Raw genomic sequence first — 144,179 nt, forward strand, 5'->3', positions numbered from 1 at the left:
CTTATGTTTTCACATCAGTCTAGTTTTGTCAAATGTAGTTCTTACTAATTCGTTGTCCTTTCTGTTTAATAAAGCAGTGGTCTAATGCTCATGCCACTGAACTCTATATTTTCCTTTCCCAAGGAAGCCATTAATTTATAAGCCACAATTTGGATCCTTAGCTGCTTGGAAGATTAACAATTATACACCCTTGTATGTTATTCATAACTATGTTAAAATAATTGCCATATTAGAAGATTTGAATTAATCTGGAAGTTTATATAGTAAATTTTACATTAGGCTGTTAAAAGATACCTTCAAAGACCTTTTAGAACAAAAGGTGCTAAAATGATATTTGAGATAATTTTCTAACATAAAATGGTAGAGACATTTAGTCTATCAATTATAACTTTGATATTATTAAGACTCCCTCTGAGTTAGATGAAATTAGTAGAGATGTAGAATCAGATTTTAGACTTGGAGCCAGGAGTTGTAGCATACTAAGGTTTACGTTCATGGCACAGGAGAAAAAAAAAAAAGCCATTTCTGCAGTGATGGACTGCTCCATCTCTCCAGCTAAAATATTTGAAAGACTATTTAGCAAAGAACCTCTTGATTAAGGCGGAATGTAATTTAATATATTTTGCATCCCATTACCACACTTCACAGATTTTCTCAATTCAGTAAAACATTCTACTGAGGGATTTAAGACAATATATCCAGGGATTATATTTCTGTGTGGGTATGTATTTTTAGCTACTTATTACAAGGTAACTTTTTCTTTTGTGTTTAAAACTGAAACCCTGTGACAAATGGCCTTTCAAAAGATTATCTGGTTGAGAGACACTGAACACCCCCATGTGCTGATGTTTCACTGAGCAGGCTTTCAAAACAGGTTTTAAATTACATATTTTTCAACAAGCTGATTTTTATGAAGGAGCAGCTGTTGAGTAAAGAGAAGAATTAGTAACAAGAACAATGTGAAAATGTGGGATAACTGGCAGCATACAAAACTAAATACACTTTGGTGAATGCCACCACACCTCAAGGGACCCATTTGTTTGTAAACAAATGGGTACAACCTCTCTTTGTTATTTATGCATCAAATTATAGTTTCTCTAAGTCCTGATCAAGTCATTTCAGGTCAAAGTTCCAGCAGAAAAAGAATCAGACAAATGCAGCACAGTTTTCTACTGGATTTGTTACCTGGTGCAACTAGTCCAAGCAGCTTTAGGGAAAGCTCAGGTCCACAGAAAAGCACGTGGATTGTGCATAGGGAGAAGTGTTCTGAGTTTGTGAAATCTCAGTCCAATTCAAAAGATGCTGAAGTCCACAGACAACTTCATCATAGTTTTCTATATAAAGACTAGAGCATCATATTCACAGAGCAACAACAACTTGCAAAGCAGTCACTTTACATTTCTCCAGGTGTACACAAACAAAATTCTCTCTGCAGTTACAGAAAGGTTATATGATTAATAGTTTGAATGGTTTTCAGCTCCCCTGTATTAGTATTTTTAAATTCTAGCACCACTAGTCCAAAAGGTTGGGAGGTTTTGTGACTGTTTTGGTGGGGGAGGGGGGTGTGATTATTGGGGGTTTAGGGAGGGGGGAGGTGTTTGATTATTGTTTGTGGCAGTTTTGGTTGGGGTTTTTTATGATTCCAACTTGGCTTGAAGATTTTTATCACTAAATGAAATTAAATGACAGGATGGTGAAACCCATTGGGGAAGAGCAGCTGGTCAACCAGTTTGCCTCACCATTTCTGTTACCACGTGAGCAACATGTTTCCCACCATGGGTAACTGAGCAAGGGCAAACTGATTTAAGGAACAGCAGCCATTTCTATAAACAGTCCAAAACACACCTCAGACATCTTTCCCCCAAAGCCACTTTGGGTCTCAGGTTGTGCAAGATCTTTTGAGTGCCAGAAGCCCCTCTGGGCAGGGGAAAAGAGGGCAGGGCACATGTTTGCTACACCAGAGCAACAGAGGGAAAAGTTCCATCTCCTCCCTCACCTTGCCCTGACACAGCCACCATGCCAGGCAAGGGGCAGGTCACCATTTGGGGAGGGAGATTTAAAGATAATCAGCGTTCCTGGCTCATTACTAATTTCATGGCAAGGGAAGAGGGAAGGTGAATTTTATCAACCTTAATTAATGCCTGTTTTAAAAGCACTTCACATTCCTTGCCTGATGTGTGCTTCACAAAAGCCAAGAGCTTTTATTGTTATCAACAACTTGCAATATAAACACACTTGGCCTGATTTTCCTCTCCCAGACAAAAGTCTTCACTCTTGTTTAGGTCCTGACTGGGATGGAACAAGGAGGCTGTCTGTGGTCAGTGCAAGGGGAGGGCCCGAGAGGTGTCATACAAGAACCCCCAGAAGAAAAGCCAGCAGGAATATAAAAAAATATTATGGCTAAGTGCTCCATTTCTTGAAGGCTGAGCATAGAATCAAAACATTAGTTGTATAAACCTTTGCTTCTGTTAGCTTCTTATTTGGTTGAGAGAAAAACTGTCTTGTTTGGAAAATTATTTTTTTCACAAAGGTTTTTTTCCTTTCTACTGTGTCAAACTGCTTATGATACAGCTAGAGCTAGGGAGACATCAAAGAAATTCTGCTGAGATGCTTTGATCAGGAAAAAAAAATGAACGACACAAAAAAAAAAAAAAAAAAAAAAAAGGAAAGAAAGGAGACAGGGCTCATCAGCCTGGATCCTGAAACACTTTTCTGTAAAGCATTACGATATTTGGAGAGAAAAAAAAGATCCCCACCAAACTCTATCCTGTTCTCAGATCAGTCCCAGAGGTTATAAGCTTTAATGTTCTGCAGGTCACAGGAGGCTCTTTAGTTTGTCCTTGATCCTTTCAAGTAGCTGGAAATGAAAACACGCTGCAGAAGCCGTGGCTTCAATTAGAAATAATATCAAAAAAGGTTAATAGCTCTTCCTTGCTAATGAGGAAAAAAAAAAAGTGCTCTGGAAGAACACTACCCCACCCTGCCAGCTGACGTCAATAGAGCAATCACACACATCTAAATATCATAAGCCAGGGTAGCTCACAAACACATTTTACAACTTTTTCCTTTACTGCCTAGCTCCTTCAGAGATGAAGCTAAATCTGTCCCTTTTCTAAGTTTTTTATGTTTTCCTCTCATCTTTTTAGCACTTCAGAAAAGAAAAGAAAAATCAGTTAAGAAAGAAAGTACTGGTTTCTTCATTTTTTCCCCTTCTCCTCTAATTTGCAAATTACAGCAAGGAACCAAAGCAGCTACCTCTGAAATCACTGTTATTCTGACCAGTATGTCCTAATAGCAGAGAAGAGGTGTCTAAGCGTTCCCTGGAGAGACAATATTAATTTTGGAGAGGAGATGGTCAAGTGAGTTTAAACATCAGTTTTAGTCCTCATTCTGTTTAATATGGTTTGTTGTGTGTGCAGGTGTTTAGGACTATGGAAAGCATCTCTGCCTTTATTTTGGTGCTTTTTCACATAATTCAGTTTATTGTTTGAAGAGCAGGAGGAGATCAGCATTAAAACCAAAATCAAACCAAACAAACAAGCCATGAGAAAAGTTATAGAATTGGGAAGAAAATTAAATGATCCTTATACCTTTAGACCAGATTTTAGTACCACAACAGCTTTAACTCCTGAGTTAATACAATGAACAAGGATCATGCTAGCTTGGATCTAGGGATGGTCAGCACCCATATCCACAGGATAAGAGTAGCTAAAAGCAAGGCTGATGCAATGAATGATTACTGAAGCTGCTTATGAAACATCTAAATATTCTGGTCTGCAGCAAATACCTTGAAAATATCCCTCCACTATACAACGGAACTCAGAAAAGGACCAAGAATGTGAGCATTTGTGGAGAGTTTTAATGATCATTACTGTAGCCCCAAGTAATCAAATCTCTTTCAGTAAAAAGATATTACTTGTCCTGCATTTAACAAGAGAGTGTTAGATTCAGTTCTATTGCCCTTCTACATGTGCAAGAAGTAGTCTTTGCATCAACACCTAGGAAGAAATAGTGTATTTGCTTGGAAACAATTTTGCTTTAAGTTACTTGTAATTTAAACAATGTATCAGTTACTTTTACACACTATTATTACTTGAAATATAATGTAAAATGTACAGAATACAGTGATACCGTCAAACAGTAGCTCACAGCCAGGATTTCACACAACAGTGTAGGGGGAACTGCGATTTGATACAAGGTGGGAAACTGAGCTTGGCCTTCAATCCCCACCTTGAGTGTTTCTCAAAGATATGTCTTGAATGAGTCAGGTCTGGTTTTTGAAAGGCAATCGCTTCAAGCCCAGCCCCACAGCAAGGCCTTGCTCCCCTCCAGCACCACCACTGCTGCTTTCTCTGCTGAAGGGAGATAGATGTGAGGGATCACAAAATTATTTACTCATGAGGCAAAATAATGAAAATTTCCTCAACTGAGACTTAACTAAAATAAAACAAACAATTTTACAGATCACTATATATTTTAACTTCTTCAAACAATTTTTTCCAGAGTCTTTAGCGCTGTAGATTTTTTTTACAAGCCTCCTAACCCAAATTGCCCAAATAGCTCTAGCTGTTATAATGGAAAGTGTAAGAAAACTTTCCTGAGACCCTTGTTTTGGTTAGTTATGACTTTGCAAGACCCCAGTCATTCTATGGACTTTGTGTCAAGGAGGCAGGCTCCCTAGATCCTATTAATAGTACTTTTGATAATCATTTGTTTGCAGGTAATTGGTAGAGACTTGCTGGCCCTTGACAGCTGTGATGCTTATAAACCTTGCTGAGTGTAGAGTGACCATGCAGAGTCCTTCCTGTTGAAGAGCTCACACATTCATTAGAATAAAACCAAAGCTGAGCATGCCCTAACCCTTTACAACCTCTTCATATGCTCTTCCCAGGGCAGTGAAATGTTTGTGCAGTTTCCAGGCTTCTTAAATTAACTTTCACCATACCTTGTCATGTAGATGTGCAATGAAAAAACAAAAGTAGGGAAACTGGTTCAGTGGAAAGCTCCAAGCTCAGAGCTTTCCAAGCTCATTTATTCATCTTCATCCCCTCCCCTGTGCCATCCAGAAGGGAGCACAAACATAGCAGTTCAGGCTCCCAAATGGCACCATTTACAGCACTTTTAATTGCTAAGGCTTCAAGGAAAAAGCCTTTTGCCCACAAAACTCAGACCCTCATTTTGTACCACTTGCACCAAAAACCAGTTCTTATGATTGGCACTGTCACAAATGACCATGAAATTCTAGCATTACAGCCACTCATTTCAGGAATCATTACTTCAGAAATGTTAGTACACCACTATTAGTAATAATAAACTCCTTCAATACATATCCCTTGCTTTTTATTCTTTTGCATAAAAAGGTGGAGTGTTTCCAATCAGACATTTCAAAGTTTATAGTCACCACTGCTCTGATGGTTTTTTTTGGGGTGGCCAATAACTACACAGGCATAGTGACTACTGACAATGCTTTTTAGCTTATTAAAAAATAGGAACTGAATGGTAAGAAACCTGCTCCTAAGGGTAGCTGTTCTTCAAGGAGGGAACATTTAATTTCCAATTTAATCTCAGATAGAATAACTGGAGCACTTCTATTGCTCCCTTTTCACCACTGCATGTGGCAGAAAAAGAAGACAATTATTAGGCATTCTATTCCAGGAAAAATCCTGAAGTGAGTTGCTTGAAATTACACCTTAGCTTTTTTAACCCTAAGGATGAGATCACCACCATCTGTAAAATATCTACATATATGTGGGTGTAAAATTCTGTAAATGAGTTTTAAAAATAAACCTGCTTTCAGAAATAATTAACCCTCCTTCATCATTCTTTCTTTTCTGGGTTAGAAGAGGAAAAAATAAGAAAATGTTTTAGCTACCCTCAAGCAAAGGTGTGGGGTTATGCTGGTGGTATTCTTATGTTTTGATCTCGACTGAATATCAGCAAACATCAAAAAGGTTAAAATTACAAGGACTGAAAATTATAGAAGACAGTAGGTTCATGAAGCCCTAGAGAGCTGCACATTCTCTGTTCATATGCTAAAAAAGGCAAGTAGAGAATGCCTTTTAGTAAGTCCTTAATTGTTGAAGAACAAAGTAATATAAATAAAACATATAAATACAAATCTGCAGCTTTATTTATATCTTTCCTATCTAAACATTGTGTGTTTAGTTCCTCAGATGACAATTAGCAGAAGTTATGGTTGACTGCAAAAGACTTAATAGCAAAAGAGCTAGGCTTACTAGTTTGCAATGAGTAGTCAGCAACTAAGTCAGTAAATTGTCTGGAGGGTTTTTGGCAATTCAACAAGGAAAATAACCAGCTTGATTAAGTGGTCAGCCCTGAAGCACCTCAAGAAATAATACTTTAGCAAAAAAGCAGCCTGAAACAACCCAGGCCCCATCATTAGAAATGCTTTAATTAGAAGCAGTTATGCAGCCTTTAAAAAATGCTTTGTATTTCAAGAAAAGCTCTAGAACTAGATCTGAAACATATTTTCCTATTAGTATGATTTCAAAATTCAGCAGAATTCAAATTTAAATCCAGACACATCCAGGTAACTTATCTATTGAAACAAAGCACAACCTTTTCTCTTCCCACAGAGCAACTGTAAAGGATAGGAATTTTAACTGGGTGAAGAGGAGAGACTTCTCTTCCTGAGTAAAGCAGAATGTATTATGTTTTATTTTTATGTACATTACGTTAGTATTCCATGCTTTATTATAACTATATAATGTATTGCATGTTGTGCATGTATTGTACTATTAAAAAAAAAACCTAAATCACTGTTATAAGATATAGGTAAAAATTGCACCCGAGTCAATTTGATGGGTAATTCAAAATAAGCCTCTCCAGTCCAGCAGATAAAAAACACCACATATCTTTAGATTAGTACAGTTAAGAGGTAAACTCTGCCTGATATAATAAATACAGGCCAAATAAATGGCATTGTCTTCCTGAGAAGAGTTTTGCCCTGCTTTCTTTCAGACTCTTTTCCCTCTGTGAAGAAGAGCACAAGGCTTTTTTAAGTCCTTGCTTCAAAATACACAATAAATATTCAAAAAAACTCATTTTTTAATAGTACTTCCATTTAAGATTAATTTGTAGCCTCATTTACTGTTGATAGACCTCGATCTAATTTTAGAGAATTGCTGGAAAACTTCTATCTTCATATGCACACCTGAAAGTGAAGCTCTTTGTATGTTACAGATCCTTCAATGAGGTTCACAGCACACAAATGGCCTCAGCCAGCTCAGATACCAAAATCCTCCGATTCCTAACAGAGTGGGACACTTGCCTCTTCCTCTTGCCATCTTCATCTCAAATCTCACATGGGCAGACTACTTGACATTATGTATCTGTTCTCTAAATTTGTACCAGAAACAGTGATCGAAAATACAATTTCCAAAGAACGAAACCCTCGCTAACTAAACTTCAATTGTCAGAAATAAACAGCTAAAAGTACACTTGCTTAAAATTATTTCTAGAAAGAAATAAAGCATGTATCTAGGATCCATAGAACTAATTTAGAAAGTTTAGATCATCTACTACTCAAAAAAAATGGCTGGAATAATTTGACTTCTATGAAAGGCAAATTGAATATTTCCTTACCTGAAGAAAAAGGAGAAGATGTCCAGTTTACTTGAAATTTATCTTCAGGGCATAGACTTCTAGAACTCAAACTAATTTTTAAATTTTAACATAAATTATTCTACTGGCTACTTACGAAAACCAACAGAAAAAATAAGTCACATATAACATTGTCAATACCCACTTTAATTTAGACTTCAAATGATGAAGAAAAGGCCTGCATATCCTTGGAGAATACAGCTCTTAACATTACCAACTATAAACATAAAAATAAAACTCCAGATTTAAATTGTACCGCTTTTCCCTACAATTAAATTAAAAGCAGAATTAGGCACTGAATTGGTAAATCCAATGACATAAACATAAAGCCCCTAAGTTTAGTCAGAGATGATCATTAGGAGGCAGCAAATTATTTCCTATCTCAATTGAAACACAAATGATCTCCAAACTTATTTTTTAATTGTCAGGGAAAATACCCCAAGCAAAAAGAAAAATAAAATATAGGCATCAAAACTCTCTTAACCTTTCTAAAAGACCACATATATTCTGAGCTTTATCCTTGATTAAAACAGACATGCCACCCATGCTCCAGAGACTCTCAGCTGAACTTCTACCTCTTTGGTTCAAAGGATAATATCTTGACATTAATCAGGGAAATACAAAAGCATAACCAGTCAACAACAGCAAAAATCCATTGTCACTTCGGCATGATTTTCAAATAAGACGAGTTTGGCTTGCTTAGACCAAACTGTAGAAAGACACCTCTATCTGCAGCACAAGGTGAACATTGAATTTCTTTGCTACTACAACAGCAAACCAAACCCAGCTATGAAGGGCTGGGGTGCTGGCACTTTGAAGATAGAACTATGAAAATATATTAAAGAGTATTGGTCATTAGAAAGGAAACAAAAAAATCCTAATTCTTTGTTGCTTGACAATGGAATTTTTTTTTCTATTGCAAGATCTTTTGTGTTGTTTCACACAAACTCAGGTTTTGCAAGGAAAGAGTATATTTTTAGGCTAGCCATGTCCAGAAGCATAGGAACATGATTCAACTCTCACTAGCTACCCAGGCTACCTTCCAGATCAAACAGGTGCCTACACATTTACATTACCATCCCCTCCTGGAAGGAGTTGAAGATTCAAAAAATAAAAAGCAAGTTTGAAGAATACGTTTAGTTTCTACCCTGACAGAATACTGATATTCAGAGAGATGAAAAGCCTCATTTTATCCAAAGAGCAAGAAAAGCACAGACAGGCGCTGGAAGCTTCCTTTGTTGTCACACCCCTCAGAAAATACTGAAACAGCAAACAACTTTGGAAAAAATCCACATTGTTTATTAATCCAAATGGATTTCAACTTCATCTTTTCCCCACTCAAATGAATCTTGAGCACCCAGTATAACATTCCTAATAATGATAATAATAATAATGCATCCTCCATTTCCAAAGCATTATAGAAAGTAGTAGATCATAGAACAGTATTCCTATTGCCAAAACCAATGTCTTTGTCTTTCCTGTCTCAATGATCTCTTCTTAGTAAGAGACTAAGAAGGGAAGACACAGGGTTTATGGTTAATCACATCATTAAGAGAAATTTTGGTGGTGATTTCAGAGGTATGAAACTTTTGCTTGAAATGTTTGACATCCTCAGATCAGCTGTACTAAACCTAAAGAACTTCCTGCATAGTCCTTAATTTTTAAGTCTTCTCTTCAGATAAGGAAGACTGAGAAAAATAATATAACAGTTAAATGTCTGTAATCAGCGTTGTGTATTTCAGTACTTCTGTATTTAGAAATGTTTCATTGTTTCTAGAAAATAGCTCTAAGAGCACTAAGGCACATGATAAAGTTTGACTGTCTCTCTAGTCATTTTATTCAGCTGTAGATGTCCCATGAATAGATTTGTTCTCTCATCTAGCTGCAAAAGTTCCTTTGACAGCTGTGAGATCCAGAGGCCAAGCAGATTTAGCAGAGCCAAGAGTTTTCACTACAAAAAAAATGACCAGTGTATCCAGATTTTTTTCACATCATTCAGAAACAACAAAATTAAGACCAGGTAAAGAAAGAAGTTTATAACCTTAGTTTGGATTTCACTTCATCTAATCTATAATGGTAGGATGAAATGATCAGATGTCTCTCTAGTTAGTGCTCCATCCAAGCATTTGTCATTTCAGACTGAAGAAAGTTGGTGAATGAAGGTATGACCTGCAAGCAAATGGACTGCTGCTTTCCGAGAGTCCTCTTCTGGTACTGGTTAACCTAAAAGTAGCTCCAAATGAAGGTGCAGATTTCTCAAAGGCATTGCCAAAAGCCCAATGTAAAGCTCACAGAGTGAAATATGTCTGGCACCAATTGACATTTTATCCACATAATCCATAATAGATTTTATCAGCACTTCTGAATACCCAGAAATGCATTATGTAACTGATCTCACGTTTAATTCCTACCAACTTGTCTGCCTAAGCTAATAAAGACAAAAATTGGAAAACCAGACTCAGCATGCTGGGACAGCAGCATGGTGAATAGGTTTGCAGTTTTCATCATTACTTGTAGTGAGTTCAAGAGGATAATTATTCCAGAGCTTTAGAGTGTCACTGAGATTTGGATGAAACTCTGCCAAGCTTCAGGTTATACAAATAAAGAATTAGCTGGATATAATTTAGGAAATGAAGAGACCATAGAGGATGTTGTTTACTAAAAGCTTCAGTATTTCAATCCTTAATACCCCCCTTGCTATTGGCAGAAATAAAACTATATAAAGCTACATTTAGGGAGACTGCCTGTTTGCTGAAAATTCAATGGTTGCTTCAAACCCCAGCCAGTTATTACACTGTTATATTTTTCATATTAAAGTACATTTACCCTCTTCAGTAGTTCAGTTACACTGAATTCTAGTTACTGTTAGAGTCTGTGCAAAGCAGATACACTTAAGACAGCTGCAGCTCCTTTTGGAGCTGTACTGTTATTGAGACCATATGGCCATTTTGCTGGTGGTGTTTCCTCTTTTATTCTCTTCTCTTGACAAATATTATATCTTTAAATGTGATAACATCCTTCAGAGCTGGCCTGAACACTGCTGTATTTTTATCCTGAGATGCTAACACCCTTACACATAATCAAAAACCAAGGGAAGTGTGCAGGTGTTCAAAATCCACCCCTCTTTTTCTTCATTAATATCAAGATTACAGCAGAATTTGAAAATAAACTACAATCTTTTATACAATACACCTTTTAGTGCTAGAGCCTGTTGCTTGGAATCCTAAAATCATTAACTGCCAGAGTCACCAAATTCAAAAATTCAGGTTTTATTGTTTAACCTGTTGAAGTATATGCCAATAAGGTTGTGCAAATAATATGCAGAAATTAAATTAACTTAATTCCAAAACTAAGCTCTATATGACCACACAGTCTAAAAATATTTAACTACCTGATACAGGGGTGGGGGGAAAGCAGCCCTATGGATATCAGAAAGCTGAAGGTGGGGGTTTCCTCAGGTCATTGCTACAGAAGGACAGAGTCAATCAACATAGTTTAATTTCTTTACAGAATGCAGCTCTGCATAGCCTATTCTAAACAATCTTGATTTAATTTTGAAGTCCTGTTTGCCAGTAGTTTGGCTACATATTAAACCTAATATATGTGTCCTGCTTTCTGGTGGGATAGTTAATTTTCTTCTTAGTAGCTGGTGAAATGCTGTGTTTTGGATTTAGGATGAGAATAATGCTGCTAACACCCTGATGGTTTAGTTGTAGCTGAGTAATGCTAAAAAAGAGTTCCTAAAATACTTGTAGAAATAGTCTAAATCAAGGAGTTATTTTCAGTTCCTCATGCTCTGCCAGCAACCCAAACTCACCAATGGGATATTCCATTCCATAGAATGTCACACTGTGGAGGTGCATCCTTCTCCCCATGCCAGCACTACAGGAGCCCTGGCAGGCCTTGACTGAACCATTTGAGCTCTGAAGTGCCCCTTTACCAGACCAGCTGGGCATCAAGGCATCCCTGCCCATTACAAGGAGCTCCTGCAGGACACAGATAGTGCAGGAAACAACCCTGACCATAACAGGAACATCAGCTGCCTGACCAAGGTGGGGAACAAAGGATAATCTGTCATCCCCTGACAGCCTTGGGACATCCCCCACCCAGATCATAGCCCAAGTGAAACAGGGCCATTGCTTCCAGTAGTTCCCAACTTGGGATATGGTCAGCATGGAAACTTACTGATGACTGAAGCTAATCATCTTGCAATCTTATTAACAGCAGTCCCAAATGAGGCCCGTGGAGTTCTCCTGGATTGCAGCTGGCTGTGCCAACACCTCCCCTTGACTGGAACACCTCACAGAGCCTGGGAGCCCTCAAGTCTGCCACACTCAAAGGACCATCACTGACAACGAGGCATAGGCTGATACCCCTACCACACAGAGACTGCTCCAAGTGCAGCTCATGCCTGGTGAGAAGATTGGATGTGAGTATTCCCTGAGCCCTAGGGGAGTTTTGGAGAGGAGCCTTTATCTTTATATGGATGTATACACACTTCTCTGCCTAGGATTTGATTATGGTATGAGTGCTGTTATTGTGAATCTGTAATGAAGTCATGGTTACAACTGTAGCAAGTCCTATAGAATTGCTTTTTTAAATGTTAAATTTGCTGAGATTAAGTGCTGATAAACCCTTTTGCACCCTTATCTTTTTGTACCCATATTCTTTGCACCCTTTCCCTCTTGCATCCCTGGTCCTCATGTAAATCATTCCAAATCGATTCTAATTCAATTTTCTTATGTGTCCTTCCTCTGTGTAATAAGTAATAGAGTGAGCCTTGCCATGGATTCATAAATTCATATTAGAACCTGCTTTTTGCCAATACTTTTGATGTTGATTCTTTAAACAGTCTAACTACTCATCTGTGAGACAGTCCCAGTATATAAACTGGAGGGAGCAGGCCAGGAGCCATTGATTACTGTTTGGGGACAGGCAGGGTATCAGTCAGGGGGTGGTGAACAACTGGGTTGTACCCCACTTTTTTCTCTTGAGTTTTATTACTCTCTTTATCTCCTTTTCATTATTATTACTATACTTTACTTTTTTTCAATCATTAAGCTTTTCTAACCTCAACCCATTAGTTTTACCTTTATTCCCTGATTCTCCTCTCCATCCCACTGGGGGCACAGGAGTGAGCATGGTACTTAGTTGCTGGCTGGGAGTAGACCACAGGAGTAAGAAATATAAATACATATATTATATAAGATCAAGAGAAGTGACTGAAGCAATATTGATGACTAAGACCAACTATCCAAAATCAACAATAACAAAAACTCTCAGATCTTCTAAAATTGATCAGAGAAACATATACACAACTGCTAAGTTTCTAAATATTTTTAAAATATTTGCATATTTCTGATAAGAAGTCTAGTTTAAGATGCTTTTGATGAAATACAGAAGAGATTTTGGCATGTGACAGTGGCTCAGTGGTGCAGTCAGGCATCTTACATCTGCCCTGGAATGAGAGGAAAGGACCATGCCACACAAACCAGCAAAATTTACTGTTCAAGGGTTTTCCTAGTAAGGGGAGAGAGGGATATAGAAATTAATAAAAATTAAAATAAAGGGAAAAAAAAAGAAAAAAAGAGGTGGAGAAAAAAGAAAAAGTTAGCAAGGGTGGGGAACTGCTTGTTTTATTGTTTAGCTGTCATGGAAAAGAATGCCACATGCTTCCTGTTCGAATCTTTCACCAAGGAGTCATCTGTGCTGTCATCTTGCCAGCACAGGCACAACATAAAAACCTCATTTCTCAATTTTACTTTTGGGAACTGCAACCTGGCAGTAGCATGCTTCTTTTTGGGCACAGGCCATTATTTTAGTCCTTGGTCTGATGCCTCTTCCAGCACTTTCAGAGACATGCTCCAATTCTTATTTCATTCATGCAAAAATGCAAAATTTCTTACAAACCTCTACAGGCAGAGATAAGAACATGGTCAGACCATCAGTGAGGAGTGGCCCCAAAAGTGTTTTGCAGGTTGACATAAATGTGAAGTTGCCAGTGGGTGACACACGGGGGGGGGGGGGGGGGGGGGAAATCACAGACTCTCCAAGGGCATTCCCACAACTCCTGGCTCCCTCTGCTCGTGCCAGGGATGAATGTGGAGATGTGGATAAGCTCGGTCATAAACGTGCCCATGCAGATGGATTTGCACAGAGAGAGGCTCTCAGGGAGAGATCTGCCTGGGGCTAGAGGAGAGCATTTGCAGCTCCCAAAGAAACCACAAACTACATTGTAGTCAGTACAAAGAGAGAACCAGAGTGGAAGCAGGCTGAGGCAGGATAGAATAAAGGGAGGAGGAAGTGTCCATTCCTCACGAATGCAAAAAGGAAGATATTATAATCAAGGACATGCGTCTGGCAGATGCAAACCAGAACCTAGCAATGTTTGCTTTTTAATCCATTTCTCTGCAGGAAAAGTAAACAAAACATTCCTAACTCTATTTGCCCACAGTATCTCAGCTGACATTCCTGTGTGGCCATCCAAAAGCCCTTGATGCCAGACACTGTGGTCTCCTGCACGTGGCTTTCTGTGTCCTATTGCGATTCAAAGCCAGGACTGGAACCTTCATGCAAACATGAAAATGAGAGCTGAAGTGCTCTAAGTGAGGAGGGAACACAGCCTTCCCCAGAGGGATGTGGAACAGAACCAGCGGACTAAACCAACATAGAAGTTCAAAGTGATAAACAACAATTGTTTGTGGGGAAGTTTCAAACACTAAATCTATATATTTGTTTATTACAGCCATGTACTGGGTTTTCAAGGCTAGGTTTTGGTAGCAGGGAGGCTACAAGGGGTGGCTTCTGTGAGAAGTTTCTAAGAGCTTGCCCCGTGTCCCACACAGACAGCCAGCTCCAAGAGGACACACCACTGGCCAAGGCTGAGCCCATCAACAATGGCAGTGGCACCTTGGGGATTATATATTTAGGAAGAGGGAGGGAAAAAACCCTGTGCATCATGAACTGCAGCTGGAGAAAGGAGTGAGAACAAATGAGAGGAGCAGACCTGGTGACGTTGAGGTCAGTGAAGGAGGGGGAGGAGGGGCTCCAGGCACCAGAGCAGAAATTCTGGTGATGAAGATCACAGTGAGTGAGCTGTGGCCCTGCAGCCCATGAAGGTCCATGGAGAAAGAGACCTCTACCTGCAGCCCATGCAGGAGTCTCAGTCTGGAGCAGGTGGATTCCTGAAAGAAGGCTGTAACCCTGTGGGAAGCCTGTTTTAAAGAAGGTTTTCTGTCAGGACTTATGACTGTGGGAGACCAACAGAGATGCAGCCTGTTCTGAAGGACTGGACCCTGTGGAAGGGACCCACACTGGAGCAGTTCACAAAGAATTGTAGCCTGTAGGAATGACACATGCTGGAGAAGTTTGTGGAGGACTGTCTCTTGCGGAGCAGGGGAAGAGTGGGAGGAGTACTCAGTAGCCTGAGCAGAGACAAGTGATGAACTGGTCACAATCCCCATTCCCCAGAGACTGGTGGGGAGCAGGTAAAGAAAATCAGGAGTAAGGTTGAGACCAGTAAGAAAGGAGGCGTGGGATGAAAGTGTTTTAAGACTTATCTTTTATTTCTCATTATCCTGCTCCAATTTTTATTGATTGGCAATAAATTACATGAATTGTCCCTTGAGTCTGTTTTGTCTGGGACTGTAATTGCAGACTGATCCCTCCCTCCCCTTCCTTATCTTGACCCACAAGCCTTTGAACAATCTTTCTCTCCCCTGTCCAGCTTAGGAGGAGCATGATAGAGTGAATTTGGTAGCACTGGGCATCCAGCCAGAGCCAGCCCACCACAGTCCAAAACAGGAGGCTTGCAGTGTGGTTTTTTTAAGAGCCAGAGCAACAAATCCATCTCATATTTTGGTTGTTTGTGGTGATTTTCCCTGAATTATCTCAGTATTGTTTCTGTATACCCAAACTTAGTGTCACTTTTTTCAGAACCACATTTAGCTTTTCCTAGTTTGATAAATTCACCTGACAGCCCTACAGTTTGGTTTGTTTTTTTTTTTTTAAGAAAACAATCACACACAAAATAATTTAAAAAATCTCCCCTGAAAACCCAAAACAGGCAGACAGAGACACAAAAATAATACTGGGAATAATGATGTATTTTTAGGTATCATTCTTCACACTGCATCCGTTCAGATGATTTTGGATCAAAGACAAAAGAGAACAGAAAACAAAGGGCCAAAGTGGGAACTTAGAGAAAAAGCTTACTCACATAGGACTTCTTCCTCTAGGAAAATGGACTAAAATGTGGACTTGCTTGACTCCTCTTATGAGAAGCAGCAGCATACACTGATAATTACTTTGTCATTGTAATTATATTTGGCAAAACCCCACATTCATTAAGTAACCTTCAGCAATAAACTTGAAAAAGCATTTTTTCAGCAAGCTATCAACATAAAAACCATGAAGAACTGTAACAGGCAACTCATCTGATTTTGCACAGCGCATTTTCTTTTCCCCTAAGCATTTGATTAATGTGCTGCTTCTGCTCAATTTCTCTCTCTGCAGCAGGGTTGCTGCTGGATTCCCTACCATCTAGTTTACTTAATATCGTTGGGACATTTCCTATAGCTCTCCAGGAATGCCATAACTGTAGGAAGAATATTAACTTGTCACCACCAGTCATAATATTTTCTGCAGCAGACATCACTACTTGGCTCAAGTACAAAGCAACATCAAACTTAACAAAATTCTCACTTCGAGGTTGGGAGAAAAGCAGCAACATGGTGTGTTAGAAAATATTATTTTCTGGAATTGTGGAGCAAAATAGCTCCCTGCCACCTGTCCCTTGATTCTCCACCTGGATACAGTCCATATCTGGCTTCTTGGCAGCCACATAAACCTACAGTCCCTGTAGTCATAGGCAATCTTAGTGAGAAGCAAAACAGCAGCAAACCTTCATCCAGCTATTTAAAAATAAAACCAAGAAAGCAAGCAAACAAACAAACAGGAAAAACAAAGCAAAACACCAATAATCAAGACAGACCTTCCTCCCCTTTCTCCATCATGGCCTGAAGTCAGTGTCCTCTCAAAACAGGGGCAAATGACCCCACACAACCCTCCCCCTTAGTTTTAGCTTACTCACCACACTTTGTCAGGATGCACCAGTAATAATCCAAGGGCATTTCATATCCTCACACTTCCCTGTGCAGGCTCAGGCTCTCCATGCAACCCACTGACTCAGAGACATCACCACCACAGCCACCCTCACCCCTTGATAGCTCCTCTACCACCACAGTCAGTTCCACCACCACAAACACCTGCACCACCTGGTGTTACCTCCCCCAGTACAGCTGCCAGAGCAGACACTGTTGAGGCCTAAATCACGCCTTGCTGCAGTTCCCAATTCTACCATGTTTTACTGGAAGACTTGGGTCAATCCTTTCCATCCTATCTTGGGAATAGGCTGTTTTCCAGATGCAGCCTGACTCCCTAGGCAAGTACCCAGGGATGTCTCCCAGGCTGGAGACTCTGTCTGCCTGTCCCGAGAGCTGGTTAACTCTGCATCACTTTGCTTTACACAGGCAGTGAGTCAGCAATAGGGCTCAGCTGTGTGGGACTCACTACCTCACACCTGAGCTGCAGGTCTTCCAGCCTCTCAGCTCCATCCTTTGCCATCTTCTACTTCAGTTTCAAGCAGAAGTAAATCATCCACTCCAGCTGATGAAGTTCAATCTCCCAGAGAGATCCAGGGTAAGACCTATTGTGTAAAAAGACACAGTAGCAAAAGCCACTTCAGCCTTCTTCGACTGCACAGTAAAAAGTCCTGCCAAGTGCTTTGAGGGGGCAAAATCCTCAGTAAAACATTAGCTCAAGGACTGTGAAGAAGCATGTCCCAGCATCCTCAGACACATCTTGAATATAAGCCTTCCTTCTGCTTCCTTGGTATTTCTATTGTTTAAACCACGTCTAGACATGAGGATTAAATGGGGAGCTAAAGGAGATGGCAGTTTAGCAAACCCTGATGCTTCTTATCAGACTGCAGGAGAGCTGAGTTGCTGCTTAGCCACCCCTCACTGCCACATCCCCACATCATCAACCGAGTCACGTTTAGCCTGGCTAATTGTGGGCAGGCTGAGGGCACCAAGCTTAGCCCCCATCTGATGATCTGAGAAATTTTCTTGACTGCTTTGTTGCTCTAGGGCCTCAATAATATGCACACGGTTCTGGGTCCCTATCTGGGGACCAAATGATGTAAAATTAGGTTCTGTATTTACTATTTTTAGGTACATAAATTCTTTATTGGACCTAAATCTCAGAGCTCTACTGAATGAAGGCATCAATTATTAAGTCTCGCTTCAGTAATTAGTCTTTCATGTTAGCTGAAAAGCTTAGCATTCCTTCATTTGATCAGAGGTCTCTGTCTCTGTCATTTCAGATTTATTTATGTCAAGCTTGATCTTTTAAACTTGAGGACTTATGAATTGGAAGGAAAATGTTCTTTAATATAACAAAAGTGAGGGCTAACAGTTATTCTAATGTATGCTAATTAACTGTATATTTCATTCCACAAAAAACCCCAAACCAGTAGTTGACAGGTGCTTTTATATACTGTAAGAATTCAGCTGCACAGAGGTCACTCAAAAATGGGGCAAGACTAAATAGATCAGTCCCACCACATGATATTCCAGCCTCATCTCTTGTGCTTATCATCTCCATGTGACTTACAAAGCAAAATTTAGACATACTGTGTCCTTTCCCTTATGAGTCTTAGATACATAAAGATTGCCTTAGAAAGTATTTTCTCAGGGTGGGTGTTTTATTTTTTTCTTTTAGTCAAGTGATACCATGACCTTTTTTTTTTCTCTCTAAGGCTTTGAAGGCTTTGACAAAATTTCCAGGTGGCATGAGGAGTGACATTGGAGAAAGATGAAGATAAAGCTGGGTTCCTCCCCTCCATCCACTTCCTTTTACTAGCTTAATTTATTAAAAAAAAAAAAAAAAAAAAAACAAAAAACAAAAAACCAAAATCCTCATCTGTCAGCCTATCTATCCTCCCACATATGGAATAAACCAAGAGTGACAAAGATGGGACAAGCACTCCCTTGTGTGGAAACAACATCTTTAGTTGGTTTGGCTGCTCTGCAGAATGGAGAACCTCAAAAGAACATTGAGGCAGCTGCTCCCTCGCCTCCAGGCAGCTCAGGACACTCACTGTCACTCATTCAGAAATTTGCCAGTTGGACCAGCAAATCTCCCAGAAGCTCAGGTAATTGGAGGTGCCACCATAAGTGACGACTCTGCTCCCAGCCTGAATTCATGTTTGTCACTGTGATACACAGGGTGCATCTTTCCAGCACAGAGCCAGCAGAAGAGGTCTGAAGGGAACAGAGGTTGCACAATTTAGGACAGCTCCAGTTCAGTGTCCCTCGTCACCACAGGGATCAGCTGCAAGATGTCCACAGTAGCTTTTGGCCCTTCTGCCACTCAGCTACAGGACAGTGAGCTGAGGTGGCTGCAGGTCCCCCACAGACCTGAAAGTGACTTGGGTTTGTAGATTTGATTGCCAAGCTGAATGAACATTTGGGCAGATTAGTGATGTCATTACACTTAATTGCACTGGTATTAAGCTCCCACTCACTGCATAAATTGTGGCAGTGATTATAAAATAAGGCAATTATTGAGCCTTGGTGTTGGTTTAGAGCAAAGCCTTTCCTGCAATGTCCTCACTCTCCCACTTTTTTTCTGAAGACAATATCTCTCTGTGGGTTATTGGAGCAGAAGCAGTTGTGATATTTATATGCAAGGCTCAATTGCACAAACAAGTGAGAAGAAACTGCAAGAAAAGACTTTTGTTGGTATTGCCCTTATTCAGAAACTACACAATAGCATAATTTCAAAAACAGGATCAAAGAAAATGGTTGGAAAGACATTTTAACAGCACTTTTCATCCAAATTTTAGAACCCTGGAGAGGTACACAGCACTGAAATTCTCTCCACAATCATAGTGTTCCTATTTTTTGCCCAATCCTTCAGTTCCTTTGGGAACCACCCTGTTTTACCCCATTCCAGGAGGAGACTGGGGGACAAAATTAGTCAAAGAAGTATAGAGATGAGACTGTAGCCTCATATTCTGCCCAGATGGAAAGACATCAATTTAAATAACTACTTCCAGTAAGAAGGCTCACCTGTTGCCTTTAGTGACAGCTTATTTGACATGAAAAACAGGACTCTGCCTCCTGGGCTTTTGATTCTTGGAGGCAATGCTCAAAGCAAGACTCTCCTTTTATATTTTCTCTGGTATATTTTTTTATTTCATGTACCTGCCAATGGACTCAGATTTTTCACCCCTGAAGCACTCCACCAATCTGGCTACCTCATGTATCAAAGCAGATTCATGTCCAGCATTTAACTGAAATTTGGCAGCATAGCTTTTAATAAATTAATAATTGCTGTCATCTTCCATGAAAGGGAATATGGAGGTAACCATTTCTCCAGCCTAAAGCATGAGTCCACAGACTAGTCCCCTTCATGCACTTTTCAGGAGTCTGTACTCAGAGGTTTGCCTATTCTGAAGAAAAATTAGGATATTTAACAAGTGCTGGTTTCCAGCCTAGCACTAGGAAGTTGCAGTGAGCCAGCAGTTCTGCTCGGGGGAAAAGTCCAAACCCCAAGTGCTGGTTTTAATTTTACATGCCTGTCATAACGATGACTAGACAGATGTTTAGAGTGCTCTCAAATAAATCTTACAAACAAAATTTACATACTTATCTGTGGTTCCCATACTTCTGACTACTATTTATTTATTACATAGGCACAAATCATTCCCAGTAAACTGCATTAGTTAAGAAAAATAGCATCATCCTAATTCCATGAACACACAGCAATTATTTTTAATCCTCATTCAAAAAGATTTTTCTATAAGCAACAATTTTCCTTTTTTTGGTCACCCTGCACTTCACTAGATGTCCAAGGTAATAAACAAATCAAGGAATCAAGGGAATATGAGAAGTTCCTGGGAGTCTGCATGATGGGGATATTCAAGATGACTCATTTGCCTTGCCACAAGAGAGAAATGAGACACTTTAGTATCTAAGCCAGTGAAAAGATAACAGCTGTATGATCACATCATGAATCTGTATTTCTACAATATGAACCAGCAATGAATGAAGAACCTCTTTGGGCAGGACAGAGAATAGAGCAGAAAGCAAAGAGGTGACCCTTGTCTCCAAACCCCAGGACAAGAAAAGGATACAGAGGAATATGGAATATCTCAGCAAAATAGAAACAAAATGAGTGCTGGCATGCCAGCAGCCATAAAGGACTCTGTCTTTTTAGCACTGTAAAAGGGATTTCTTTTGAGATTGAAGAAAAGGGAATAAAATACTTGTAGAGAGTTTCTCCCAAGCACAAAGGGAAGAATGTGCTGGAACTCAGACCCTGATATCAGCTCAGTTGGTTAGACCATGCTGCTAATAGCACACAGAGTAGTGGGGTCAATCCCCAGATGAACACCCACTTAGGAGATGGCCTTGATGATCCTTTGTGGGTCTCTTCCAACTCAGAATATTCTGTCATTCTATAATGTGCAACAATAAAAAGAAAACAAAAAAGCAAATCCAGAATGCTTTCCATGTTAGGTTTTTTGTTTGGTTGGTTGGTTTTGGTTTTGTTTTTTTTTAAAGAGACATCCCAATGCAATTGTCACCTATGCTAAAGAAGTTAATCTTTCTGCTCCCTGAGTAAGCCTCAAACTGAAATAGAGTACACAAACCTAACTCTCAAACTCCTTTCTGACTGCTCAACAACACAAAAAATGTAAAATAAAATGGGAAAAAGGGAAAGATGGAAAAAGTCCATTATGGTGAGGGATATGGCTGGAAAATACTGAGGAAAGAATGAATTTGCTGAACTGTTGGACTGTTTTGGTTTGGGGTTTTGTTGTTCAGGGATTTTTGTAAGGAATTTTCAATTCTGGTTTTTATCATTACCTGTAAGATGTCAAAGGAATATAAAGTCAGGTGTAAAGGACCTGACTTTAGAGTACCCTGACTTTTCATGCCAATTTGTAATAATCCCTTACATCAGGTATAGTTCAAATACAGACAGACCATCAAAAGCCCCCAAGATAACAACTGTCTCCAAAAAAATTGCTATTTCTTTGAAATTATTTTTAGTTTCTTTATTTCTCAGTTAGTGGAGGTTTACAGACTGTTTCAGACCCAAGCTATATGTCTGCAGAGATGAGACAGCACTTCAATTGTCAAGGTATGTCTCTCACACAGCTCCCAAATAGCACAGGTGGAGAAAAGGATACTTGAGAACTTGATATAATCACCACGGCTGTCCCCATTGTTCAGGTTAGTATCCCCTGTCTCCCTCTTCTTCTAACTGGCTTCAAAAAAGGGTTTTTTTGCTGCTAAATTACCAAACTGACAGGCAGACAAGCTGGAAGAGGTAGGAAGGCAGTGTTATGCTTGCTGCATGCAATTCCAAGAGCTTCCTTGGGTACTGCAAGGCATGGCAGCCCCATGCTGATCTGCACATGATCGTGTCCTCTTCAAGCATCATGTCATGCCATGGTCTCCACAACAACATACCTTTTTTTCAAAATTTCTGGCATATTAATTGGGAAGACACTAGTTAGTTTCTTATTCCTTCTTAACCATTTCATGTTTTTCACAAATAGCCCTTTTTCACCTACACTGGAAAGTGTTTTTTAACTTCTAATAGGACCAAAATGTGCAAACCAGAGGCAAACAGCATATAAATTTGCTTCAATGAGTTACATTTAATATGCAAGATGCCCCATTAAAATGTATGAAGTCTTTTAACTCTAGCCCACAGACATAAACAGAAACAACAAGAAAAAAGAATGAAAGGAAAATATCCTGATTTATCTTTATAGCTAGTGGTGCATTTCTGCTTTTTCTGTGTAGGAAACTGACTTTGGATTTGTAACAGAAAGGAAGAAAGGTTTATGGTGTGCTCTGTAGTTAAGGGCTTTACATGTTCTCCATTGTAATCTTTTACTCTTGGAGCAGGCAGCTCTGCTAAAGGACAGTAAGTATGGAGCAATGTGCAAATACAGCCCTTCTATCTGACAATAAAAGTTTCTTTTCTAAACCTGATTCTATGATCACCAACCAGCAACTTGAATTTGGAGGAATGTTTTAATTTCTAACACTCAAGGAATGGTTTTCTTGTCATTTCTGCCTACACAAGCAGAAACCACTTTCAGTCTTAATGCTGTGCTAGTCTTGCTCATTTAGAGACAAGCCAAGCTCAAAGGAGGCATGCAGCTGCAGGGATAAAACAAAACTGCAGCCTCTGCTCTGATCGTGGTAGAGCAAATAGGAATCCATTTTTCCAAAAACATTTCTCTACATAAAACAGTTTTAAGGACTTCATATTAGCCAAAGTGAAATTGGTCCAGCATTCAGTTGTGTCCTGCCTCTTTCCAAAGGACAAGAAGTTATTCCGACAACAGCCCAACCCATCTCTTCTTACTCCACCTGTGCTATATGAGCAAGAGAAAGTGAACCCCTGTGAAGCTACCCCACCACTACCAGCCAAGTGGCACTCAGGAAGGTACAGTGCCTCTACAGCTGGGGCACGTTCAGAGCTTGCAAAAGAGTAAGAGCACAATGATATAATGCAGGTTACACTCTTGACTCTCTCCTGACAGTCCCTGAGGACACTGAGAAATGAAAAGGTCTTTGTGTCTGTACCACCTCCACTTTATGAAGTACAATGGTACATGACATGTTACTCCCACTTCTCACAGCAGAGCCTAAATTTTAACCTTCTTTTTGCTACAAGCCACTGTGGTATTCTCTATTAAAAAAGCATTCAGACTTTGTGACTTATCAGTCTGCAGTTTAGAAGGGCCCAGCCTGCAACTCTTGGACTATTATTCTGTCCAAATGTGCAATGTGATGCCTTCAAATCTGTAAATTCCTTCTTTTCTGTTACAGAACAAGCAAGGTGACAAATGGTTCTGAATGCCAATACATTACAGAAAAGGGCATGCTAACTACAGCTGGGATAGTTAAAACAAAACCTCTATCACATTTCATACCAGATCTAGTGGGCTTTGCATGCTTGAGTACATGAATACTGTATACTGTAATTTTGCAGAAAAAGCAAAATCCACATGAAGCAGAAGCAGACCTGTCACTGTATAAAAGTCAAAATCAGCAAGCAGTACAGTGATGTATTCTCTCATGTTCCCATAAGAAAGTTTTCAACATATATGTTCACTTTTCTAGTCATTCAGCAAGGTTAGTCTCAGTATCCCCTGAACCAAACAAGACTAAAATAGATCTTTCACAGCAAGTGTATTGCTTCAGCAAAACTTCTCAGAACACCCCGTTTAATTTGAAGGATCAAATTAATAATGAAAGGAAAAGAAATGGAGTTAACACTAAACTGCTGTTTAAGGAGTCATTTCAGGCTGTTGATTATCTTCTGAAGAATATTGTTATTTAGCTAAAGACAAATAGTACATTCCCATGAGGATCTCTATTATACATGTGTTATATTCCTTTCTCTGGAGGATGAAGATCTGGCTGCATATAATTAGTATTGAGAATTAGCTATTATTAACAATTGAATTAACACAGTGAATCCTTCTAAAGGAGTTTCTCACTAAGTACATTTGTTTGCCAAAGTCAAACTAGAGATGTCTATATAAACACTCTTGTGACATTCCCAGAAAAATCAGTGCACCCAGAGAATTTAATGAATGCTGCTACTAATAACTGGTAACAGTGCGGGCAGAACAGAATACCTTCATTTTAACCACTAAGAATTCTAATACCAGCAGCCCAGTCATAGTGTGTTGATCACAAACCCTGGAGAGGGGTTGCTTTCTTCATAATTATCTGTCTCCAGCAACTATGGTAGGAAAACCGCTAATATTCAGAAATAATTAAACCAGCAATCAATAAGATATTTTTATTTCATCACCAGTCCTGATAGATTGTTATAATTCATAAGAAGTTGTGAAGTTTATTGATTTTTTAAGATACTGATTTAAAATTGAGCTATATTTTCAAATCACTGAGTTTACATGAAACTATAGTCATTATACCAAAGTGGGTTTTTTAGACAATTTAAGATGCAACAATGTCAATACCTATTAAAGGAACAAATATATCTGGTCCAGAACATAAAGCTTTATATGCTACTATATCAGTTGTTATGCATGAAGGGGACTTATTGTTCTACAATAAGTAATGTACTTGTTTACAAGCCTATTCAATATATTCCTCTGAAAGTTAATAAAAGCATGATAAACAATGGCCTAAAATTGAAAAACTCCAGTTTTCCAAGTGTAATAAAACTATAGCTATTGATTCTCACAAAAGCTTTTTACAATTGTAACAATAATTTGACAAAGCAGAAAATGTTTGCTCAAATTAAAAAGCTGACATTTTTAATTTCCATGTAGCTCAACGGCTTGTTATTTCCAATAACAGCAAATTAGCATCTTGTCTACTTTTCCCAAAAGGGACACTTTATTCACTATAAGATTACGTTGTTCATTTAAATCTGCAGGGCAACAGAAACAAAAAAAAAAAAATTAAGTGATGAAATAATTAACTCTGGAAGTCATTGAAAATGCATATTTCTCCATATGTATAAAATCCTTTCAAACAGTACTGCAGGGTAGGAAAGAAAAGTTAATTATCACATAACTGTATGACAGGAATTTATTAGAAGCATTACTGCTGTATTTTAACACTGTAGGTAGTTTCCCTGACAAGAAAATCTCCTTCCCATGAATTAGTTAGAAATGTACATCCACTTTTGATGGGCATGTAGATTTGACTTTGATTTTGAAAGTAGTGCAGCCTCCTTTCTTCTTCTGTAGGGTGTGTTGTGTTTCTCTTTAGAGGTCATTGGTGTAGGAATAATGCTGGAGGAGAAAGAACTCCAAACAGATGTGCAGATCTCCCATCTGCCATCATGGTCTCACAGTGTGACCTAAGGAAGGTCTGTTTCAGGTCAAGGGTGGAAACTTTAGAGGTTTAGCTTTTCTGTGGGTTTCTGTTACCCTCAAGCTTTCCTTCTATGGAGTCAGGAAGAGGTAGAGAGAGAGAGACATGTCTGGGATGCTCACGGGATTCAGCAAGCTTCTGGGTTTGATCCTTCCATGCTTTTCACTATTCTGACAGTAGCACCTCAAGGCTCCCAAAATATTACAAAAAAGGGGAGAGGCAGCTTGGGGCTACCAAGCACATGGAGGGGATGCCAAAGATCTTGCCTGGTACTCAAGCAAGAATGGGGCGCGGTACAAATTCTCTGTAACTTGATCTCCCTGACTCTCATGCAGGGCTACCCAAAAATTGAAGGTTTCATCAACATAGACACTTTATCAGGTACAGTACACCAAAGAATACAAAGAAAAAAAAGAAGACAAGATTACCACAGCCAACAGTAAACAATATAGACCACCTCTAGCTACCCCTTCAAGAGATTTCAAATTGGTTTTTTTAATGAAGTGTTTACTGTAATACTGAGAAATAAATTGTTCTGTTAGGTGCATGTGTCTTTATAGATGCTTGTATGCTACAATTTGTCTCTCATCCAGAAGGCATCTTTCCAATGCCTTTTTTTGTTTTTTTCAGTATAAAAGAAAACAGCCTGTTATGATTCTCACAAGCTTGCTTAAGTACCAAGCATATCAGCAGTCTGAAATGTATCCATGTATGGGTGAGAGAAAAGAAGGTACAAATGGATCCTAATTCATGCTTAGGTAGCTCCATGTTTGGAAGGGAAAATGAGCTATGCAAAATTTCCTGAAGCAAGAAAGATGGGGTTTTTTAATATAAAAGTATGCTCTTATAGGAATAAAGAGAAAAATCTTTGAGTTCATCAAGTATTATAAACTAACTGAGGCATCCTCAGACTTTGTGGTCTATCACTGTATGTGGAAAGGGAAGAAAAAAATTTCCAGTAACTTTAATGACACTGGACATGTTTGGATCATGATAACTCTACCTATCTATACCATCTGAACTGTGGCATCTTTTTTCCTTCAATTATTAAACTTCCAAATAAATGATTATTTTTTATTTATTTATGCTTTGTTCCCTACAGGTAAATCTATTTTGATAAGGGAGGATAATTTAGATCTGTCACAAAAGTGAAAAAAGAAACATATATAAATTAACAGGGATTTTTTTTCCCAGAGATCATATTCAAAAGTCAAAGCAAATAAAAACTGAATGGGTTTAAGTATCCATACTTGTATCTCAAACATTGCCACAGGACCTCCAAAAAATATGCTCTTTTCAGCAGGTCCTGAGACTTTAAAATGAAAGAAACCACAAAGCCCAGCACTTCTGTAGGCTGGTAACAGGAAACAAGGCTTTAACCTAAGATATCTCAGGGAATCAAGGACAAACTTTGAACATTACCTGTCCCTTTATGAAAAAAACAGATCCAAAAGGCACTAAAACACTCCCCACACACATAAGATTGAAACAATACAAAAACCCCAGTCTTCCTCACTTACCACCAGGCTGGTGTGGGCTCTCATTCCCTTGGCCAAGACCTAATTAAAGAGGCTGCTGTAAAATATTCACTGTAGAAAAAACTGCTGCAGTATGAAAGGCGCTGTCCTTAGAGGTGCTTGTTCACACACTCTGCAGAAAGGTACCAGCAACCACAGGAGTACCAGCAGCACAGAGGGGCAAGAGCCCCCTGCACCTCCCCCAGGGCAAGGATGGAGCAACTGCCAGCAGCTCTGTAGCATATGATGGAAGAAACGGAATCCTGATGAGTTTTTGAAACAAAATAGCAAGAAACACAATTTAAGGTATAGCAATCAAAGAGCATAGTTTTTAATATCAAGGAAAAAAAAATAGTAATTTCTGTGCTGGGTAAGTCAAGCCTTTATTGCTAAACCAGCTTAAATTAAAGCAGGTGGCAAGCTTCTATACTCTGTAACCAGTGAAAGCATAAAAATCAATTTCACAAATTATTCCTTAGCATTCCAGTTGTAGCAAGCAGGAGATTCAGGAAAACTTATTTTAATTAAAAACTTTATTTTTCATTACAATTCACAGTTTATACATGGCAAGAAGGACCCTTGCCATGTGGACATTCAGAACACTGTGCTGGGGAGACAAGGGTCTTTGTTATAAGAGCATTGCTCGGTGCTGTGTAATGGAACTTTTAGTTTTAAAAGCGTAATCTTTGTAAATGTTAATTGACTGATATTTACACTGAATGTACATATTAACTTATATTTATTAGAAAACAAGCTAAGCATCCAAAAAACATGAACATTCATATCTTGCATGTTATCTAATGGTCAGAGATGCTGTAAGATTTGCCACTTGAATCATGCCCAATCAGCAAAGTCCCATTCTTTTTTATTTTACAGAGCCTAAATTTTTCTTTAAGGCCTGTTCTATTCATTTTATGTACAGCCAGGTTACAACAGACTAACATAAGGAAAAAAAATGCAAAATTATCCATTCCATCCTGCATTTCTTCTGAATCTCATGTATACCTATAAGCAAAACAAAAGGTACAAAATTAATGTGGTTTCTTAAAACCAATAAAGAAAACCCAAAGTCTGGTTTAGATCTGCTTCTTGTCAGCCTATCCTGTCTGAACAATCATCGGTATTCAGATTGTGCTATTTATCAACTCTTCTTCATGCCTGCATTGCTATTCAGAGCCATCTCTATTTGAAATGTAGAAAGTCACAGTGATACCAGTTTCAATTGCATTCCCATGTTAGCCACAGCTCTGGCACAGGCAGCCCGCGTGACATTCAGGAAAGCACTCCACCAGGATTCCTGGGTAAAATATCATGTAGCCTCTGGGGTGACTTGGCTTAAAAAGGAAATTAAGAATCCTTTTCATACCAAATATCTGGCAGAAGGTTTATGTTTATTAAAAATAGCTGAATTCTTCTGCATTGTTTTTTTGGATGTGATTATTACAACACAGCAATTTAAAGCCTCCCCCTGCCTCTCATCAAAACAGTAATTTTTACTTGCTCTTGTCATCTACCAAATAATTTAGTGATAGATAAGCTGCAGATTTTTTTGGTACATCTGATGCAGAAAAAAACAACTGCTGAACACTGCTTGGAAAACTAAGACCTGAAAAGGGTCTGCAAATCCTACAAGTCAGCATGAACAAGTATCAGCTGGACCTGAGTAAAACAAAATGTTTCTGGGGGACAGGTTTGCAACTTTTGAAACTGCAGTGCCTTTAAATTTGGAGCTAACAACATCAATTGATGATTGTTGAGTTTTGGCATTCATTCATGCTGGTTGGTATCTTTACAACAGACACCTTTGAAACACCACCATTTCAAGAAGAAAGAAAGGCTTAAATGAAATACACTTCTCATGCAAAAAACCCAAACAAACAAAAGTTGTACAGGAACTGTAGAGGTTCTGGTTCTTCAAAAGATAAGGCACTGACCAAAATTTCTTAGGTAAAAGGCTGCATAAGAATTTCTTGCCATTTACAAATGTGTTGTAGTCCAGAAATGGTCCATTCCTAGGCTCAGTAAGGTAGACCCTGAAATTTTAAGGACTGATCCCTCAAAGCTACATTGTTACCATAAACAAGTGAGATTCATTCGTGAGGCCATATGGCACATTAGAAGTGAAAAACAGTCTGGGCAGATAAAGGCAGAAAACATTGCTTGTTCCAGCATCTTTCGGAAACAGCAGTGCCATTCATCTACGTGTCTCTGAAGAGATGCGATGGTAACTCGGGACTGTAGGTTTTCTGTGGTATTCATGCACACATATAAAATGCTGCTAGCACTGGTCATCGACAGGGTGGAAAAAAAAAGGTGTATGGCTAGTTTAAGCCAAGAGCTTCCCAAAGGCTGGGATCCAAAGTCATGGCTACTTAATGTTCTCGATCACAGCTATCTCTTCTGCTGCACAGTGAGGCGTCAAACCATTCATGTAAATGCTGTCCGTCTTTGTCAGAGCTGGCAAGAGGTCCTTCTCGCTGGTCAGGTGGTTCACTGACAGTGTTCTCTTGCAGGGGGTCAGGTCTTGGTTGTGGTTGACAGCAAGTTCTGCAGAGAGCTTCCTTTTGATGGAGGTGGCCCGCTGGAACTTGTCGTAGATCTCCACGCTCAGGCGCCTTCGAGTCTCCTTGAACTCGGCGGTGACATTGGCTGTCCACTCTGCAGCGTGGGCTCTGAACTCCCCAACCTGCAGCAAAAATCAGGAATAAAAAGGAAGCATTATGGCACTAAGGGCTTCAGACACTGTTTATCTTCAGGAGCATGGAGAGAGTGCAGGGCTGCCAAAGAGCTGCCGCTGCCACAGGCACAAATTTCTCACGCCAGACTCGCTCTTTTATTGGCAGCAGCTAAAGAAGAAATGTTGCACTAGTAAGAGTTAACAACAATTCCAAAAACACAAAAATCTTTTCTGCTGATTTCTTTTTTTTATTGTTATCATAGGCAGTCAGCAATACAGGGAAGCTGCAGAGGCTTGACAGCTGCACAATACCCAGCTGGTCAGGGGATGCTGAAATCCCAACAATCCAGGCTGTGTTATGCATTGTTACTAGAGTGAGTGGTTATTTATGAACACTTTCACTGTCTCTGGAAAGATCCTTGGGAGACTTGGTAAAGAATTTTGTAAATTTAGACAGAAAAGCTTTTTCAAAGGAAACCATCAGCTGTTTGCAGTCTTATTTGGATTTTGATATTCCTGTGCTTGATCAAACATAGCACCAACATAGCAACAGTTAAAAGTCACCTCAGTGGTATGTCTGCTTCCCAGCCTCAATCCCAAATCATCCTTATTTTTCCTCAGATATGGCATAATGTATACTTAGCAGATCTAGTCTGAGGTAAACTGTGGCCTGTCATTTATTTGCTATTTATACTTTTGCACTTGTATTTCAGTCAAACCACTGTTATATTAAATAAGTTATGTAGGTAACTAAAGGAGGCACCTTTTGTTCATATTATCTCATTGTAACCCAAAAGGAAATCGATTGTTTCTCTCTAAATCTCTTCTCCCTCAACAGCTTAATATTGGGAAGGTACAGCACAGGGAATATAGATTACTCATAAATATAACTCCAAAGTGAAGCATTCCAGGAGAATTTAACCCACATAAATTAGCCTAATTGGTACTGTTCAGTCCAGAATTTCAATCACTGGCAAACAAACATTGACTTGGTAAGCAAAGAAATGAAAAAAGAATTTACAAAGAGAAATATAGGGGGCAAACCATCAGAGAAAAAGCCACGAGCTAATTCATTCTTTGCAGTGCAGTGGAAAACAGGAATATAATGAAGGTAAAAATGAATCAGCTCATCCAGGAGTGACAGAGTTTCAGGAAAACTTTCCCCCTCTCCAGAAACAAAACAAGAAGATCTCTTTACCCAAGGGTCATTTTATTTTATTACATTTATCTCCATTTCAGTGAATTACACAGATGACAAATGTGGACAAAGTTCTGTTTTCTAAAACAAGGGTAGTTATCGGCAATAAACAGAGGACTCACCTAGCTGAATGATTATTAGTATTTAATTTGCAGCTAGGATCAGACACATTAAACTTCAGATCTGAAAATAATAAAATCTGCTATGCTGAAATATCTCAGCTGCTCCAATAATTTACTTGTAGCAAACAAGTAATAAAAATACGATAAATAGTATCAGTACACACCCTGGGGCAGGTTTTTTCCTTTTCCTAAGCCTTACTAAAGGCAAGTTTCCCAGGTCCTGGAGAATGGTTCTGTCTAGGAGAGCAAAGAGCCAGTACACAGGTTTCTATTTTACTTTATATGTATATGTACCCCTCATCAGTTGTGTCAGCATTTAACAGACCAGGTATTTTGCCTGAGCATGTGGTCACATAAAAGGATTGTCTCAGCAACTTACTGAACTTACTGGAAGATACAACCACTTTGAACTGTCTCACCACAATACAATACTTCAATTCTTTTTTTTTTTTAGTTCTCATGTGATTTCATGTTTGTCCAGGAGAGAAAATGAACTGGCCCTCTAGGATAGGCTCAGAATGTTCCTGGTGATGGACCTGTCTTGCACAAGGCAAGCTGTTCTTGGGCATTCAAGTTTTTCAGGAGAATCTTAAAACTGTAGTTGTTGGGATATCTGATGTCTGAATTCTAATGAGATTTCTTTGGGGAAGCAAGTTTATGCAGCCAGCTGAAGAGCATCAATAAATGTGCATTTGGAGATAGGCTCATTCCAATTAAGGTAGTGTGGAACACAATTCTACCTGCCCATACACCAAAGTTGTGATATTGATTTATATTAAAATCATAGGAGAAAAATACAAATTGAAACATGCTGTTATTAATGCTATTGCCAAGTAGAATCAGGATGCATTAGTAGAAAAATAGAGGGAATTGGAACACATTACTAACCAGGAGTTCAGGGCTGTTTGAACTGTACGTGCCCCAAATCACCGCTTTTGGCCCCTATTTTTCACGTGAACTGAAACGCATTCAAAAATGTTACCTCTTTGAAACAAAACTCTTAATTCCATAGCACTTACAGACTCAAGCAGGGTTGTAAGAAAAGGGTTATAAGAAAAGAAAAGTGACATTTTAACTACCAGTGCACATTAGTAACTTGTTTATATAATTTGATCCCTCCTTGATCCATAGGGACATATCTGTAACATGTTCAGGTTCTTTCTGTCCTTAGGTTATGACATTTGAACACACTGCATTACAGCTCCTCTTCGTCTGGGTTCTGGCAACCAAAAACTGTCTCATGCAGAGCAACTGAAATGCCAGTTGCCTGTGCTGCTCAAAAGAGATTAAATTCTTGGCATACCTACCTACTGTAACAACAATTTACTTTTCTCCATATCTCTTGCTTCATTACAGCACAGCTTTGTAGACTCTGCAGCTGTCATAGTTGGGGGCAGTGTGACATGAGGACAAGGCCTCTTAGTCACAGAAATTATTGACAACTACATACTTAACATAAGGCTGAATGTCACAGAATATTTCAGAAGCAATAGGAAAAACATGTCACAGTGATAGCACCTGACTCAGCCATACAAGAAGCAGCACTAATTTGGTGATGCTTCTCACTTTAACCTTCTGGGAAAAGAAATGCTACTAGTAGCTACATGGTCCCTATCCCAGCTCCTGAATTGACTTCCTCCACATCAAAATCCAAATAAGACTGCAAGGTGTTAGACATATTTCACAAGGAGTATCAACATAGCTATGCTGAACATCAACAGCAAGTAACTGTATTATGTATTTAAGAAGCAGGAAGCAGCACCCTACTGCCTTATGATTTCAGGGAAGACAAGTCTCAATAACAAGTTCTCAAGAATTATGGTATATAGTAACACAACCGAGTATTCCACAGAGCACACTTCACCATAAAATAAAAAAAATAAAAAAAAAAAAAAGAAGACACCAAAAACCCAAAACAGCCCCCAAAAACCAACACCCACAACTTTTCCAACAAATGAACAGCATTGACCCAATTCCTTGCCCAGCCCAGGTCACCTGGCCTCCAGCTACTACTGCCAGGGTATCCCATATGATCTGCACCATATCCAATAACCCTATGAGGGTGTCTCAAATACCACAGGCCATCTCCAGTAACACCTCCAAATGTCTCTGCCAATTTATGTGTCTACCTGTGGTGGAGATGTCACATTTACTCTTTCGGGGTATAATGAGAAACTGTCTCTGAACTATTTGTAGAGAGTGTTCTACTCATTCTTGTTAAAGTCACTATTGGGCTTTTTGGGTGGTTTTTGTAGTGAAAAACAAACAGACATCAATAAAGTACTGCATGAACTTCCTGAATGACCAAACAGTTCCCAGGCTGCCCACATACACAATCACCAATATAACTTCAAGACAGATATACTGAATTTGACAGAACTAGAAAAAAAAAATGTGGACATTAAACCACCATTCCTTCACCTACTCCTGCCAAAATCCATCTAAATGAATAATGTCCTAGAACTGGCTCTCAGTCAATATCTCTAGTAGGATCAAAAGTTCCTATGCAGTTTCATTGCTACTGTGTTTTAGCTTTCTGTCCAGCCGAGCTCCACACTTGGGTAAAGGCCAACAGCATGAACCAGAATGTAAGAATGTCCAAGGGGATGCCACTGTTGAAACTAAAAAACCATTTGAACATACTGAAGCACCTGCTTCATCCTTCAGTACTCTAATTCCTTATACTTGTCAAGAGATTGAGAAGCTTTCTGGACACTCACAAAATTATCCAAATACTAATGCATGCAAAACTTCCCGCCATTCAGGAAGACCACTCATCCTATAAAGTATCTGGAAAGCAAAAGCCATGTAGCCACACACAAGTAATCTGTATTTTGAATTAAGCCACAGCTGTGCTGTAGCAGGAAAACAAACAATCAAAAGCATAATTAAGGACATCCTTGAATAGACCAAGACAAATGCACTTGCCTAACTTTGCCTTAGTTTTGCTCCTCTGTTGCAGGGATATTCTTGAAAAACCCCAACATCACAGTAAAATCAGTTAATCTACTTCTGCTTACAGAGGGGGAAGAAATATATCCTGCTTGGATGGAGCTCAGATATATGACATGAAAGCTATGATATACTCAGGAGGAGGTATATCAGTGAGTAGAAAATAAGAAAAAAATAGCATTATATATATATATGTCATACAAGAAAATGAAAACATATATTTCTAAGTAATGTGTGCAGCTTTTTCTGTCATAGCTGAGCATTATGTTGTTTCCCTTTGGCATACAGGACTCATATATTTTATGATGAGCATGTTAGTGCAAGGCAAAAAAAAATTAATTTACAAAGCAAGTAGATGAGATGGAGGTATCCATTTGACTTCATTTTAGGGTGAAAAAAAAAGGTGCCCTTCCTTACAGATATTCTTAACGGTATTGATGTTGCCCTGTATATAATTTCTTGCATTTATCCCTAATGCATTCTCCAAATTTTCATAGCTTCATTTTTCCTCTTCGGTGTACTTTATCCTGCTACTTAAAAATAACACATCTAATTAACCTCTCTGATATGCTACTCAGACTAAACTGAAAGTGCATTACATGTCAAATTATGCAGGCAGCAGAATACAGAACATAACATTTTGTCTTAGCTCTCAGGAATTCAGCCAGTGTTCACAGAAACTGTTCACAAAGTTCCTTTAAAAAGAAAAAATGTAGGTACAGAGAGGGGTGATGGGTTTAACAACTCAGTTGCTAGGTGGGTTTATCCCTGAGTGCATCAGAGGGGTTTCCTACCTACCATCTCACTTTCCTGCAGTTCTGGGCAAGCATATGCTGCCTTTTCCCATGCAAGTTGCTGCTGGACAAAAATTTCTATTCACCACCTCAGTTTCTATAGGCTAGAGAAGACCAGAGTGCAGAAAAGGAAAAAGAGAAGCTTCACGCAAATTTTTAGTGAAACCTGTGCACTTGCGGCACATGAAGGGAACCTCATTTATAGTCCACCTAAAATTCCCAACCCAGTGATCTGGCTTTCGGTATTTCTACTATTATAGTGTTATTAGTACATACCCAAAATACCTGTGGACAGGTGTTTAGAGAAGAGTGTGCTCTACTTGCCTTTAAACGCAAACAGCCACAAAATGCAAGAAATTAATGAGATACCTATGCTGAGCTTTCCCAGATCCACCATGTTCTATGATGAACCACCATCTTCTGTGCCTTCATCCTGTCAGGACCTCAGCTCTGTAGCAGGGAACTCTCTTTCACCATCTCTTTAAGGTGCTAGACTTTGATTTCAAGATGAATGGCACACACGAAGCAGTAAGTGATGCCTTTTTTGGTTCCACTCACTGGTATACGCATCCCACTGTTTTTCAGATAACAGAGGGGAAAAGACCCTCTTTTGTGAAATTGTCATCTTCTGGGGTAAGGCTTCAATTACATAGACAATTGTATTTTTGTAGCCATGGCAGTCAGAAATTTTTGTGAACAATGGTCTCCTGATAGAAACTGGGTTGTTGAGTCCTGTAATAAGCAATGATTGTGAGTTCATTCTGGTGAGCAATGATTGTTTGGTTTCACCCACATAACTTCCATGAACACATCTGATGCCTTGGATGAAGTAAACCACATTCTCCAATGGGAATGCAGAGAGCCCATGAATTTTGATTATTTTATTTGTGGAGGAACATTTATAGTGGCAGCTGTGGGAATATGTTTTCTGGAGATGTAACAGATGGCAGATGCAAGAAATGGCCTTTTCCTCTATCATGGTTTGATTCAACAAAATAAAAACAGCCTACAAAAATCATGCCTACAAAACAGAAGCAGATATTCTAAGAGTCAACATGGTTATTTTGTTTTACCTTTTGTTTTTTCCATAAATATGAAGTCTGCTATGCTAGGCATTTCCTCAGAACTGTTATTGAATATTGCCCATCAGATATGTCATTTTATAGATCTGCATGTGTGTAGTCTCAGAAGTGTAGACAAGTTATGGGCCTGATTATCTCACTCTCTGTTGTTCCACTTTATTATTAACTTCCAATGATAAAGATTAAAAAAAAAAAAAGATGTTGAAATTTTCCTTTAAAAATCAGTTCTATTTAGTGGTTTCAGCTGCCTCAGAGAGCCATCCAACCCCTCTTTCATCCTGGTGAGAGTGAATGACATGCACCTGTATTAGCCACAAGAAACTACTTAGGTTTGCATAAAGCTCTACTGGCAGAGCCTAAGGTGATTCAGGGGAACAGTGTGTATCCTCTGCCTGTGCTGTACAGCCAACAACTTGGCTACAGACAGGAACAGCAAACATTTTAAGAACTATACTAGTAGCATAATGAAACCCAAGCCACAGGCAGTTGAAAGACTGCCTAAACTTTCTCCCAGAGGAAAGAGACAACAACTGTTTCATAAACTCACTGGACCTTTTTTAGCTTATAAATATATGCTAAAAAAGAACAAAATAAAAAAGGACTTTTAATTTTTACTTGGTAGTAAGGAATGATTATAGTGACTACTTGGTCAAGTCCCAGAAAGAACTGTTTATTTCTTAACTTTCTAGTGTCAATATCTGGAGTGATATTTGTGTGAAATATTAAAGCTCCACTTTGGCTGTTCAACACTAGTATTACAACTGCACCTATCCCTTGTGAAAGGCAGTAATCTATAGCGTTTTTGGTCCCTTTTATTTACAATTGCAAAGCATTTTCCTCAATGTCAACACACCTCCTTGCAAGGGCATTCTGCTGAACTTGCTTTGTCTGGGAACTCATCCTCAAGACAGCTATCAGATTCATACACTCAGCATTAGTAACATGTTCTGGAGTCTTTTCCTAAGAATATCCAAGCACTGAGATTATCCTAAAAAAAAAAAAGTAAGGTTTTCAGGAATGTTAATCATGTCAGTGATATTTAGCCTGGAATATTTTCAGCCCACAATAAAGTAAACCACAGATATATTTATTGCTGTAGCAAAGGATCAATTACATCTTATCTCCAAAAATTAAGATTTCTCAATGTAGACCATCATAATATACATTCTGGGAATCTTCATGGGTAATTAACTCCAAGAAATGCCATTGCTATAACTGATCTCTCTTTAATCAATTTCTCTTATTATGAAGTATAAGTCTCTTACTCTAGTTTTATTTTTGAAAATTCAATAGCTCTTGCCTTCGCAACCTTGCTGCATGCAGCCTTCACTGGAGTAATCTTTCCCTGAACACTGTGGGAGAGCAGGGCCAGGCACAGGGGCTGGCATGAGAGACACTGACAAGCCCTGGGCCATGCTGCTCCTCATGGAAGTGTCCTTGGCAGCACATCTCTTGTAATCAGCACCCCAGCAGGACATGGTACTCAATATGCAGTAACAAAACAGCAGTCTCTAAATGCCTGGTATGCCCAGCTAAGAGGCATGATACATATACAAATATAACCACAGCAAAACTGTAGAGATGTTATCTGTATGTGTGCTGAATCTGAAGTGAAGCAAGCATCACATGTCCAAAGTACACAAAACTACAAGGAAAGATCTTAAAAAAGTGTCAAAAGCCATCAGCTGTTAGTTTTCCTGGAATTCTCAGAACAAGATGTTCTTTCCTATTCATTATTGCACACATTGCCACAGCAGACTTTTAAAAGACTGATCAATATAGAAACTCAGTACTACAGACTGTTGCTAGGGCAGATTCAAGAATATCACCAGGATAACCTAAACTCATAGAAAGGAAGAGAACAAATTGCATTTAGAACCAGGTCAGTCATTTCCATCTCCTCTTTACACCAAAACTACTCTTCATACATCCCTGAGACCTTGGGCTGCTCTAGAGAGACTGTACTCCCACCTTTTATTTTGGGTTTCTTTTGGTTGAATTTTTTGTCCTGTTGCTAGTCAAATTTGACTGGAGACATGCACTTGTTTTGACTGTAAAAATATTTCATATTTCTCCGCATCTCATAGAAATTACTAAAAACAATCACCTTTTCGAACATGGATGGATCTTCCCAAATCGACTTTTCTGCACATCTTGGATGTACTGGGAAAAAAAACTCTTAATGCAAGACAGATTTCTCTTCAGATGCTTCCCTTGCCATTTCTGTAGCTCTCTGCATTCTTCCTGAAGTTTAGAACACAATTCTAGGGGCTGTTTTCCAGTAATATACCTTTTAACAACATCTGCAGCAGTAGCACCACTTTCCTACAGAAACTCAATGATTCCCTGCTTGCACATCTTAGAATTGTTACCCTTATTAATCACTGTCTTGCAAAATTAATTTGCATGCCATGGCTTTGACACTGTATTTGTCTCCCACAAATATTTCCAACTCAGTGCTTTCTAGGAACAGACTTCATCAGATCAGCCTGACCAATTCAGTGAACTTGTGGATATAAAATTTGCAAAACTGATGCAGTTTTGTTTGGTTTTTTGGGTTTTGGTTGGTTAGGGTTTTAGGTTTGGGGTTTTTTGGCATTTGTTTTGGGGTATTTTGGTTTTTGCCTGTTTTTCTTTTATGTTTTGAATTGTTTGTCTGTTTTCTTTTGCCAGGAGGTGGGAGGGTGGGTTGGTTGGTTGGGGAGGGTAGATATAAGAAAGTTCCAAACAGTTGTTTTCTTCAACAGAAGCTGACCCATCTCACTTGAAACAATGAAAAATGGACCAGCAAGTGACTCTGATGACCAGGCTGAAGAGTTATTCTCTACCATCTTGATTTCTAAGTGAGCAGATTTTGTTTCTTGAAACAGGGAGAGCCATGTCAGGAGTTCATTGAACAACTGAACAACTTCTTCCTCCTCTTTGGTCATACACCCTCACTACACAGCCTCTGAAGACAATCTGCCTGGAGGGTGAAAACCCTTCAAAACTGTTTCTCACTTAGTCCACTAATTTTTCTCATTTTTTCATGCATACAAGCTGATATCTAGGGTCTCTCTTGGGGCTATGAGAAATGAGCTCAAGTTCTCTTTTTGCTGGGTCCCTTATGCTGGGTGAGTGCCTTCAGCCTGAAGCTAATGAAAAGGCAACAAATAATATAGGGAGTTCAATAATCTCCACAGCATCATCATGACAAGTCTAATTCTGTTTTGACAGACTTGAGTGACAGCTCTGTCACTGGTGCCAAGAAGATCAAACTGAATGATGATTCAGATGAGTCAAATTTGTTGAATTTATTTATAAATATAAAATATAGCAGCTGCCTCTTGAATTTCCACAAGAAGTGAATGTTCTACTTCTCATGAAATTTTAGGCTTGGTCTTTAAAGCTGGGTGCATGTTGCTCAATTCAAAAACAGAGAGGCAGCATGAAAAAAATCAGTTGTCCAAACTGAGCCGATGTCTAACATAAGTCTGTCACCTGGACTCCTGATACACAGTGAAGAGAACAGGCTCCTTCAGGATCTATAGCCCAAATGCCTAAGAATGTTGGGTAGGCATTTTTTTGCTGAATATTCTGGAATTCAGAAGCTGCTACATACAGAAGTAAAAGAAAAAAATATGACATGGAAACAATCCTGCTGAAAATTTACCTTTCAAAGAGACTAAAATCAGAAGACTTTAAAAGTGCTCTGAGTAATCAGAGTGTAGAGAATAATGAAGAGGAGGGAGTTTAAGGCAAGCTAGTATAGCTGAGGCTGAACTTCAGAGACAGATCGCCTACTTAAGATTACAGCACACAACACGTTCCAGTGACTTTCTGACATTTCATCTATCTTACTGTATGAGCTGCTTCCAGATCTATCCTTCTAAAACTCCCACTTCTGTCTCTACTTGTCTTTCACTTCCCTCCCCATTTGATGCATTCAAAGTTCTCCAGAGTGTTTCAGGAGACAAAAGCCACCTGAGCAACTGACTGACATACTGGTTATCTGGATTTTAATATCAAAATACGGCAGTTCTTTGCATTAGTGCATTTCTGATCAGATTTTTTTTTATCTCAGATCCACTTGCATATGCCAAACTTTCCTGGTAATATACTGAAAAGAATATAGATGTTTTATTTTGTTGAAGCTGTGAAATGCATTATTACCTCAAAGTCTTATGCAAACTGCTTCTAATAACAACACCACTACATTAAAATATATGACTAGAACTACAGATTTTAGGTGGTACCCATTAACATCATGGCTCCTCCCTGGAATGAGAAGGACTTCCCTTCATGCCCTAACTATGCTGATATTTATTGATACTTTTTACTTTATACTACAGGAAAAGACAAAAAAAAGATTATGTCTGCCTACTAAAAGAGATATACCTCTGATGGTATATAGTCTTGGTTGTTGGGGGGAAGTAAAGAAGAACTCTTGCAACCTCTCTGTCTCACTCTGGATTCAGGTAACATTCTCTAGATTTTGCTGCTTAGACTGCTGAAACCAGCACAATTGATCACTACTGAATGATCTGCTTCTGTATCTAAAGCATGTTAGACTTCTGTTTTCTTCATGGAAAGTAGGATACAAGTCCTGTACAAAACCTTGTTTATTTGTTGATACCCATAACAATCCCCATAATTTTCAGGAAGATTTTCAGCATCCTATTTCCTAGGATATATACTAAACTGCTTCAGTTTTCAGAGTGCATTGATCACAGTTCTGTAGATTTTTTCGTGGGCTCCCTATCTCAGTAGGTTTTAATATATAACATTGATTCCCATTTCAAAGGCTGCTTTTAGGTATAAGGGGCTATTTCCCCAAGGACTGACAATGCTTCCCCAAGACAGTTTAAAAAATACACTCCATACTTGTAACTAGGTTTTTATATTGCACTCATGGATATTGGAACTCTAGAGAAGTTCCTCTGCTATAATCTGCATCCACAGAACCTGGAACAGTCCACTATAAATTTAGATTTAACTGGAAAAAGACAAGAAATTCAGTCTCATCTGGCTTCTGCTGGCACAGAAGAGACTTGATAACTACATTTCCACTAAACTCCTTCAGCATCTTCACTCAGATTTTCCCCAAGAAGATAGCAAGAATCAGCTAAAAGCAGCGATTTTTGTCATAAAATAAAACCTGTAGAAAAGTGGATATTTATAAAATGCTTATAGCCAATCTTATAACAAAAATCAATATATTTATATTACTTCCTACAAAGTTTCATCAGGCTAGAAGGCAGATTTTTTTTTTTTTTTTGTATTTTCTAACTACCACACAAGGTATAGCTCATAATTAAATTCTCAAACTGGTCTCTGCCATCATTAAATCTATAGAATTTTAAACTGCTAAAGCATTTTATTCCTGCTATGAATTCTCACACATGCCTGAGCAATGGGTAAGAAGTAGGGAGGGAGATTTCTGACCATCAGAGATATGATTAATTGAACAAATGGCACCAATTATGTTATGTCTGTCTTTAATCTAACCTAACACACATGAAACTTGTATACAGCAAAATTCCCAATACCTGCTTCAGCCAAGAGAACTCTGATATATCTGAAGAATGAAGTTTTCCTTGCTGTAGACAAAATGAATATGCTTGTTTAGGCTATAAAGGTGAGAAAGAATGAAAAGATGGACTAGGTTACACATTCCCAGTGCCTGAGAAAAAAAAAGCTCAGCACTGCACTGCATAACCTGGCAGAGAGTTTTCCCTGATAAAAATAGGAATGCTTTTGATGTGGTAGAGGTATTCTTGGGTTTCTTCAATTTATGTGTCTTTAAATCCTTTCCAGAGTTAGTCTATATTGAAATAGCTTCACAAAGAGCTACAAATGTCAAACATTCTTAATATATTATCATCATTATAAGATTAAAACCTCTGTATTTTATATAGTCAACTATATAGTCAAGATGCTAAGATCTCTGGATAAGATGCTGTCTGGATAACAGAAAAGAATATGAGAAAACTGAGGTTAAAGATCAGATTAATTCTGGGAAGTAGTGTGAAGAACTGAAATGTGTCAACCATGTCTGAGAAAATACAGCAAAAACAAGCCTGGAGAATATTTTTGCATAGTCTGAAGTTTTAGTGCCTCAATCACATCATATTTTTTCCAAAACATCCAGACACAAGTAACTTAGGGAAACTAAAGACAATTTAGGAAATGCCCCAAGTTGAGAAGAGTTAGACACCAGGAGACTGCCCAGAGGAAGCACCACTCAGAATCATAGAATATCCTGAGTTGGAAGGGACTCACAAGGATAATTGAAATCCAACTCTTGGTCCTGCACAAAAATTCCAACATGTGCCTGAGAGCATTATCCAAATGCTTTGTGAACTCTGGCAGGCTTAGTGCTGTGACTTCTTCCCTGAGGAGCCTGTGCCAGTCTTCTCCTACTTCTTCCTATTGCAGAGGGGAAAATGGGCCTGATTCTGAAGTTCAAAATAACCAAATACAAATACATGCAGGTTACTGGCATTTGAAGTGATGCACTGCTTTCCCTGCAGCCAGAGTAAGCCATGTAAGGCTGGCTGTTAAAGGCACCCTCAAGTGCTTTTCTAGAAAACAGAACTGGGATCCTGCCAGCTGTTGAACCTGCAAATGGAACACTCAGATGATACCTGCTGCTCCCTATCTGTGGAGGGCACTAGTAAAGCTCATTGTGGAAAGGAAGTCATAAATACCCTTTCAAATTTACAGCGTGTGGCAAAAGATGGCACTCTTGAACTGAAACTGTTAGAATAAATATTGTCCTCTGCATCAGGGCTAAGTGGTTATGAATTACCTGCTAAAAGTGCACTTAGAGCAGACCTGTCACAGTCCTGTCTCTAACCATGAGCACAGCAAGGGCAATGGAAAAGGGCTTCCCAACCCAACATTCCTTAAAATGTCAGCTTAATCCTGCCCAAGATTCCAGCTCCCACCCTCCTGGGGATGCCAGCAGCATCCCTGCTCCTGCTCAGAAGGTGGCAGGCACCCTGAGGGACTGCAGCCAGTGAAAGCACGTAGGGGTAAGCTACCCTTCAGAGCAAAGGCTTTGGGAACTTCAGGATTGCCAGGAATACATCTAGGCATTGATGCCATGCCCTACAGCTAGGAAAACTATTCAAAACAATGTAAGTAGCAGGCCACTGCACAGTAGCCAACATATTCATTCCATCAAAAACAAATTAGAGTTTTTATGTTTGAGTAGCATAAATCAACTGAAGCGTGCAAGAGAACTCAAGCTAAATTAGAGGGAAATAATATGTTACTTCAAACAAAATAAATTTCTCAGACTTCCAGTAAAACCTGAACTATGCACGCTACAATTGGAAATTTTATTTACCCTCAAACATTTTCAAAACCAGGACTTTTTCTTAAATGACAAAACATAAAACTTTGTGTCATTCGGATAATAAATGCAAGTGAAAGCAAGAGAAAACACGTGAAATTTATAAGTGAAAACATATTTCAATTGAAAGCAATATACTTGACTACAAGTACTGAATAATTATGTGGAAGATATTACAGTAAAATATACCCAGGGATAGTTAAACAATTCACTCCAATACCTTGCATGATATGAAAAGTTTATTTTCTTACCACTATAAAGTATGGTATCTCAAATATAAGCACTTAAGTACTTTCTTTACATACCTGTATCACTTATAGAAACAAAACAATTATTTTTGCCTTAAAAATTAAGGCCTACATTTTACTACGTAGAACAGTAGTTTAGGATTTTTTTCCCCATAAGTCAAGTGTAGCTATTCATATACACTTAATTTAATAATACATTTAATCTAATTTTCTATGCAGATGTGGGAAAATAAAACAATATGTTTGAACAGATTGCTACCAAGTTTCCTACAGTTTTTCCTGCAGCATTACAGTTCGCACAAAACAGCTTTGACCTATGTACCCTAAGAGCAAAAGCAGCTATAAGCTCACCTGGCTTCTATTCAAAGTTTTTAAAAAGGAATATTTCTTCCCTTTTCAAAATACTCTTACCTCTTCCTTTGTCTTTTTTGATATGACCCTTAGCCAGTCTCCAATCATGCTGAGGACAGCTGCAAAGTAAGCAAGGCCAACAAGGATCCAGAACCACACCACTGGCTTATAAAAATCTAGGTATTCAATATCTGATCCCCCTGAAAAACAAGACAGGAAAAATTAATTCACACTTAATATCTATAGGTGCAAAGATGTTTTTAAATTAATTTTCCTAGAAAAAAAATTAAGTTTCTTACACATTCTGTATTTTTACCTATGCAAAATATTTTTTTGAATTTGAACAAATTATATAAATTAGTTCACTTTTAAAAGTAATGTCTGGAGTTGGCAAATTTTAGACAAAGATTGTTAAAAAATAATAGTAATTATTGAATGAACACAAACTGTTTCAACTTCTGATAGACTATCATTTAAGATAGAGGTCACTGAAGACAGCTTGAATGAAATTACTTGCCACCTGCTCCAAAAAATGACGCAGTACCAGAGTTTTAAGTATTGTTCCAAAGAATGCAATGTGTTCATATCCTGAGAAATCTGTTTTTGCAAGAACCTTAAAACATCTCAATACTTATATAAAACCTTTAGCCTCAGTAAAGAAGTAGCACCTGCATTAACAAGTGCGCCTGGTGAGTAGGCAAACATTATCATCTCCATTGTGCAGAAGGAAACCAGAGTGCAAGGACTTGAGTTGAACTGATCATACCCTTGCCAAAAAAAAAAAAAAAGTGGATAAAAGAAGCCTGCTGAAAGCAAATTTTTGAAACCCACGGCCATAAGCACTAGTCACTTCTTTTCAGTGTTAAAGTATAAAAAAATATAAATTTCAGAGGTGCCAGTAATAGAGCTTTCAGGTATAATACAGCTATAAGGAACAGATGTCTTATTTCCACACAAAAATAAGTTATGTTCATCCAGAGCTCTTGACAACACCAAATTACTCACATTTCACATCTTGCCATGCAATAAAACAGAAGCCATAAACTTGTAATTCAGCTGTGTTACAAAAAATAAAACCAGACTTCTAGTTTGGGCTGCTGCAAGAAGTTTGATGTGTGTATCTGCCCATAATTGAAGAGACTCTACAGCAAAACCTTCTCAGGCACATTAAACTAGCCTGTACAGGTACATAATACTTTGTTTTATGTATCTGCATCCTATACTGAAATAAATCAAAGGAAAATTGGCCCCAAAATATCAAGCACCTTGTTACAGTACTGAGATTGACTCTCATAGAGAATAATGTTTTTATTTAGCTTTATTATCAGTGAGATTGCATGCAAATAACAAAGAATTCTACTGATGGCTAGCTTTGTATGGAACTCCTCCCAGACAAATTTTATTTTCATGCCAACCACACCTTTTCATTAAAAACAAAACAAAACAAAACAAAACAAAACAAAACAAAAAACATTGAGCTGCAATGGTTTGCTCAGCTATCCAAGCAATGAATCCACATTGTGAAAGTGGATATCCTTTGATGCCTTTGTAGTCCCAAGCAGAGGTAGAAGGCAGGTCTCTGTTTGGAACAGAAGACATTCAGCCACCAAAGGGGCTGTGTTTGTCACAGCACAAGACAAACAAAACACCAAATCATTTGTTAGCAACATCCATCTCATGTCAATCTAGTAAAATAGTATTTTAGGGATGATTCACCCAAAATTTGTTCTAATTCAAGAAATGGCTGATGACCTCTATGTCTTTGCTATAGTGATGGGCCACTCTTTGTGGTTCATCCTCTTCTTCAGGTATTCATAAAATGCACAAGGAAGTATCATAGAAAGCGTCCACATGGTTGGTTTTTAATTTTTGGCATATTATGTTTATAAACTGAAACTGGAACCTACCTCTACCAGTCTGCAGGAAGAACTTCCTTCACAGTTTATAATTATTTTATTTACAGCAAAGTTAATCACCGGAGGAGTTGAACGTATTCATGTTCAACCAAGTTTTCTGTGCTGTCTGGCCAGGAGATGGCTCCATCTAACCATGCCCAAAGAAGCTCAGCTCTCCTGAAGCTAAAGGGACAACAGGTATCCAAAGAAATACTCTAGGATAAGACTTCAAAGCTAGAACCTTTATTAGTTGTTGAGCTTTTGAATTTCAAGGACTCCTTGGATCATTTTGCAATTTAATCAAATCTCAAGGGAGAGAGAGAGACACACCTGAGGATGTTTGTCCTGACACAACTCTCTCTTGTGATGCTCAAACTGCCATAATGAAATTACCTGGGAATGCCATTAAACAGGATTTCATAGAGAAATGTGATCACAACTGAACTGTACTGAATATAAACTACAAAAATTCATTAACGACCAAATTCACTTAAATGGGTATGAATGCATTTGGGTATGAGTATGCACAGCTAAATGTACTTGTACTGAAGTATATGAGATAATCTAATGACTTTATGGGCAACATTGTAAAAAGCATATCAATATGATACACTATCATGTTTCTTTTGCAAAGCAAATTGGATCATGCAGCCCTCTGGGAAGTAAAATGCTGAGAAGGCAGAAGATGAAGTTGGTTTCTTGTTTGGCAAACCCAGTTTTGTGAACTGAGGGACAAAGCTTTTCCCAGCTTTCTTCAGCCTCTACCCAAAATAGGTTAAAACCACAATGAAGAAGAAATCTAGCCATCTCCCTGCCATAATCTGCTACCATGAGCAGCCACAATTTATTGCCAAGATGTTTTCTGGTAAAATTTGATCTAAAGTTGCTTGAAGACTCTGAGAAATCAAAGTTTTCCCATCCATCATCATCATAGGCCATTGTATTGCTGCTGCCATCATTCTTACATCTGCCAAATAAATTTTATTTGGGATTTTCAGCACTTTGGAAAACATAAGTTGTTGCATGGCCCAAACATATTCCTTATTAAGGTCAAGAACCGTTTCAGTGAAGAAAGGCATTAGTGAATATCTCAGGCATGCTTTAGAACAGATTCTGGTTCTCAGGCAAAAGATATGGCTTACAAATATATCTTTTTTACTTACTTATTTATGTAAAACAAGCCCTTTGAAAGTAAATAATTGTCTTCATTGTTGCCACTCTTTTTTCTCATTCTTTCTACAGTAACTGGCTCAAAATAGAAATATGTAATTATTTCTATAAAGTTGGTTGGCTTTGCATTTTTACTTCAAAATTAGAAGGAAAGAATAGAAAGTGCTGTCAACATTGAGTATCTTAATTCCATACCAGCAAAAATTTCTGGGTTATTCAAAAGTTGGCACTGCAAACAAGGAAATGTCTACAATTTTTCATCAGCAGTAAAAATTACTCTGGATATAGAAAAATTATATAATCCAGTTTTAATTGCAGAATAACAAGTAGCTGTCCACCATCCCTGTTGTGACAAACCTAACAAACACATTTAATCTAGAAATGCAATTCATCCCACTCCAAAGAAATATGGAGGATCAGCCCTGCAGCTTGAAAGCAATTACCTCTGAGGACTGCAATAAAAAAGGGGGGGACAGAGAAAGACTAGCTCGTGTGGCAATGTGGAAATGCAGAATGCTGGGGCCAAGATAGTATTGCACTGTCAGAGATGGAATGTAAGTAGCCCAGAGAAGCTACTTGATGCCACTCAGTGGAAAATGGAAAGCTACTTCAGAAAACAAAGCACAGATCTAAAACAATCCTCACATGCTGTCCTGCACAGACATCCAGCAAGTCAGTGCTCCATCTTCAGCTTAAAGCACAGCTCACAGCAGAGAGCCCCTATTATGGACACTGAGTCCTGAGGGGGCAAAGAGCTCTTCCAAATATCATGAAAGGACTCAGAGTCTGTGGGAGGGCACAGAGCTCTCCTCCAGGATGCTGGACACACCTCTGTCTCAGCATGACAGCGATTTCTCTCTGCTGGTGCATGGTATCACACAGTGACAGCAGATCAACTGAGCTGCTATGACCACCAGTCAAGTGCCCCAGTTGGGTGACATTAAATGAGACTAAAATATCTCATTTCTCTACAAACTGGGTCTCAGGCCAAGCAAGACAGTGCAGAGCTAGGTATGTGTATCACAGTGGTGATATATCAGAGTTGATTACAGAATGAAATAGTGAAAAAGCATTAAGTTAAAAATCAGGGTTTAAACATGGAAAGTAAACCAACCAAAAAAAAAAAAACTCCCACAAAAGTAACAAGAGTTAGAGTACATTTTTAAAGTAACACTTTCAGAATTCTGTGATCCGGTTTAGCAAAACAGTTGAGACAACCTTACATCATCATAATGCCCCACTGTGAAACAGACTACTGATATGCTATTTATATTATTGCCTTCTACTTAATTTAGTCAAGTTTTGGATGTGTCACCTTATTTAGGTTTGAAACCTGTTAGAGTAGTGCCATTAGAAATATTTGAATATACTTTCCAAACTGCTCTGCAAGTTAAAGAATTTATCTGTACATGTGAACAATATATTTTCAATTAGACAGATACTTTCATGTGCCTCAGTGCTAGCCTTAGTACCCAGAAATATATTTCATTGTACTGAAATCATGACACATTCAACGTGAGATTTATTTTTCATAAGATATTAATAGTTTTGGTTGGGTTTTTGTCTGTCATGTTAAAGTCAATGTTTTCTCTTGAAAACAAGAAAAAGGATGTTTGACTATGTCCTGATATTCATAAGGCTTTGCAGGCTGTAGCACAGTCTTTCTTCTTTTTTTGCAAAAAGCTACAATAATCTTTCTTCAAATTAAAAAAAAAAAAATTCCCTCCCTCCAAAGAAAATTAAACCATTCCAAAAATTGGAAAAATCAAGTAATTTCATAAGACAGAGAAGCAGTTAATTTTTTTGGAATACTGTTCATATACTTTCTTGGATATGAATTACAAGGGCTTTTCAGCTTTTCCTTCCTTGCATCCACCAGGAGTGATCAGTCTATTATGTTTTCCTTAAGGCTTCTCTTGCTGATGGAAACCCTGGCTAAAATTTCCACAGGCTCCAAATAACACCTTAGTCTCTGACTAACAAAGGGAACATTTTCTCACTCTCCTTTCTGCGAATAGAGTACATGGTCTGCAGGACAAAAAAGAAAGTTCTAAAAAAAATCCTGGAGAACTAAAAGAATTTCTAATATGACAGCCTGCACTACATTCAATGATACCATTACATTCCTGAATCCCATGTTCAGCTACTGGCTCCCTTTTGGTATAGTATTGAGTAGCACTGTTCTTTACCTCCTAAAGTTCTTCAGGGCTTCTTTACAGCTCTTACTTGCAGTGGCAGCAGAAAGCAGCAAGTTTCATGTTAGTGAAAAATGATGAGTATTTCAGAAATTTTTCCCTACACACCATCACATATGTTAACACAACCATGGGATTATGTGGGGCTTGTAAAATTACAGTTTTTTCTCTGAGATGGCAGTTCCCAGAAAAAAAAGATCTGAAAGTTTTCAAATATATCGGGATTTGAGGGTTTTGAGGGAACTTTATGGGTCAAAACTGACACACTTATTATCATGTGGGCCTCCGGAGTGCTAAAAGAATTACCAGTTTTACTTTTATTGCGAGAGGTACACTTTGATACAATTACATATCAGAGCATCACTGCCCATTATTATGCTTTAAGTTGGAATATAATGCTAAGTGGAAGAAGGTAATTTTCACTGTAAGTATTATTTAAGGAAAGAAGTCAGAAAAATGAGTAAATTAATGCCAGTGTGAGGAGTTTTTTCGAAATGTGCTGCATCTAGGCACCAAACAGACTGAAGCATCATTCTGTCTGCTGGTTTTTGCCTCACCATGGCAAACCAGAACCAAGACTAGCACACTCTAGAACCACAATATTCTATCATGACCACCTCTTTTACATTCTTATACAGAATTACAGGTCTTAACTCTTCATGTTTCTCCCTTGTTTGTGACACCCAGCTTTCCTAAACTGCAAGGAGAGTTCTCCAGACAAAGCCTACCACAAAAATGTCAGTGGCCCTTAGTGTCAGCTCTGTAGTTATGACTTACTTAAAAGAGAAACAAGCAATCAAAAAACTCATGAAGAAAAGGTCCTAATTTGTTGGGCTGCAAAAAATTCTGTATACTTCCTCAAAATTAATAAGAAAGCCTGGCTCTTAGGACAAATTCTATCAGCTCTATTGAGAATTGCAATGTCAGTTTCCTTCAAATAATTTTGTACCTACATACACACCAATGACTGAAAACTTCCACAATGCAAAGCTCAATCAATTAATACCTTACCTACTTTTCAAATTTTTTATTTAACCAGTCAATTATGTACTTCAAAGAAAACAAATGGACATTTTCAAAAAATCCTTCAAGTCACTGGCCAAAACGAGAGTATTTTAGTTCACCCAAAGATGATGATATTATCAACTTCATCCCTGTCAGAATATAGTCCCATGGGAATGTTAACCTCCCAGTTGTGATGGAGACAGCCATTTAACCCTGTTCTCTTGAGCATTGTCTCTGCAAGTACAAATCCCACTGCCCCTTTAAGTCAATAACATATTGCAGTTCAAATACAAGTCTTATGCATGTTGCTCAAAGAAACTAGAAAACATCTCTGATGCTTTGAAATAATGGACGTACAGTAGGATTTTAAATTAAATAAGGAACATCTTTCAAGTGAAACATGAAAGGCCATCAGCTATAGAACAATATAATTCAAGGACATTCTGTAGAAAGAGAAAGTGTTTCCTGGTAGAATTAAAAAGCAGACGATGTAGGAAAAAAATCATGATATCAAATGGTCTACAAATAAAAAAGTCTATGGAAATTTATAATGGGAGTAATGATGAATGTACTCAGTGTTCTAGCTAGAGCCAAGTGGGCCATTTCACATAATGCTTTACAGTAAATATAACCAGGCCTTTATACACTATCATTTTTATTCCCTGTCATACCCTGCCACGTACCCTTCAGGAATGAAAGTCTAAAGCACCGAGATTCTTGACTTAGAAACAACATAATTTTTTTTTTTTTTTTTTTATGCTAGTTGTTATCTGACCAGAATCACAAATTCTGAAGACAAAATGAAAAAAAGGAAAAGAATACGGTAAAGAAAATGGAAAGGCAGAAGTCAAGACACATACAAAGATTTTTGGAAACATCACAAATAACTATGTTAAAGTCAAAAGAAATTTGATTTGCTATTTTACAGCTCAGTTCTACAATTTACAGGAATCTTTGGCAAGTTTGCAACTAAAATGAAGGCTGCCTGAGTAGCTTAGTATCTTCAACAACTAAATTTACCCCCATTTTACGCATATAATGTACAAATATGTCAAGCAGTTCTAACACTTTAGATGTCCTTGTTGGACCTCACCAACCTGAAAAACTTCTGCCAGTGACAAGACCCTTTACTGCCATCAAGGCAAAACTTCAGACATATTTACAAGAGGAGTTACCCAACCTGAGAACCTCAGCTTGGCACACTTGGACTTACACAACAGCCATGGGCACAGACAGGACACAGAAGGAGCCAAGAGCATGTGAGTGTCTACTAAAAACACTTCCCTCCAGCAGAGCCTCTCACTGAGATACACCGGCGCAAAAGGCCTTGTCAGCCACCTCTGCCTTGCACAGAGTTCAGGGGTGGGAGAGAGGCATTTCATCAGAGAGATGATGGTTCTGTACCAGCAGAAGCATCAGATCAGGCCAAGTCTCAGGTTTGGAGCACAAAGCTCTGAGTTCCTCATCCTCACCTCTATATATCATTGATTCAGATCAATGTGCTTTCTCAGCACAGACAGCATATACTTACTCAAATTAAGAAATGAACTAACACCCCTGACATCTTTTCAAGAAAAAAGTTGACACAGAGAACTGGCCCAGACTTTGTTTTTAGCTCAGTATATCAAAGTTATTTACAACTAATTCAGCCTAATGGAACCATAAAAATTGGACATGTTATCTACGGGTTGTGCTAAAACTTGTCCCGACATTGCAAAAAGCACATGGGCAAATGTGTACTGACAAAGAGTCACAGAATAGGATGCAGCAGATCCTACAGAATACAGACATTTCAATGGCAGAAAGAGAGCTCTGGAATATTTTGAAAGTAAGGGATGCACAGAAAACTTATATCACTTCATAGGGTGAGGCATTTTAAACAAGTCCAGCTGAAAAGATGTATTCAAAATAAAATCATCTATTAGTGCTTACACTTTGTCACCTGTAAGAAAAATAAAACAAGACCCTTACCTAAATGATACTCTACTTAATTTTTAATAGGATAAGAAGAGAAAAAAACAGTAGGCTCCATGGAGAAATGCTCCATGAATTTCACTGTCCCACCTCCTGTCTCTACACTGTCACATCAACCAAAATGAGGACAGCCCCATCACACAAATGATGAAAGATAAAACTGGGAGAAAGGCACCACAAGAGATACATCTGTCCCAAAATTAAGAAAAAAAATGCAGAATAAATATCCCTGTGCAAAACATTATAAGACAAAGAGTTATGAAAAAAAGCTTACCTGCAACATAGTCACCAAATCCAATGGTAGTTAAAGTGATAACCACGAAGTAAATTGCATCTAATGTGTTCCAGCCTTCTATGTGCTTAAATATAACTGCAGGAAGAGCAACAAACAGCACGCAGCCAAACAGTATGAATATTATTGTTGAAATGATGCGAATCTTTGTCTGACTCACATTCCATTTCTGGAGAGGGAAGGGGAAAGAGAGGAAACCCATTGTTAATAAAACTGCACCAGTGCACATCAGCACCCATCACCCCCCAGTGTGCACTACACAGCTCTAGAGGACACTGCATTACAATTCTCAAACAAACAGGAAAATTCAAGCAGGATTTTATTCTGAAAAGGGTTTCAAAGCAAGCATGACTATCCTAGGAAACATTTGCCAGCAGTAAATGCAGAGCAGAGCTGGACTCTTTATGGGTGAGCAGCATGTATAGCATTCAGTAATACTAACAGCTGATGATGTAAAAGTTTTGAGGACTGTCTAGATATTCAAGTGAGTTACAAGTAGTGCATGCACCTGCAATTTCTCTTATTTCATACATCCACAAATAACCAACTAAATAAGGTGAATTTTAATCATGCAGTTCTCTGCAATCAAATAATCAGGTAAACCAAATCCTACAAAACAGAGCTGGAAGGGATGTAAGAGAGCCAAACCTGCCCAAGGACAAAACAAACCCACCTAAGCCACTGCAGATACATGACTGGCCAGGCAACATGTGGTCATGCTCTGGTCATCTGATAATTTTTCCTAATGCTTAATCTACATCTCAGCTCCTTCTGTTTAAGTGTATTATTTATGGTCTGAACCAAGACAAACACAGAAATTGTTTATTTTCTCTTTCCAGCAAACTTTCACAGGTGCTCTCTTTCATGTTACATGTTCTTTAAACCAAATAAATTTATTTCCTCCTCTTCCCCTTCCTATTTTTCTTGCAATCCCTTGGCACTAGCAGACTAGCCCATGTTTCATTAAGTGTTGTACTCAAAAGTAGATATGAAAAAACAGCACAAAATGGAATGGAATGAGCCTTTCTTATGCTTTGCCTATTTTCCATGGCAGTATAACATTAAGCCATGTTAGCAGGTTAACTTCTAGAGTCCACAGAACATTTCCATAAAATTGCACCTAGACAGCTGTTTCCTGACATGTAGCTGCATATTTTATTATTCCTTCATATATTACTTTGAATTTGTCCTGCTTAAATTTAATCCTATCTAGTCAGACTGCTTTTCAAAAAAATTAAGATCATTTTGATCCTCCAAGTTTTAGTTGTCTCCCCAGCTTGAGACCATCTGCAGATCTAATGAACCATGTCATTTAGCTGTTGTGTATGCTATTAACATTTTTTCCTAAACTGCACTAAAGCTAGAACAGACCCCTGCAAAATTCCATTTTGCATGCCCAGCCAATTTGACATTTGCCATCCATCTAATGCATGTCGGTTCAACCTAAAAGAAGGGATTGTACAACAAATTTCCACAGAAAACGACTAAAAATGAAATCATGTTGTTCACAATAGATGTTTTCTTGTTTTTATGTTTCAGTGGGAACTGTGTTTACAGTCAGCATGACCAAGGTCATGCTTTTGTAACCCAAATCAGAGTAATAGCTCGTGTTATGGCAACATAAAAATACCTGCTCCAGCCATCAGCATCTCCCAGTTCTTTAGGCAAGCTAATAAACAGAATTAGAGAGTGTTCCAGACTGTAACATCTAGATCAGTGTTTTCACTCAGATATTGTCAAAAGAGGGGACGATACTGCTTTTTGTCTTGGGGTATTCTTCTTATAGTGATACATCCAGTATAAAAAAAAAGGAAAATTATTTCCTCTACAAGCAAAAGAGTGGCACAAATTGATCTCAGAACTTCTATACCTTTAAGAAAAAAAAATCAGCTATGAAAACCCAGAAATCATAATTATAAAATGTTCTTATGGAATGTTCTTGTCTTTTTCAGACAAATCTCAATGGAAATCTATGTTATACACTAGTACATTGTCTGGACATGAACTGATGCTTCAAAGCCAAAAATGCATGCCTTTTCTTAAAAAGCTTTCAAGCTTGTGTTTGCCTATTGCATAACACTACTTAGCACAGGCCCAGTTTGCTTTGCATCAAAAACAAAGCCATGTCAGACCTTTTCTATAAAGAAAAGGTGTCCTGCATGCAAGGGTAAGGCTTGATGTGGAAAACCAGTCCTAACCCTTGCAGTGCTGATGCAAACAGCTAAGAAGTTGGTTACTAAGCATTCATTGCTTCAAAAATCTCAGTGAATATATTTCTTATCACAACCTATATAAAAACCTGTGAGGGTAAGTATCACAGCAAGCTCATGAGTAACAAGGACAGAGCAAAACCAAAATTCTTTGGGTCTTATTCCTCTTCCCAACCATAACCATGGTAGGGAATGTGTCTTCACCCAGTTCTTAGAGGTGTTCATTAGCAAGTTCAGACTGTGCCAAGTCCTTCCTACTGTTCCTGTACATCTGATTGCAACAATGAGCTACAGCTGTTTTTCAGGCTTGTCATTTCTCTTGTGAGATTCATAACAAGCAGCAAAAGAACCAAACGAGGCAGTCAGCATACTCACAACAAAGGTATCTTCTACTTTGGCAATTCCTTTTCCAAAGATTGTCCCTAGTTGATCTCCAACACCAGCCAACAGAAAACCAAACAGAGGAATTCCCAATAAGGCATAGATGATACAGAATATCTTTCCACCTTGTGTGCGTGGGGAGATGTTTCCAAAGCCTAAATTGCAAACAACTTGAGATGTTTAATAGGTTACACATAATACATTATAAGTTTTAAAAGAACTGCAGGAACAGAACAGTTAAAAACAGGCTAACCAGGTTAACCATATGACACAGCAAACATTGTGAGAAATTAAATGAAAATGTAGGTCATACAACCCCCTTTGAGCTACTCTCTTATCATCTACTACGTGTAGTTAATAGCACTTGGTTGATCTATGCCTTAGCCTGCCAGTGTGTCACTGGGCATTTAACAGGCTGCAGCACCAGTAAACTACACAGGTGTAAACACAACACAGCACCTGTAAACGACACAATTTTCCTTCACATGGGCCAAATTTCAATGTGAAGCATTGAAAAAAACCAACCACTTGGATGAGCAAAACAGAGATTTCTACCATAAATGGGACTGCCTAGATTCTTCATTGTTAAAGGCTTTGGTTCCTTTGAACAAAGCTTAGAGATACAGTTCATGGCTCTGTCTATTTGAAAGTGGAAATAATTTTGTCTTCACAGACTTGTGTAAAAGAGCACCCCAAATTCCTCTGATGGCTCGATTGCTGCTGGTCCACTCAGAACAGAGGAAGTGAAATACAAAGAGCACAGGGCCCAGCACCTGTCGAATGCCTTCAGTACATCTCCCAGGACCAGTATTTAATGATTTGGACAAGGTCACACACACAGAGATCTCTACAGACAAGTTTCATGAGCTTAACTCCTGAGTTTGAATTAAAATATTTTTCTCCTCCAAAGGATCAGTCATGTTTTGAGGGAGCAGTAGCAGTAACACCCCAGAATTTCTGACATTATTTCACTTTTTAGCAGAACAACATGCCCTTCAAAGGAGGCAAGAGGGAAAACTTGTCATAAAAAGGCTTATCTTTAGAAATTAGACAAAAGCTTCTTTTAACATTACCTTCTTGATAGAAAAATAACTTGCAAATAAAAAGCAAAGTGGTTTGGCATGTAGTTGAAAAATTTGTCTTAGTGTCTTAAATTTTTCATAAGAAAAACATCATATGCACACAAATCTCCCAAAGAAAATCCATTTTTCTGGCAGCTCTCTGACAAATTTTATTTTTAAAGTAGCTTAACATTTTTTCACAACCTGACAAAATTCCTACAATATAGAATGCAATTAATGAATGTCTTAGCTGTTTATCAGCATTTGTATTTAAACATTCTGAGCATGATGGTTTAACATGTAGATTTTCTTTATGAAACCTATTATCTTAATTTCTGGTTCTCCTCTCATGTAGGTAAGCTACACCAAAGCTCTGTTGCTAAAACTACTTTTTCCTTTCAGAACACACAAGACAAAGCTGTCCCTTACTTAACTTGGAATGGATTGCTCAGAGAAGCTGTGGATGCCCCATCCCTGGAAGTGTTAAAGGCCAGGTTGGATAGGCAATGTGATCTAGTGTAAAGTGTCCCTGTCCATGGCAGGGAAGTAAGAACTGGATGATCTTTAAGGTCCCTTCCAACACAGGCCATTCTATTATTCATTAAAATAAAAATAAATCACACTGGGAATATATTTTACTCCTAGATAATTCTCTCTGAAATCAGTTTTCAGATTGCACTTCTATGCACATCTGTAAACAACAAATGCAATATTGATAGAATTCAGTCAGAGAAAACAAAGTTGATATTTAAATTTTCCCTAAATCTTGACTCACAAGCCTTGTCAAACAAAAAAAAGAGGAACAAAATCACAGGAAATATCAATTGCGGTTTGCAGATTCATTAAATTTTGTAAATGTTCCCTGCACTAATATATGAAAGAAAGCCTGACTCAGAAAACTGGGAAAAAGTCACAGCAACTTTACACCAACCCGAAATGCTTCCCTAAACCAGAGTCAGGGCTAAAGTTATAATTCAGGAAATTTCAGTTCCGCTGAGTTCGCTCTGTCCCTTTGTGCACCAAGGAGTAAAGTTTTAAAATAAAATTAGCACATCACCAATCAAAAAGGGACAAACAGATCCAAGCTACTCTGTTTTCATAAACATGCCTGTTTATGCATCAACAGAAGCTTGAATTGTTCCAGGTTATAATTCCTGGGAGGTCTTAATGCAATTCAGAATCAGGGGTCTGGATACACCAGATTTAGAAAACTCATGCTAGGGGATTTGGCAGTCACTTTTTATTTTCTTCTCTACAAAAGAAACGTCTCACAATGGTGACAAAACACCAGCCCAGTGGAGCACATGCCAAGCAGGCAGTTTTGCTTGGATGGCCCCATAAAAAAAACAGGCACTCTGTGAGCATCCCAGAGCTCTTACAGAGGCTGTTGCTCTGCAGCAGGCTTCTCTTCTGCTGCTAATTGGTATGAGGACACCAAGTTCACATTCAGCTCTGGGTGTTCTCCCTAAATCAGACTTATGTCTTCCTGGAAGGAAGGATGGTAGTTCACTTTTACACTCAAATTCTTGGTTTTCATCCTAAAAAACTGTCAAATGCTTTCCTTCCATAAACACAGAAAAGGTATTGTGTGATAATTGTATGATTAAATCACACATTACTGGATAAAATAAGACTCCACCAGGTAGCAGTTTATTTCTGTCCAGATGCTCATTGAGCATAACACAGACCATGGGCAGGGTACATACTTTAGTGACCTGATCTACCAAGGGGTTTCCATCACACATTAATCACATTTCCTACTGTGTCATGTTTTATAACAGTCTGCTGCTGTACACCACAGCCTACTTCGAGAGTTACACAAGTTGTCCTTAAATCCTACTCTCAGCTTCTCCAGTGAAAACCTAATCCATTATTTATACAACGGGAGAGAAAATGTATTTATATTTCATATGGTTGATGTAATTCCCAAAAGGTTTGTGTCAGAAAAGAAGTCTTTCTTTCTTTAAATAATTATAAGAAAAAAAAAAAATAATAATTCTGTTGTTAGGTAAAAACCAAGGAAACCTTAATTTTGGGCACTGTGCTGGGAGAAGAGAACATGGTCATAGGAATTCCACTGCATATCCTTGTGTACCACAGAGCTTCTGCATGTGGAGAGCAGGAACATCTGCCCCAATGCAGTAGCTCCCTGGCATATTTTCATTTCAGAGTTCCCCTTTCCACTCAAGACGCAGCATAAAGTCTGGCTAGGACTGCCTTGCTCACAGAGAAACCTTGGGGAATCAGCCACATGGCAGCATGGTCTGCTGCCTTTTCCCTGCCTCAGAGCTCCTTGCTTGGATGGGATGGGGACAGGATGCACACACTGCACCTGCACAGGCAGCCTCAGTGCCTTGCTTATTCGTCACATTTTCAGTCCAGTGCAGCTCAACCCTTCTCCTGTTTCTGAGGGGGAAATTCTTAGAAGTGGTCCATTCCTCACTTCAACCCAATATATTTGGGTTTGATTGTGGAAATTAACAAGTTACTTGATTTAAACTTCTAAACACATTGGAAGTCTTCTCTCAAAGATTTTGATGAATGCTATCTACTATGAACAGTACAGAGTACAAAATTCAACTTGCCAAACGGGATCTGTTTCATCCAAAATACTGTCAGTATTCTTTTCAGACTGTCCTTCCCTAATGAACCCTCCCCACTTCACTTTCATAACCAGGAGGATGATTTGCCTCTTAATGTCACCAAATTCCTTTCATGTTCTGCTAAATACTTAGTATGCTTTTAATGAACAAAGCACTTGTCTCTGACAAGCAGCTGTGGACAAGAAATGTAACCCTTCCAGTAACCCTTGAGTGAATTCTGATTCTTTGATTCTGTGTGAATTAAGAATAAAAGCCCATTGTAAGTTAGATTGTAACTAATTGCTCCACTCAAAAAAATAACATATTCCAGGGTTTCCACTCCAAACTCCTAGGAGTCTGAGATTAAGATCAGGTTCTAAGGGAATCTGTATCCCTTTGGCCAGCTATAGATGTGGAACCAGGGGTATGCAAAATAAGAAGGCTAAAAAAAAAAACCAAAACCAACAAAAATATTTTATAGGATTTTTTACTTTCATATAGTCTTTTTTTTTACATATTTCTGGGAGAATGAAAACATTTGTAACTTTCCCATGAGAAGCAGTTTCGCTGTTAAGCAGATATGAGTAACTTTAATAACTATATATTACTAGATTATATTGCAAATAGAAAAAAGCTTGAAATGCTATAAATTCTCATACAATTGACATGACACTTTTGTTTGGATTGTAAGCATCCTTGTATTTAAACCTTCTTAAAAAGGAAGATTGAAAACTAATTTTTTTTTTTTTTCTGTTTTAACTAGAGAGAGATTCTTTTGCTTTCTAGTTAACCAGTATATTCAGAAAACTCTTGTGGATACACATTTTCAAAGTGGAGTTAGAAATATAGAGACATCAAATGAGCGTGTTTTTTACATAAAATTCCTAGACAAAGCAGGGCATCTACTGAAACTATCTACCTGCAATTAAGTATTTCTCATGTGAGAGATTATAGGTGCTTTTGAGAATTCTAAGACTAGATTTTACTTGCTAAATTGACTGGAAGAAAGTGCTACCACCTATGATTCATTTATTTCAAGTACCTCAGATGGGATTAAAAGTTCTGGGGAAGTTCTGAAATATTTTCTTTCTATACAAAGAAATGTAAATTCAAATAAAAATAAATGCTTTCTCCATGTTTATGACAAACCTCAGATTAAACAAAGCATCATTCATGAGGTATCAAAAATAAATAAAGTTAGAATTATCCCAAGTTAATGCTGTATATTTGAGGTATGAGAAACTCCTCTCAGCAGTAGGTTTGGATATGCTTGTTTGTATGGATATGTTTGGAAATTAAGAGGCAAATCATCCTCCTGGTTATGAAAGTGAAGTGGGGAGGGTGCATTAGGGAAGGATAGTCTGATGCATTGATGGAACAGCTCAATACTGAGGGATAAATGATTTGGTGAACAGGCACATACTTAATTATACAAAATTGGATTGCAGAAAGTTGATACTGAGATTTCATAGAGTCAAAGAAAAGGCAGCACTCCTGGCTTCTGACTCCCAGGAGGCTGGAGTCACAGGAAGCAGCTGCCATGGCCTTGGCCTCAGCCACCAAACTCTGTGTGCCACTAATAGCGATGTTTCCATGGGTCCAGATCCACCCTGCTCAATTACAGTGATTGACCTTTTCAAAGGGCACATGTGGGTTTTGATACTGAATGTCAAATTGATTTTAAGAGATCAAAAGATGTTTTTTCCAGGCCCTGAGGAGGTATCTTGTAAAATCTTTATAAAAGGTACCTCATTGAATTTCTGGGAGGTAAAGTGCTTTTTTCCCTTTGGATCAGCACTTGGGCTCAGGAGATTAGTATTAAATACATCCCTGCCCAACAGTACCAAAGCAAAGATTAGGCACTTAATCACAGATGAATAAGATATTCCTTTTAGCATAAAAAATGGTCTAGACATAATCATTACACAAAAAGGGAATGTTTGTATCCATACCGACAATGGGGAAATCCCTGCATACACTGCAGAAATAGCAAGACTTCCATGTTTGTGCTCATTGTGTGGGAAAAAAATCCACATTTTAACACTGATCCCTTTTCCTTTTCTTTTCTTGCCTCTTTCCTACACTTCCAGTTCAAAATGCTTGTGTATGCCTGTGTTACATGTTAGCATATTTACGAACACGTATTCCATGAGGTTTTATGGCTTTGGATAGTACAAGTATGAGGGCTTTTCCAGTTCTCCATGTGACTTTCCTCTCAGCATCACAAAGTAGGTAGAAAATTCCTATTCCCCTTTTTACAGGTAGGTAACTGAAGCACAGAAGGAAGGTAAGTCCAAAATTCTCTATATCATTTAGGTCCATAACTTACACCAAACCAGTGGCTGAGCACTATGCATTATACTGACACTTAATTAATGAAAGTTTATCATCTGAAGCCCTCAAAGACCCTCAAGCTTGCTCAAGATAGAGATACACAGATATAGATGTTGCCAATATCCAAAAATTCTGGACTCCTCTCCTGTCAGGGCCAACACATGTGCATGCACATACATTCCTCAACATAAAGCAAGAGAATCTGAAGGTTGAACAGGTACAAGGATTACTTTAAAATATAAACCCCAAATGAATTGAACATAAATACTTTTGCTTTGAAAGTACAACATTTCTGTGCTATATATACACATGAATTCTTTCACCCATGCACATACTATGTGTTACAGCCCTCACAAGCTTCTGCCTGTGGATCCCATCATGAGTATGCAGATGGTGCTCCTCCTTCAAGTCAATTCATCAATTGCATGTACAGAAAATAATTTAGCTTTTAAATTTAAGAAATTCCTGCATGAATCCTCCTGATGGAAGAGCCCTGTGCAGTAACAGAGATGAAGTTCTCTCTACTTGAGACCATGGTCTGCTAAGAAACCAAAAATCTTTGCTTTACAGAAATTTGGCGTAATTTCTTCATAGAATTATTTAGGGTAGGAAAGACCTTTAAAGGCTGAGTCCAACCATTAACCTAACACTGCCAAGCCCACCATTAAACCATGTCCCTAGGTGCCACTTCTACACACCATTTATATGCCTCCAGGGGTGGTGACTCAACCACTTCACTCACCCACTCCAGCTTTTAGAAGCCAATTCTTACAGTTTTAGTCGGTGATTTGGGAACCATGTTGTCACAAATTGCTGCTGTTTATTGAGTGTTTGGTATTCTCTGGATCCCAAACTACAAGATTCTGATTTTTAGTGCTAGTCCATAATTCTGTGTCAAAAAAGTGCAAATAGATTGTTTAGAGAGTTATGATGTTCTGTCTCAAAAATAAAATACATTAAAAATACTGATTTTTAATCTGTCTGAAAAAAAAGACGTTACCAAAACTTCTCTTATAACGAGGAATAATAACAAGGAAAGCCTAGACTGACATTAATAAAGTGTGCAATATTCAAGAACTGACAAGACAGAGGTTGATCTCCTTTCAGTGGTTTCTTTTCATCTGTGTTCTGTGGGAGCACTAATCAAATCAATAAAACTTCTTGTAAAAGAACAGGCTATAAATATTCATAGAAAGTAAGTTTCCTTCAAGTCAAAGTGCTGTACTGGAGAGGTGAAGGAGTGTTCCAAGAAAGGTCTCTGTATGGATATGGCAGTATTCAATAGCTCACATTGAGTTGCTAAGGCAGTTTCTAAAGGAACTGGTTAATCATTGTTAAAATACTCATAGAAGCTTAAACATCAACTCAGATGGCTCTGCCTCCCAGCTCAGATTCTGCATTTCATTCAGCTGTCACTTGGCCCAGTAAAGAATATCCAGATCTCATTGGTAGTAGAACTTCTGTGCTTTTTTCAATTATTCCCTTTTTGTTGTTGTTGCTGTTATTGTTTGCATTAATTTTACCTCTAATTCTTATTCTAACATAATTGAATCAGATCCAAAAACCAGAAATTCCCACTTGCTTATTTCCTCTAAGTGAGATTGTTTCATGGGAATAAGATGCCAGGCTAACACAGCTAGCAAAAACATGATGCACTTTAAAGTGAAAAGTTTATGTTCCACCAGTTCATTAAACTTTTACTAGCCACATATTCTTATCAAGTGTAAACACATATCAAATATGACAAAGCAACATTCATTCTCCAAAAAACTTCATTAGCAATATACTGATGTGTAGATAAAATACATTGTTCCAGGTGATCCACAGAAAAACAAAAATGGTGAATTTTACATGTAGTGACAAAAACAACCTGATGCTACAACTTTAATAGAAATCTGAAATAACTTTTTTCTAGAGTTCAATGGCTTTCTTACAATCCTTTTGTTCCGTAAAAGCAATTGAAGAAACAAGTTTGCATTTTTGTTTACAAATAAATCAATTCTCAGTGAGTGCTGGGTAAAACAGGCTCTTGCTGGCCTCTCCATCCTAGGGGCAAGGCAATCCATATGCTTTCCTGCAGAACAGAAAACTACCCTGCCTGTACATGTTTCTGTCTTCCCTACAAAAAATAAAATGTGGTAGAAGTGCTCAGAAATTGAGCTATGCCAGACTTAGAGCAACAAACTGTAAACACATCTTGGTGTCAGTGAAGTCACAGATTTAAAACAAGAACTGCAAATCCCACAATCCTGCACTCAGCAGACTTGGATCAGACCATGACAAGCTGATACAAGTGGTCAAAATGGCAGCAGGTACCCTGACCTGTTAGGTAAGCTACAATCCTCTTTCTGGTTTTGAACTTTTTTTTCCACACACCGTTTCACTTCAAGAGGCCTTTCCCCAGGTCAGACCTCAAAAATGCAATTATTTTGCCTCATCAGTTTTTTATTCCTGTATCTATTCTTCCTTGTAAGCTACATATATATAGCCATGTATCCAGTGAAAAAATCCTGGCAAAAACAACAGTCCAGTGGAGATGGGCAGCAACAATAGAAATACCTATACCAGGTATATCCTGGTACAGATATCTGTACCAGGATAGAAAAATTCCTTTGAACATATTTAAATACAGACTTACTTAATTGTGGAGTTGTGTTTTTTATTTGTAAGACAAATAATAAGAAGAAAGAGAATATATGTCCTCAAGAGAAAATATATACACACACATTTGTGTGTATATATTGACATTTGTGTGTATATATTGACATTTGTGTGTATATATTGACATTTGTGCATCATGTCAAATAGCTCAGTATTTTATTACTACTAGTAAAAATGCTTCTCTATGCAGTCCTACCAGCAAATCATAAAACAAAAAAGGTTAAGGTTAAAAAAGAAGGAATACTACCAAGTTGCTAAAATAAAAGGCTCTGAAGATTTTTAGTCATATTATTATTTTCTTGAAAAAGAACATTAATATTTTGCCAGTGAGGTTCACCAGGTGCACAAAGGTGTGAAGTAGTCTCTTATTTCTTGTTCTTCTCTCCTTTCCCCTCCAGTAATCTTTGGAATTATGACTAATACAGAATCTTACAAACAGAAAAAAATTAAGAACCACACGTAAATAACTTCGACTGAATTTCCCCTTTTACTTCCGACTACTTACGTGTTACATGCCTGATTCAGCAAAGCAAGTAACATGTTTAACTTTTAAAATGTTTGAATTTATCTCTATTCAGGTAACATTTAAATAACTGAGCATGAGCATATTCATTCTTTCAGCATATACATCTGCAAAGATGAACAAACACCTACTTCGTCAAAGGAAATCCTTAGCAAATTTTCATCTGATTTTCAAATACTGCCATGATAGAAATCACACTGTCACCAGCTCTTTAATTTCACTGAATTCCACACCATGTAACAAAAGATATTTGATAAAATGTCATTATCCAAGCAATTCAAGAAAGTGCAATTACAAGACTGCAGAAATTTTCTGAGGAACAAGAATTAATTTCTGCTTCCACAGCTTTCAGTTTTTAGTGACTTTAAACTATGCAGGTGTGTGGGATTTTTCTCTGCAGTGAGAGAGTGCTTCAAAAGACAGTGGAGGATGAGCCCTCTGTGCCTCACCAGCATCCTAGCAATGCCTTTTTCACTGAGAGAAGGGTTTTGCCATGCGTGTTCCATGCCTTCATCCAAGACACTTAGTGAGCTGCCACTCTAGACATTCTCACTGATTCTTTGGCAAAGAGAGCAGTCTAAAGATAGGGATCTACAGAAAAGAAGTTTCTTATAAAACTTTGTGATTCTAAAAAGAGGTTCCTAACAGAGAAGCAATTGAATGTAAAAATATCTCTGTGCATGTTGTAAAGCCATTTAAATTATTATTGTCAGGCAGTGCAAAATAAATTCCAAACTTTTTTGCTTTTAGTACACTGAAGTATTTTGTTCATATTCCCTGCTTGCTTTTGAAAAAAGCCAGTACGATTTACAGTAGATTTACAGGAATTTCAGCACATAGAAAACTTCTGAGCAATTATTGCCTTCACACCTTTTTTTTAAGTATATAGACTGTGATTTTTCTTTCACAAAGCAAGTGGAATCTTTTAGAAGTCTCTAATCACCTCACCTGCACATATGAAAGTGGTTCAAATGGGGATAGAATGCTTCATGAGACAGACAAGAAGGCTTTCAGCTAAAGATCTTATATTTATAAAATCTTGTATTCCAGCTTACGAGGGAAAGAAACACTAAAACAAAAATATATAAAAGTTGCCTACATGTAAAGATACTTCTCAAGCATTATTCCACTTCTTTTCCTACCCTCCAAAGCCCTGAGCCGGAAAACAAATAGCTAAGTTATTGTGGACTGATACCTGCCTCTACACACACAGCTTTGGGGCTTGTTTGGACTATGGGATAGGCATTCACCCTCCTCTAGACAGGTGTGGAATATGGTCTCACACCAACCTAGAGTAAAAAAAAAAAATATTAAGGAAAGGGAAAATCAAAAGGAAAACAACTTGAGCATCTTACCTCAGGTCATCATCTCACACATTTAATGTTTCTCACCCTCATGACTGTGAGGCACATGGTACAAACTGTCTCTTCCCTGGTCTTCCCAAAACATCCCCAGGTATTACCCCCAACCCCAACTTTAGATCCCAGTGGAGACTATCAGCCTTCTGTCCGATTTAAATCTAAAGTCCTTGAGGGCATTTCATACTGTGCAGGGTCTGACAGCACACCTGAAAGCACATGATGACCCAGGGAAGATACCAGAAGCTAATGAAGTCCTGGATTACATTACCACTGCCAAACAGTAGAGTGGAGGCAGAAAAGGAGAAGGAATGACCTTTGAGGAGAACATATTGATGTCATTCAGTATAAAAGTTTTAAGTTTAATGGATGAAGGTTTGATCTAGTTCCTACTTTGAATAAATAGTTCTGCCAATTTTAAATCACAAAAGCCTCCATTTACTTTTTTCTCTGTCTTTCCTTAAGTGTCAGTACATGTTCTGAAAGCCACAGCTCCCTTTTCATCAAAAGCACAATATCTCTTTGAACTGAAAGACAAGCTAAATGTTTTCCTGAACATAAAATAATATTGTTCCTCTTCCCCTAAAACATGGAAGTACATATGGAGATACAAAGTACATACATGGAGATATGCACAGCACAGCAATTATTCAAGCGAAGGACAATAAAGCCTAATGACTTCTAAATAGAATTGTCCCTGCACTGAGAAGGCACATTAATTAAAGCATATCCTGTGCTCTTTTTTCAGCCTTTTAAGGTGGACTTAAAAAGGGAGGTAAGAACAGTAATATTGATATATATATTCTAATAAGAAGAGTATTAATAGTATTTTCAGCAGATAGCATATACTGATGTTAATTTTTCTATTGTTATTATCACACTCTGAAATGTGTTTCAGAAAAATAACATCTGCCAATTAGACCCACAGAAGGTCACTACTACTCTATTACTACCAGAATAAGCAAATAGTAGATCAGGCTCCTCCTTAATTAGAGGGGAAGTTTCATCAACATTTTAGCTGCTGTGAATTCCATATTAGGTCAGTTTGGAAAAGAAAATGAATAGAATTTAAAATTCCCCAGGATCTATTTCAGGAAAAAAATCTATATAGAAAAAGAAATCTGCACTCATTTTCTTTAAATGCATTTGTATTTTCACATAGAAGCTCTTTGCCAGAAAAAAAAAAAAAAAAAATTAGAAGTTATCTTCTCCCTCCAAAGATTTCCATTTTTTTTAGGAATATGTGATCCTGAAAATCACACCAACATAAGCAAGAATGTCTATTCTAAAGGGTTTCTAAGAAGTCAAATGCTGCAAATTAGTTTCTTCAATTTTTTTTTTTTTTTTGGCAAATAGCAACAGCTGATTTTGCAGAAGCTTCCATAAAAACTGAAAACAGAGAAAAAAATGCAATGTATACTTCCCCAATATTACTTGCTTTATACTCAGCTTGAATAAGAAAGTTAGAGTTACTAGCTAGTGTCCGGATATGAAAACAAAATTGTTTCCTATTTTAAATACTACTCCTAAATGGAATTAGCATGGAAATATATTACTCAAAACATTTTGCAACTCCAGCTGCTTTTGCTTACAGGATCTCATTTTCCTCAAGCATCCAGAGCAGAACCTAACTGGTATAACTGGGTAAACAATTACTGTTTTAAAAATATCCCACCCAAATCCTACATTAATTTGTTTACACTGCAATTGTCTGATTCTATTGGAGACTATTAATCAAGAGAATAATCCTCAGATTATAAGAATTAATTTTCCAGCAAGGAATTAAGATATCAAACTGAAGCCTAACAATTTTTATCTTGCTTTAACCAGGACTTTTTTGGGGGGCCCAGAAATATTCCTAAGAGCATTTTGTGTCAGTTAGGTATATCTTGCAGCTTAATCTGTCAACACAAAAACAGGGTGGGAAAAATGTTTGTTGCCATTTTGCTTTTACAGTATGGCTCTGTGACTCTTGGCAAGAAAAGAGCCATCAAATGAATTATTTATGTTTACACACCAACAGATGGAAGCTAAATGACCAAGCAATATGTGCTGGCAGCCTAGAAAGTCAACCATATCCTGGGCTGCATCAAAAGAAGTGACCAGCATCAGAGTTATCCTCTACTCTCTGGTGAGACCTCACCTGGAGTGCTGCATCCAGCTCTGGGGTCTCCAAAAGGGGGATGTGAAAGTGCTGGTGCAAGTCTACAGGAAGTCACAATCAGAGGGCTGGAGCACCTCTCCAATGTAAACAGGCTGAGAGAACTGGAATTGTTCAGCCTGGAGAAAAGAAGGACTGAGGAGAATTTATAGCACCTTCTGATACCTAAAGGGGGCTAAAAGAGAGCTGGAGAGGGACTTTTTACAAGAGCATGTAGGAACAGGACAAGAGAGAACGGGTTTAAGCTAATAGAGGGCAGGTTTAGATTGGGTATTAGGAAGATGATTTGGCTGCGAGGGTGGTGAGGTACTGGAACGGGTTGTCCAGAGAAGCTGTGGATGCCCCATCCCTGGCAGTGCTCAAGGCCAGGTTGGATGGGGCTTTGAGCAACCTGGTCTAGTGGAAGGTGTCCCTGCCCATGGTGGTGGTACTGGAAGGAATCAGATGATCTTTAAGGTCCTTTCCAACCCAGGCCATTCTATGAGTCTATAAATTATATGTCTCTTCATATTCTCAAAGTGGGATTCAACAGTGTAAATCTTCCAATTCCTTTCTTTAAGTGATCATGTACAAGCCTTATGGTATTTATCATCTCACATTTTGAACTTTTCCACACCAAAACCAAAATATCTTGATGGTTTCAGCTAGCTATCAAGACATTAATCAAAACCCTACTGCATCCCAGGTACTGAAGTTAAAAGAATTTAAGCAGAAAATTTTTCTCCCCAAAATAAGACCACAAAGTTACTGTTATGTGTTTCTGTGGTCCAACATATGCTACCCCAATCAAAAAGATGAATCCCTGGGACCTAAAGTTTTGCCATACTGTAGTTTCTAAAAACCAATCAAAAGTACTGTTTTTGTATTCAGAATATAATGAAAGAAAGAAAAAAATGAAGGGAACATCCCACACTATAAGAATTATAGGTGCATAAATGGCCATAACAGTTCTTCCAGAAGGGACTGCTGGTAATTTGCGTTCCTTGGTACCTGAAGCCTAGAGCACTATATTCATTAAAATGATGAACTAGACTAGAAATATTTTTTTTCTAAACAATTCTACTTTAATTTAATTTATACATAGTTATACAATTTAGAATGATCAATATAGATAAAAAGTTTTGAACCTAAATAAATTCTTAATGAAATACCTACAGATTGAACCTATTCTCAAAAGAAATACTGTTCTCAAATTCATCCTTCAGTAGAATAAAATGGGTAAGGATGTCTTCTAGAGGAAGTCATATTCTTTTCATGTCTTCAATTATACTAATGTAGCATCCACACACAAAAATTAATTAGGTGCAACAAATGTGCCTCTCCTTCTTGTTACTTGTGTCAAGAAAATTGCTCCAGAAATTAGCTCAAGCTAAATCAAAGTGTTCCAGAAATACAGTAACAGTAGCTCTTATGAATCCATATTGCTGCATTTATTGACGCAAACAAGAAATGTCTTTCCAAAAACATAGTAACTTGAGCACTCTTGGCCTCAGTATTCACTTATACAGGTTACAAATACATGCACACTATAATGAAAACAGACCAAATCATGAGTCTCCATAAAAACAGTCAGTCCCCTATCTGTTGAAGTGAAAAAGAGTAATCAAATTTTAAAATCAGGATCTTCAACAGTATATAAAACCTCTCAAAAAACCACCAACATGTACTGGAAACAGTTCTGAAAGTGAAATTTCAGGTTGCCTGTGATGATGAGATGCTTCAGAAGTTTGACATCATGATATGTTGATGATTAAACACAAACCACCTTCCTTATCTTGAGAAGAGTTTTGCCAATTAAAATGCAAATCAACTACCAGGATAATAGAACCATTTTCAACAAATATCTCTAGAAAAATAATCTGCCTTTGAAGTTAAATATATTTTCCGGTAAGTATTGACCAAAAAAAAAAAAGTTAGGATCATTTTAATTATATATTTATCTCTTTCTAAATAGGCAATGCTTCTTCCAATTCAAGCAAAGAACACAGTGACCTGAAAATAAGTGTATGCAATTCTAGAGAGGGAGTAACTGGCTCTATATACCAAAATTATTTCCCTGCACATCTTTAAAAAGGCTACTGGATATGACTAAGCCACTTGATGCTACCTCCTCTTTCCTGAACAATAGCCTCCAGATGCTCATTTTCATATATCAGTAGAACTGGAGGGAAAAAATATATATCATAACTGTGATGTCTGCAGTGGAGAAATACAGAGGCCAGAATCAAGCTTTCCATGCAGCCCTCTTCAGCTGAAAACTCTATGGTGTGCCTCAGCTGCACCGCTCAGCCCTGTGCTCATAAACCCTTGGTACACACTACAGAGTTCTAATAAACATCCAGTCTTCCCTACTGCTTCCCACTGTTAACCATCATTTTGGTCAACTGAGAATCTACAAACTACCACACAACTTAGATTAGGAAATGCAGGTTTCCACATAAAAATATCCCCAAACACAAAGTTTTCTCTAGTCAGTATCTAATCTTTGCACATGGCAACATTTAGCCAACAAAAAATTAATTTCTTACTTGGCATTGATATTCTTGGATGCAGGCTTGCCTGTAACAATAGTGCAAGACTAGGAGAAACTTTGTTCTCAAACCAGCTCGAGACAGAAGGAATTTCAAAACAATTTTTTAGGATGGAACTAAAAGCTACACACTTCTTTAAGCAGCTAATGTTTCCCTTTTACTATCACTCATTTTAAATCCTACCACTCTCAAGCTGATTCAAGAGCAAATATCACCCTGCAAAGTTAATTTCATGCATGTGAAAAATACAGACTTTGAAACAGAATGGATATTCTGGCCTTTGGACTGCCATGTAATAAAATTAAGAGTATAAAATATAATGCAACTTCTTCCTGTAAGAGCTCCCTGAGGAATAAAATCAGCTATTCAAAATTTCTCCACATTCTTTGTGACAAAAAGTAAAGCCATACATGCTGCTAACTCAATTCTTCTTTTTCAAGGAAGCCACGAGCGATGTCCTTCTGCCCCACTACATTTTTAAACTGGTACAAAGGCTACATCTGCTCACTCACCATCATCAGATGTTATTCCCCACAACTGTTTCTGGCATCAGCTACCAGCTACCCCTGTGCTGCTTGTTATCTTCTATAAAATGGAGGAGCAATTGCAAATTTTATAGAAGTGACATGAGATGTCCCAGCTGAAGAGCCTTGAAACCTCAGAACATGATGAGCAGGAAAAAAAGGCAGAAAGTTATTTTTCACCTACAGTTACCAAGTTAATTTTCTTTTATTTTCTCCTACACTTCTTTCGTAACACCCCCTGCAGAGAAGTCTGACAAACTCTTGAACCCCACAGAATTTAGCTCCAATAAAACCTCTCTGACCAAGACCAGGATCCAGGGCTCAGCCAGAGGCATTGACCACGGTATGAATTTTCAGCAAAGTTTCTAAGATCTTATCTTCTAGATGATGAATATATTTAGTTTTTCTACCAGAGATTAGACTTGCATAATCTAGATCCTTGCTAGGCCTCCCAAGACTCTTGAAAAATCCCTCAGAGACGTTGCATAACACTACGCTGTTCTCAAAGGGACCAATTACATGCATCCAAGATCAGTGCTGCTATCACTCAAAACTGCAAATCAGAAACTCAAGCTTACCTGTCAGCCAAGAACTTCAGAAGGACAAAACTGCAGAGCATGAAGTGCTTTCACCCTCCCACCACTCAGGGAAGTATCAGGGCAAAGAGAAGACCAAAATGTCACCACATCAGCACCACAAGTTACAGGTCAGCACTCATGCAGCCATTTGGCTGTGAAAACATCTGTCACCCCAGTTCAGACTGGAACTTCAGGTACCAGAGGTTTCAAATCAGTGTCTACGTATATATACACCAGCTGAGGGGATCATTTTTGTCTTTGCATCCCGGAGACAAGTACATTCAATAGACCTTACACAGCAACTAGAAGGTGTATCAGGTGCATGTAAACACATAAAACATCATCCAGAACATGATCTTAGGCACAAAATACATATAAGAGAGCTCTGATTTTTCACAGCTGTTCAGCCTCCCTCCTGTTTGCAGGAAAGCAATCAACTTGAAGAGAAATTTCTGTATGAACAGAAGTCATTAACATACACCTATTTGTCTGGAGGTGGCAACAGTAAGTGACCATTAAAAGGTAAAGCCATATATTTCTAGTAGAGATGCCAACACACACGTATATTTGAAAGACCTTGATGCAAATACATGTGTGAAAACATATGGTTGTACCTGTAAATATACATTATTTGTGCTGTCAGGAAATAAAGAATTTTATTGTACACAGATTGTGTCATACTGTTCTTCCTATGGCGTGGCTGAGCCATGTTATTGTAGCCAAATACCAGAAGTCTTCATATTCTTACATACAAGACATTTTTCTGAAGGTCTTTCACTGTTCCAGTTAAGTTATTTTAATTCCCCATTAGCTCTGAGGAAGCTATTGGTTGGACTTGAAAAATCTCTCAGAGACATTGCATTGGACTTGAAATCTTTCTATATGAAGGACAGATTGTCAGAGAATACTTCAGCAGCATCAAAATAAAATAATGAAAATCTAAAGTATAAACAATAGAAAACTAGAATGGCATAGATTTGAAAAATTAAGAATATATATAGCCAAGAAACCTAAAAGTAGTTTCAGTAAAAGTACATTTAGTCTGGACCCTGGTCGTATTCTATTTTTTAATACTATTTTTTCCAGCATGTTTGAGTTAATTTATATTAATATCACCAGAGTGCCTCACAGCAAGAACAAAATGTCATGACTACAGAAAGCCTTGCGAAGCATATGTCTCTACCACAGATCAGAACAGGAGAGTGAAAAACTCTGGAGTTAGGGATCACTGAACTCATAAACACTGAATCCAGGTATACTTCCACGTACATGTTGTCTTCTAGCCTCAAAATCATCCCTTTTCGACAGGAGTCCTCCAAGGCTGTGACTCACAGAGAACTCCCTCATACCTCTCAAACCAGACATTCACACAGATATTTGTATGCTCAGGACACAGCATTTTAACTACACCACATGTCACACAGGCATTATTTTTAAATTTCTATGGTTCGATATGATTCTATCTGACTCATGTATAGATTTACTAGCTGCATCTATGAATACTGTCAGATGTTAAATCTGCTTTTCTCTCTGGAATGTTTAGATTATAATTTCTCTAGAAATTTCTTTGTAATTTAGTATCTAGCTATATTTAATGATAGTGCCATATGCAATGTATTATGTGACAGATTTATTACTAGTCGCTCATCACTGGACCAGCCCAAAAAGTAAGTGATAATTGATAAAATGAAGCATCCCCAGATGGTGGCCCTGCTGTCTCCATGTCCCTTCCTCATTCAGATATAGGCTACAGCCTTTCCTGGTAAGGTGGTTCTGTTACTTCTGTGGTTATTTTTCCAGGTGAGTTCGGGGCAGGGGTGCAGATGGAAAAGGAGACAAGGTGGGTGTAGATGAACCAACACAAAAATTATGTTATCAAAAGATATCAAAAGATGGGGAGAGAAGGAAAGAGGCTCGAATAAGAAGCCAGCACAGGATGATGAACACCCACTTGGACTTCCAGATAACTCAGAGGAACATCCCAGTTTTGTATGTGTATCCTTCTTTACAATTTTTCCAGAAGCTGTATGCCAGACAGGCATAGCATCCCCAACTCACTTTGCACTACTCTGTGTCCAATAGTCCCTTGTCAATGAGGGACCATCCCAGCTGCTTTCTCGGCTTCCCTTGCTATGAATTTTTGGTGTTTGTTAATAAGCAGATCTCTGTAGGAACATTTTCACAGAGGGCTGCACTTGAAGTTTCCATCATCTCTCTGTGTGACTATTTAGCAACATGCTGCTCTAGCAGGCATCTGGCAATCTTTCACATCTTCCAACAGCTTTCAGTACTTCCTTCCTCTGGCCCATCATTAAACGGGTGCTTTAAGTAGATCACAAAAAATATCCTTTGGAAAACCTTGAACTCTCTGGATGAGGGTGAGACTGAAGCAGTTCAATCCTTGCTTCCGGTGAATGAACCATCTTAGAACCACAGGAGTTGTGAGAGACAGGAACGATGCTATGACATATTTGTCACTCGTCTGAAACACAGCACAGCATGTGTCCTCAGCAAAGAGATGCTGCTCACTGCTGCAAGCACCTCTGTTGGCAGGGAACACACCATGCCTGAGACTGACAGGCCACTTCCATGGTGGATAACTTTATATATTCATATCCATGCACACACATTCAGATGTCTGTCAAACGTAGGGTTTACAGAGCATCGCAGTGTAAAGCCTCCCACACCCACCAACTCACGAGGGGTTGGCTTCTCTGAAAGTCAGATCCAAAATTTCTCAATGCTAATGAGAGCTGAATATGTCTCTTATCCTGCCATCAACACCTAATTTCTAGTTCTAGGGAATGTCTCTGCATTTCTTTGGTTCCCACCTCTATTGCCCTCTCAAGGCAGCAGAGCACAGGACAGGACTTGTTCAGCCAGACGGAGCCTGGAGAGGGGATATCTCTAAAATGAAACCAAAGTACTACAAAATATGTTCATGATTGACAAGGAATTATGAATGCTTCATTACCTATCATGTCTCTAAATTAATTTATTCTTAATCTGATCTCTTATTTTTAGCAAATTACAGAAAGGATGATTGCTTTTAATTAGTCTCCATGAGTTACCACTCAGAGAAGTATTAGACAATTAATATATAAGGTTGGGGTGCTCTAAATATCAAATATAAAGCATGGTGGGAGAAAAAAATGAGGAGCACAGATGGGTCTTTACACTTCCACTGTCAGTTCTGTACTTGCTATTTTTATGATGATGCAGTAGCATGCCATTATGGAAATCTGATTTTAAAAATTAAGTGAGAACAATACACATTTTAAAATGTTTTGTTGTGAGAGTGGAGGCACAAGCCTCTCAATATCTGCAAGATGGTTCAAACAATTCATAGGGAGCCCTCTTATTATCAGGATGGCAGAAGAACATAAGTAGAATAAAATGACAGGAAAGCAAAGTGTCTTTGAGTAGAACATTGGATACAATTAGAAAAACAACAGTATTTTGTGTGAATTAGACCATCCTCAGCCAAGCCCAAAAAGCTTATCTTTTCTTCCAGCTGTTTTGAGTGGGTCTAGTAAAGGATAGTCCTTCTTTCCTAAAAATCATACCTCTGCGGACAAAATAATTACCTGTTAGTGAATTCAAGTCATATTACAGCCATTTTTCTCAATCATAATTTGCTATGGTTTTTATCAGTATGTAGCAAGACTTGCTCATAAAAGAACAAATCCCTAAAAAACACATTCTTGCAAACTCTTAATAGAGTAATACTGATCTTACCCTACTGCAATCTACTCCTGCATACAACCATTCCCATACTTATGAACTGCCTTCACTGGACTCGACTGAGAAGTCTTTTAATTTTAAAGATAATTTTAAAAATTAATTTTAAATTAATTTTAAATTAATTTTTTTAAATTACCTATTTATTTCCTGTCTATCTCTCCTTTACTACTGTTGCCATTGATCTCCAATGTTGTTTAAAACTTTGTAAATCTCTCTACTGTACAGGATTGAATATTCTCCATATTAAATTATCATGTAGGTTCATCAAGCTCACTACCACTGGGGCAACTGCCAGGGCTGGTTAACCTGAAGGGTGGCAGAACACAACATAAAATACAGAGCACAATCCTTGGTCTTTGCAGCACACTGATGATCTTTCATACAAACAAAAAATCTTTCTGCACCAAGCTCCAGACAAACTGACAGTGTACATTGGACATAAAAGAAATTCAGCTTTCTCGCCACACCAGTGGGTACTCTATGCAAACATTGCTCTCTCCTTAAATAATTCAAAGAAAATGAAAATAAAGAACAAAAAGTTGGTATCTTATCCTGTACACTAACCCAAAAATCAACAGGGATGCCAGCATTTTTTCCTATTTATACGAGACCTACCAAAACCACTCTGCAGCTTCAGAGTTACCTCTGAATTCATGTATTAAACAAGACACCTAGCAATGAAATCTTTAATTCTTGCATTTCAGTATCTTCTCTCCCATCTGACACTATCTTGGTCTTAATATTCTACTTGCAGCAATTGCTCAGTTATAATGCATATGCATTTCTGATAGCACTGACTCATTTCTTCTCTAATTCCTGCTGCAGAACAACACTGGCTACTGCTCCTTTTACCCCAATCATAGCTACAACACAGCTTGAAAATGGCAAGATAAAACCAAAGGCCAAAGAGTACCAAATAACAACCTCTCCAAGTCTTCACTGACTATAGTGGACAAAGGGTCTATGGGTTTAGTTGAACAATCAAATCTACCTCTCATATTTGTCTGTAGATGTGAAAAAGCTGAACAATTTAGCAGCAATGACTAATTAGCAGTCAGAAGTTCAGACAAGAGCATGAAATGCTTGCAAGCACAGATTTGAAAGCTATTTACTATGGTGAAAAATATATTCATCATAAGTCATTACAAATTTATAGAAGTCTCTTTACACAGATGATCTACAAACCATCTCATAGCAAAATAAGGCATTTTAGGCAAGTGGAAACCTAAATTACATTTTTATGTAGCCTAAGAAAACATCACTTCAGGGCTCAGATGAAGCTCAATAAATCCCATAATGAGACACAAAAATTAAAAATTTCTCAGTCTGGATGGTCTATAATGGAGTAGTGAATCAGATAATGGATTCTTGTTCTGGTAAGAACATTTTATCTGGCTACTTTTCAACTAGACAGTAGACAGATATACGGTCAGAGAAGTTCTTTCTCAGGCTTTGAATTTCACTTTCCAATTGTACTGTCCAAAGCATGGAGCAAAGTTTACAGCCCCTAATACATGTCCTTTCATACCTACCATTCTTTCTTCCAATGGGGAAAAACCAGAGCAAGCCAGAGAGAAAAAGTTTCTGGGCCTTCACAAGGCTCACTGGCATGACTCTTAGTGCCCTAACACATGTCAAATTCCAGGAAATGTATTTTCATACACCTATTTCTCCAAGCAGCAATCATGGTTGTTCAACAAGCTCAAATGCTGGGCTTTTTGCAAGTAATCTGTGTTTTTCTGACCAGAGGGAATTTATCAATAAATGCATGAATTGGTATCTGCAGGCCAGTCTGAAGAGAAGAAAAGTTTAAGCCAGCAATGATGCTAGCAGATTTCTAAAAGCATTTGATGATATCAGCATTTGATGATTTCAGCATATTCCAGTCAAGAACTGGAACAGGCCACCCAGGGGAATTACTGTCCCTGGAAGTGTTTAAAAAATATGTAAATGTGGCACTTGAGGACATAGTTTAGTTGGTTAACACTTGAACTACATTTTTTCCAACCTTAACTGTTCTAAAATTATATGAATCTATATTTATGTCCAAATCTAAGACTATATTCAGACTGCCAACAGAACTTTAGAGTGGGTGCCAAAAATGTGTAATCAAAGACCTTTTTAAGCAATTAAAAGTAACAGAGTTCTTGCCTATAGAGGATGTTACCTACTTAAAATTGAAATGAGAAGGTTTAATAGCCCCTGACATTACTTTATCTTATTTAACTAAAATACTATAGAGTAAGAATGAAAGATTTGCCACTACAGTGGAAAAAAAAAGTTCCAGTCTTTTTAAGTTAGTTTGTTGTGGAATTTTTACAATAGTATTCAAATATCACAAAAATAGATTATGTAAATTAAAAGTAGTACAGCTCCTTAATCTGAGAGAACTTTGAAGCCAAAATATTTTTTTGCAGAGCTAGGAGATAAAAATTAGCAGTTTTAACTGTAAAATACAAGATACCTCTCTAACATGTCATCAGTAAAACTGAGCAATACAGACACTTGAGATGCTTGGCTGTGTTGTTACCTTTACGACCCAAAATAATTGTTTCCAAGAGTTTGTTATCAAAATAAACGAGACAGAAAACAACAGCACAGAGACCAGCACAGCAGATGACAATCACCATGCATCACACAGCAAGAAAGCCTCAAGGACCTGCGAGCCAAAGTCATCCATCCATCCATGTTTTCCCTAGTACCAGTTTGGTGCCACACTCTCCAAAGAATTCAGCTAAACTGAGCAATTCCCCACTACTACATGATCCAATAATATGACTTCAGAATCAAAGTCTACAAAATTCACAGGTGAATAAATAATACTCTAGCTAATGATGGTGGTTGAGAAGTTAGAAAAGACAACTAAAATATTCTGAATTTGGAAGAGTAGAAAAGAGGAACTTCCTTCCTATGCAGCCTCTTCAGACAGGAGAAGTTTTCACACGTTGACAAAATGCTAACAAATACTAAAAGCAATGTGATCCTTCAAGTATCTGTCTTTACCAAAAAGAAAAATCCTTCCTGAACTAAAATAAGCTGCACAAATAATGCCAGTGACAGAAGAGTTTATTTAGTTAGGCCCACAAGTAGCAAGTGTTGTCAATCCATTCTGGAGAAGTATTGAATTCAGATTATAAGCCTGGAGAAAGGAAGTGAAATGAAAAATCTATACAGCAACACAGGATGACAAGGAAACAATTATTCAGGAGTCACAGTTGGAGCCTGGCTATAAGAAACAAGGAAGAGCTAAGACAACATATCTAGTTCTTCCTTTTGGTTACAACCTGAGAAATTCTCATGACATTCTAGCAGGTACAAAATAAGACCAGTGTTTTCAAATCAGATCATCTTTAACCAGATAAAGGTTTAAAACTGGATACTAGAACTTAAACCACACAATTTATAAAGAATACCAAGTTCCGTGGAATGGAAACAGTGTTTACATTCAAAGCATCAAAAGCCACCTCAGCATAGCTAGATTTTGTAAAGCATTTAAATTTTCAAGATTGCAGTTCTTTTTCCTGCTCACACTGCTAAATACTTCTGTTATTATCCCTCTAAATATTAGAGTGATACTCCTATACCCACAGTATCTGAGTATATTGAAATACTGATTTCAGATAGACAACTGGTTTTGAGTAAGGATCCCTGCAGGTAAGGTAGACTAACTGAAAACATGAACAAATTTCTGTCCGGGGAGACTTGAATTCACACAGTTTGTGTTGTTGCTATGAAGCAACCACAGCAAAGATGTCCAAATGAAGTAGTGTCCTGTCTTTAATTACACTTGGCTTTCTCCATGCTCTGGTTACTGGTTCAGCAAAACTCATCAGAATCCCACACAAGTGCAGGGAAGGGAGGAAATCACATCTCCAGTGATGCCACGAAGGAGAAACAATCTGCAGATTTGTCCCCACAGAACCAAAAGTTGAAATACTTCAGATACTAATTTCCTACAAACATCAAAGAGTATTTCTAACTGCTTTAAAAAACCCAACCAAACAAAACCAAAGTCCAACCAAACAAAACCAAAATTCTAAAAAATCAGAAACTGTCTCACCTAGAAGAGGATGATTTTCACGAAGTAAATTATCTAGCAAGACAAAGATGTTGTTCTCCCAGTCCTGCTGTGCAAGCCCAGACTAAAATTTTAAACAGTAATACTCAATATAAGACACTTTCAGCAAGACAGTAACACCTCATATGTTTTACAGACTAATAGCTGTACTACCACACAATTTATTTGCTTTTAGGTGGTATGTAGTAGACAATTATCCTCCCTTTAGCTTACACCACATTTTTTTCACACCTGGAAAAGCATCTATACATTGGTAAAACTCAGCATGACCAGAAGGTAGGTAAGCATATATATAGGACTTTTCTACATCATCACCTAAATTATGCACCTCTCAAGTCTTCCTTACTACTAGCTTTTAATTTGCAATTAACATGCCTTTTGTAACCATTAACATGCCTTCTGTAACCTTCTGCCAAATGAAAAATTGGAGTCATCAGACTGTAATGTTGTACTAAACAAATATATTTGCACTAGCAGTTCAAATTAGATAAATCAAAATTTATCAGGTTTTATCCTCTTGATCTTGTGATATATCTGCATATGCAATGCTTATTTCTGTAGAAATTAACTTTTATTCTTGAGAAATATGAATTTTTAACACACACTGAGATGCAAACTACAACTTTGCTTGCAGTCATACCAACTCATACAGCTCTTGTAAAAGGATGACACCAGAGAGTGAGATTCTCCAAAGCACCAGAGGATTCAATACAGACAAAAATCACTGAAAAAAGTTAATGGATTTTGTTAATTTCCCCTTTGCCTGTATTTCTACCCAGCTTCCCTTCTGGTTTTCAGGGCTTTTTTTAATGGAATCAAGCTGCTGGCAGTAATGAGAAATCTATAAAATATGGAGAGGTCTCATTGTCTAAAAAGGAAACACTTTCATGTAATGCTAATGGATACTCCCATATGCTGTAGTGATACTTGAATGATATTTTACTCCATAATGCTGTTGGCACAAGGCAGCAGATTTTATACTAGTGGCAGTTCACTTCAAGAAATCTTTAAGGTCTCTTACACTATCAGTACTACATCCTTTCTATATTCTTGGGATGGGGGGAAGTTATCTTTCTGAATCATTGAAATAGAATCAACTGGTAAACCTGACCAGCTGTTGGGAATGGTACAGCCAAGTCTGCATGAAAATATTTGGGTGAATATGGGTTAAAGGGTGTTCCTTAAGCAGATCTTAGCTCTCAATTCAGGGAATTCCACTGGAATATCCAGGCCCAGCCATTCCTCATGAGCACTAGTGCCTACCCTGCTCCAACCAGCCAGAATGCCAAGTGACATTCCTGGCACCTGGGAATTGTACAGGTGATGCGTATGTCAACCAAAGCCTCAATGAACACAAGCAACCTTCTTCAGATCTTAATACCCAGGGAGATAAACCACCTCATCTTACACTCAGATTAACACAATAGGCAAACAGAGTGTGATTTATATCAGGCACATCAATTCAGCCAGATCTGCAAAAACTGCTTAACATGCAGAATTCATGCTAGAAATACCTAAAAAGTGTCTACCTTCTATGGTGATCAGTAAGCAGAAATTCCAGCTGATAGTGAACTTTTCTTTCAAAAGAGCTTACATGTCCCCGTGCTAGTCTTATATCATGAGTCCCCACCCCCCCAAAAAAACAAACAAACAAACAAACAAACAAAAACAACAACAAAAAAAAAAATTTAAAAAGCAAAAAAAAAAACCCCAAACAAATCTATGATGGATTACAGCTGCCTTTCCCTCTTTAAAAGCTGCTTCTGCTTAGCAGCTCAACTAAACAAACTGGAAACAGTTGTGAATGAAGCAGCACATAAAGATAAACAGCTTAACATGGTCAAAACTTACCAACAGACCATCTGAGGGGATACACACTGTGAACAGGTGCTTTTATTTTGGCTTCTAAACCTTACCCACTCAGTGATCCCAATGTAGAAGCAAAGTACAAAACATTTGCTTTTTTCAGTGTTTTCCAAAATCCTGTGCCACTGTTTGCTTATAGGATTTGAGGTTCTCATGGTTGGTTGCACCACTCCTTATCCAGTTACAAAAAAGGAGCAGGAAATAATCCCATTCATCTTAGCATTCTGCACACAGTGTAACCCTACTTGACAACTCTTCCTCGCATCCTTTCCTTTATTCATAGCAACAAGCTTTTTTAAACTGGGAATGGAAATGGACATGATCAGGAGGTTCAGAAACCCTTTTCTAATCAGCCAGTGATGAGAAATCTGAATAAAGAAAATAAAATTCAGTTTCATTAGCACACTGGAATTAACAGAGCAAGCTGTGAAAACTTCACTGCTCATTTGCAGTGTAAATTGGGGACTGTCACAACTGACAAATTGACATTTTCACTCCACAACATGACTTGAAGTTCTAAGCAGAACTGCTTTAAGCATAGCCTGTTGTTTAGGAAATTACAAAAAGGTAATGGAGTGATGAAAAGCTGCAAACCTGGCAATTTGTTTTAACGCAACTATTTTCAGGTTTTGAAGAAAAAAAGAAAGATAAAAGCTCAAAAAGTGCAAGTACATCAAACTGCAAAAATGGTCCATCTTCCTTCTTTCTTGGCAAGACCCAGCAATAAATAGACACCATACCAAAACAAAATTGTCAGTGCTGCCTAGCAGGAAGCTTATCAAAGACATTTAAAAGGCTTCTTTTATGAAAACCTAATTTTAATGAAGTCACATCAGTGTAGAAGACCATTCCAGGTGGTCAGAAAAAATATTCCAGAAACTCAGTGTTACAAGCAAAGAAAGTAGTTAGCAGAGCTCTGAATCTAAATTTTAAAAGAATAAAAATGTGTAAAAAGAAAGATCAGGCTAAAAACTATACGAAATGTCACTGATGCTGCCACCTTCCCTAAAGAGACAGCATCCCTTCATACCATCCAGTGCCAAATTTCTTGTCCAGAATTCAGAACTTACCAGATAAAAAAACTCCCTTGTACATTCACACAACTAAGAGGCTACATCACCTTAACCTATTCTACTATAACTGATAACTTAAAGTAACAAGATCACCAGAAATATCAGACCCTGAATATGGCCCACAGAATATGCAAGTGATTGCAATTTACCACGCAAGTGCTTGCACATCAAATTCCTGTGTATCAAACCAGAGCAGGTAGAAAAGAAGAAAAAAAAATTCACTTCTCTGCATAATTAAAGCTGTGTATTATTCCATAAACTTGCACTTTTTCAATTTCAGGGCTACACTTGGCAATGTTGAGTATTTCCTTAGTCCCAATCATTTTGGTCAGTGAGGCTCAATTTGTTTTCTGTGATTTGCTCATTCAATTTAATTCAATTTTTCTGATCTACAAACCCTCAATGTCTCTAACTGAGCTCTTAATCTAATATAATTTCCTTTCAGCTCTTCAGCTTCATCCTTTCTCCACCACTGTCCCAGGTTCCCTAGCTCTCAACAGTCTTATCCTAATTATTGCTCCTGTATCTTGTACTGTCCACGTATTATATCTTTGGCATTCAAGTCAGATAAGCCCTCTTTCCCACTGTCTGAGCAAATGCAGGAGAAAATTGAGGGCATAGTGGTATTACACTTTCAACTCACTCTTCCCGGGAGAAATAATTACCAAGGAAATTTTCTTTAGTCACTACTGCCCTGGGAGAGAGTATGCTGAGTTCAGATGAAATATTTGGAGGATTGTGTTGCCAAATCCTAACAGGTCTCTCCAGAGCACAATGGAAGCACTGTTTGTCACCAGCCAATCTGGGTCAAATTCAGACACTTGTTCAAAAGTACAACAAAAGAAGCAAAGGAAATAAATTAGAATGGAGCAAAGAGAGACTAAAAACCTAATTTAGTTCCAACAACTATTAAGGACAGCAGCACAGGGATGGGAAGGCAAGCACAACACTAACCTGGAGGAAAGAATGAGTTCTGAAGAGATCTCAGGGGGACTTTTTTTAAACCTAAAAATTCTTTCTGTTGACATCTTATCAGATGAGATATACATGTTTAACACACTTTGAGAGTCAATGTGACTCTCAGGAGAGCAGCCGGAGTTTTCAATGGAGTCCTCTGCAGAGCAAGAGATGGAAGGAGCGTTTCTACTTCATTCCCCAGTGACCTCTGTAGCATGTCTCTTACTACCACATTTTCACAGACCATAAATTTTAACCACTTTTTTTTCTGCATTGGTCTGCAGCTGGTCTTATCAGCTGGTTATACTCAGCTTTGCCACACACAGACTCCTGCAAGAAGCTCTATGAAGTCTGGACCTGTGCAGCCAGGCTATCAGTAGAGGCTGAGATCCTCGATCTTGCTTTGATGAAGATTATTTCTAGTAGAGGAGAGGAGCCCTGAAAGAAACAGGTCCTTGGAAGCCCTATACTCCAATGTCCACTGAGAGTTAAGTTCATTTAAGTAATGGACACAAATGCAGATTTAATTACTGATATGATGAAGAAAAGTCACATATCGGAATATTTTTCAGGCAAATGTATTTTATGTTTTTTTTTAATTTCAGGAGTTTTTCTCCAATTGCCTCCTCAATCACCTCAGCATTTGCACTTCACTTTCTTTTGCTTGCTTCTTCTCTCTTGCCTTACAAATACATAAACAGAAATTTAAGTATTTAAACTCTGATAAGCTGCAATCTTGTAAAATGAAGCTTTTATGTTCATCCTCAAAATCCTTGTTTCTCCTTTGGTGGCACAAACATATAAAAAATAATATGTTCTAAGATAAGCATGTGATATTTCTTCCTTTTCTGAACTAGGAGAAGTTTTTCAATGTCATTTGCATATTTTTAGCTTTATGATTATCTGACATAATAGGTAACACATCTCATTATGAACAATATTTGCCTTTTTGTAACGTCAAAAGTGTTTTGTATATTTTAGTTGTCAGCACATTATTCTGTTACCTTGTATTTCAAAAATGCAGTGGAATGGTGCCAGAAGGGACAGTTTTAGCAGCAGGATTTTATTATTGTTTCAAATCAACAAGCAATGTAATAAGACTTTCTAAAATACCCTGACTTCACAAGCAAACCTTTTGTCCAGCCAGTGGGAAAATGACAGAAGGAATGATTCCTTAAAGTGAAATTTCATTAGAAACTAAATAGCTAAATGCAGCTTTAAAAATGACAAATTTCTTGTCAAAACCATAAATCTATTTTTCAGTATTTTAGCTGCTTGCTATTCACATCTGTTCCTTAAAATGCAAATATTTATACATTTTTCTTCTATTTTTCTATTTTTTGTGGGGTTTGTTTGTTTGTTTGTTTGTTTTTGCATTCACATTCCTCGCACACTTTAATAACGGTTGCTACACCTTTGGACCCCAAAACACCAGATTCCCAAAACACCCCAGAACCCCAGATTCCCCATCTTCATGAACCTAAATTAAAGACATTAGTCATGAATAAACTTCTCAAGAGGTTCAGTTTCCATTGAACACCAGGTGTTGGGTTCAAAAATCAAGGGCTGGTGGCAACAAAAGTGGAAACGGACAAGAAGAAATGATGTGTCCTTTACTTTTGTAAGTAAATTTGTGATTTACTTACTTAAAAGTAATTTGTGTCCATTACTTAAATGAACTTGGTGGACATTGAAGTATAGGGCTTCCGAGGACCTTTTTGGATTTGTTGGACCCAGTTTTTAGCAAGTGTTGGATTTGGACATCAATGGGGCTGTGTTGCATCCTCGAGTGCTAAGGCATTAAAGGAGCTCTGTTAGAAAGGACGCACTCCAACAAACCACAGCTACCAGCAAGGCTGCTGGCACTGCCACCATGCTCTCAACTGCCATCCAAGACACTCCATCTTCCAGGAGGCTGAATAAACTCTCTTCCCTTATGTCTACCTTGCAGTGCTTGAAAAAATCATGACAGACTGTCTGGAGTAAGAGTGGAAATTCTTTTAGATGAAGATCCGAAGTAGGCTAGTAGAGGTTCTCGGGATGCAGTTTCGTGTATTAGAGAGGACACTACATTTTTTATGTGCTGAGACACCAGACATTTGGGAAAACAACTTGCTGAGCTCAAGGCCTTGGCATGTCTTCTTTGTTTTTTCATTTTACTAGACACGGGTCTCAAGCTTCAAAATGACTGCTTTTTTTACCCTGCTGCCAATATAAAACTTTCCCCACCCCTAAAACATAAATCTGGGGGAAATTGGGGTGTGTACAGGTTGTATTTGTAAGCCCATTTCTGAGTTCAGCTACCTATTGAAGGAAATAAACCAGAGGTTACAAACCATGCACAGTGCCAGCAATGAACTCGCAGAATAAAAAGAGAGGGAAAAAAAAAAAAAAAAAGGCATAAAGGTCATTTTCCCTTCTTCCTTAGCACTATCTCCAGCTTTATGATTAAGTTACCATTTTTCTTGCTTTTCTCCTCAACCTTCTTTTTAATTTTCTTTGGTCATGTGGTCTTGGAGCAGGACTGACTGGATAATGACATTTTCAGGTTCTTTTGAGGTTTGCAGGTTCTTTTGTAAAGAGGTTCTTTTGTACTTTGCAGCATGCATAGTATCCCAGGGAACAATGCAACAATATTTTTCATAGATAATTTCATATTCCCATTTCCCTCTGTTACCCTTTTCCCTCTAAGAGACTGTCTGAAACCATTCCATATGCACAGACTAATAATCATGCAATTTCACATCTCTTTGTTGAGACGAGGTATATTTGTTCTGGAAATATATTCACAAGCAAGAACACCTAACTAAGCCAGCCAAAGATATAACCCTTCCTGAAACGAGTTCTGTGCTGCAGCACAGTAGTAAATGCAAAGCTAAAACCAACAACCTGCTCTAAAGAAAGCCTTGTGAAACTGTTTGATTATGACTCTCAATTAAATCCACTTTTTAGAAAAGATCTAGTAGCAGTATCACATCATATTCTATTCCAACTGATTTTTCTAATTTTATATTAGGCACTGTAACATTTACTGAGTTGCATGAAGGATTATAACAGATTTCAAAAAATGTTACATAAATACTAAGCCACGTTTTCTGAAGTGCTGCCTCTGTTTCTGTGAGCTGGCTTTGGAACTCTATAGACATAATGGCACCAGAAGAGTGCCTTTCAGAAACCTACAGGAGATCCAGAAGATGCTTCTAGTCTGCTCCAGCAGCCACCAAAACAGATAGCCAATATTTTTCATGTCACTGTTACTACTGGGATACAAGAAGAACAGTAACTGCAAAACAGTTATTTATTGCTTAGGCAGATGCTAAAGGCTTTATTTATTATCCTCTCCCCAGAAACCAAATATTTGTGGGATGCAAGTGCTACTGCCAGTAAGGAAAGGCTTTGCTTTCATTAAAGGAAGGTTTGAGAAATTCTATTCATAGACTACTGGTTCCAATTGAATGTCTTAGATTCTTACATATCATCAGGAAGAGTGTGGGCTAAGTGATATGGTAAAATTATAGTAATAAGTGGTTTGGAAAACTACAAAATCTGCAGCAACACTGGAAAGCTATCATTGTCTCTAAATGTTAGTAATCCCTTTTCTCATCTGCAAATACTTCTTAAGGTATACAGACTAAAGGATGTAATATTTACAAATTTTATTCATATTTATTGAACCGCATTTACAAATTATTTCTGTAAAGTTATTCTATTAATTTACACAGTCCTGTCTTTGTCCAGAGAGAATATCTGTAGTATTTGTCTGAAACCTACGGCAGCTCTCTGGAGATGCTCATAAACCACATTTTGACTCTCTTGAGAAATCAAGTTATTATTACTGTATGCCCTCTAGCTGGAAGGAATGCCTTCATCTTCAAAAAGTTACTCATATACTCATAGGTACTGTTCTGAACACAAAATCACTTGCTGGCACGTAATTACACAAAGATTAAGGGAAAGGACACCCAGCTGTTCTGCTCACCACCATTTTCCCAGGTACTTTACTTTTCCAAGTGCTTTTCACCACAGCACCACCTTCTGTCACACCACAAGCCCTGTGAGCCATGGTTCACAGCATTAAGACAACGCCAACCACACTACAGCTTCCATATAATCTTGCTTCCCTTGGATCCTGAGAAAAGCTGAGAAGTGCAACTGGCTGGGAGCTTCCCACCAGAAAGGGTCCATGATGAAAGAAACCTAGCCACTCCAAAGCCAAAATATTTTATGGAAGACCTTTATCCCCCATTTTTTTTCTCAGGCTGCTATCACAAACCTTGAAACAAATATTTACTGCTGCCCAGTCTGACCTGCTTCTGACAACTCTGGTTTGCAGAAACAACCTGAAATATTAATTTTCAAATGTATTTCCTATTGAGTTATCTTGCCTCTTGGGAGCAGTGGATCAGAGGCCTGGATGCCTTTGCAGATCCCTGCTCTCTGCTAAGCTGGACTTACACATGGCTTGGTAGAATCAGGTCAGTAAATTAAATCAAAAAACATTTTGATTTAGAAAAGTCTTAGTACTACTTTGAAAAAGAGACAGTGAGACAAAATGCTCCACTGCTTTAAAATAATTTTTGAAGTTTTAATTCCTTAAACACTTTTCATATGTTAACTTTTATCCTTATTAGGAAGTGAAACAACTATTATGCATTTTCTATAGGACCAGGGATGCTTACAACATAAAGTTTAGTGCTGCCCAAAGAGGATAACATAAGACTGATCACAACTCTGTCCTTTCAAAGGTCTTGCTTTTTTTGGTTATAATCTTTAATTTTAATTTGATTTTTCAATACTTTTTCAATACTTGGTTTTTATCACCATGAGGAGGTGTTACTATAAAATCAGTAAGTTTGCTGCAAATCAAGGAGGTAAGAATTTCTCTGTTTTCACCAAACTTCTGTTTCAGTTACTCTAGATGTAGAAAAATATCACATAGGCACAATATTCATATTCAAAATATTAATAAATGTCAACATGTTTATACTTAAACACACAAAAAATATGGTACTTATGCATTTCTACATAAAGAAAAAAGGTCCAGACAACACTTGAAAAGAACATCCCCTTCCACCACATATGCATATAAATATTATGTAGTGATAATTATTGCAAATATGCTACAATTCCTTATATATTACTCTCATTTTTTTCTCATTATTTTGTCTTCAAATTTCCATCTATCTTTGTGAATGCCCTTTTTGAGCTATGAGTTACATTGAATTTTTTAACTCCATACCATGTCTACAATATTGTAGTCAAAAGGAAGAAACTGAAATACCAAACACTGTTTCTTTTTACACTTGCTCAGAGGGACAGTGACTCTTTCAGAATTTAGATAAAATTACAATACTGGATGGGAGAACACAGGCTTTTAATTCCATACCTCTCAGTCATGGTTTAATGCACATGTGCTTTAAATCATGCCCTAGTTAACACTTGTGACTGTACAGCTGACCAAATTTTCCCCAGAAAATATTTCCACAACCTCTTCCATTTACTTGAGAGAAATGTACAGCAACATTTTTTTCCTACAGAAAAATCACTCAGGTAGGGCTCCTTTACAGACAGCTATTATTTCTGCCCCTGCAGCTAGAAAATAACTCTCTACTTAAAACAGAATATTTGGAAGATTTACCATTAACAAATATATGCACACACTGGAAATCAAGAGTTTCAGCTCATTGACTATAAAAAAGATAATAAGCTGTGTCCTACCTATGGTGGTAATAACAGTGCCAGCAAAGAAGAAGGAACTTCCCAAGTCCCAGTGACTGATCTGAGCAGATGTGTTTCCTAAAGGTATGATTCCTGCATTTATTGCTGCCACTACTTGCTGCAAGTTTAAAAAGATTTTGTCAATATTCATGAAACAATTGTATTCATATATGTCTATATTACACAGTAAATTGATTAATTCATTTGCTTGATCCAAGCACTAAACCCGAAAAGGATCTGTGTTGCTTTGCTCGAGCTTTATCATTCCATCAGGCTACAATTTATTCTTCAGCAACCACTCCAGGCAATTCAGAAGAGCTGTAAAGTCCAGACCATTGGAGAAAATGCAAAATCTGTGATATTACTATCTTAGTTACAAGGCAAACACAATTATTTTTACTGCTGCAACTATTTGGTGAAGAAAAACATGCATTAGACAAAATTTATAATGAGAGTTTCCCACAATGTTCCTGTGTTGTGTTAGGCAAGCAAATGGACTTCTTAAAAACAGTCATTTTAGAACACCAAGAAAAAAAAAAAATGCCCATGCATTGTTCTGCATCAAATTAACTCCAAAGAAAGAAAACACTTCTTTAAAACAGACAGTTCAATAATTAAAGCAATTACACATACAATTATAAAACTTTCACTATTGCAGCAAAAATTCAGTCAAATATCAAACATTAATCTCTATACAACTATATACTTTAGAAATGTTCTTGAAAAATTCAGTTCTATCAAATAAAACAACAAGCTTGCCACTAGTGACATCTTCATTGTCTCAAGAAATAGGAAACTTTTCTTCTTTCAGCAGTATCAACTACTGTAAATTCTTATTACAAAACATGTTACTGTTTTGTTATATCACAATTGTAGATATATACTAGTGTTTGAGTTAAAGAAAAAGTATTTTTAAACTTGTGATAAATATTTTTTAAAATATAATTTTCATTTAATTCTCAAACTTTAAAACCAGATTTATTTCTAATTATGATACTTGTGATAATTGGTGTCTAACAAAAGAAAATCAGAGAAAGCCATACCATAAAGTGAAAGTGAGCATTTCAACTGACTAGTAGGTCCTGCTTGGCCAGATGTACAACAATAATTAGGTACATAAATATATTCAGCAATAGGACAGACCAGAACCACCTTGCCTTTGGGCAGTCTGTTGCAGAGGAACAGTGTTGTACAGTAGTAATAATTTTTTCAGTCCCAAAATACACTGATTATTTGTAAATTAAAACATTTCTGTCACTAAACTGTCCCTGCAGAAGTCACTTGATCTGTGCAGAGATTATGAAGTAACAATGCGGGATTAACTAGGACATCTATTTTTTTTATGGGACTTAAATCCAACATGAAATCCAGCTTAAATCCAACATTTCCAGTTTGCCATTTTCAAAGCTCAGATGCACAAAAGTTACCATTGTGAAGTCCACTGCTGCACCTCTGCAGCCACAGGGACCTTGCTGCCAAACCTAAACGATTTCCACCATCCAGGATCATCAACAAAAAGCCAGCTGGGGTATCTTTACACAAACTTTTAATTTATTTTTTTTTAATTTGGGTTTTTAAAAAAAAAAAACAGAAAGGCAGACACCAAAGAAGTGGAATTTTCAATCCTACTGAGGAAGGAGAAAGGATGGGGAAAGTGAGGGGGAAGAGAGTTTAATTTTTCTTTGTGTTGGAAGGATAAATATTCTATATTAGTACATGATGTACAGCTTGGCAGGAGCAAATATAGCAGCACTGATACTGACAGGTGTTTCCATCCATGCAGGAAGGGACACACCAGACTAAGAGGCTTGTGAAAACCATCCATTGAATTGATTTTATAATTTACACAGTACAGCTATTCCTTTGATTTACAAGGAAGTGCAAATCAGTGTGCTGTATTATACAGGGCCCACTGAGTGCTTTTACATTTCAGGGGACTAAAACTGCCATCACAAGTCTTGCTATCTGCACATGGGAACACACTCTCCAGTGAGGACGTTATATGATATAGCACTGGATCAATGTAATTTTTTGAACCATTCTTGTTTCATGACAGTTTTTTGCACTGGATGAAGGTGCTACCCAAAGCAATGCACCTGTTTAGACAGTCTAGCAAGACCAAGTTTTATACAAAATGGATTTGTAAAATCCAGGGCTTTTATCATCACTGCACATTTTTGAAGTCATATGTACCTCAAGGCCTTTTATACGAAAGGTGTTCCAACCTAAACTGCTCAACGATCCACTACAGCTATGCATTTCCTGACTTCATCTACCACACCTACATTTTTCCTGGAAAAGAAAAATACAGATTAACCCAAAACTGCCCAAGGCACAACAGATGGCTACAAAAGACAATTAGCCGCTATTATTATGTCTCTGATTTTATCCAACTGCTAAGCAGGAAAATAATCAGGGCTGCTTTCAGAGATGCTTCCTTTTTGTACAGCCTCCTAAGTTCTGACTACATACACTTTAAGGGACTTTCTGAGTAGGAGGCTGCATCTGCATCGTGGTGTTCAGATTGGCTTGGGTGAATTGCTTTGCCATTTATTTATCTAATTACTTTTGGAGCTCACTTGTATTTTGGGAGCCAAGTTGTTCTGTGGCAGTAAGATCTTCAAATTACTTGTGGATCATTTAAAGCATATTTCCCTTTTGAGAGTTTGTATGTACTTCAAAATAATTTTTTAAGTTCTTATGTTATGAGGAACACTTGAATATCAATTTCTGATTTGTCTCCTTCAAGAAATTAATGATCTTACAGACCACTCAGCTTCCTCTTTCTTTCCAAACTGAAGACTCTTTCTTATTAAATAATATATTCACCTATATAAACAAATCTGTTGTATTGCACATATAAGTGTTTTTTAAATAAGTTGGTTGGGGGGTTTTTTGGGTTTTTTTGTTTTTGTTTTTGTTTTTTTTTTTACTGCCAGTATTTCTCATTGATTTTCTTTGTACATTTACTGATTCACATTTGTAAATTTGTTGACTGTTTTAAGCAGTTTTAGTCATAAAGGGCCAGATGATGCCATCATCATCACTGGGCTGTTGTTTCCAAACACACAATGTTATGCTTTCTTCTGGGCTGTGACCATGTCTGGGAGAAGCTAGACTAGATAAAGCTGCTGCATTTCATTCCTTCAGAGTCATCTGTAAGAGTCTTCCTGACTAACAAGGGTGACAGGTGGGTAAGGTTACTGGTTTACTGAGGTCAACTGTCTCATAAAATCTTTGAATGTTGCCTGCAGATTTTTCTGGAAGGATGACTGCATTTTCAATTCTTTGGATCAGAGGATGACTTTTCTTCTTAGTCTGGTCAGCAATCATAAGATCATCATCTAAGACTATTCCCAAGAAAAATTTAAGAAGAAAATAATATATTGCATAACTCCTTGTACATTTCAGGGCAATAATTTCAGGGTAGTATCTTCGTGACATGTCCACCACACAAACTTACATGGAGGATGGGATGTTAACACTTCTCTAGCCCTGAATAAAAACCCAGGCTCCACTAACTTCACTAAGGGCCAGGATCTCAGCCTTAGCCTTCAAATAACAGGCTTATTACTTGCTGTCAGAGCTGTCTGCTACCTTAATTCATGGTCTTTCAGCCTATTTTTGACTGATGCCTTACTACTACTAACTACTACTGCAAACTTCATTTGTCATGAGTTTGACTTCCTTCCTTCCGCAACTTCCGCAACCTCCGCAACTTCCTTCCGCAACTTCCTTCCTCCCTCCCTCCCTCCCTCCCTCCCTCCCTTCCTCCATCCCTCCCTTCCTTCCTCCCTCCCTCCCCTCCCTCCCTAAGTTCTTCCTGTCACTTGAGACCTTTGATTTATCCTAACTCAAACAATAGTGACAGTAACTGTGCATTTTTAATCTAAAAGCAGAATAATGAAAACTCTATAATCTGTACAGTCATCCTACGCTGCAGCCTTTAAACACTTTGTGTGATTTTAACATGGGAACTTCCTGATTTATAAAAATTATTTTCCATTATAAAAGTTAACTGACTTCATCAGTGGTAATTTTTCTAGTATTTTATTCCATATACAAAAGAAATTGTTTTAAAAATCAGTTTTGTTTCAACACTACAGAATCTGTCAGCATTAGAACAGGGATGTGGACAGATTAAATTTTTAAATTATGCAGACTATTTCACTGGCCTTACCTTATTCCAGAGTCTTTGTCTAGTACTTGTTTCAAATGAGATGACTGAGGACTGAGCAGAGGGTGGGTCACCCAGCACATGGTACCCAATCAAGGCCTCTACGCAGAATGATTTTAAAAATAATAATATATAAGTTACACTTACAGTAATATGTTTTTCTTCTTTAATTATCTTTATAATGGTGAAAAAACAGGCCTTTTTTTGATAGTGAAGATAATTGAGATAAAATTTTGGCACATTTAAAAATTTTAGAAAATTCCCATTTTTTGAGTTAGGTGAATTCTTAGGCTGCCTCTGTACTGTATCTTAGGATAAGCATGAAGTGTGTCTGATATCAAGTCCTCACTTGCACTACACCTACACATCCCAACTAGTTGGCTTTGCAGCCACATTTGGGAACAAGCTTTAGTAGAGCATCAGAGAAAAGAGGCAGAGATAATTGAGCCCAGAGTGGACAGGCTAGGCATGACCAGAGCTCCAAAAGCACATAAGCATTGCTTTCACACCACACAATTTTTTGCTTGAAATCAGAATGCTGGGAAAAGGAGCATTAGAACATAAATCACATTTTAATTCAATGTCAGTATTTCATTTCCTATATAATTTAGAAACCATTTCTGGTAAATACATTGTGCAGTTTTGTGTTATTCCTGTGTTCATGCAGGCATTCCTCTGTAGAGGCCATGCTGAACTTTGCTTTGCAGATTAAGACATAGGATACTGTGACTTTTCTTCTGTAAAAACAAGAGATAAAACAGTCTTTTGAACAGCACAGTCATTTTATGAGAACAGAAGACAATTCTAGGTCAGGGATTTCATCTTCTGGTGCTCTGACCCTTCAAGGAGTCAATGGCATTGACTGACAAAAGGCAGCCTGCTGGCCAGAGAGCTACATCCACTAAGTGGGTCTGCAGGGACACAGGAAAATAAGGAGAGTTTATAAAGTAAGAAGGCTGGCCTCTGGTAGTCAGCTGTTGTCTCACGTGGAAATCAGGCAGAAATAAGTATGTGTCAAACCAGTCACTCCAATGCTCATCTCCTTGTTCCACACCAGGCTCTGAATACATGTTTTTCTACCATCTTCCAGTCACTTCACTTCTATGAAATGATGTAACACAACAGTTCATTATTCTCAGCTCTTCTACTGAAAGATTAAAATAGAAGCACCTCAAATTATGCTTCTGGTAAGATCCAGAGCGTGCTTTCTTTCGTTACCTAGCTTGTCAGGAGTTAGTTTGTGCTCCCTGGCAGTCACTTGGCAAGTGATGTCAAAAAGTTAGATGTGCCTCAAAGTTTCTGAATCCAGGCTGTTTCTCAGCCTGGATTTCTTCCTACACTTCTATAGTTCTGCTGCCATTTGACAAGGGCACTCTCCCTTTACAGTATAAAGATACATCTCCTATGGCCAGCTACTGCACAAGTCCTGTGTTTTTATTTCAGCTTTGGTTTACAGGGAATGGAAATCCTAGTTCTCAGTTCAAAGGCACACCAGGATGCTTTTAACACTTAACAAACAACTCTCCAGCCTCAAAACACATGGGTTTGGGCCTTGATGTTGAAAGAGATTGCAATAATATTTGTATTATAATTCTGTGACTCCTTGTTTTTCTTTTTAGTTTGTATAACATATGAGTGTGTTCTACACTGGAGACTAGTACCCCACATGCTGAAGAACTGGAGGATTCTTTTCACCCTTTCACAGCTACTTAAACTAAAAACATGCAGAAACATAACAACATTTCTATTTCTAAATATGTATTACAAGCCCCATGGGTTTCTATGTGTATAAATTCTCTGTGTTTACATACACATATATATGCATGTATATACACATGCACGTTCAGGGAAGAAGGCTTTTCTTTGCTCCTTGAGGTTACAGACTGGAAGAATTATGCAAACAGCTGTTCTGCAGAACTGACTTACTAATGAGTCATATCTGCCACCCTTTCTAAGACAAAAGCTGGCATTCAGATGCAATCAGGCTAAGCTAAGTTCTAGGTCCATAAAACTGTTCATCTGAAGGAAATGTAATCTTTACAGGTCTCAACACCGGAAGCAGCAATAAAAGTTTGAAACCAATCTGTTTGAATAGAGAAGTGACAAGGTCAGTTAGAATTTATTTGTCATTCTCCCCCCAAATAATGTTCATGAGGTATAAATACTTATTTTAAAAATCCTTTTGGTTTAACCTCTGTGTAGAAAATGACTACAGAAATGGGAACTGTCCTGTCCCTGGAGGAAATGCTCCTAGGCAAGAGAAAGTTTGGCAAAAAAATCCCTCCTTCCAGGAGCTGAGTACAGAACCAGAAGAGGGAGAACAGCAGGAGCCCACACAGTCCAGGGGCTGCTGCAACCCACCCACACCCAACCACAGCAGGTGGGTGTCTGTGTGAAGCACAAGTGTGGGTGAGGGTGTGGTCAAAAGTCTTTCACAGAGATCTTTAATAAATATTTCTCTGATCTGGAGATTCAGGTAGAACTGGAGGGGGGCAGGTTGTGGAAGGAGATAACAGCATTTGAACATTTTTTTTTTTCTGACAGAGTGAAGCAGAAAGGAGACACAGACACAGCAAGAGAAAAAGAGACAAGGGATGTTACTGTACAAGTGAGGACTGCCAGGACACTTAGAGCTAAGAGTACATGAAGCCCAGGTGCTCTGATTGATGGGCAGGCATCTTACCAAGGACAGACACATGCACAGGCCAACAACTCAAACTACAGCTCCTGTGCTTTGTGTTTCAACTGCTTTGAAAGTCCTTCTTTCATTTCTTCTTTCATTGCTTTGAAAACATCAACAGGCAGCTCTACTACTGATATTTGACTGATATTTGACTGGTATTTACAATTTGTCATAAGCTTCATAACTGAAATGCAGATGGCACATTAAAACAACTGATGCAATCGTGTTTTGGATCCTCAGATAAATAAAATAGAATACGGCCTCAATTTCTTCTATGCTGGTCTATCAGTCTTTTCAAGGCTTTAAGTTTTACAGAGCATAAATACTGCTCTCAGGCTAGGATCCTGACATGGCATAGTTTCTGCTTTCTTTTGGAGTCTGGAAGGAATTGCAAAAGGAGAGACTAAGAATATTTAGGGTTTAAACTGGTACATTCAAACTACCTCAAAAATCCTGCTTCAAGTACCTGTAAGCTACAGCTCACAGGCCTGAAAATGTCTACAAATGCTGTGATTCAAAGAATTAATAAAATTTGTTTAAGCTTAATAGGTTTAGTTAATAAATTTTAAGCTTGTCTAAATAAATGTTGTATTTGTCTGAAAACAAGATCTTTGCATCTCTTGGATAATCTCTCTTTATAATCTCTTGGAGGGAAAGGATTTACACTTTTTTATTTTAACAGTTTTCTACATAATCGGGGCTCAAGGAGCTTATATGATTGAAATTAAATATATTCCTAAAAAACTGCTTTCAGGCAAAAATAATTTTCTTGTGGCTACAATGCAAATTGTAAAGAAGCCTGTGAAAGAGACAAAATCAGTTACTGATGGAGGTGCAACTTAATGTAGTTACCTACCTTCAACTATAAAAATGAAAACACAGCAAATGCATACTTTAAAGTAAAATATTTTTACAAGAAATTAATCACAGCAGAAGCCATGATGACTTTCTGGTGATGCCAGTTTGAAGAAAGAAACACTGCTCCCATGTCATTCATAATTATGTCAGGCTTCCCTCAAGAGAGAGATAAAGAGGGAAAAAAAGCATTTATCCTCAAGGGAAATTAAAAAAAAAAAATCTCCATTTTGGTCTCATTCATAATCTAAGCAATGAATGGAAAGAAAAGGGGCAATGCAGCTGACACAAATGTGAGATGAAAACAGGAATGGCACACAACTCTGGATCCCTGCACGGAGAGCTGCTCTCCCTACATTAGCCAAAAGCCTGCACAGAACCCAAGGAGATCAACTTGTGGGATCCACGTCAGTTCAGCTAATCCTAGTGGCTCATTAATTCTTTTGGTTTGTTCCTTTACTTTAAATGCAAGCACATTTTTGTGGGCATTCAGTTTTCAGAAGAAGCCACATACCGTGAAAGGGGGCTGGATTTAAAACTACAAAAGTATTACTGCTGAGACACCTTGGTGTAGCACCCTGCAAACTTGTTCAGATTTCAAAATGAAGGCATCATAAGACAAGAATTACCACACATAACACTTGGAACACATTAAAAGATTGTGTTTTTTAGTGTAAGACTATTTTTTCCACTTGTTAGGGTTTCAGAATAAATATATTTGAAGGATCTTTCTCAAGGAACAGGAAATTAACTATGTTCTATTATTAACTTATGTTCCATTGTATCTTTACTTGAAAACACTTTATTAATTTTCAGAATTAACTCACTAAAATAACTATAATAATTCACACCAGCTTGCTGGGATATTTTAGATATTTAAAATAATATAAGTAAATTTTTTCTTATATCTCTTTTTTGTATGCAAAAATAATCCATTGAACAACTTGCTTGGATATTAAAAGGAATTTTTTTTTCCATTTTGGTTTAAAAAGGTCAACATGAACAAACAACTGCTGAGCAATATATAATTAGGTGGTATTTAAATAAAAAGTTCCTCTCTTTTTTTTTTTCTAATCATCTTTTTCCTTGGCAGGGAGACAAACAGTTGCTTCTAATTGCCAAGACATCCCACAACACAAAATATTGGCCACATCCCTACATCTTAGGAACAGCATGAGTTCTGGGCAAGGAGAAAGCAAATTCACTGTTTCTTCATGCACCTTATTTCCTCCATAGGATCTTTGGGATCCTCTAGAGGTAATGAGGTGTATAAAACAACAGTAATGACAATTTCATGACATTGCTGAATATCAAATTCAGCCAGGCTCACCTGTTCCCAGAGACAACCCCAGGAGATGCCATGAAGGAAGACACAAGTATCTCGTGGCTGCACAGCACTGCATGAGGACATGAGTGCCACCTGAACATCAGCAGTGTAACCTAAGGTCTCTTTACATTTGCTACCATTCACAGGTGCATAAATGTAGCAGGAAATTTTTCCAAGTTCTTGGCAATACATTTTGTGCATCTGAGTTTGGAGGATGTCTCTAACATTTTAAATGCTTAGTGGCAAGCTTGCTATAGGAAACAGTCAACAAACTAAAAAAAAAAAAAAATAGAATTAGATTGAAATAATTAGATACAAGAGCTCCAGTTAGAGAATTATTTCATTCTTTAATGCTTATTGTTATTTGTGTGTATAGCTGGATTACTCCCAGGTTTCTATCAGCTTCTATCAACAAAAAGCTCAGTGGAGAGAGAAAAATTGTTGGACGCAAGACATAAAAAAATCCTTAGTGTAAATGAAGATCAGGTTTATATACTTTGTCACACATTCATTAAATCCACACAGTCTGAACTACATTTACTCTTTTATTCTGTCACCTGACAATTATTTTACATTGCATGGCAGAGCCAAGTTGAGAGCAGGCACAGACAGAGTGTATGATGAATTGTATGGTGTTCTTCTCCAAAAGAAGGAATACTAGGAAAGAACCTGGTCACATTCCTTTCTGCAGCTTTATAATGTATTAGATATCACAAATAACCTTTACCTAATCAATGTTTTCTCATCTATTACCAAATGAGATCCTTGCGAGACCTTCCAACTGAAACTTTTTAAAAGTAAAGTTTAACATCAGACCATGCACAGCTTGCTGCTCTGTTGTATTCTCATTACTCACCCAGGTAGTGTTTGTACTTTTACAAGCCTCCCTCCTGGGGTATTTCTCTAGTTGCAAATTTAGATATACCACCACTGAGTGCTGTGCACTGCCCACCTCAGCACCACTGGGGACAGCATCCAGTGATCCACTTAATGCTGTTGTTAATGCTGGCTTCAGGCAACAGCAAAAGGAGTTGAAATTGCCTGGAAAAACTGGTCTCTTGGGTGTACAGATATGCTCTGCATGACTTGTGCACATTTTTAATATGGTACTAAAGGGAAGTGCTCACAAAATATCAAATTATGTACCTGGATACACCTCTCAGGGTCATGCACTGCTGTTGTTCATTTCAGATATATTCTGTGACAGTGAGGCAACAAGTAACTGATGAGCTTTAGACTGAAAGATTTGCAATACTGGACCATGGAAGTCAGAGACAGAAGAAGTCATGAAGACCATGTCTTTTTTTTTTTGTCAGCACAGGAACAATGCTGCTGGACTGGGCTGAAAAGTTATGAGGAAAACACAGGTCCTTTTTCTGAGGCAGCTGAATTTACCTCACTGCCATCCTCAAATCACCCTGTTCCATTACCTTTGCACATTTCCTAGGCTGCATAGCAGCTCTCTGTTGCCCCATATTTTACATCTATATAAAATATATGATGTCTGTAAAAGTATAATTCTCACCTAGTACACCCAGAGGAGCCACGCAATCAATGTGACAATACAAAGTTTCAGTAATTCAAAACCCAGGGAATAAACCTGTGCCTGCTGAAGAGTTGGCAACAGTATATATTGTTGTACCAGGACAGGTTCTGGGGATTGGTGAGATAAAATAAGGACAGAGAAGACAGGAAGGGAAAAATCCCTATCCTGTATGTATCTATAGAAACACACAACACTGTTATAAACAGCTTTGTGACAAAAGGAAGGTTTTAGCCAAGGTGCTGGAAACTCCATGGCTCCTGGGTGCTGGAAACTGGAGTGTCATTCCACTTCTGCTTTTTTTTTTTTTCAGCTGAATTTGTTCTCTCCAACTAGTCTCTCTGATGTGCTCACCTGAATAAGCTACCACATATTGTACTGCCTGTGGACAGTCTTCAGGTAGTCAAGCCTGCTTCAGGGTAAGGATCAAACTACAGAGCAGAAGTTTGTGAAGACTGGAAAAGCCTGGTATGGCAAGCACCTTGAGCAATGACTAGCATGAAAGAGCCAAAACAGTATCTGGATTCCCAGAACATGAAGTTCAAAAAGAAAATTACAATGAATTTTATTATAGTTTGACTCAAGGTAAACACTTGAGTAAAGAAGACCTTACAGTCTGTAAGCTCTGTAATTTTCTTCACACAAACTAATCATTCCAGCTCCTTTCTACTCTAGTACATATTAATTTTCGGTTTTATAGCTTTCAGTGAATTCTTAAATAACATTTACTTTTTCCTTGCACGCACTATTTATTTTTATTCACACAGACATCCAACAAAAACTGAAGAAATTCTGCGTTATATTGTAATAGCAGTCAGACATAATCCCAGGAAGACAAAATGTATTTCACTAATTTAGTTTTTGTGGCAAAGTGGCAACGAGGGAAAAAATATGACCCCAGTGAGTAAGATAGTAGCCTAGACCTGAAAAAATGAATTTGAGACTCTCTTTTACCATTGCTTTTCCATTTTCCTTTGGGAAAGCAGAATTTCCCAACCCTTAATGTCATTGACTTGATGTCATTGACTAACACTTACTCTGCATAAAGCAAGGCACCCAAACAGGCTCCCTGTGCCCCAGCTCTGCTCCTGTGAAAGGAGTGCAACGGTACATTCCTACCTCTACATTGTGGTGCTCATTACAGAGAAGCAGAAGGGATCAAGGGCAAATTAAGTTTTCCATTTACCCCAACAGCAAGCAGAGCTTTCCACAATTCTCTCTCATTCATCTGCTGTGGGAGGCTGTGTCACCTCCCCATGCTTCACACGCCTGTGTTTTTCTGGTTGTGGCAAGATCATTAGTGGAGATGGAAGCTAATGCTGATATGGTTATCTGTTCTCTGATGGTTGTACTGAAACTCATTTATTTTACACAAAACATCAAATGGGCGTTGAATGCTGATGAAGTGGTTTTTTATTATTAATCTGTGCTTCTGGGCAGAGAATCATAAATGCTAAAACATCTAAGTACTCTGAGCAAACTTCAACAGTTTTTGCCTTAAGGTCTATCTCACAGATGATGTAAGATAATATTGCTTCAAAATTTCTTTTTTTATCTTCACAAGTACAGTATCTGACCTAAAAATTTCATAGGAGGATATTTATAGTAGCTACAAGAGTTATTTTTCATCAGAATGTGCTTGTATATTTCTCTGAAAGATTATCTCACATTTTGCTGGTCAAACCACTGGAACACAGTTATTACACAGCATCTAAATCACTATCGGCAGCATCTCCTCAGGCATGCCTGCCTGGACTCGTGGAGAGAGGAACTGTCTGACAGGCATTTTAAGGGTAGCAGTTTTGGAATATGTTTTAGCAACAAGGCAGGGGAGAAATCACAAAATACAAGACATTTTCCCAGCTTACCTTTAAAATTCAGAAGTAGTGTACCATAAAAATAACTCAGCACATCAGAACTCTATATTTAAAACTGAAAAAAGAAAACATATCCATGCTGATGCTCAAGGCAGATAGGTCTAGAGAGGTAAAATCACCTTCTAAATTCCCAGCTATATTTGCTGACTAAAAACACTTCCAGATTTTTATTTTCTGCCCCTGCATCTGGCATGCTCCAGAGTTCCTTCTTGCCATAGTCTGGGTACCCAACACCCTCTCCTGCTCTCCCTGTCCCATCTTGGGCTCTGCAGACCGAGACAGCCCCATGGCCACTGTTAAGGAAGGAATCAATCCTTGCCAACTCTTGACTGTTCACTCGAGTCTCCCATTTCATTGTCCCATGCCCAGAACTGAAGTGACTTGGCAGCCCTCTGCTATTCCCTCCAGTGCCACCGGATATTCATAAGGACATGGGATTTAAGTTGGAAGGGGATTTATAAGGCTCCGGATCTAGTTCTGTGCTACTGTAAATAAATATCTCCCATGGTTCTGAGGCAGGTGACCTGCAAGGGTAAAGTCATGTTAGTAGGAACACACCAGTGTAATCATTTGTGGATGTGCCTTTAAGAAGCAGAGAAAATTGAGATTTAAGATCAAAGTAGGAAGTCCACAGTGCTTTCCTGTACTTAAAGCAAAATCAATATAAAGAAACATACAGCTGGAAGGAACGCTAGCTTGATAAAATCACAGTAAATTAGGAGTCCTTTAAGGCAATGGATGGTGTAGCTTCTTCCTCAGAATTAGGCACTTCAAATATTGACGGAACTTATAAAGCACAATCAATATACCAATTCCTTTGTGAACTATTAATTATATATATTGCTGATGAATAATCATTTAATTAGCATAATGGGAGGCTTCAGTGAAAAGGCCCTCTACCAAGCATACTGGACCTAAAAATAGCAATAGCTTTTCAACCATGACGCTTTGCATGAAAATGCAAATGCTCAGCTTCTGGTCTTAACACTTGTTACATCGCTCAGCCATTACAGAGCTCTGCTTATAAAGGTTTTGCCCCTTATCACTGCAGTGCTGCCATATATCATTTGTTCCTCTAAGGCAAGGTGATGAGGGGTTTGGTATGGATTACCTGAATCAGTTCATCAAGCTCTGATGCATTCACACAGGAATGCTGAGATACAAACGTCTGCTTCTGAATCACAATAGTGGTTCTCTGGGAGGTCTCATGAGGCTGCTCCAGGGCTTTAAATACTGTTGCTCCAATTATTAAATACACGACTACCACCAGAAAAATTGTTGAGACTGTCTTCCATTTCATAACATTAATGGCCGAATCACTTTCCTCCCTTGAAGCAAGCACGGTAGGCTTGGTGGAAAATGATAATCTTGGTTTGGAGTTCTGAGTGGCCGATTTGGGATCCAGCAAGTCAGGTGCCGCCACTGGCAAAAATAGAAAAAGAAAGTTAATGTTTACAGTGCCACTCAGATTTTGCTAATTAAACTTCTTGCCAAGGGATTACATGAATTATGTTGCTTCTAAATGGAATTCCTAAACTGCTTAATCTTTCTCTTAATCCAATGACACCTTACAACATATCTGTTGCTCTGAGTAGTAGTGTCCATGCATAAGCACATTTGCAATGTTTTCTGTGTCTGTCCCCATATGATATTGAATCATTTCCAAAAGCAGATTTCCCCTACATCCTTGCATTTCATTAAATTACTCTAAGCTAGTATTTTGCTGCAGAGATTCTTTATGTCCACTGTTCTCTCAAGCACTTCTAAGCAGCTTTTCAGCTGTGTTCTACCTCAGCGTTACAGAAGTATCAGGAAAATACAAAACCTCATCTCTTTCACCTATTTTGTCCTATGCTCCAACAAATGCTCTCGGAGAACAGTTATGTGATCATTCCTAAACTCCCCAGACACAACCGTAAAAATAAGACATTGCTCATCATACTGGTCTTAACAGGCTAATTGTTTATTGATTACACCTTTCAGAAAACAGTGGTACAACACATGTGTGCTTACTGGAAGAGTCATGCATTTGTTAGAGCAGGTATTTCTATTTACAGCTACAAAAACCCCACCGGGTTAGGAAAAGAGTGGCTGGGTGTGTTAATCAAGTACTTGGATAACTCATGTGACTACCAGTAACTACATGGGCACTAAAAAAAATCCTCCACATCAAGTGCAGATAAAGGTCTCCTGCGGGAAGATGGTCATGGCAGTGACCACACAAGCTATATTTAAATTGTTTTGAATAACCAGTACGTTTTAAATGGCCAAGACAGCTCTTCCAGCTGCTGGTGGGAAAAGCTCAGATCTAAATGCAGAGGAAAGTCTCCCACAGGACGGCGGAGATGGGATGTGTCCCTGCAGGGAAGGCGGTGGTACTTGGCAGTCACCGCCTGGGAACCCGCCGGGCTCCGGCACACGCCGCTGCTCCGGGAGAAGGGGTCGGGGGAAGAGTGGCAGCCCCAGCCCGGGCTGAGCGAGACCCGGGGCACCTCTTACAGCCCGCGGGGTGGGCGCCGGGCACTCCACGCGCGCCGCGGTCGCGCCTCCCACAGCTCCGGCCCCCGCCCCACGGACACCGGCGGGTCTGGGACAGCCCCCCCGTCCCGCACCTTGGCGAGAGGGGATCCCCTTTCCCGCCGCCGCCTTCTCTCCCGTGGCAGCCCCCGAGTCCTTCCGATCCCCCAGGGCCGGTGCCGGGAACCGCTCTCAGCGCGGCCGGGGCCGCCGAGCCCGCCCGGAGCAGCGCCGACCCGCCGTGGCCGCCGGCGGCGAACAAAGGAGCGGGCACCGGGCACCGCCGCTCCGCCGCCGCCCCCTCCCCACGGCCGGTGCAATGCGCCGGGGGACGCCCGCCGCCCCCGCGAGGTGCAGCCCCGGTAGCCCCCGGGAAGCTGCCGCCAGCTGGGATGCTCCGCCGCGGGGAGCGGCGCGGGGGCGAGGCGGCCGGCGGCGGAGCCGGGGCGCGGCGCGAGCGGGGCCGGGAAGGGAGGGGAAAGGAGCCAGGCAGGGTACAAAGGAGCCCCGGGCCGCCGCGGCGAGCATCCCGGTGTCCCGTGAGGGGGAAGCAGGGGCGCATGCAGCATCCGCAGGGCTGGGAGCGGGGAGGCACGCCATTGTGCTCGTACTCACTTCTTATTTACCGACCCGGTGCCCTCTCCTCGCTCCACGGGCAGGCATTTTTCTATGCTTGGATAGATACAGTTAGAGCAAATTTAAAAAAAAAAAAAAAAAAAAATTAAAAAAAAAAAAAAAAAGGAAAAGAAAAGAAAGGCAGGAGCAGACCGAGAGGAAGAGGCTGATGGATGGGTCTGGAGGAGAGGGAGCGGCAGGGGCGGGCGGGCTGGCAGCGCGGATCCCGCTGGCTCTCCCCGGCCCCGCGGCGTGCGAGGTGCCTCACGTCGCGCATCGCGCATCGCACATCGCGGCGCTCCCGTGTGTGTGAGTGCGTGCGAGTGTGTGTCCGTGTGTGTGTGAGTGCCCGTGTGTGTGTGTGCGTGTCCGTGCGCGCTCCGCTGCGGAGCAGCCCGAGCCCGGCGGTGCCTTTTGTGGGGCGGCGAGCAGCCGCACCGCTGCTTGCCCCCCCCGCCCTTCCGCGCCCCCTTCCGCGCCCCCCGCCGGCGGGGGGGCAGCCGCTCTGCGCCGCTCCCGGCCCGCCGGCGGTGCGCGCCCCTCCGCGCAGGCTGCCCGGCTGGGTGGCCGGCAGATGCTGCAAGGGCGCCGGGGGAAGATGGAAGGGGAGCCGGGGGGAGGCAGAGCGGTACCTGCGGAGAGCAAGGTCTCGCCTGGAAACAAGCGAGGAGAGAGGAGGGAGAGAGGGAGGAGGAGGAGGCACCGGCCAACCCCGCCGGCGAGGGTGGACCTGCCGGCGGTTCCCGCTCCGGCCCCACACCCTGCCTCCTTGCCAGAGTCTCTCCGTGAACTTTTGAACTGTCCAAAATGTCACCGAATTACCAGGAGAGAGGGGACAAGAAGGGACACCTCGGCCCTCGCCGGAGAACGGCCCGAGGCTATAGGGCCAGGCAGTTCCGTCCTTCCCGGCTCGGCCTGATTTTAACCCGGTGCTTGGCAGCTCTGGTGTGTTGCTGCAAGGAGTTAACTAGGTGGGATCTGGGAGTCAGGGATGGTAGCTGCTCTCCTATCGCACGCGCCGCCTGCGCACCGCCTTCTTTCATTTCTGTCTGATAGATACATCAGAAATGCTGCTTCAACTGCACTTTCTGCCACTAAAAAGCCTGAAATTATCCTTGCTATCTTTGCCGTGGGCTAACTCCCCTATTTCCCAGTCATCTGTCACCTGTGACACTATCCCTGGGTCAGTTGTTCACACTGAGGTGAAGAGCATGATGATAAATCCTAGAAGAGGATTTACCAAGAGAAACCAAAAACTGCTCCCACAGACACTCTCTAAAAAGTCTAAAAAATTACTCACTGCAACAAATGGGTATAAGTCTCAAGCATTTAAAGCCAGAGGCTGTATCTGTAAAATGGCCAAAGACAGTCATACATTGGGTGTTTAATGGGCTATAATCCCACTTAAATCAGCAGCACCATCAGCAAACACTTTAGAAGTCACTTATTTTAACGCTTCTCCATATCAATGTGACATAATACAAATGAGTGTAATATTGAGTTCCTTAGGACTCCAATTTCAGCAACATCAATCACACCACTCTCACCCTGTGCATCCACAAGTCTCCACAAGATGCAGCACAGGGCAGGAAGCTGTCCCTGCTATTTCAGAGTGAGCTGTAGCTCATTGCTGCCCATCCCTGGGAACCAACAGAGCACAGTCGAGTAATGAGAGCCTCTGGGCCCAATCCAGCCACCCCTTTGCAAGCAGATCTTCAGTCACAGGGTTGGCTTCATCAACACAGACTCAATACTCAAACACAAGAGAAATGTCTGCTTCTGACTACTGATACTCCCTCATTCAAGGAATTCTCAAAGATGTAAGATTTTCATACTTGAATATTTTTAATATTAAATACTCTCCCAAAAAAACCCATCATATTTTCTCCTTTCTTTCCAGCAGATTTCTTAATTATTAGCCTATGTAAACACTGGCTGTTTCTATCTCATGGAAAATACTAATTTTGCAGGATTTCTTTGAACATCCTATGGAAAAACAGGCGTGAACATTTTCCTCCATGCTGACCTGTGTCTCCATAAAATACTGTGGAAAATACTACATGCCTTTCTTTAGCAATCTAAATATTTGGAATGAGAATTTGTTTTTCTTTGAGTGAAGGAATTATTATTAAAAGTTTAAAAAGGCTCATATTTATTGCTTACAAATTGAAATCCATGGGAAGCCTTCCAATAGCTTCAGGAGGGTTTGGAGCAGGCCTTAAATTTAGGGATTCCACCCAATGGGAAGAAACCATTTTGAGATCTGCTCCAGGAATTACTGCATTGGTGCCTTAACCTTAAGACCTGAAGAGCTATCTCTGGGAAAGCAGTTATTTCCATTAACTACCTAGTAAATATCTCCAATGCCTACTTTCAGTTGGCTGCTATTTTCCACCTATTGTGGTCCCAGATGCAATCCTCAGCTGGATCCTCATCTTACCACTTACTTTGAGTGGACTTGAGCTGCGCATTCTCATTTCTAACAGGGATATAAACACTCCACATAAAGCATTGATCTTCAAATTCAGCAAGAAAACCAGTAATTCTTTTTGTAGTCTACAATAAAAACTGTTGTGTACAGCAACTCCTATTTTCTGGAGGCCTTTTACAGCACTAGCCTTTACTCTATGGAGTCGTGCCCATCAGTATTTTTCTTTTTTGCAATGTACACCGCACAGTTTGAATATTGCGTGTGACCATTTTGCCCTCAAATTTGGAACTGACATTCGACCAGCTTGACACATCAGGCCTGAGCTTTGCTAAACAAACACACTTAAATACAGTGCTGACAAAACTTCCCACTAACCAATACAGACAAAATTAAGTATTAAAGGGGCTAAAACACAGAGCTCCAGCCTTGCAAGCAAATGGATTTGCTGCTGAGCCAAGGAGATTTATCTGAACAAACTGTAAAAAACTTTTTCTAAGATTAAGTATAAGCAGGTTTGTGTATTTCATGCTAGCATGAGAAAAACTCACAAAGTACAGGACTGTCAAATTCTGTCTAAAAATGTATTGGCATGAGTTTGGGATGACCACAATACTCACAGACTGTGGGTGCTGGAAGCTGCTCAACTCTTTGAAATGTTAAAAGTAAGCTCAGCCAAGAGAGACAGGCATGCAGCATGTAGAGGAAGTCAAAGTTGCATGATAAACACAGCAATCCCATATTCATGGAAATAACAGCTGCAGATAATCTAAACGTAGCTTTGATAGGACAGGAGGTCACTTGCAGTGAAATAGTTATTCCAGAGAAGTATTACCCTATGAGGACCAATTTAAAATCTCAAGTAAAAAGTACTCTTACCTGTCACTAACACTTTCTTTTCCTCTTCCTAATTCAGTAGCCATCCCCTCCCTGGGAGATCATTAAGAACACTTGCTTTTTGCCCAGAACAAGAGGCTTCTGCTAGCCCCCACCTCTGTGAGCAATAAGTGCTCTTCTCCTTTAACCCACTGTGTAATGGGAGGCACCACAGGTTCCAGTCTTCTTCAATCTTATTTAGCTGCTGAGAACTTCTACATTCCCAAGGGACCACTATGACAAGGGTTCCAGTGATGGCATTTGCCTCGCTGACTTCAACATCCGTTTATTCACGTGGGCACCTGTTTAATTGACCACAGGGAACCTGTGCCTCTTATCAAACAGCGTATTGCTATAGGCTTTAGGACCTCCTGAACACAGCATCCCCTCTTCCTCACCACATAAAAGCAGGAAACCTCTGCCTCTCTTCAGAATTTGGCCAAACTATACACCCAGTTAAAGTAAAGGATAAACCCCTGCTACTGCTAGATTTTATTGCCAGAAAGCTTTACAGAAACACTACCGAACTTACATAGTAAGTCAATTTTAAGGTTAATTTTACTTATTCAGCAGGACTTACAAATTACTTGTCTCTTGACTCCTTTGGAGACATTAAAAGATCTCTGTCAGTTCTTTATGGATAATTATGACATTAAGGCCATGCCATGCCACTGTATTTCACCATAAACCATTAGTTGTATCCTGCTATGGGAATTTAAACTAAAAGAGGGACTAATGGCACACAGCCTGCTTCTATTTGGAGCAAAGGAGAAGGCAGACCATGTTGTTCATAGGCACCAAGGATGCCAGGCTGCTCTGAGTGACTGTGCTGAAAACACACCCTCCCAGCACTGGGGAGAAGGCAATAGGCAGGAAACACTTGCAGCTGAGTGGTACTCAGCCCTCCTCTTCCTCTGAAATTGGTAAAACCCTAAAATAGACCCATTTAAAAACATGTGATCTCATCTAATTCACATTTTGAAATAAGTTAAGCATACATAGGGCAACTAGAATATGTACTGCAGAACCACAGAATCATGGAATGCTAAGGGTTGGCAGCAACCCTAAAGACCATCTGGTCCCAACCCACCTGCCATAAGCAGGGACACCTTCTACTAGACCAGGTTGCTCAAAGCTTATCCAACCTGGCCTTGAACGGCTCCAGGGTTTGGGCATCCATAACCTCTCTGGGCCACCTGTTCCAGTGCCTCACCACCCCCACAGTAAAGGATTTTTTTCTAATATCTAAATTAAAATTCCCCTCTTTCTGTTATACCCATTCTCTCTTGTCCTATCACTGCAATTCCTGACAAAGAGTCCCTCTCCTGCTTCCCTGTAGGGCCCCTTCAGATACTGGAAGGTTGCTATGAGTTCTCCATGCAGCCTTCTCTTCTCTGAACTGAACTGCCCCAGATTTTTCAGCCTGCCTTTGTAGGGCAGGTTCTCCAGTCCTGTTATCAACTTCATTACCTCTCTGGATTTGCTCCAACAGTTCCATGTTCTTCTTATGTTGGGGTCCCCAGATCTGGATGCAGCACTGCAGGTGAGGACTCACCAGAGCAGAGTAGTGGGGGAGAATCACCTCCTTTGACCTGCTGGTCATGTTCCTTTGGATGCAGCCCAGGATTTGGTTTGCTTTCTGGGCTGTGAGTGCACATTGCCAGCTCATGTTGAGTGACACCTCCCAAGTATGTCAAGGACCCTCTGGATGGTATCCCTTCCCTCCAGCATGTTGACACACAATATTGTGCGCCGCACAATATTAATGAGTTCTACCTCACTAGCAAGTTATTACACCTACCAGGAGCATCTGTCCTACAGCGTGACAAATTATTTATTCAGCAGAAAAACCATTGTTTCTCACCTCATCAATTACTAGAAAAAATGTTTACATGTGCTCATCTATTTTTATACAGCTCTGTTGTCAGTCTTAATTATGTTCTAATTCTTTCCATTGCTAGCAAGCCTTATCTATTTATCCACTTGCAGCAAGAGGGAAGTTGTTTCAGAACCTGTAAAGCACTGACTGTTGTAATTAATATTGTGAATGTGTATTTTTCTTTACTGACTTGCAAATCTCCCAGTGGGTTTCCTCCCTGCCTGTGTCGTACAATCAAACCTAATGGGATTTATTTATCACATGTTCTGCCACTGTTTTTTTCATATTTGTTTCCACGAATCTATTATGCTTGGAGAGCTTCAGAAGCAATGATTATAACTAACTTTCAGTGCCATTCTCATCAATGATAAATGTGAATTGCCGTATGTCACCATTATTATGGATTATTTATGCACAGAAAAAACTTACGACTACTTTGAATTACTGATGTCCTTGATGGACAGCTAGTAGTGCTTTGGGATGATTACAAAATGCTTTTCTGTAATCACCAAAATGTTCTTCAAAATTGCTGGTTTGTAATTTGTTTTCCATTTTTGCCATTGTGGTCTCTTCAAAACAGGAGGCTGACAATGAGAATATCTAGATTTCATATCTGTCTGTCCACACCCAATAGTACCAACCTTGCAACTGATTTTCATGGTGCTACTGGATGAGATGAGATGGAAACCTAATCTCCTTATTGTCTTTGCAGACTGGAAAAGAGCAGGGAATATTTTGAAAAAAAAAAAACATACGTATGACTGCATACCTCAAGCCTGATGAGAATTACCAAAGTTTGTGCTGACTCTAAAGGGAGTTTTCCTTGAGTCAGTAAGCTTACTTTTAAACCATGTCTTGAGGAGCTGAGGACTTTTTGTATTTGTAAAGTACTATATCCACATTTTAGGGAATTCTGGAATTAGTGACACAGACCTATGACACAGCAATCTGAAAATAAAATAAAATACAGACAGAGGACACTGGAAATCACCTAAAATAGCATTAGTGCTTTTCTTTTTAAGTAATCCACAAATCAGATTTGGAAGATGCAAAACAAAACAGACAAAGAGAAAACAAGAGAAAATAGCCTTGGCAATACTAAATAAGTATCATGCAGGGCTAATGAAAGAACTTGCTAGCAGAAATAAAGAATACAAATGAGGTGATGAAAAAGGAGAACATTAAGTATCATCTATGTTTTAAAACCACCAGATTCTACTCTACCTGGCTTTAGCCATAGAAGTGTAATGAAAACTATGAATTATTATCAAATATGCACAAGCAAGTTTTCTGGCAAACTCTATGTTCAGCTACATAGAGATATGTCTGGAAAGGATGTTACAGATTTTTTAAAGAAATATAGCATTTGGTAGTCTTTTTTTTTTTTTTTTTTAATTCAGTAGATTGTTCCAGTGCTTGTTCTTTCTGATATCTGACAAAGATGCCACTAACACCATGCAGGCAGAAAGCTGGGTGAGCAGAGCCCAGTTTTCATAAGGTATTTGGGCAGCAAGAAACAAATTCCTGCCATTCAGATGCATCTTGCATTGGCATTAATCAGCACTTCCATCCTTGAAGGCACTTCCTTCTATTTTCTTTAAAGTGTGATCTTGAAATTCTGGGCTTGGTGGTTTAATCTTTGACTGGCAGTTATGGACTGTGTTGGCAGGAGAACAGGCTACTCATACTCATCTCTTCAGCTTTGAAGTGGCTTTTAATCTATATACTTTTGCTGGAAGAAAGATCTTTCTGTTGTGTCCTGCCACTGATGTTAAGCATGCAAGGAAACTCAGCCATGGGCTTGTACACTTTTATGTTTTATTTTCTCTTGGTAGAGGGAACATTAAAAGCTGGACTCCGGCTCCAAGGAAAATATAGGTAGAAAATACAGGGCAAGATTGGCCCATATTTTCCTCTTTGCACAGCAAATATAAATATACCCCAGATGTAATACCCCAGGCACCAAATAGAACCAGATGCGCTTAGAGCTGTGACTGGTGAGAAAGTTACTTTGTATGATCCCTTCACATAAAACAGCTAAAATTAATATTATGAAATTTCCATTACATTTTAGGAGCCTGGATATAAAAGCTGTTCTATTTCTAAAATTCTCAGCAGATTAATATTTTTGTAATCATTTGCCCAAAAAGATTAATTGCCCTATCACAAAAAAAAGGGTGAGTAAAATTATAAAAAAATCATTATGCTAGTGTAAAAGGTACTCTTCAATAAAAATAATTATTTTTCTAAATTATTTATATTGGCAACAAATATAGCATAAGTGACCCCCTATAACAATTTATTTAAACTTTCTGTGATTTTGTGTGTGTTGTGTGTTAAAAAGGGGAGTATACCAAATTAATGAGCATGATTGCCAGGAAAAAGTTAATAGAAAATCCATAAAGAAACCAATTTCTGAAATTATTGCTTTCTTAGCTTTTCATGTTCTCTCTCATAACAACTTCAGATATTAAGGGGATTATGACTCGAAAAATTTACCTAAGGCTTTATCCAGTAAGAGTATCTCAATGAAAGACATACAACAAAAGCAATGAGTAAAGAAGCCTCAGGCTGAATATTTGCACCAGATTCTTGGGGACTTATTGGCAATTTCTTTATTTTAGAGAGAAGATCTGGTGATTTTACTAACTCATAAAAATTGCCTAGAATATTTTGAAAAGTCAGATCTGATTACAATATTATAACTAGTAAAGTAGATTTGAGGGGGGAAAAAAATCCCTTATTCCTAACTTACAGGGTCACAGGGAGCGGATCTTTCATGCTGCTAGCAAATCCACAAAAATATATGCAATTCAGATGTGATGGATTTTGGATATCTTGGATATATCTGCTGTACATCACAGCAGAACCCCACACGAGGAGCTGTGTGGGAATTCAGAGGCAGCTGCTGCATGCAAAGGATTGTGCAGCGTAGCAAAAAAGTATTTCCAGCTTCTGAAGGTAGGGCAGGTATGATCTTCCCAGCAGCACACTCCAACTGGGAACCCTGACCCCTCAGCATGGCAAACTTCCTTAATTATGGTACTTCCATGGCATGTAAGTGTTGCCTCCAGTTCTGGAGTTACCTTTTTGTCAACTACTTTGGGAGGTTTTATATCATTTTGCAGGTGAAAGATGTAACATCTGACATGGACAGAGGTGTCTAGAAGCAAAATAGTCATCCCCAAAAAGAGCAATTTATTTTAATTTCTGTGCAGCTCCATTTTCACCACTGGTGTTCTTGAATAAGCTTTCTGCTTCTGGACACAAACACGCTTCCCACCATGCTGCTCAGCATTATGCCCAATTCTTATGCCCAATTGATCCAGAAAATAGCCCTTCACTTGGCTTGTTTGGAAGGCTAGCAGAACAAACTTTATGCAAACAGTAGATATGGTTACTGCTTTCTTTGAAAACATAAACAGAAGAAAAGCCTCCAGATTTTACATAATAATGCAATGATTGCAAGACTTTCTCAGGATAAGCAAAAAGGACTCTAATTATTTCTTCTGCATAAAGGCATTTAAATCCACATCTTTAACCTTCCTGGAGAGAGCCTATCACTCCAGTGTTCAAGTAAGCCCGGTTCAAGCAAGTCACACTCAGAGATCACTTATCCTAGCACTTTACTGGACTCCAGGGCACTGCCCTGGGATTTTATCTGTTCTCTAGGAAATATTACTGAGCTATATTTGTTGCTCTCACTTACATGTTTGTGCACAAGAGGTTTTACACCTGAGTTTTATAAATAGCAATACACTCACATGGGTGCTTAGCAAGTTCACCTCCCTTGCCATTAGCATAAAGACTTTTACTGAAAACAGGTAAATGACCTGTTTACCCCCAGAGCAAGTACTGAGCTTGTCAGGAAGTTTTGCCTTCCTATTGCATAAAGGGTTTCTTCAGAGTCAATTAGCTGCTGACTTCCAGCTGAGCTACAGTGTCACAGAAGGGCACTCGAAAGGCATCTTTATAGTGCAGAGATTAACCTGTATCAGGCAGGATGCAGGAGAACTGGATCCCAGCACCAGAGAGCTGTGGTAAGTATTTTGGAAATTATTCTGGCTCAAGCCCCTACTAGCTACATGGGAAAGAAAAACCAGTTTGAAGCTTAGCTAGACTAAGATGTACCTACAACATGTTTTATTGTTTCATTTCTCATACCTCTTTCCAGAAATACTCACTGTTAACATTTTTAATAATAACATTTTAGCACAATAAATTAGTTTTCTTTTTGACTGAAAGCAAGATTGAGCAAAGACAGATTTCAGGATAGCTCGCAAACCTGAAGCAGCATGTCCTCGCTATGTGGCAAATCCTTCAGTGTATGTCAGTCTATTTGTACATTCCCTAGCACTCGAAATATCTCCTCTAGCTCATAAGATTCAGTTTGCTAACCAGAAAAAAACAGATTCCAGGTAGGAGGTTAGTCCTGCACTATTGATGTTGATCTGAACCTTCCCAGCAGGCATCAGGAATAAGGAGATGACATAAAACTTGGGGGAACACCCTAGGTTTACGACAATCTCATAGTCCAGCAGGTGTTAAAGAACTCTAATGGAATCCCAGTTCTTCCTACAGAATTAAAGATTCATGAGGTATGAAATGGACAGAGGGAGAAAGAGAGAAAATATCCCTACCTTAGTGATTATGCATTTCCTTGGTAGAAGAATTCATGAGTTCCTGCCCCAAGGACTGTTTATGTATTTTAAACAATGACAGTTTCAGTAAAAAATCAAAGTACAGAAACAAATTACATCTGATCATTTCTACAGATATTTATTACTGATAGTCATTATCAGTCTAAGTCAGCAAACATTAGGTTGACATCATCTGCTTTCACATTCTTTACCAAGTTTTCTTGTTTGGCATGCAAGAAGGCAAACCATCAAGGATGCTGCAACACGCAGAAAATTCCTGCTAACTCAGTTCAAACAGAGTAATTAACAGAATTAATCAATTTCAATTGAATGAGATCAAAGAAATCTCCTATCAGTTGACTGTTTAGAATAACTCAAAGAAGATTAATTTCTATCCTAGTGTTCTCTTGATCCCAATAGGTTGTTGATGACAGGAGAGTAGAAAGCAAGCTTTTTATCATCAATCACTTTCGTTATTACTTGGCTACCTGCTGTGTACAAGGATCCACACATTCTTCTACTTTTAAACAAGAAAGCAACCTGTCAATAAGTGCTGAACCACTTGCCATTCAAAATGACCACTTAGGGAAGAACCTAACCATAGTGGCTGCTGTGTAGAATATTTAACAGGAAGCTATATATGGAAAACCACAACTCATACTTCAAGTGTTCCAGCCAGCCATGTTTCTCTCAAAGTAAGTAACATTGAAGCTGATTACTGATGTCTTAACTGCAATGTATGCTCAATATACCACTTGCACATACAAGACATCTGTTTTATCTACATATAACTGCACTTACACCCCAGCTATAAGCTCTAGTTATTTCTTATACAGAATGTATAATATCAGGCTGGAGGGTCACCAGCTTGTGAAAGGAATTACATGGTGTAGTTGCCTTCAATAAGAGAGGACAAGGGTAACTGACCCTGTCTTTCTTCCAGTCCAGACTCACATCTCATCAGTTACTGTGCATTGATGCAGCACATTTTATTTACATCACTAAAATAAAATCAGCCATCATATCTCTGTTATGGTCATTATCTCTTGTGATTTCACTTCAGCTCTTCTGGGCTTCGGGCTCTGCACTGATGCTCTGCACTGATGCGTTTAGTTTTAGTTAAACACAGCAGATGAAGACTAAAGTTCCTGAGTTCCTGTGTTCCCTGTGTGGGGAAAGTCAGTCACCCACGAGAGGAGCTCACAGTGGTCTTCCAGGAACTGCTAGCAGCTAGGCACTGAGCAACACCAAGGAAAGGAAGTGTACTAAACCCCATCAGGCTCTGGGATTTAAACCTCTCAAGGGAGGAAGTGTCCACACTTCAGATTTCAGGTGTTGTTTTGGTGGGCTTTTTTTAAGTGCTTAACGAGGACAGAGTAAAAAATGGGGAAAAAAAAAATGGAGGGAAAAGGGAGAGAAAAAAGCTACCACTTAGTGCAAGCCAGTGGCTGAAACATCCACTCAGGAGACAGGAGAGGAGATCTACGCTCACATCTTCTGTCTCCCTGTGAATGTTCTAACCAGCAAGCCGTTGGGTGGAGTATTCTTAAGCTCCAAATATTTAGCAATCTGCTTATGATTTCAGCAATGAAGCATTTTCTATTGACACCCATGTCCTAACAGGCAAAAACTGAACACTTCTATTCCATGTTCATGTGTACCTTACTCAGGCGAGTTCCCATCGACTTCAAAGGAAGCCTGGAAACTTGGAGCAGTCAGTTCTCACATTCTGTGTGTCAGTCACTCCCCTGCATGCCTTGGCACGCCCCAGGGTCCTGCTGCACGGATCCTGCAGACCAACGCCCGGCTGCAGCGTGATGTGGCTCATCTTCCAGCTGGGCCTGGGCTTCCCTTGCCATGGGAACTGGGTCTGCAGGATTCAGGGACAAAGGATTGGTGCACACCTGGGTCTTGCCCCAGTACAGCAGTGATAGTCAGGCTGCACCTGCTTCTGAGCACCAAGAAACAGGAAGCACTTGCACATACCATGGCACAGGAGTAGCCTGCCCACTTAAGAAGTTGCCATGGGTGTTCAGCAGAGCGCAGGTCTTAGAAAGTACTCGCTGCAGGAAAGCACAAAAGGCAAATACTAATACAAACTGTGCCTGAAAAAAGTGTATGCGTCTTGGGTTTGGATACAGCAGTACTATGATAGAAACCACTTACCCTTCATATTTAAAATCAGTGTATGAATCAAGCCAAAACACAGTCACATACTAATTTAGAATGCCAATTATTGAAATTGAGTTAGTCGTTCATTCAAAGTGAGTTATTCATTTCTTCCTTAACATAAATTTTCTCTAGTACAGACTACCAAGTTTAGGTAGTAAGATGTGTTCACTGGCCTCTTTACAATAGCATATATATGCTAAACGTTGTGAAGTGCTCTCTGTTACAGTAATTCTTTGAGGTGAAAAAGTATTGTTATGTCAATTTTTATCAAGAGGATCTAGAAAAAAGTGACTTGAGAATACCATATAAGGAATTTCCTTTGACAGGTTGTGGTTTATCTCCTTGTGTGGTAAATGTGCAGTGAGAGAACTGGGCCATTTTTTTCCTTTGTTACAGACATTTGTTTCTAAAATCTCCAAAACATATAAAGGATATCATGATCATGGATAGAAAGTTTCTTTCATCATGGACATCTTTAAATATTTGTGATTTCCATTCTACATTTTTGTCAGTGTTCTTTTGCAACCATAATGACAATTTTAATTTTCTTTTTTGTGTGTGTGTATGTGAAATTTCCCTCCTATTTTTTCCTTTGCTGCCTATATCTTAATTTAATTTGGAGTTTTCTAATTCTATCTCCAGATTCCTCTAGCCTTCTAGCTTATACATTCTCCCTAGGAGAAGAAGCACCACACATATTTCCAGCTTCTATCTTTCTCAATAATAAGTAAAATTCTGTTTTCAAGGCCTTGAAATTACATTTAGTTTGTATACAGCTGTTATTAAACTGACTTTGTCACTGTGCAACCTGGGCTTTTTTCTCTGTATCCAAATTGATTTAAAGTTTCATATTGATCTGAGTATCAATATCCAGTTTGTAAGCAACAATACCACTCATGTTCAAGGGCACATTTCAGTCACCTCAAATAGGGGTCAATCTGAGCAATCACCATGGAAAAAGCTTCTTAGCTGTGCAGAATACTTTTACTTATTTTCCTTTTGGGTACAGCTTCCTATAGATAGCTTTGTTTCTTGCAAAATAGTAGCTCAATCAAAGGCCAGGCATTGCCTTGTTCCCATTTGTTCTGACAAGTTGAAACTTTCACATTACTTCTTATAAATCTGCTCCACATGAGAAGTTAATCGTTGAAGGGGTTTTTAATTATTTTGTCAACCCTTTTTTTTACTAGGATTTGTTTGTCAGCCCAATCTTCTGTAGCATCACCTCTTTTCTTTCTAAAACTTGCACTCTCATGCAAACGTGTTCTCCAGACTGGCACACTAACACAGCTGCTTCTAAATGTGAGTCAGAATCTCATTCCATATTTCTCTCTCAATTTTGATCTCTCTACTGCAATCTGATCTCAAAATTAGGATCCCATAAACAACAAAATTCAGGGTTTTTTTGCAATATTAAATAAATTTCTCTTTGGAGTATTTCACTTGCAATTAATCCTCTCAGAATTTCATTCTTTCAAAGAGTGTGATTCTCCTGACTTTTTTTTTATCACAAACGGGTAATTAGACTGCTCTTCTTTAATTGTAGGTTATTAAATTACATCCACTGCCTCTGGCCTGAGGTTAATGGAAAAAGAAGAGTAGCTTGCTTTTGCCCACCTCACTCTTTAGAAACTTTTCTTTTTGAAGGGAAAAAAACCACTTCTTTAAGCCCTGTGTCTAATCAATTTCATAAGAAGCCCAGATGCAGTATCTGTAGTCCTTACCTGTTATTCCAACTCCTTTATCCCCCACATTTTTTTTTTTGCTGTTCTGACACCAAATGTATGTTATTTTTCCTCCTTCTTCTTCAGATACTATAGAATGCTCTTAGTGGTAATTACTGTAAGTGCCTGGGTTGGATCTTATAACCCTGATGAATCTTTCTAATTGCTAACAAGTAAACTAACAAATATTTAGCAGGGATATTTAACACTGGAGCTTGGAAGAAATGGAAGCTGATGCTTCTCTTCTTCCTCTTGGTGTTGATCTGTTCCGGGTCAAAGCAAAACATCGCACAGGACATGTTACACTTTTGATTATTCAGGGTCCAGCTGAGCTTAAATCCTTGCTTCAGCCTGAGTCTAAGATAATCTTTGTGGCCACAGGTGACAGGAAAGAAATTTTTACAAGCAGTAAGTCTCCATCCAATAAGTGGATGGGGAGACTTAATACATTATGAATAGAACCCAAAGTGGCCACCAAACATCACACATTTGTGGTACTGATCCTTTCAGATGACCTACAAATAGCACTACCCATGTGGGCCACTGTGTCCTGGTTCCTGATCCTCGTGTTGCCACTGTATAAAGATATGCCACATAATAATCTCAGCCCTTGTAGTCTGATTTAACCAAATTTATTAGAGGTTCTGTTAAATCCACCATTTTGCTCATACTGATTATTTTTGTTCATATCAGCAGTACATAGGAGGTGAGGTTTGGCAAGCAAATGCCATCAGAGTGCTGTGTGCCAACCCTAGTGAAGTGTCAGAGGGAAAAGTGCACTTAGTCCTAATCATCGGTGATCCACAAAACTCAATCCAAAGAGCAACAGTAAAGATTTCTAGATGAATCGTGTCAAAAGAAACTGGAAGAGCTCAACTCACTTAGTCTGGCAAAATGAACGCTGAGAAGACTCTGACTGCTGTGCGTAGATCAATCAAAGAGTCTTTTTTGAGCTAAGGAACCATGTTGGCAACAAAATCAGAATTTATTCTGTGAATAAATTTTGGCTGGGAATCACAAAAAAGCAAGAGAAGAGCCAAGTTTTGGAGCAATCTTTCAATAAGGAGGATTAGAACGAAAACTTAACATTGTAAAATAGAGGGTGGCCAATTTATAGAAAAAGTATCTGATGTGCTGCCTGCAAAAATAGGAGTTTGGTCTCAGAGGCTCAGAGGAAATATGGTCAACTTTCTTGAACCCATAAATCACATTCCCCAGTCATCACAGAGCCACACAGACGTCAGAGAGCTGTGGGGAGAGTAGATAGCTCAACAAGCCCCAGATCTTTTAGTGTTCCCTGGTGGGTTTGGGCTGGACGGCCCCTGTTCCCCAGCAGCTTCCAAACCAATGCAGCCCAGTGCCACACGAGCACTGTAACCCCAGCAAGGGAGTTCATCTGGCACACAGCTCAAAAAACGCCCCAAAGTCCTTCATCCCAAACCCTGCCAGCCACACATGGAGATGTAACATTCTTCCAATCCACAGCTCTCAGGTACCAGACTGTCTCTTCTCCAGACTGAGAAGAAAAATCATTGGGAAGAATATTTTTCAGAGTAAGATTTTTTTATAAGTACTTGTTCTCTTATCTCCTGCAATTTTAGCAACAGTAGCATTAAGAACTACAGTGAAAACTGAACATTTTTATGCTAAATTATTATCATCAGGGTTAAATGCTGTACTGATAATTTAAGAAGATTTGAGATTTAAGATGCAATAACAGTGTCCTGAACTGCATGTTCTACCAAAGCCGAAACACTCACAGCAAGTAAGTGTCAAAGCCAAGGGTATGTGCCATTTATTAATAGAAGATGAAGCTATTGCTGAGTTAAGAAGTAGCCTCAGGTTACTAGTATAATTAAAAACTGTGATTAAATATTAAGATGAATGAAATAATTTAAATTGTGAGCTGTCAAAGTGCCAAGTAAATAATTTAAAGACAGATTTAAAAAGCAGTGGGAACACCCTTTTTTTGCTTTTGCTACTTCTTCATATTACTAAACCATTTTTACCCTTTCTAATCTAATCCTCACATTCCTCTCCGCTATTTGCATATGTTAGCAAGGTTACTTTCTGCTACAATATATTTCTGTTTATAGTATGTGCTTGTAAACTGCAGAAGAGGTTGTGCATTGTCCTATGTGAAAATGAAAAAAAATAACATTGGGAATAGGAGGACAAACCTTTCTGGGGCAGTCACAGGGAAAAAAATAGATGTTTATGGATAGAGCAAGGAAAATTAATCAGGAAAGTGGGTATGGGCTGACTGTGAGTTGCATGGTTATCTAAATATTTTCTTTTCAGGACTTTTCCATCTCCATTTTCTCTGCTGTTAAGAGTTATTTTTCTCACTTTGGATAAATAATACCCTTTTCTTCTCTCATCAAAGGGCATCAGAGGCCAATGCTGATGAAGAGGTAAAAAAACAAAAGCAACTGCTGGCACTAAACTAAAAAGGAAGTGTGTGCACTGACTGCACGGGTAGTCTGGTGGTCAGAAAATGGATTAGTGCAGGTCAGGGCCCTCACCTGGAATACTGAACAGTCAAGAGACAATTTTGCTCTGCTTGATCCAGCACCTTAGCTAGCCTGGCAGTATCAAGTCATTGCCCTTTTATCTCCATGGTGGAGCTGAAATGCAGGTTCCCATGGGAAGCTTCAGTTAGACCAATGCTTTTCTGTGAGCAGTTTTTTTCTTGAAGAACTGGCTTCTGTCATCAAAGATATTTTAATACACCTCAAAAAAATTCTCACCATCTTCAACTCATGGCAGCAAAGAATAGAAACAGAGCCTTGTTCCCACTATGCCAGATGTGCATTCCTGATGCCTTGCTCTGTCTGCCACCAGCCTGGATGAGGGCATTAGTCTTTCATGAGTGTCTAAAATCCCTAGGTGCTCTCTCTGCAAAGATGCAAATAGACACCCGTAGCTAAAGTACAGGGTATAATTACACCCATGCAGAAAATTGTGCATGGGTAAGGCACTCTGAAAGGTTGAATAAGCTCAGTAAAAGCAAAGCTCCCATCCCATCATTTTTCCCACAGATTATAGGAAAGATATTTCTGATGCCCATTTTAATGTTAGCTTAAAAGTGCACAGTGCCCAACAGATCAGTAAATACATTTCTGAGAAGCCAAAACAGAGGTTTTCAGATAAAAGCCTACCTAGCTGTAGTATTTTGAAAGATTGCTTGAAAATTAAGTAAAGAAAATAGACTTTTCCCCATTCTTAACTTATGTGAGGAAGGTTAAATTCTTCTCTGCTGAAGAGCTGGTGATTTTTTGCCAAGAGATCTGTCATAGGGGCTGCTTTACAACACACTCTCCAGTCATACAGCTGAAGGCATCCACAGTTTTGCCTGCCTATACCTTTGAATACACTTGAGTTTTTATGGAGAAGCTGTTTTCCAGCCACACCTAAACCCAGGATTTCTGGAGAGTTTTTACTAGGAATCCCAAATACTTTAGCAAAGCTTGTTGGTAAGAATGTTTCCCAGATATAGAAGGATTTTTCTTTCCTGTTATTATATCTCTATTGAGAGACATTTTACATCCACCTGTTTTAAATGATCTTTTAAGCCACCCTACTCCATCCCTTTACACTTGTGAAGAGGATGTTCTCATCCTTGCACAAGGGCTCAGATTTCTGTGGAAGCACCAGCATCTGTAACTTATACAAGGACTTCTATACAGGACTTCATTCCTCATCTGTGTGCCTTCTTTTTACCACACAATAGCAGTCTGGGTGAGCTTTTCATGGAGCTGTCCCCTTCTGCTGGATACTTTCCTCAGTTGAATAGAAATCTGAATTAGATTCTTGAATACAAGTATCCCAGCCTCCTTACAGGCTGCATAAAGGCAAGATTAATGGAATACAGTACATAAAAGACCAAAGATGTGTATTTTGCAAGGTGGGTAACATATGGTTTCTTTTCACTGAGGATTTTATTTATGCTAAAACAGTTTTTTCTTCTCATTCATATAAAGAATAGGATTTTCTGATGCTTTTTTTTGTATCTTGTGTATTGTTGATGAATAGCAGAAATATACCATTTGCTACAAATTCCTTTTTCATTAAATTAATCTTTTATTTCCTTTGGCAAAAAGGCAGAGGTTATATATCACCTTCTTTTGGATTTCTAATATCAGGCTGTATTCATTCAGCAAGAGGACCAATGCCCTTGCAGCAGTTGTAAGCAAGATTCCCAGAACACTTGCTGTACAGGCAAATGGCATCACAGCCCATGTGCAGGGCCCAGGACTGTCTTGTTAAACATCTGCAGTGAAATACTGGTTTCACTAAGCTTCAGCACTGATCTCAATTGAGTTTTACAATTAATTTTACTTTTGTATCATACACTTTGGTAAAGGCAATAATTCTGCCCCACCTTAAAAAGGATAAGTACTGTCACTTTCTCCTTTGGTTTTGTGGCCTTTATTTCACAGGCTGAGAGTGGCCCTTTGTCAGTAACTCACAGAACCACTGTAAAGCCACAGCTGTCCCTTCAGGTAGCAATTGTAACTGGTTCAAAAAGGACTCAACTATAATAAGCGCATACAAAGAACAAGGAAAGCAGTAGCATGTGGTATCTCCTGAGTGCTTTGCCCTTGTTTGCTGATGGTATGAAGACACCCGATGGTGGCAACATTTGAAAGTAGTCCATGTCTTATCTGAAGCACCAGAGCATCCTACAAAAGGCCTCAGGAAAAGTTTAGTAGTAGTAGATATCACTTCATAGAATCCTAGAATGATTTGCATTGGAAAGAAACATAGACCACATAGTTCCAACACCCCTGCCATGGGCAGGAAGACCTCCCACTAGACCAGGCTGCTCAGAGCTCCATCCAGCCTGGCCTTGAACACTTCCAGGGATGAGGCATCCGCAGCTTCTCTGGTCAACCTGTGCCACTGCCTCACCACTCTCACAGTAAAGAACTTCTTCCAATTGTCTAATCTTAACCTACTCTTTCTCAGTTTGAAGCCATTCCTCCTTCTCCTGTCTCTACATGCCCCTGGTAAAGAGACTCTGTCCATCTTTCTTGTGGGTTCCCTTCAGGTGCAGGTTGTAATCAGGCCACTCCAAAGCCTTTTACAGGCTGAAAAAACCAACTTCTCTCAGACTTTCATGCAGGACAGGTGCCCCATTCCTCTTATCACCTTGGTGGCCTCCTCTGGACTTGCTCCAACAGGTCCATGTCCTTCCTGTGCTGGGAACCCCAGAGCTGGGTGCAACACTCCAGGTGGGGTCTCAGCTGAGAGTAGTAGAGGGACAGAATCACTCCTCTAAATCTGCAAATTCTATTTTGTTCTTTGCAATAGCCAAGGTTACTCTGGAAGTACATCTTTACAAAACGTTTGTAAAATGAGTTAATAGTGATTTTCAAAATATTGCACTCAGCTCCAGTGTTTAATTTCTGCCTGCCTAGACTTCTTCAGAAGCAAATACTTATTCTGGGAGAGATCAGACTGGGTACAGAAGGCTCAGCCAGTAACATGCATTTTACAGATGGACCCTGCTGATCTGTCTGCTTTTCTTCTGGAGAGCTGGCCAGAGGCAGTTTGGGCAGCTGTGGTGTTGCAATAACCAAATATAATCTCATACAAATATGTAACCACAAGTTCAAGGCTCTGGCTTGTTCACATGAGAGGGACACTGGAGTGAAGGCAGATCTGTTCTGCCCTATGGATGGGTTCACAGGTACGACAAGCAGCTGCCACTGCCTCATTGACTCACACCATGAGAGCTCCCCCAAAAGGGGGTGAAGATTCAACCCTCAGAGCTATTGAGGCTGCACACCCTCAAGCCAGGTGTTTATGGTTGGGGATATGATCTGAGCTCTTGTCTTCTGTGTGACAAAGATCAACCTGCACAACCTCTGGTACAGCCCCTGCATCCCTCCTGCCAGTTCAGGGATGGCTCTAATATCCCTGAAGGTATCCTTGTCAACCAAGGAATGGGAACAAAACAAGATTTTGAAGGGATCCTGCAGCAGACTCCAGAGAGCTCTTTAGAGGTAGAGTTACAAGCCTGAGGAAACAAAGCGTGGTGCCAACACTTTACCATTCTACCAACCTTCCCATGTGTGCTCACAATATGATAAGTTGTTTTGTGAGCAAATATAAAGCAAATGGGAGGTGGGAAAATTGAAAGATCTATTTGAGGTAATAATGGCAATATTAGCAAGATGAAATAATTATGTAGGCATGTCTCCCAGTGAGGAGTTTTTGTTTTGTACATATATTTTTGTTAAGAGTGGGAACAAATAAAGGAGATATTAGAATGCAGAAAATCCAAGCAGACATCCTTAACTCAACCAATCAAGAATCCAGCACACATCTAAAGCCAAATCAGTGGGAATTCTGCCTTATTCGTGAATGCTACAGTCTGAAGCACCCTTAATGATAACATTCTTCATTTTATAAATCATACTACAACCCATATGTTCTTTATCTCTGGTCATGCAATGTGATTTTTATTTAAATTTAAGTTATTAATTTCACCAGTTTGCAAGAGATTTGACCTTTCGCTTGCTTTTCTCTATTACCTACCAACATACCTTTTAGACAGTGATACATTTCTGGTTTGGAACATGATGAAAATGAAAAGAGAACAACACAACAGCAAGCATTTTTCAGTGACAAAGGATAATAAAACTGGAGATTCTGTGATTACTGTGCAACTCAATGAATTTTCAAGTGAACAGTTCAGCTAGCAACACTCCATTATTCAAATGATTGTTAAGAAACATTTTTTTTTTTTTCTGGTATTAACAGACACTCAGTTTATAATATGGTACACCATATATAACTCCAAATCTGTGAGGGAGAGAATGAGACAAAATAATATTTCTCTTTAATAACCTACACATACCATTTTTTAGTACAAACATACAAGATTAACATATGAGCTTCCCTAAGTTGTTTTCCAGCTGATCTATTTCTGTCCAATACATTGTCCCAGTACAACAAAAACAACTAAAACTACCAATTCATTTTGTGGAAAAAATGTTCTTCTCTGGGCTTCTCACCACATACTGTCAGTAAAAAACATTATATTTTAATCTGAATTCTGATTCCAAAATAAATATAATAGTTTTCTAGTTTAGCCATCAAGCTTTTAAATAAGTGACTGTTTTAACTTGTGAAGAGCCCAAGACTAAGACAAAATCTTAATCAAGATGCAAAGAGATGTTAAGATGTATCTGGGGCTTTTAAATTGCTTCATATCCATGCTCAAAATTAAAGGGAAATAATGGGGGTTTTGTTACATGTAACCAGCAATAGGCATTTTTCATCTAACAAGAGTCAGTTAATGTTTAAACAAGTAGTATGGGATCTACCGATCTCCCAGAAAATCCCTTTACCAAGGATACTCCAAGTGATGGTAATAGCCTTTAATTTGATCCCAAACCAATAAATTTTGATAACATTTTACTAACACATATCTAATTTCCAGGGATCAAAATTCTTTTGGGTGTTGTTTCAAAGAGCAAATACCCTATAGCAATGAAACCAACCTTTGATTATTTGTGACAAATTTTAACACATTTCAAAGGAGTTCCCATTCAGTAGGAAAGTGATGTTTGTGGGTCTATAAAGGCATTATATAATTTGTTTAAAATCAGAACTTTAAATATCCTAATTTTTCCTGAAAACAGGCAAAGCATATGAACCAGCTTTACATGGACACACTTTTGCTATTTACACTCTCTGGCACTAGAGATTTACCAGCCCTGTGGCCTCACATTTGAACACAGCCCTACATAGACAGCACACTTCTAGAGCACAGCCATACATAGACAACACATTTCCAGAGCACAGTTTCCTGCCTGCTGGAAGCAGACTCCAAAACAGACTTTTGCCATTGTCACTTGTTTGTAAATCCATTTCCTAAACCAGAATTGAAGATGTGACTCCTCACTTAAAACAAGAAAGCCGCTTGAAGTGTGACTTTGTGGCCCCTGGCCACAAAATGTGAAGTTGTATGCTACAAAAGGACTATTCTTTCAGGAAAATAAAGAAGCTCTGCAGTCTTAGCATTAATTCAAGGAAAAAAATAGGTACTCCATGTACCTTGGAATTTATTATGTATGCTAGGTAGGGGTAAAAACACCTTCCTTTTAACTTTAACATTAGTTAAAGCATTTTTAGAAGTTGTGGAGCAAAGGAGTGATGTTCTTTTTCTTTTTAAAAACATATTGGGGATTTTTTTTCAACTTATTTTAACTTGAAATTTACAAAATGTGATGCTTCAAGCTCACTAGTTGGCAATTTAATGTTTTTTTCTGTTTCATGCATCCTGAGTTCTCTTTTTAGTTTCATATTTTTCCTGAAGTAAATGTAGTCATGAAAATGGATTTCTGTTTGAAACGTTATTGACTGACAAAGGAATTTTGCTTTTATGCCTAAGAACAACCTGTCTTTATTGTTCTGAGTCCAGATTCTGGCAGGATATCTGTTAAAGCATATTTTAGACTGCAATTATTAAAACCTCTTTCAGTGTTACATAACATAGAACACATGAAAAAAAGGTGCTTGATTTTCTTTAAAAAAATAAAATAAAAACCATTGATTACTTAGATTGCACTGTCCCTGCAATGGATTTATTTCAAGAATTAAAATACAGGCTTCCTTTTGGAATGCTGTTTTAAAAAAATGGAAACCTTAATAAAGAAAAGGAAACCTTAATAAAGAAAATAATAATAAAAAACCTTAATCAAGAAAAAAAGCTTACTGTTAATGATGCTCTGTAAATTATCAATATTTCAGCAAAAAAGATTAAAGGAAAAAGCCAGAAAAATACTAAAGTAAAAAATCCAGACTTTTTCTGCCACAATTTTCTCTTGTTTTACTGAAGTGGAGTTGCTTTACTTTAAGTACAGAAAGCATACAGGAGCCAAAAGTTACAGAGTTTTACAAAGGTCAGTTTGGTGTAGTTTGACAGAGGCAGGAGTTTAAAAGTTCCCTGCAGAAAGTTCTGTCTCTTTTTGACAACCCAGATTAGCTTGCCTAGATAAGTACTCGGTTCTTCTCTCTTTTTCCCCAGACCATTAAATGTCACAGCCTTGTCACCACTGGTTCTGGGCCACTCACCTTGTGGAAAGAACCAGAAATAAGTGTGTTTTGGGTCAAACCTTCTGACTGGTGTGGCAGGAAAGATGTAATGGAAGGAGGGGGTCCCACAGAGGTGGTGTAACCCTGCCCTGAGACTGCTCATCTTGAGACCCTCTCTCAGTCCACCTCCCTCAACTCCCTTCCTGGAGGAGGGCTTTAAGGGCTGGCTTTGTACGGGTAAATAAAATGCATTAATTATCTAGTTTGTATACAAGGTGCGCAAAAGAAAGGGGATTGGGCCCCCTCACTCTCTTTCTCTTTTACTCCTGCCTTGCAACCCCAGCTCTGGACCATTCACATAGCAGGATCAATATTGGATCTAAGGACTGCTGATAGTCTTTGTTCTTTCTCCCTTTTCTGTCTTTATTTCTCTCCTCCTTTGCTTTGCCTGGGCCACACATGGCTGTCATTCTACCCCATGCTCCATACTGAAGTTTGTTGTGGGAGTGGGGAGATTGTGGCAGTGTGTTGTGGCTTGCTGTGGAACATTGAAGTGTACTGTACAAAATCCAAGGGCTTGTGGAAGTCTACTGTAGAATTTAAGAACTAGTGATGCAACATCTTTTGTGTCTAAACAGCGGGCTGGGTGCTAGAGTTATGGCAACTGCACAACAAGGTACAAGAGTTCCCAGATACACGTTCCAGTGTCTTTGTTCTGCCTGATGAGAATTTATAAGGAACATCACAGCCACTGCTGGTGCATTGGGACACCTTGCTCCCACCACCAGAACCCCTTGCTTTGACACTGTATCCTCACACACCTACAGTGCTTTGTCTATCACAGTTACAGTCATTTACAGAGAACAGAGCATCCACTTACTCCACTCAGTCCTGCTTATGCCATTTCAAACAATAAACAGTGACCAAATAAAGCCAAACTCCATCTCCTTCCAAAGCACTGGACCTGAAGCTGAACAGTGAATGTAGGCTGGTGTCCTGCAACTGTTACTACTGATTTTGGTTTAGGAGAGTGCTAATGCAACAATGCTTTTGAAGGCCAAAACTCAAAAGTCACAAGCAATTTTTACTGAGTACTTATTCTGAAAAATCACACTGGACAATTTTGCCCAAAGATTTCGGGTTGTTTATATCAACAGGAAACAGATCCTGCCCAAACTTTTTGGGTTTTATTAGTCAACATGAGCCAACAGAACAGTTAAGAAAAGAATTCTTAGCTCCTGGCCTAAATTCCTCGTGCTATGAAAGAGGAAGCAGGAAAAAAAAAAAAAACAAGCAAAATTCTACTGTGGAAACCTGGACTACAGTTTATTACATTGCACTGTGAACCTGCATTTTATCTTTACAGGAAATACTGCAGCAATAAAAATACCCCTCTCCCAGCTCACTCTGACCTCCCTTTAGAAAGACAGGTTCTCTTTGAGTAAGTCAGAAAATTATAGATGGACAACTCTATGCATTTACTGTAATGTTTCATGTAGAAAGCATTGTCTCAAACTTGAAACTGTTTAAAAGTGGTCATAACTACTTTAAGTTATCTACTTCTTTATCCTCTCCACCAGTGAAAAATAAAGAAGGATGTAATAAATAAAACAGTGGAAGGAAGCCAAAAAGGTATTTATCTTCATGTTATTTTGTGGCTTACCACATCATACTGAAGATTTCAGCATTATACGGTGTTGAATGTTATGTCAGTTTGCCTACCAGCAGAGTGGTTCCTTTCTCTTCCAAAAGTGGATGTAGGAAGTAAATCCATTCTTTTAATTGCAGATTAGTTTAGATGGGAAGCAGTTATACAAACGAGAAAGTTAAACGACCATCTATTTTATCTATGTCAATCAATCATATTAAAATAAAAGTGTGAAAAGTCTGCTTAATCTCAACATGATGCCTCTCAAATCCTCAAACATGCTTTGTCAGTAGTACAGATCTTTTTGACTTCATACTTGACAGGTATTGGGAATTAATTTCCATCTGGGCTTTTGCTCAATCTTTTCCAAACCCTTACACATTATCTTCCAGACATTTTTCAGCTTTCCCCTGTTCCTGCACTTGGTATACTTCCTAATTCAAGATCTTGACCAAGTGGAATTCTCACCAAGGCCCAGGAGAAACATCAAACACACATACTAAGCACACATAAATAATCTTTGAAAACCAAGTACAGCTGTAGGGTGCTGACAAATGCATGGCTGTATGCATTGATGCAGCTCTTTAACTAATCTAGAAAACTAGAAAGGTTGAAGACAAATGAAGCAGAGGCTACAGGAACAAAACATCATTCATTTGGGTGGAGCATGATCTAGGAAGTTCTAAAAAATATTTGCAAGGTGAACAATTAGGATGACTGCCAGTTCTGGGGCAGTCTTTTGCTCTTTCTCCTCCACTTTCCAACACAATACTTATTTCTAAGGCATTTAGAAGTGCCAGAAATATTTTTTATTTCCATTCTCCTAAAAGACTTTTACCTCAGCTTCTCCAGCATCCTTAAAGAAAGATGTTGAGTTGCAGTTTGCGCTATTAGACTGTTTATGATTTTTCCTTATTTCTATTCTTGGTTCACCTTTCTCATTTTATAATATGTCTTTTCTGGAAACAACTGTCATGTAAATACCAAAATAGCATCAATAACCCTAAGAATGTACATATTAAATCTTCACTACACACGACCTTCAAATCCCATCTGATCTTGTTGGCTTGTTTGCATTATGTTTTGTTTTTGTATTTAAAGGGTTTTATGGTATTTACCCCCACATTCTTATGGTGCAGTAACTTTCTTTTGAGATATATTCCAATGTTTTCCAATAGATTTAGTGCCACAGACAAGATACAGAAAAGGCCTATATTCTACTAATCCAAGCTCCTATATGACACTTCCATTTCAGAGAAGAGAGAGTTGCTACTTCCTTCTCTTTACTTTTGAAAAATACTTTTTGGTTTTGAACATTAAGTAGGTGCAATTTCTCCCAATAGGTAGCAAATAACTGAATTTATATTCATACATTCTATAAAATGGAGATTGCATAATAGAGCATGATGGCTCTATTCTATTATACTTCATTACTAGGTTGGAAATTACTCACACAGTATGTTTTTCTCTTTAGTACTCTATCAACCTAAATTATGTCTGCACTGTAGGTTACTCTACCTAGTAAATAAATACCATTCCTGCCTGGCACCCTACTAACAGTGAGCAGCATTTTCCTTCCCAGCTGTTCCTGGGGCCTTACTTGAATTCTAGCTATGTTATTACATTCAACCTGCCTAAGGTCTCCTTCAGACTTCGCAAATGTATTCTTCATTTGTCATGACTTTATAGTGGTGCCTCAAGCAGTGGAGCAGCTACACTTGGATGCTACAGCAATCTTGGTACCTCATTATAACTTACCTCCACTGTTTTCCATACTTTCTAGAATCATGGGAAAAAAACTGATCATGGGAGAAAGCCTGATTGAAAACAACTTGGTGATGGTGTTTGTTTTCAGTATTTAAAAATGCATGACTGAGTACATTATCGTCCTAAAGAAGTAAAACTGATCATTCTTCAGCTTTAATGCTCATGATTGACATGTTATCTAAAGCCTCTGACATTGCTTGAGAAAGCAGTGTTGAACTAAATCTAGAGAAAAGTATGTAATCAATGATAACTCGAAGATAAAAGAGCAGGAAAGGAAGTATAACAAGGAGAAATCAACAGCAAGCTTGGACTTTTTAAATTAGTAACTCCAAACTGAACATCCATCTCTGCAGTACACACCTTAAAGCAGTAAAATTAGTCTAAGATTACAGTTCTAATCTTTCAAGGAGAAGTGACCCTTCAGTTAAGAGGTTAAGTATTTTGGAAGGCATCACTTCAGCATGATTAAATGCCTAAAAGAAAGACAAATTCTAGTTCACTTTCAGAAATTTTGAACAGCAGACAGTGATGCAAAAGAAGACACAAAACTCTGCAATCAACAGAACTGCATCAGAGAATAGAGTTCTGTTTCACAGCACTAAAGGTTCCGCTGTGAAGGTAGCAAGCCCAATCCAACACTATTTATTACTCAAGATTTTGTTTACCCTTATGCTCTGTGAGGACTGAAGACAAAAAAGCAGGAGGAGAAAATTCCTGCTTATAAACAAAAAACACATACATAACACTGGAAGAAGCAGACATTTTCTAAATTTCTGGGGAGGAAAAAAGGCAAAAAAAAAAAAATCTCAGAAAAGGGAAATATTCTGAACCCACCTCCTTCTTCTAGTAGCGCATTAGACTCATCTCTAATTCAGAAACTACAGTACAAGTTACTTTCCCTTGTCTGATAGAAACCTGCAAACAGGTTTTCCTGTTTCATGTGGTCTAAGCACTGAAGCATTCATTTTTTTCTTTCTAAGATTTTGACTGAGATTTACTCAGGGCCTGAGTAAACTTTACAGTCCAAATTTACATACCTGCTGATAATTCCTGCACAAAACCACAAAGACTTGCAATATCTGACTGCGATAGCAACTATTCACATTAAGGTGTTTAAATGAAAGCATTGTTTAAAGTGCCATTTTCTAGAAAAAGATCACTCTATTCATCAGTTTCTTAATTTCCAAGCTCCAAATTTATCATCACACTGCTACATGTAACATATGCACAGTATAAAAGTGATATTTCTGATCAGGGTAAAGTTACGGATCTCTCCAGCTTCCCAGATAAACATTCTCAAGAACAATATACTGGATAACTGGTCTAATTTTCCTAAATACCATGCAGATATAGGAAACCTAAAATATATATACAAGAGTTGTGATGAAAAAGACCTTCCTACAAAATTGACATTTCAAAGGAAACCCATCAACAAACATAGGATATGTGTATTTTAAATGGATAAGTACATCTTTCCAGCATTTCCTAAACTTTAATTCTTAATCAAGTATCTAATGCTGCATTCTAGTTCACCAACTGAAGATGCTTCAACATCTACTCAATTACTGAGATGAAATTGAGCGTAGGGAAATAGCCAAAAACATGCCAAAATTTTTCTACATGAAGCCCTTAAAATCATGGAAGAAAAGCAAACAAAGAGACAGAATGGAAACAGAACAAATAGTAAAAAAACAAACAGACATGACGTTGAAACAAGAAAAGCCAAAGGGATGACATGAAGGCCAAGGATATGTACCAAAGCTTGACCAATTAATCCTCATTGAAATCTTGAAATCGGAGACAGAGTTGAACAAACACTCCAAAAAGGACATAGTGTCATTCAAAAAGGAAATTGAAAAATCCAGAAAATTTGAAACAGAGTGACTGCAACCAATAGTAGAGGGATGAAATGTGGTGCAGTGAGAAGGACCAACACTTGCCAAAATTAATACAACTGAAATCCCTAAACTCTGGGAAGGAAGGGAAACAAAGAGACAGATGTGAAACAGAAGAGTTGAAATTAAAAAAAAAAAAAACACAACAGATAAACAGGAAAAGCCAATGGGATGACCTGAAGTACAGGAATGTACAGGAATGTAGACCAAAGCTTGCCCAATTGATCCTCATTGAAACCATAAGAAGGAAGGAAGAATTTCCTTTCAGGAAAGGGAATTAAATCCTGAAATCAAAACACAGAGTTGAACAAACACTCCAGAAAAGAGATATGGTCATTCAAATATGAAATTGAAAAATCCTAAAAGAATATATTGTCATTAAAAAAATGAAGGTGAAGTATCCAGAAAATCTGTAATGGAGACTAATTAAAACCATTAAAGCTTAACTAAACAATGTATTTGTCTTTAGTAGCAGTACTTACAGTAAAAGCTATGTCTTGCTTGTGGGTTCCTCATTTGGTGATACAATATTCTGATGTCACCATGCTTTTGTTCTAAGATAAAGCATTTTCTTTACTGCTGTATTTAAGAAGGTTTCTAAGCAAGTCATCTCTTCATAACATATTCTCTTTTGAAGCACAGTTATTTTCACTCTCTGTATGTCCTGTCCAAAATAGTAAATGTACAAATAAAGGTAAAGTGGTAAGTTAATAATTAGGACACATGGCATTTATATAACGGTGTAAATTTTCATAGTTACTTTACAGATGGTCACTGATACAACATGTTAGGAAGTGCCTACAGACCTGAACCAAAATTACTTGAGTCTCTTAAATGATTGAATAATTGTTCCTGAAATGTTCCAGAAGGTTTAAAAGAACATACCTGCTTTAAATTAGCAAATCAAAACTAGCATTCCCAATAATTCTTAAGTGCCATTCACATGAACCATATGCAGCACGCAGTCTAATTGTTGCTAAAGATCCCCAGGATGTCAGGCGCGCCTCCAAGTAGAAAATTTGTTCCACTGTTTATAGGAGGAAGATCGGAATTGCTACAATTCCTTTTCTTATTTATGATTTTCCTAAGGAGCAGTCATGAAATAGGCTGTTAAACATCTTTTCTCAACTCTATCAATAGTTACTGATCAGGATAGCTGATGAGGAGCTAGTGGTTTTAAGGAGGGAATAACAATCTTTAGAATTTCAGGGGAGGTTCTTCTGTAAGTTTTTTTTTAAACTTTTCTTTCTCATCCCTTCCCATGTGCTGCAATATTATGAATATGTCAGACACATTTTGAAAAAGGATCCTGATTCATTTAGGTCCTTACCTTCAGTTGTCCACAGACTTGCCAAGTTCAGATGTCATTAATTTGAGGCATATTTCTTATATTTTCATTGAAGTCCTTAAAAGAAAATACTGTGCTGCAATTATTCCATAATCTAGAAAGTCATATCACAGAGCAATCTTACATAGAAAATCTAGTCTGCTAGTTACAATATTTGTGAAAATAACAAAGTAGAGAAAGAATAGCATTTTAAGTAACGTGGTAATATAGCAGTCATATAGCCTTATTCTTAAACTTCTGATGCATCATTTTAAATACTTGAAGATGTCCTGAGTGATTATGATAATTACTATAATTATCTTTCCCTCTCTCTCAAATAGTCTATATAATCCTTTTGTAAATATAAGCAGGCACAAAGGAATATCTTCATCAGCAAAAGAAAGTCCAGCTTGACTTCTAGGATTTTAAAACGTAGCCAAACAACTATGCATGCTTCATTTTCAAGCCACTATTTAACATCCAAGTCTTTTTGGCCAAGAGAAACTCAAAATAATACAATCAGAAAAAAAAAAAAACAGCACCTGTTTCTGAAGGCTGTGTCTCAGAGAACTCATTTCCACTTCTATTCAATGACAAATGAACTTTTTCTCATGAATTTCACAGGTTGCTAATCTGGACTCAGACTCCAGAAACAGAACCACAAGTGATAGAATTAAAACATAATGCTCTCATACAGTCATACAATGTCATTTCTTAAGATTTTCATAGAACTTCTCAGCAAGGAGAAGCGCTATATGTGAGTCCCTGCGATAGGTACTTCAATAGTTTCACACACCTCAATGTCACAACTTTCCACCAGGAGCTCTAATATTTTGCTTAAAGCCCTGAAGTGAGAAAAACATTGTAGACCAGCACAGTTTTGGTTTTTATCTTTGATTGTTAGTCTTTTTTTTGCAGTTAAAAGCTGGAAGTATGACTTATAGTTGAAAAAGACCAAACAAAACAGGAACACAATAGTATTTTTTACTGACTTTGAAAGTTTGTTCTTACCAAGAGCCAGATAGCTATGGTGGGGATGGACATGCAAAGTCAAGGAAAATCTTCTTTGCAGTAAGACTTATCTGTGTGTTGTTACTAATCACTAGTGTAAGAAGTTCTTTAAATTAGAGAATATTTTCTACTTTTGCACATTTATAGTACAGGGTCCCAAATATTCTGTAAGTAACTCAACTGTTCTGATAGACAATGCTCCTCTGCTCCCATTTAATTTGAAGTGATACAGATCTTTTGATCCACCCTTCTGTCTCTCTGTGAAAATAAACCTGTACATGCTACCACCTAAGAACCAACTGAAATAAGTGCCACAGAAAACCAAGTCCCAGGAATTTTGGGTAAAAAAGAAATATGAAGTTCTTAGAACTGCAAGAATGACCAAAGTTGGTCAAAGCAAGCCTGAAAGCATAAATGACCATTAGAGATTTTCCACATAGCATGTGTTTCTGCTCTAATTCTGTTTTGATTGCTTGTCTTTTTTTTTTCTACAGGCAAACTCATTTGTCTGGTGTGCATGTTTATGAAAATGCTTTCAGATGATCGAGTCTCTTTACTATTCTCAATCATTTGGTTCTTACAGAAGCACTCAAATTGCATGGCTACATTTCTGTTAAATTGTCTAACCCAGTTTTGTGAGCAACTGCCACAACTCCCTGTAAATCTTGTCTGCCTGCACCTGGGTACTGACAATAATTAGGGAAGTATGAATTGTGCTCCCTTCATATGAGACAGTTAATGAAAATCTTAACGTGTAAATCCAGAGTAGAAGAGTTAGACTCCATGAATAAGAGACTAAATGACAAGTTTTCTTGGAATTCCTAAGGGACTGGGATCTCTGCTGAGTTTTCCACTGAGAATTAGGGCAGATGAAATTATCTTTTCTTTGATTAAATAATGCAAATCTCATTCATAGTCTAAGACTATGCAGCCATAACTCTGATATCAAGTCTCCTCGTTATCTTCAATTTTAGTAATTTGCATTTTCTAGAAATTGGAAAAAAAATATTACAGCAAGCAATATATCCTATATTAATTTCAATCTTGTCCTTACTGTCTGTTTCCTCCTTTTATTTTCCCTATGCTTTTCTCTCCAACCCTGTCAACAAAAACCTCTTTAGTCTCATCTGTAGAATGCACTTCGATGGTCCAGAAGATTTTCACCTCCGATAGAGAAAATTATGCTTAGAAAAAGCCCAAAAATAAGTTTCATACGTTTATCTGCTTTATGAAAAGGTTTTGGCTTTTTTTCCCTTTAGTCTGTATTTTTGTCCATTTATCTATATTTTTTGCCTGTGCTGATTGCAATTTGCAGCTGTGAATATATTCCCCCAAAAGTCCAAATTATGCATTTCAGTAGAGTTCAAGAATATTCTTAACCCTTCAAAATTGCTTTACCTGTCTCTCTTTTTCCATCAAAAACCCCATGAATGAATTCCAAGTTCCTATTGGCAGATTTTTAGCACATGCAAACACAGTCAATTTTGACTGGTGTGCCACAACCACACACACTGCATACACACAGCAATCTAGGCTTTGGAGCACAGCAGCAAAATACACCTAACTGTCACAGCAGACGTTACAGTTGAGACACAGCATATCATCATACAATTTCAGAAAGCGCCAACCCATGCAACAAAATACCACACCACAAGGTGCCAAGCATCCACCCTTCTGGTTCTTTAGCCCTACCTTTTATACCCCTCATGTTCATGCAATGCACCTGTGTGCCCTCTGTTCCCTTTGGTGATTGGTCAGCGCACCTGGGCACTCCGTGTCTCTTTGCTTTCAATGCTGCTCACCTGCTTTTCACAGCTGTAGCCCATTAGGGATGAGGTTCGGCCACAGCCCCACTCCCAATTACCACAAAATGAGTGCCTACACCCAACCTTGGAACTGACCCCAGAACCATTTTCTCTAATGTACCAGAGAAATTTTTACTGTGCTCTATCAGCTAATAGAAGACAGAAAGCATTCAAAGTTTCTACCTTCTACCACGAGGAATAAACCTGTTGACATATTGTAACAAATAAAACAAATTACTCGAATTGCCCTTATCTGAAGAAGGTAATAAAAGACTTTACTGCTGACAAAGTTCAGCAAAGTTCAGATGCTTTCCTCACACCTAAGACATGGAAGACTACTGAAAAAGACAGAAGAAACACTTGGATGTCCCACAAGACAAATCACACTAGCCAGTTACTAAAAGTACTAGGCTAAAGACATCCACTTACTTCATCATCTGGAGTAACTGGCCTCAATGCCTAGTATCTTAGAAAATGGGCCAATTCCAAACATAGCCCAGGTTCAAAGCCAGTGTACAGAGACACCTGAGCACACGGGAAAGTTGCTCCCTCAAAGTTTTATCCCATGACTGCACTTAGTCCTTGTCAAGGGGATAAAAACACAATAATCAGACCTGAACATCTTCCTAAACATCAACATCTTTCTCTCTCTCTCTTGTATCTGAAGTTATGTCATTTTCCTCTTGACCAAAACCAACAGAGTTTCAGGAATTGCAGGTGTTGATCTTAACCAAATTCACAGTTTGTGGGACTCACATGCTGCCTTACAGTGAATCTGCAAGATTGTGAACAGTGAAGCTGTTAGTGAGTTGTTGTTTGCTGCCTCTTATCTTCTAGCTATTACTTCTCATATCAGCCACAATGCCTGAAAATTGTCCTACAGGCAGGCTGTAAACCTGCTAACCCTTGAAATGGGCAAATTTAGCATTTCAGCAAGCAAGCCCTAAATGAGAGAGGGTAAATAAACCAGGAGTGAACTCTTATTGAATCTGTGACTGTCTTTGTGGAAATGACAAATGCTTTCCTTATTTAAATAAAGACATCAGCTATATTGCCCTGTGAAGTGCAATACACTTCCTAAAAGTGTATTGTTTCATATATTCATACCAGATATGCCATTTATAGGGATAAACTGCACCACTGAAAGAGTGACATTATTATGTCATAAATAAAATATTCAAAGCAAGTATTTTTCTTATCAAATCTTATCAGATGAATTTAATTCCTTTAGAAATCAATGACAAAGAGCACTTCAGAAAATTCACACATAAAACTCTTTAGAGTTAGAAATGCAAACTAATTTTCTAAATAAAAAATTGTCCTCTCTCAAAGACATATACATCCTAAATAACCAATCCTCTATATACAGGTTCTCTAATAATGCTTCTAGATTTAATCTCATTTTACTGAGGCAAAATTGACTGTAGTCTATTGTAATTAATTTGTCCAAATCCTTGGACAAAATAAGGTACTTGGACTGTGGCAGAACTGTAGAATTAGGGTTAAAACTGCTCCTGCATAATTCTTCAGTCCCTCAATTACACTGCAATTACAGAAAAGTCATGCAATCCCTACAAAATTCTGATCTACTGAAGCTGTTGGAGGGTAAGGGTTTGAACCTATGCACCTTCAATAGCACAACAGGTAAAACTGTAGTATCGGCACCATTGATTTCAGGTATAGTTAACATACGTGCAATGATGATTTTTTTTTATATAAGGAAGAAGAAACAGATCCACAAGAACCAAATTGTGAATTGTAGATGCAAAATCATATTTTTAAAGGCATAGACATCTATATGCACCTGTTGGCACAAAAAGTATTATTAAACAATAGGAACATTTTTTGTATTTTCATATTACATATTATACTGACACAAAACCACAGCTGCAGTGAAAGTAAAAGGTGATGAACCCAAAACTAAACAGAAATTTCTTTTCATTCAGTGTGACAATAATTTAAAAGATCCAAATGACTACAAGTATTTATGTGATTATTTTTTATGAAGAAGAATATCCAGAATTACGTACTTGTCATGAAAGGTGCAGAAGAAATTAATATCATCTTAATAAAATTTCTCTTTCTTAATTTAAATATTTATGAATATTTAAGATTATAAATTATGCAAAAAGTGTAAGAAAGACACAGGTCAAAGGATGGATATGGAAAAAAAGCACAAGAATGAATATGAGGGAATAGCACTAGAATACAATAACAGAATCAGAAAGACTAACAAGCAAAATTAGTTTTAAAAGCAATGATTAATAAAAAAAAAGGCAACCAAGGGGAGGTTCAATTAATACTTCAAAATTCAGTGAAAAACAAAGGAAAATACAGACTCATTAGTTCACAAGGGAAAAAGGAAACAACAGATGACTCAGAAATGTTGAAGTCTAACGAAATAAGGAAGACTGTACAATTAACATCATCCTACTCACCTTACTAAGCTGGAGTTCCCCCCAAGAATAAGACACCCCCATGTCTCCGTGGAAAAATCTCTGTAACTGTGAGGTAAGTTAATGGCAGTTACCAGGTTGCTGTTAAATTAATATTTATGCTTTGGCCATTAAAGTCTGGGAAGGAAAAATGAACTATTTCAGCCATTTTACATGGAACAGTGTGGCATGAGAGTGTATTTGGCTTTTAGGGGAAAGGATAGGAGTATGACAACTTGTGTTTCTAAGAAAAGCACTCTCATTATGAATGATATTGCAGCAGCCTTAGATATGGCCTCTTAGCAAACAGTTAGGGGAAGGAATGAGTGCTCATGAAAAGGCTGCCAATTTAGAGGAGAGAATGAAGTACAAAAACAGAAATTTGGTAACCAACAATCCAATTCTGTCCTGTTTTAATTTGGCACAGCTTTCAACTATTTACTGCATTCTTTTTTTCTCTTGTAAGATCATCCTCCTCCAAAGAAGAGAGAAACAGCCCTTCCTTAAGCAGATGATCTCTTCATACATGCTCACGAACTCTCAATTTCAGCTCAGCCAAGGATGGATTTTGAAAGCTGGATTCTGTTCCTGCTGGATGAACAGAATCAGATGGATGCTGTCTGCAGCTAGATCTGCAGTAACTTGCTATGCCCAACAGATCTGTAGAGCCAGGATTAATTTGAAGACTGTGAGACTGTACCACTAGAAAGAGACAGCATAAACCCATATCCCCAGCATGAAAATGGAGTTATTTATTGTCATTTTTTCAGAAACTGACTAAAACTTTTTTTCAATTATACAAGAGTACATTTCAGTTATACAAAAAATGGGTGATTTTGTATATTTGAGGCAGATGGATGGTTGCTCTGTCTTAGAAAAACAGAGCTGCATGTTAGAAAAACAATACCCCATAAGATAATATTTAAATATTTATACATAAAATAGGTGATGCCAGACACTCAAACATTTCACACATGTCGTTTGCATTCAATTAAGCTGTTGTGTTGGATGACGGCAATGTAACATTAGGAAATTGTAATGAGCCTTTCTGATGAGTCTGACTGCCATCCAAGTAGCATCTCTGGAGCAAGACTGGCTTCCTAAGTTGTTCACATCCCCACCACCCACTCAGAATTTCTGGTATAAGTCTCAAATCTACATTGCTATATTAGGGAGGTGAAAAATCTTACCCAAGAAGCATCAACACATAAAGGGGTTGAACGAAGAGCCTGTCTAATAGCTATATTTCTCTTTCAGTGCTGCTGGGTGGTGTATTCCAGATGGTGGGGGTGCTGTGAACACCCTTTCACCTGAAGAAGGCAAAAACTCCATGGTCCTTTGAAAAGGTCAGTATTAGTAATTCTCTCAGTAACAGCGTTAAGAAAATCCAAGCCTGCAGGTTGCCTATTATTAAATACAATAATTATATTAATGGACATCCATTACAGATGTACCTCATCCTTTCTAATGATTTCATAACCACGAGGAACAAAATTATTTCTATTTCCCATGGAGTACATATGTCAGATTTAATGGTCTGAAAGATGAATAAGTACCAAGCTGCTAAATCCAAACTAGCATCCGTGAAAATCAGTGTTCTCCATTGCACTGAAACAAAGGGCATTAGATATTTTCAGGTCATGATCTGAAACATAATATAATCTTCTGGCCAGCAGGCAAAAGGAGTAAACAGAAATATTTCCAGCCATTTCTATACAAAGTATAGAGAATTACTGCTAAAATGTGAATCAGTTTAAATCTGTACCCAAACTATTTCAAAGGACAAGGGACTCCAAAGTTGCTGTACTCCATAATAAGAAACTGTATTGTTCTTCCATGGACTTATGGATATTTGGGTTCTATAAATAGCTAGTTGAAAGTATGCATTTCCTCCTACAGCAATACAGGGAGATGCTGCTAACTGATGAGCTTGAGGAAGGGAATTTACTCTCCACCAATTCACCAGGTGAGGGAAGAGTCATGCCAAAAATGGATCATGTTCCTACTTCCTCCTGCAGTGTTAGTTCCACAGTCAAGAAAAAGTCTTACAGAGACACAGAGGTGTTCTCCCACTCCTGTGACAAATAAATTTACATTTCAAGGCCAGCAACAATCATACTAGATGGGGGGAAAAAATACAAGCTAGGATGAATACAGGGAGGACTCCATCTTTACTGTGTGGACTGTAGCAACTTGGAAAAGCAAGTCAAAGACAAGAACAGGAAAACTGCAGAAGCTTTCACACCTTTTGTTCCTCCCAAATCCTTTATAAGCTAAGGTGGTTTCAACTGTCCCAGAGAAAGCTGAGGAATAACAGTCAACAGGGCAGTGTAAGTAACGAAAGTCAATTTCCTTGCCACCACTTATAATCATGACAAGGAGCAGTTAACCCAATTTCAGTCTTAGCTTCAACCATTAACTTTTGCAACAGAAATAAATTTTCCTTCCCACATTGCTGGAAATCTTTGCAGCAGCTCTGTCACAACACAAGCAGCAAGAGAAAAACTGTTTGACAACCTTGTTTGGCCTATATCTTTCCCGTGATGTGGGAATTATATCTCTCTGACCTTTCTTCTCACCAACCTGTCATTTTACATTTTGTTTCTGCATTTAATCTGAATGTTGCTAGTTACCAGAAGAAAAAAACAAATCATCACACATATCCCTAAATCCAGCTGAAGGCACTAAATGTAACAGTGTGATAAAATGATACCAATTACATTACATTAAAAATCCAAGCACCTAAAAGCATGAAAATGAATAATTAAGAACATCAATCTGTTGCCCATGATATCACCACATTATGCCTATTTCAACATAACACCATTAACTGTCACACCTTGGTTGTTTTAAAAATGTATAATTTTGTTTTCTTGATGTCAGTAGCTAAAAGTGTTCATTGAAAAGAGTGGGTTCTGGCTGGAATGTACCTAGAAACAGGAAAAAGGAAACATTACTTAGCTGTTAGAAATAAGTTGCATTGAGTACTGCACCTTGGCTTCTACTAATGGGGAATGAAAAACATGAAGTACATCAACTCAAACAGATAATGCCGTGGAGGTTTAGCAGAGCCAGAAGCCCAAAATACAAAGACAATCAGATGCAGGATGGTCATTTAGTCAGGCATAGGACTGCTATAGAACAGCTTCTCCAGCAAAGACATTCTAAACTTGCAAATGACTATCCCCACCCCTAAATCTCAGTATTTTCCACCAAGTTTATATTGCATCTACAAAGTCAGGCCATGCTTTTGGAAGGGGGAATGAATCATCTGTTATTATTTTACACCAGGTCATTCAAAATAGAAAACTTAATCTGACCTCTTTAATGTAAGAATGTCAAATTTGAATCACGCCAACCTGAATTTTTCTGCATAAAACCTATATAAAGGAGTTTGAATAAGCATTTGTACAAATTTTTACAATTCAAGAATTGCAGTTATCTTTGTATTCTCTTTCTTTAAACCAACAAGAGATATTCCATAGAGCTGAACATGGAAAACACATTTCAAACTGTGTTCACAACTCTGAATTTCACATTCTCACGTGCAGGAACTGGGACCTAATCTGAAACCAGTCTCTTTTACAAGTCCATGGGAACTATGCCATTCACTTCACCCATGTTAGAATATCACCTATGTTCCCATTTAACTCAGAGACTAAAACATCAGGGCTGAATTTTGCAGATTTGCTCTTGCACAATATTTATTTCTTGCTGTTTAGCAGAACTCCTTGCAGTACTTGAGAGACTGCTCATGTTATTTGAACCATTATCCTAAAGGGAGACAAGAACAGCTTTTAAAGGATTCAGGTAGTATCTGGGAAAAGACATGAGAGATGAAACCTGAAGATGGATTTCACTAGCTGAAAGAGAATAGATCTTACTGAATTATTCATCCAGCTCCAAACATTGATTAAATCTATAGCTGGTGGCTGAGGGCTCAAGCCAGCACAGATTTACAACTGAATAAAATTTAGTACCAGAAATAGTTCCATCAGTAGTGTTGCAGAGCAAGCTGCAGTTTCTCCTTCTCTCATTTTTGAGATACACTCAGTTAAGATCTTATTATCATGCTTATATAAGAGAGGGGGAGAAGAGGACTTACATTTTTCTAACTTGGAGTTCAAAGACAATAGATGCCTCTTTGCTTTATAAAAAGAGACTCTTCTATAACATTATAGTATATAAACATTATAGTATATAAGTTCAGGCAGTATGTGGAGCTGGCTTTAAAACAATGTTAGCTATTGATTAAGGAATATGGATAATTAGTTTAAATTCTTGAAGCTGTGACGGGAGCAGACAGAAGTTACTTTCTGTCTTTAAACTGGCAACATCTGAGTAGTTCCTATTTGCAAGTGTAAAGTATTAGGTCAAGGCCATGTAGAAAGCAGAATATCTGATCTGATCAGTCAATAGTCAAAAATTATTCAGAAAGTCATATGTCCCTACATCCTCTAAAACTCATAGAAATGTGAGTGTTGCACAAGGAGGCTTGATAAAATCAGACTACTGTCATAGTCTGCTCTGAATGCACAAGGCAGACCACCGCTGGTGTACCAAGCAGAAATTCAATCATATCAGATGGTTCTCAAGATGTACAGCTTGTTGTTTGTGTTCTGCCTATGGAGCATTTTGTTAAGGGAAGCCAAGTACTGATGAAATGCTATGGCTTTGCAGGCTCCCTTTTTCCTGATGACTATTTATTCTGAAGTTTAATCTGTCAAACTGGAGGAGTGGAAGGCAGAAGAATACCCTACAAAGTGCCATGATTTCTGTACCAGTAGAGTACATGCATATTTCATACTGAAATTACATTTGTCCTCCACACTTTCCTGTGTTGTTTAGGGCACAAAAGTCAACAAAGACGAGTAATTTTTGTTTTGATTTTTTTTCAAGAGAGTAATTAGAAAATGTCAGAGTTGACTTCTGCATAACACTTTCAAAGGATTCTCTAAGTCAGTTCTCCTCCTATTTAATTTGGTTTTCTATTGGCAGAATTATATTTGCTTGAATGGAATCACTCTTGATCTAGTCAAGTGTGAGAAAAAAACAATCTAATTCTTTTGTCTTTTCCAAATCAGCATTGTTGGGATACTCCCAGTTCTTTCAACACCTCTATGATCTTCAAAATATATCATGGTACAAAAGCTAGTCTTCTTTAATCTGCTCTATCTTGGTCAAATTCCAAGCTTCATGTCA

General features: G+C 38.4%; 1 protein-coding gene across 1 annotated transcript; it reads right to left on the bottom strand.

The window, feature by feature from the left end:
• Positions 1-27,606: 27,606 nt before the first annotated feature.
• KCNK2 (potassium two pore domain channel subfamily K member 2) lies at positions 27,607-104,620 on the bottom strand. Its single transcript, XM_053974147.1, has 7 exons — positions 104,320-104,620; positions 102,299-102,609; positions 88,726-88,843; positions 54,971-55,131; positions 52,368-52,554; positions 43,915-44,054; positions 27,607-29,777 (listed from the first exon to the last, which is right to left on the bottom strand). Coding segments are annotated over exons 1-7 (1,236 nt in total). The 5' UTR covers positions 104,321-104,620; the 3' UTR covers positions 27,607-29,459.
• Positions 104,621-144,179: the final 39,559 nt, after the last annotated feature.

The sequence above is a fragment of the Vidua macroura genome, chromosome 3 (assembly GCF_024509145.1).
Source record: "Vidua macroura isolate BioBank_ID:100142 chromosome 3, ASM2450914v1, whole genome shotgun sequence".
In the NCBI taxonomy this organism is placed as follows: Eukaryota; Metazoa; Chordata; class Aves; order Passeriformes; family Viduidae; genus Vidua; species Vidua macroura.

Coding starts and splice junctions, on each gene's coding strand:
- KCNK2 (XM_053974147.1), bottom strand. Junction 88,844..102,298: donor AGCTTGATGAACTGATTCAG/GTAATCCATACC, acceptor TTAAACTTGCAG/CAAGTAGTGGCAGCAATAAA. Junction 52,555..54,970: donor AAGTAGAAGATACCTTTGTT/GTGAGTATGCTG, acceptor TTCCCTCTCCAG/AAATGGAATGTGAGTCAGAC.